Source organism: Lepidothrix coronata, unplaced genomic scaffold (genome assembly GCF_001604755.1).
Source record: "Lepidothrix coronata isolate B3197 unplaced genomic scaffold, Lepidothrix_coronata-1.0 Scaffold235, whole genome shotgun sequence".
NCBI lineage: Eukaryota > Metazoa > Chordata > Aves > Passeriformes > Pipridae > Lepidothrix > Lepidothrix coronata.
Window position 1 is genome coordinate 635626 of NW_016690415.1, and position 124124 is coordinate 759749.

The window sequence follows — 124124 nt, forward strand, 5'->3', positions numbered from 1 at the left end:
GAAACTAAAGACATTCATTTCAGGCCAGAGCAAAAAAACTCCACTGTATGCTTCATCACAGGGCTAATACTGTATAATGATTGATGATTCTGTAATCAAAGCCCATATAGAGAGAAACAGGCTGTAAATTAAATGATAGAGTATTTCACAAGTGGCTTGGAATTGTAATGCAATGGTCAAGAATTTACCAAGAAAGACTTTATGGCCCTTTTTAACAAGCTGCAGTGCTTCTAACAGAAATAATTAGGGTTCCGACAAAGCGTTTGTTTGAATGAAGGATTGAATTTGACCATAAAAAAATAGCTTGTAATCTGCGTGTCACATGCAGCTTTCTACTGACACACAAACTCATGGTTTAGTGCCCCAGCCTTCACAGCAAATTAGTCTCAGCTTTCATGGCTGGGCTTTGCGAACGAAGATTTGGGAAGGGCTCTACCCACGTTTGTTACAAGCGCGTTGGTGGCTGAAAAGGCCAATACGAGATAGACAAGTCCGGTTGCAAAAGGCACAACAGAAAGACTCCTTAGATGGTATATTCTGCAAGGCACGATTCTTTCTGCATTGCCTTTTCTCCTCAAGGGTGATCCTGCGTGCTTTCTCAAAAGCATCAGCAGCGTAGTCTCAGTTTTACTGTATTCTTTAACCAGACCAGGTGGTACCTGGAGAAATACAGTTCTTTTACTATGTCACTGCCAGTCAGGTAGCTCTTACAATTGAATCATGGAATGATTCAGTGAGTCTTAAAATAAATGTCTACTATGGTTTGAACTTTCTTTTTTAGACTTAGTAGTAAGGAAAAAAGAGGAGGAGAAGGAGAAGGAATCCATTTCTTTTTCCTTTTTGAAATCCCCAGTTTGGCAAGCCAATGGCTTCCTTGAGCAATTCACTGCAATTCCTTCCTGGAAACCTTCCTCCTCTCTAGAAGCAAAGCACTCTCCTTAGCTTTCCACAGAAATGGAAAAGTGCATATTGAAAGTAAATTACGGTGTTCATTTGAAGAAATGAGTAGAATTATGGTTAGTAAACTGGACTAACATGAGCAAACATGCACCAAAGACTCCATATCAACTTGAGCTAAACAAAGCATGTGCTATATCCAGCACATGGGCAGATCAGCCATGCAGCACACATAATGCCTCTGACACCTCTAGGAAACACAGGGTCTGTCATAGCCTTCCAGAAAAGTTGAGATGTCCATGAATTTGTTTTGACTGTGTTCTACATAGCACATGTAAATGTTTTATTTGGGAAATCCACTGGTAGCAGCCCTGATTCTTTCTAATGTTAGATGTCACAGTGCAGCTGATTTCTTTCTTGAAGCATCCTAAGATGCATTACAATTGCCACTTCTCAGAGGTTCTGAACACAACTTTTCACCAGCTCATCAGAAAACTGGACAGTGTTATTAACCAGCTCTTAAGCAATTGATAAACAGAAACGACTATTCCTTTCTGTGATGGCTTGTGTGATCATAGAATCTATCAAAACACTATATCTGAGTTACTTAAATATTACAAAATGCCCCCCCCATTTTGGAGGCCAACCTAGTAGTTTCAGATGCAGAGGAAGGTAATTCCAGCAATGACTACTTCTGAGCATTCAGAAGCTGCTCTCAAAGAAGTCTGAGTCTCTGCTCAAGTTGGGGCAGTTCTTACCAGTGGCATCCATCTTAGTGAGAAATTTATAAGCCTTCCTTTTACATTCTGTTTTAATAATGATTTGTAACAAATTTCCTAGCTCTTAAATATGTGATACAGTTCTTGTCTATTTGTAGACAAAACCCCCCAATCCTTTAATATTTAATTCAAGGATGTACCTACTGTGTTTTTGTCTTGTGATGAGTATTTAATGCTCTCATGATTGTTTTAGGGCTAGAGAAAATTTTGAGGGGTGTTGAGACAACACTTTTCACACATATTCAGTTTATTTACACTGCAGCTTGTTTTGTGCATTGCCCACAAAATTATACTTCATAGAAGAAAAGCCTGGCAACATGAGGGAAATTGTTGTAAACAACCAGGGTGAACACTCCAGCCTGTGTACAATAGACATGCTAGAACTCAAAATAGCACCAGAGGAAAAAAAACCCTCCCTTAACAAACAGTAAGAACATTGTTTGTTTTTAAGAAACACTGAGCTTTGTTTTCAGTTTCTAGATTAAGCCCAATTGCCAAAAAAGCCTTTGTTACTGCCTAAACCAAACTCAAGTTGGGAAGCGTAGCCAATAATTATTTCAATTAAGAATGTACCGTCAAAAACCCAAGGGTGAGAATGCAAGAAGCGAAAAGTTGTTCAAAATTAAGAGCCTCATCCTCTCTGTCCTTTGTCTCTCTTTTTTCCCAGGTGTAGGAATTGCAGCTTGAATGAACAGCAATAGAAACTGAGTTTCCGAGAAAAACTGAGTTTCAAAATGGAGAGCTTTTGGCAGCAGTCCCCCTCTCCCTCTTTTCGAGATCCTTAACACATGCCGAAGTTTCCTCTTAACTATTGCCAGGGCTATTGAATGCTGAAGTCACCGTTTTGATCTTAAAACCTCCCAGAACTCTGAGACCTCTGTGTGGAGGGTGCTTGCTGCCCTGCATATCTGCCAGAACCCAAAACTGAAATTTTAATCATAGATTCAGCTTTGCAGTCTTAGAAATGAAAATTATCTTGACTGTGTTCTGTCTCCCATCATTTTCCCTCCCCTCCTGGCTCTTCCACCCCATCAGGCACAAACAATAGAGTTTCTTCTACCCTGCAGTACCCACCTTCAGAACACTTGGCAATCTCTCTGGATGGCCATGCTGGTCCAAAATTGTCTCTGGGGCGCATGCTTTCTTTTGTCATCACTGGAGTGAGGGGTACATCCCTTGCAGCACAAATATTGCTCACATTAAAATGGGCAGGACCAGAAATTGTTTACTAGTGGCTGTTCCTACAAGCGAGTGGGTGCATGTTGTATAAAATAAGTATGCTGAAGCTGTCCAAGGCCATGGATTCTGGGGATTGCCTCTCTTCTCATCCGTTTGTTACTGAATCTGTGCATTAAGTACAGAAATGAGTTAGGGAATTATTATAAACTTCATGGCAAGTTTTTTATTTATGCCCCAACAGGGACTGCAATTCATGAGTTAAACAGCCCTGAGGAAAGCTATGTAGGGACCCCAAAACCTACTTACAAGGATGATAGTACTCTCAGGAGTGCGTTGAGAAGAGCATTTGAAGTTCTGGACCATGCGGAGACCACTAGTGGATTCAGAGCCAACAGTGCCAAGGGCTTGCAGCTGTCTAGGAAAGAGAGAATAATTTCTCAGTATGGTGAGGAAAGGCAAACATGAAACAGCAGATACTGGATAGGCTTTTGGTGTCAAATCCACAAGCTGAATGTAGCAACATGGCAGATGTTGGCAAAGTCTGTCTGAAAAAATTGTTGTTATTTGTTCACCTACCTTAAATTGTCCTCTCTGCCTATTCAGAAGTAGTTTAGCAGTAGCAAGAACCCCTTGTAATGTTTTTACGTTATTTTTCCGTTGTTGTTTTCCTTTCTTTTTCCTTTGTTGCAAATGTACTTTACAGAGGAACAAATGAATTAACTTCATCATGAACTAACTACACTTCAGATGGCACTGTTTGACTTGCCTGGTTTTCAGTGCTGCAACTTTCTTCTTCCTGCAGTATGAAAATTGCACTGGGGACAAGTCCTTCAAGATGCAGTTTCTGTTGTTATTTCTGAAACACTAGAGGGAAATCTGGACTTCACTGGAATCAATGAGAGATGTCCTGGCCTGACCAGATCTTACTCTCAAATGAGTTCAAGCATTCCTCTAAATCAATTCTGAGTGCAGCCTAAAGTGTTACACAGCACTTTACATTTCTCAGCATACTGTAATGGAGATGACACATACTTTAAAGCGTTGGATTTACGCAGATTTGCCAATAGGCCAATGGTGCACAAATAGAGATGTTTTTAACTGAAAGGACATGTGCTCCCCATACGGATGCAGTCATGGTTGCTTACTCTCTGAATGAGTTCATACTTGCACTTCTCCAGAAGAGAACATGTGCTAAGTATTTCTTCAGGCTAATTTTTTCATGCTACAAATAGTAGTTGTCATCATCTGAACCAACACACAGGTTTCAAGACACAAGCTGTCAGAACAAACTGGAATGGTTTGTGTCTGTGAAAGATGACTGCCAGGAAGTACCTGCCTATCCTAGGCTGAGCTGGCAAACCTTAATATTGTCATTTGTGTTCCTCACTGACTCCCTCAGGCAGTTTGTTCTAGTCCATTGCCTGTTTGAGACTCCTTTGAAGTCATCTAACTCCATTAGTGGTGCAAGGGTCCCAGACACTCACCTCTTAATTTTGTGTTAAGCATGTAGGGCTATGATAGCCTCATGAGTATCCTCCCTACATGTTAAAATGGTTTGGGTTTTTTTTTTTAAAGCAAATGGAAAGTTGCTTGGCTTGGGTCCAAAAAGGAACAATTTGTATTTTGAAGGGGTTTTTTTAGATTAACCTAAAATTATTTAATTTATTAAGAACATGCCTGTACAGCCACCTCAGGCACCAAGACAGTAATTTTGGTCTTAATTTTTTCATGTATGTGGCTGAAAGGTGCAGGATAACCACCACACCATCTTCCCTTCGTGACTGGGGCTGCTGTTGCTGTAGCACCTCATAGTGCTCTTGCCTTCAGCTCACACATTTCCAGTGGTATTCTCTGCTTCCAAACTCTCTTCTTCTGTGAACCACACTGACCACAAACAAACTGAAAACTTTCTCAGGATGAGAGGCTCTTTCTCCATTTTCAAGCTAGCCTGAGATTGCAGCCAGCTTTCACTATAGGCCATTGCTCAGACAATTCCACGTAGAAAAGTGCATTAGAAGAGCTTTGAAAAGGGAATTTACATGATACCAAATCTCTGATTCTCTCTCTTCTCATCTCGACACACATGCATACACGTATTTAAACAAATAAAACCACATATTTATCTCCCTTACATGTGGTAATTACCTAGTTTATGGCCAACAAAGTTTGTAGTGCTGGTGCAGAGACCTACCAGTGCCATCTGTATGGGCTTGCTTGGCTCTGTGGAGGCTCATTAGCTGGGGCTTGGTGCTGGACCTGGAGCTGTGCTGAGGCAGCTCAGGGGATGTTACCCTGTGTGGCAGAGCTGATGGTATCTTCTGGTAACATGGGCTGCAAAAGTGGGCTGTGTTTGGGCTAGGAGGCTCACTAGGCACCACATATATTCGAGAGCACTGTAGATGAACACAGGAGGACCAAGTGCAAATTTGGAAGCCATGGAGAAAAATAATGTCACTGTTTAGAGTATCTTAAAGATCCTATTACAATGAACAACAGAGAATGGACTTTACTCCCACTCATCTCTTTGCACTCATCTGCCCAATGAGTATTTTAGCTGCAAATTATAACAGACAGGATCCTTGTCATTTTATCTCTCCACTTATCAGGCTTTAATAGTGTGACTTACAAAATGTGTCAGAGACCTGTGGCAATTAGCATCTTTCAGTCATGTACCAAATCTTTAAGTGTTATCTAGGCTGCAAAATCTGGAGAGAGAGAAACTTCAGATTTACAAATACCTTCACATACTTCATACAACTTTGTTCTTTATTTTAATGCTTAAAACTCACTGACACAGTTTCTGTGGGGGGGAAAAAACCTCACACCTGATCAAGCAATTAAAGACAAAGTAATTGAAAATAAGGGCACAGTACTACTTTTCCAGAAGAATCTCTTAATTTGGTGAGGTGGCTGGATGGGATCTCCTTGAAAGAGTCCAATGTGACAAGGCCCTGGAGGGATATAAGAAAGCTGATTGATATTCAGGCTTCAACTCCTCCAAGGTCAACAGGGGTCCATCCTAAGGAGCAGGAAGTCAGGCAAAAATGCCAGGAAGCCTGCATGGATGAAAAGAGAGCTCATGGAAAACTCAAACACACAAAAAAAGGTGAAAGCATGGACAGGAAAACTGTGAGGAATATAGCAACACTGTCCAAGCATGCAAAGCCAAAGACCAACTGGAATTAAATCTGGTAAGGGGTGTCAAAAGCAACAAGAAGGGCTTCTGTAATTATATCAGTGGCAAAAGGGAGAATGTGGGCCTGCTACTACTGAAGGTGGCAGGGGTCCTGGTGACACAGGACATGGAAAAGGCTGAGGTACTGAATGCCTTCTTCGCCTCAGTCTTTGTGAGAAAGACCAGCCTTCAGCAGTACAAGGATCTGGAGACAGAGGGAAAGTTTGAAGCAAGAAAGAAATACCCTCAGTGGAAGAAGATCAGGTCAGAGAATACTAAAGCAAACTGGACATATGTGAGTCCGTGGGCCCCAACGGAGCTTGCTGATGTCATTGTATTTTGACTGTCTTTGAATGATCATGTTGACTTGGAGAGGTGCATAAAACTGTCAGAAAGCAAATGTTACTATCTTCCAAAATAACCTGAAGGAGTACCCAAGGAACTAGGTATTGATACCTCTCTTCTCTAGCCTGTGACAGCCTCAGCCCTCTAACCCAGAACATTGCTGGTTCTACTGCTGGGTTATAAGATTCATTACATTACTTGGAGCAGCAGCTGTTTGCTCTCTTCAGATCCCATCCAGACAGATTTTGCCCAGATCCTTTTTTTTTTCTTTGTACTTTGCTGTTGGAAATAAGCCACACGTGAGATAATAGAAAGACCTCTGAATGCTAGTTTGAGTGCCAGTCTTCAAATATCTACTTGACTCTCTGCTGGTTGACTGGAGACACAAATGCAGCCTAAGAAGGTTCAGGTTCAGGAGGTTATTTTTTGTTTGTTTGTTTTTGCAGGCTCCCATAATTTCCCAGAAAAATTAAGGAAAGAAAACAGTAACTTTTAGGATAATCTGACTTTTGTAGCTCAGCCAAACCCTCAACAGAATTTTATGAGACAAAGGAAAAACACAATGCCAGTCTTAGACTTTTGCCCTTGTCAGATTTCAAAGATTAACTACATAAATATGGGGCACATATGTGCTTCTCAGAACAGGTCACACAAAACTTTTGCATGATATAAATAGTCCAGCAGTTTAAATATAGAGATTATTACAAGATCTTCCTTATTTCTTGTTATCTTGTGGCAAACTGAAATCTTTAATAATAATGTTCCTTATTATTATCTTACGTTATCCTAAAAATCCTTAATTACATTAACTGCTGATGGGATTTACATTCCACTTCAGTCACAGCTGTAAATATGCAGATCTTGGTTACTTTGGTCAATAAACTCTTTAGCAGGAACCATTTCAGAAGTATCTGTTGTAGCTCTAATATGCCTTTTAGCACGACGACACACACAGGATCCCTATTTTCTGCCTGAACTGGCAGTTCTCTGTTCTTGCCTATCAGTCCTTCCACAAAGGCTGCACAGAAATTCCAGTTGTGTGAGTTATATGAAGGGTCAATCTCATTTATGTAATAACCAACTGAGAAGAAGAAGTGCTAAAGTATCGTGCCAGCTAGAGTGCTAGAAGGTCATGTCACTGCAATTTTGGGCTTTTGAAACAAATCTGTCAGACACATTTGCTACCAAGTGATGTCAAACCACTCTTTAGCTCCAATGCTTTCTAGTTCTATTTAATACTATGCGTCTTGAACAGAGGGTGAACTGTGAGTCTTTGAGTGAGTATATACCCAATTAAAAGTAAATTGTCAGCCACACTTCACAGGGAATAATTCTGTTTTAAACACCAGGTGTCACTGCAGCATACTGCTGATTCCATCCCGAGCTCCCATTAGGTTAAAGCCTTACTTTTAAGTGATGTCAAAGATCAGTGGAAATCAGTGGAGAGAAAGTGCTTGCACTTTCTATTCCCAAGCGTGTGCATGCAGCTATGTGATTAGCCAGAACCTGGGCAAATTGTTCAATATTTCAACCAGCCACATTTATAGTTCTGCATGGTTGGCCTAAAACCTGAAGCTAACCATTGTAACAGAGCTATTTTATGCCTGATAGCAACTGTTCAGAATGATGAACTGAAAAAAAAAGGTATCTGTGATACAGTACTCTTGACAATAATAATGCATGCATTTTTCAGAAGAATAGCCTGTATTGGGTAATATTCAGTAGTTACTTAATAAAAAATTTATACTGAATTACATATTTTGCAGTTTCTTGGTCCATGAACAAATGTTCAATAAAAAGCAATCTTCTTTTACACTTTTGCGATCTTGAATGATTTTTCACATGAAATATTCCTTATTTTTACAAGTCCTCTCTTTGACCTGTAACTTTATATCTTTGGTATTAAAATACACTTACCCAGATTAAACATTAAAGAGCCATCACTTTGACAGTGAACTGATACTGTTTGCCTGTATAATTTCTTCAGCCTCTCAGCCCAGCATAAAACCCCCCTATCTGCACTGTGAATTTTCCAGGAACCTGTTCATCAGTAACTACTTAGTATTGAAATGAGTAAAGCTGCTCTTTTCTTATATGTAATTAAAGATAATGAGGAGGAAGGTGCCAGGCATGGAGAATGCAAGTCTCAGCAGGCTAGGGACTATTTCAGCCTCATGCTCTAGTGCACAGCAGCTTTCTTCCAGTGGCACATTTAAAAGATTACGTTTCTTTGTGTTAGATTTACATGCAGAATCTGTGTTACATATTCAGCTGTGGTACTAAGTCAGCTGCCTCTGAAATGCTTCAGGATGCTCTTAAAGTATTTCTACACAAATGAGTGTCTTGCTATTGACAGCACAGTGCAGCAAATGTCTGGGGAATGTTACCTAGAGAGCTTCTTTAGCACAGAAAAGGAATCAAATGCCACGGCAATTTCAGAAGATAATCCATAAGGCTGGTAATTGCAACCCCTTAAAAATACTGAAAGCCGCACAACTTTCAAAGGCTCAAACACAAAATTCTTATCTGCATTAAAGAGCATAGTGTCACAATATTCATGGAAGTTCCTGCTTTAGTCTAGACACAACTTAAAATTGGTGCTTTTATGTGCATGCTTGAATCTTGACTGGACTGTGGCTTTGGGAAGAGTAAGGTGCTATATAGTACAACAAAGGCTTAATATTTCTTGTCAGATAATGAGATTGACACAAAATGCCCAGAGCAAATAAAATTCTATCAAATAATGCAGATTTTAAGACCTGCAAGAGGAAGTGACTACAAGGACTGAATAAAATATTTGTTAAGAAAACAACAAAAAGAGGCACAGGTAAAAACAAACAAACACTAAGCAAAAGACAAAGCTTATTTATTGTGGTTTATTCTGTCTGGCAATTGAATTTATATATAGATTTCGATCCAATTAATTTTGCCAGGATTTTTGAATTCAACTCCTTTCATTGCAATGTAACATGATTCCCATTTGACATAATTTACATGAATTTCCAATAAATTCAAAAGTTATTTGCAAATACATTACCAGAGAAAATGGCAGAGCCTCTCTTAAAAGTACAGTACAGAATCTTACGATTTTTTTTCTACATATAAACAAGTAAATATTAGGATACTAGTGTACATAAATAAAATCTGTATTTTATATTATTGACCTGTGTTCTTAGTTTTAGATAACTGCCTCATATGTTCATGTAGCATTTTTACCCCTGAAATATTTACATAAAACTTGTCTTCATTTACAGTAAATAACCATAATTGCCTACTGTGCTTTCAGCAGCCAAAAGCTGAATTGGCTAGAAACATCTGATGAAGATTCTTGGAATAAAGGTATGACGAAATTACATCAACTCCTGTATACTATTACAAAGCACTGAGAGGAATTTAATGGCATTTGTTAATTTACAAAATGCAACTTATTGTTGGATCAGAACTGTTCTAACAGTAGGATAAGCCCTGCAATTATAGTCAAGCTACAATTTATGAAACATACATTCTACAAAACTACAATATTTCAGTGTCTGCAGTGGTGTTGATAAAACTGTGTTGGTTTCAAACAGGTAGCAAGCCAAATAACCCTTCATGTAGCAAACAAGCCTTAGCTAGTGCCATCTTGGAAGTCTGCATGCATTGACTCCAGCTTTATACAGCATAGTCATTTAAGCACTGAACTGCTCTCACTGCCTACAGATCTGAACTTCACAGTATATTTAACTGTATCCACTCTAAGATAGCCAGAGACAGTTCTAATCCTCTCTTTTCACAAGCTCATAGTGGTTTGAAGATGTTTTGCAGTTCTGTGTCAGTGACCAGAGACTCAAATGGTTGTCCAGAAAACACATTTTGTTGCTAGAACATTATGTAAGAGAACATTGCTGGGAAATATTCCAGTAATACATATTTTTTCCATTCTAAAACAATGGATAAAATAAATGAAAGTGTTTGTAATTACAAATACTTATTCACTATGTTCTAAGCAATGTTCCATTTGTAAAGCAATTTTATGCTAAAGCTCCTATAGCACCCAATTTTAAGTGTCTCTTACTGAGGCATGATTTAATAATTAGCTATTTGACATAATTATCCGTATACTAGACTATTCTTTGTTTTTCTTATGGAACTCATATCAATTCACTAATATAATAGAAAGAAAATATATTTCACTGAAAACACAAACAAAAATACCTAGCACGAAACCAAACTTCTTCTAAACTCAGCCTTAGGGCCCAATCCTGCACCCTCAGCTCATGCAAATTAAATGAAGTAATCCAATTAGGGTTGGTTTTTTGTTTCTTTGGGTTTGTTTTTTTTTGGGGTTGTTTGTTTGTTTAGTTGGTTGGGGTTTTTTGCTCAAAACCCCCCATCTGTGCAAGTCCAGATCTACACGTTAGTGCATCTACATTTGTCCATGTTGGGTTTATGATTGAACAAAAACATGTATTTAGAATTTATTTATTAATTTCAATTCTGTTGATACGGAGACTTGATAAAAGATGATCCAACTGTATCATGGTTGGGCAAAGAGGACTTGCCCCTGCCTTTCTGGGTATAGGGAATACTGAGAAGAGTAAACAATTCCATCCGTCTCCTGTGAGATTCTCGGCAACTCGTCCCTTAATTATAATTTCTTCTACTGTAAAAATATTTCTAAACAGGTGGTCTCTGAGATGGGTGAAGTGCAAATGAAAGTTAGCTTTTGTTCCGTTACCTCTCTCTTCCTAGCAGCTGCAGTGGGCTGTGCCTGTCTTGCCCTGACAGTGAATGCTCTTTTCTGGGTCTGCAGGCTCTTAGCACACTTTCCTGAGGAGAACCAGCTCACATCTCCTTTCCTAAGTTAAAGAGGTCAGGACTGTGAAGCAAAGGGCCATTCCTAAGTAGTCATTGGCACAGAGACGAAATAGGCCCTGCTGGAAATAATGAAGGTAGTATGTGCAGAAACTCAGGAGCCACCAGTGTGACCCAGATACCATTCAAAGACTTGTCTGCTGGTAGGATGTTCTGAGGAGACTTGTTATGTGACCCTTCTCAAACAGTTTCGGATATAATGACCAAATTTCAGTATCCTCAGACATGTGAGAAAGAAGGTTGTGCTCTTAGGTGTTTTTTTAATAATACATTTAAACATTGTGACAGTTCACATTTTACATACATCTCTGAATGTCACGTGAGTGCTTGCAACCTACAGAACTTCTTGCCTTGAAAGAAAGTGAAGACAAGACCTCCACAGATATCCTCCAGACAGGATGCCATTTCCTCAAAACATCTGACTGAAGTCCAGGCTCTTAAATCTCATGGGTGCATTAGAAATGTCCCATTCAGAACTGTTATGTGATGCAGTTTCTGTGCCCTCTGTACAGTTGTCATATTTCACTAAGGACAGAAGAGATGGTGACACTCAGATGGTGACAGCTGAATGTAGTGGGGAAGAGCAGTTCCATAAATAAGAGGGTAGTCCAAATCCAACCTATGCTGGAAGTTAAAATATGAGTCTCTTTGCAGACATTAGGAATCCAAAACATCAGCACTGTCATTTTTTAAGTAATAATATTTGTAAGGTTTAAAACCCCCTGGCCAATATTACAAGATTAAAAGGACAAGAGTTGATTACGTTGTCTTGCAGTGAACAGGAGGCATTCTGAAATCTCCAATGAAGCATTCTGAAGTCAAGTGATACTTACATACTTTATAAATAATCTAAGCTGATTGTTGCATTATCATAAGAAATAACACAGTTGCTTTCTAAACTAACAAAAATCTTGTTTTATATTTTCTGTACAAACATATGCTCGTTAAAATTAGCCAATGAATTTGCAGAGAAAAACCCTTGTCAGACTGTGCCATTCTAACAATAAATAAACACCACAAATGAAAGCCAACATTTAGGAATGTGCTTGGCAAGAGATTACCACATACAGTAACCAGGTAGCTGTGCAGTAACAGTGAACATGTTTACCTTTACAGAGACATCTGTATTTCTAGGCACTTTGCTATCATGTTTATAGTGACGTGGCCAGTTTAAAACTGAAGACCTCCAAAAACAAAACCTTGGAGCTTGAAAAAAACAGAACTGTAAGATTTGTATTATCTATAAAGTGGGTGCAGGCCAATGGGTATGTAATGCCAAGATAATACAAGCATTTGCTATGGAAATTGGGGTGCCAGAGTAAGCTATGTGAGCAGGTCAGACCAAGCATTAAATTGTTCTAATGATTCTGCTTACGACATCTGAGCTGGATCATTTAGAGTTAGCTTAAATACATCTACATTGTGTAGACACACTTGCTGAACTTTGGATTGTATGTGAAGTAAGTTTTGTCAATTAATCAATGGAAACCTTGTATTACAAATAAACTCTCATCTTTCTGCTGTCCAGAAGAAAAGAACAGTGTCTAGTGTTTGTGATATCCTAATGTACTCCTGGAAAATTACCACATTGGCAATTAATTTCTTTAATACTTTTTGTAAGCCTGGGATTGTTTGGCCCAGGCAAAAGGGATTCTTTCTCCTTGAAGAAAAGGAACCCTGTGTTTTTATCACTGTGATGTTCCATTTGTAGCATTTATCTTTACCACAATCCTGAACATATTTTGCTAGCTAGCAAGGGATATATATTTTATATAGATTTTTTTTTTCCCCTGAGGCTGAGATCTGCTCTGGCAATGTCTTCAGCCATGACCATCCCAGAAGAGATGCTACAAATCAGCTTCAGCACCAGGGTATGAAATGATATAAATAGTAATTATGTTCCCTGCTCCCAGGAAGAGACCTGCCCTTGAAAGTCTTCAGCACAGCACCACATGGGCTGAGCATCTTTCTGCATTCTTCTGTTTTGCAACAGACTACACACACCAAGTTACTTGTGCCTTATCCAGGCATGTTTCAACCTAAATAAATAACACTCATCTGAAATAACTGGTTATTTGCCTAACAGCAAAAGTCCCTCATTAGAATGTGGCCCAAATTAAAATGTTTGTTGCAGAAACAGATTTCTTACAGTCAACATTGCAAACAAATGTATATGCACAGTAGAAGACAGAAAAAAGTCCTTGAGCTGGGCTCTGGGATGTTTCCATCCCACAGTGCACAGATGAGAGTCATGCCTCTAGCTGCTTCCAAGCCAGGTCACCTGGCCTGAATGGCTGCTTTTAAACACCCGTGGCCCAACCAAGGCAGGCTTGTTACATGTGGTGACCCCACTCTGGCGGTGTGTGGGATGAACAAGAGACAGGGCAGCACTGTCAGCTTTTGTAGTCAGAGTACCACAGTTAACACTAAGTTCTGAGAAGCAGACAATACCAGAGGGAGCACTGTGCCACAGCTTTACACACCAGCTTTCAGAAAGCACATGGAAACCATTTATCCAGCATCTTATAAAAGCACCATTGAAAGGTTGAACAGAGAGCACCGCGTATACAGAATTGTGATCAAAACAGCAGACAGGAGCTGCTCAGGGAGCCATGGAGAAGCACACAGCCCAGAAGGATCCTGGCATGATGGATTCCCTGAAGGCACGATAGATGAACAAGGCAGCTGGTCATCAGCCAGTTGCAACTGTAGAAATGGTCCAACTCTGTGTGACTCAGGAATATGAATCCCCACACATACTCATCCCTCACCCCATGAATCCTGCTACATGTAAGCAAGCCTGCCATTTATATTACTAGAAAGACTGAAGCAAGTAATTGTTCACAGTTGACATGGACACCACCTCCCTGAATGCTCACTATTGAAAAACTTAGGTTCTTCAAAAGAAGACTGATAATTCTTATTGCAAAGCTTAGTCATCGTAGCTACATTACTGGGCTTTTTAGAGGATGTTTGTGAGCTACTATTGCTATTGTATGGCCAACTGAGTTCCAGTACATTAAATGTCTCTATAAAGATATTTCCAACCTAGACAAGTAAATGTTGGGATTGTCCCTTTGTACTTTTGAGTTAAACACACACAGTATGGAAAAGAGTATGGAAGTACTAGCTACTTTGTAAAAAAGGCACTATAACTGATTTAACTGTGGTAATTAGGTACATGCCTGTGCTACAGGTATCTGCAAAGAATCTGTTCCTCTCTGTGACTGAGAAAGTAATTTTACACTCACGGTAGAAAGGAATGACTGGTTTATGTATGGGGTTAGTACTGGTTTAAGTATGTGGTAAGATCAACTCCCACAGGAGACACAGATTCATGGAAGAGATGTCTGAATTGCATTTCCTATTTCTACCACTTCCCAGAGGAAAATCAAAAAGACCTTTTCACTAGTGTAGTTTTACGCACATTAAAGCATCTCCTGGCCCTACTATGGCAATTTGATGTGGGATCCTATTATACAGTTATGCCAAAAAATGGAAACAAAGAAATAGACTCTGAAGCTTCCCCCAAAAAGATCACCAGGTAACAAATACTGCATTTTGGATGTTGACATTTTATTTAGAAATATGGTGAAAGAGAAAAAAATAGCAATAAAGGGACTAGCAGAATAGACTCCCTTTTCTTTACAATCAAATTAATCTATTTGGGAATTACTGTTGGAAAAATCTTTCTATCTGATATATTAGTGAAAAGGAAGCATTGGCAACAGCTATAAAGGAACAGATCTTACTTCTGGGAAGAGGGAACTAAAACAGAAGCTTGACTCTTTGTCAAGAGATGGAATTATTCACGTAAGAACCTTGGACTGAGTTACAAAATATTTTTCTTTAGCATTAGACTACATAACGGAGATTTTAGGGGAGTTATGGACTCCCCTGTCCATGCTTGTTCAGGAGGGTAATTATTTTTTGCAGCTCTGAAGTCCAACGTGTGTGTGTCTCAAGGCTGAAGGCAGGTACACATCCCACAAGCAGCAATCCAAAATTTGAGCTGCTTCTCCATGAGGCTGATGGTCTGGTTGACAATTAAAAGGCTCTCACCAGCCTGAGAGTCATTTAAACAGGAAGCAATGTGCCAGTACCACAGAACTGCAGACACAGTACCAGCTCCCAGTGTAAGGCTGTATGACACAGGTTAAAAATAAAAACCAAAGAAAGAAGAGAGGAGGAGGGATTTCACTGTGAAAAAGGGAAGTCTGGGGGGTCTCAAGGTGCAGCTGTCAGAACAGAGGAAAGAAAGGAAGGAACGAGCTGAGTCTTGTGTCCCTTTGTCCAAACCAACATTCTTGATCCAGCTGTGAAAGACCACAGAGTGACAGGACAGTCCTCCACCATCCTTTGACTTGCTGATCTAGGGTGATGTTTGCTTTTCTTTTGCACCTTAAAATTTTACAATCAAGAGATCAGTGTTATTCTTTGCTATCAACTGGCATTATCTCTGTCTTTGAATTGGTCTTGACATTGAAACTGGAGAACCTGGCAAATCTCATGTTCCTACTGTTTCTCCAAAAGCAGTCATTCATGTAAAGGGATAACTATATCTTATGTATTTGGGAATTTCAGGAGTTGAGGTATGCCTGCCACTAAGCTGCAGGAGTCATATGGAGGACTACATATATAAACCAGTACCCCTGAGCAAACCCATAGTTAAAGACTTCAGAAATTCTCCAGACTTAGCACAGCAGATCTTCTGAAATGTGGTGCATCTTATCTTTGGCCTTAAATAGTGTGATGTAGAAGGAGAGAACATTCGAAGGCGAACTTCATGAATTCACATTCAAGGGAACAGAAACAAACTTTTATAAAGGTAAAAACTCTAGAAAGGAAGACCAAAGTCAGCTTTAAAGAGCACTGCAGTGGAGTGGAAGCAAAGGGTTTGCTGCAGCTGTCAAAACATGGCAGCATGGCCAAGAACAAGATGGATGTAGACTGGTCTGAACCACTTCCGCTTCTCCTCCAAGGATGAGAGTCATAGATCAAGTGTGTTGCACTGTTGCACGAGGTCAGGATTCATGAAGTTTGAATCACCCCGTGGGCAGTTTGACTGTGCACTTGCACTGCTCCTCAGAGCTGTACTTAAAGGCAAAGCCCATAAATCAGCACACTTCTTTGATCTGTGTTTGCTCTTTATAGTACCAAGTAATGTTGAGAACTGGCCAGTGATCTGAGAAGGACTCAATCTGGTGTATCAAAACTCAGTGTCAACTGAGCTGAAACTAAACCTGCTTTGGCTACTATGGAATAAGCCAACCTCAGTTTATGTACTGTTTATTTTGAATTAAAAAAACCCCCTGCTCTTCAAGCACATGCCATATATTACATGTATGTTACCAAGCTTGGACTATAATTTATACTTGTGTCCAAATTACAAGTGTATGTTTATATACATGGGAATATGTGCACACATGTACACATGCCTGTAACACGATACCAGGTCTCTACTGTTGGAGTTGTACCATTGTACTATTTATTGTACCATTCTTGAGTAAAAATACGTACCAATCCAGTACCTACTTATTTCATCCAAGCACTGTACTTTGTTTTTCATAGTAACAGAATAACTTGGCATCTTTAAAAAGCCAGTGGCTTTCAAACTAAGAAAGTCTTGGTTGCTCTTGTGCTCCTTTCACCAGAAGAACAAGGAGGGCTAGTGGCTCTCCCTGACTAAATCCTACTGTCTCTTCTGCCTCTTTTTTCCCCTTTGGCCGTGTTCTTTTACATAGACTCCATTATTTTGAGCTTAAAAACGGAAAGGCAGATTCCACATCCTTGCTCAAGGAGACAAAAAACTCAACAAAACAACCCTAAATCAATTGTTCATTTACCCACTTCTAAAATAGGAAAAAAATTTTAACGAAAACCAAATAAAGCCCAAACAAAGAATGGGATTCTTCCTGTTACAAAAGCCAGTAAGTTATCTACAAAAACTTTGAAGATGAAAAATATGTTGTAAAAAATAAAAATATTATCCACTAAACACAGTACATAAATTTTCCCATATAATAAACTACACAAACATATTAAAATATTTTAAGTCTTAAAAAAGGGCAAAATTCTTAAAAAAATGACTCAACACTATTAAGGTTAGACTAAACATTATGCCAATGCATTCATTTGCATGACTTTTTGCAACATGACAATTCTCTGGGGTGTGTGTGGGTAGGTATTTATCTTCATGTAAGGGAAACATGGCAAGAACACTAAGGGTGACAGTTGCCATTTTAAAGTGGTATTTCACAAATAATCAAACAAACCCCCTACAAATACCAGTACACATCTCAAATACTGCAGGTCACGTTCTACAACCCTTGACATTAAAAAAAAAGAAAGAAAAAGCCAACAGAATTAATTCAAGTACATTTGGAGGAGGTCCCTTGTGAAGTACTGTTGTTTGCACTTTAGTTGCAATGAATGTGGACAGAGCTCTGCAAAAAACACAGAAGTGAGTGCACCTTCCCCAGCCTTGCAAAGCAAGTCTGGGTTGAGGTACAATGATCCATGGTTTGCTCAACATTGTGGATGCCCAAACTGGAATGAAAAATGATGCTTGAAAAACACTTGGAAGAAAATAATCTCTCAAAATGAGAAGTTAGCTTTGTGTAAAGGCAGTCTTTTTGGTATGTAATCCTATTGGGACACCAAGCATGGCACTCACTTCTTCCTGAATTCTGGTCACCTCAGAGCTAGCAATAAAGAAACCTTTACGTTGTCCTGGTCATCTTTCTGACCCGACGTACCCTTTGCCATAAGCCTCAGTCCACCATCCGGGTTAACCTAGCAGGTATCACACCCTGGCTGAAACATACATTGCCTCTTCTCAACTTGTGTTCTATACTTAGCTTTGTTCCTCAAAAGGAGAAGCACTTCCCTCTCCATGTTTCACTTGTTCCTTTGAAAATACCAGCAGAGAAATCTGCTGCCAGAGAAGTTAAAGTCTGGTGAATTCCCTGTGGTGCTGCAAGTCCCCTATGCTCTCATAGTCATTCTCTCCTGAAAGAGCAGTGTGGTTTGTGTTAGGCACAGACACGGTCCTGTCTTCTTCTTGGCTCACTGACTGGATAGCTTCATAGTCCGGCTCCAGCTCCCCGTTTGGTCTGTCCGCTGACTGAGGCACAGTGGTAGAATTTAGGGTGTTTTCAAAGTCTTTCACACTTGCATAGAGGCCACTGCAAATAGACGGGGACCTCTGAGATGCAATTTCTTGAATACAGGTGTAAGGAGAATCCAGTGCCTTGATGGCCTGTCCCGGCTTACTCACTGACGAGTACATGGCAGAGATCTAGGAAAAGGAGACACCTTCTGAGTATCCAAGCATGACATAAAGCTTGTGCATCAGTCCATGCACTTGTACCACAAGGATGTTGGTTACTTAAGAAAAGACAGGATCTTCTAATAAAAACATATCCTTTCTTAAAAGGGTATGGGTTTTTCTTAAAAAAAATAAATTACTTCTTACAAATCCCTTCTTTTATGGCATGCATTTATAAATTGATTTTTTTTCAAAAAAAGAAGGCTTTATAAAATAAGTTTATAAATGGAAAAATTCTTTGAACATAAATCCCTGGAAGGCAAATCAGACCTGGGCAAGAGGGAATAGCTTTGTGAGCAGGAGCTCTTGCAAATTTTGCTGTGGTCCTGGAGCCAATTTGGACTCAACAGGGAGACAGGCATCAAATGGATGATCAGACTGAATTGCTGTAATGTAGGAGAAGAATGCTGTCTGATCCTTGGGGCTTTTACAATTTTTTTTGTTATTATTTTTAATGGTAGTGTCTACTTTTCTGCTTTTACCCAATAGGAGGGTAGTTAATTATTGTGTTTATAGGCAGGACTAAGGAGGCACCAAGTCATGTGAAGACAACATAAAAAATGCTCTGTTGACTACACTCTGCCTACAAAGAGGAGCTGCACCTCAGTCACTGCATATCAGAACTTTATGCTAGAGAATGAAACCTCTCAGCTATAAACACAAGAGAGGGAGGAGCCAGTGTCTAGCTCTAAAAATCCCCTCTGCTGAGGTGGTACACTTCAAGAAGTGCACAAAGGTGCCGCTTCATGAAGAGGTGAAGGAGAAGCCCACATCCATATATGTTCTTCTGCTCAGGGCTTATCGGGGCTGGTAACAAGCACAGAGATCAGTCTTGACTCCCTCTGCCAGTCCAAGTGGATACTAACTCTCGCACAGGGCAGATGTCTGATACTCCCTGCACTGCTTCTCTGGTACCCAATATCACAATGCAACATAGCCCTTATCTTATGTTTGAAGTCTTTCCCAAGCATGCAAGGCCACTCTGAATTTGCATCAGCCCAGTTAAAAGAATAGATCGGCATGAAAATGTCCATTATGGTTAAGCAACACTGATGCAGATGAACCAGACCACTTCTGTTAATTCTGGGATGGTTTTTCTGGTTTGTTTGTTTGGTTGATTTGGTTGGTTGGTTTTTTGTCTGGTTGGTGGCTTTTTGTTTGGTTGGGTTATTTTAGAGAGACATTGAATTCCAGATGGCAATTTTTACTTCTTACTTTTTACGGATTTCAGCCAACCAAACAAAGAGTGGGTTTTCTGCTCATCTAATAATTCAACCCTTTTCAGTATTAGATTACATGAACCCAGTTCAAGGATCAATTTATTCGTTAGTGTCTGGGAGTGCTTCTCCCAGCAGAAAGCATTAGCTCATTCAGCTCATTGCCAAGTTTGTGTTTACTTTTATGTCTGAGAACGTATTTACAAATGGCACCAGTGTATTGGATATGATCACAGACAACCTCATTTCTGTTTAACTTTTCTGTCCTTGTTTAAATCTCCTCAATTTATTTGACCAACCTACATTTTAAAGAACAGTTTATGTTCCAGCGCTTTTATTGTGCTTCCATTTACTTCCGAGAGTCCCAGCCACTTTGCTTGGGGAAGGTGGAGCACATGATTCAAAAGGTGCTGGTTATTATTCTTAAGTAGAACTTGTCATCCAAATGAAGAAATTGCCCTAATGATCAACTAATTGTGGCCTCCTGTTATTTTCCAACACCATTTTTAACCTATTTGCCTTATATAGACACGAGAACACTTCTGACTAGGAACGTGGCAATACAAACTCTGTGCAGAGAATCTTGGGCTTTCATTTTTCCTTGGAACAAATTTCACCTTTCTTAGATTCTGCTTAATCATGCAGAGCTTATGCTAATTTCTGCCTAAAAAACAGTCTCTAGTTAGTTACTGAATTTCATGCAAGAAACCTACCTCATCTTCTGTAAGAGATGGATCTTCCTCTCGAGACTTGTAAGACACTGAACTAAGCCTCTGTAAAAAAGGAAGAAAGAAAAAAAAAGGCTCATTACCCATCAACAGTGTAAAACCTATAATAAAACCCTCCCATTATAATCAATACATTACATTTCATGGTCATTTGCTCTCAAGTTCATTTTACATAGATAATATCTGTAATATCCAGAGTACATCTCTGGAGATAGCCCTGAGGTTAGTAATGCTTTTTAATGTATCTGCTCTTGTCCTGACCTGAAAAGGGTAAAAATAATGTAATGATTAAAACAAACTCTGCTCTGCTGTATCCCAGCCTTTACACTTCTAATGAAGCACCTGCAAAGGCTTCTGAACAATTAGAAATTAGTTGTTGTGACACACCAGTTGGCCTTTCACGTGATTTTCAGATACACTTTTAGATGACAAAAGAACAATGCTCAGCTGGCACCTTCTTGATGCCTGTTATCCTTCATTCTGTGGATCCTGGAAGTGCTGCAGGGAGACACTGTGTCCTCCCCACCCCTGCCCCTCGAATGCAGCCTCTGTGCAGAGGTTCCCAGCAGCCTCAACTTACAGCCACTTGAACCTGCTGCAGCCCACGCTGAGCTGGAGCCAGGTCACACAGTAGAGGTACTGAAGGATGGAGGGCTTGGTTTGGTATCAAGACTAACTTCAAGCATGTAAAGTGTTCTGTGGAAAACAGGTCATGAAAAGTTGGGGAGAAACCATTTTGCTCTCATGAAAAACATCTTAGGACCTTTACAGCAACAAAGACCCTGGCTGCTACACCGTGGGTGTGGGGTGCCTCCTCCCTGGGGCAAGAAGTCTTTGCTGCATTCCTGCTCCACACTGACTCAGAGGGAGCCTTCCAGCACTGTAACAGGCCATATTTTGGACTTTCACACAAATTTACCACCTAAAACACTTCATACCTCTCCCAGTGCAAACCAACATGGAGGAGTAGAGCTATTTTTAGCACAGTCAATTAAATACCGCTTCCAGGCACACAAAACTTGTTTCCTTTTTTTTTTTTTTATCGAGGCTCATTATGATAGATTCTTTCCTACTTTCATTTACTTAGCATTTTTACTTCTGGTAAATAGCAAGCTCCAAACTCCTGAGCACTTCTGACAAGGACCATGACCCAAAGGACACTGAAGTCTGCCTGCTGCTCCCCAGGAGCTTCCCTCACATTGAAAAATTCTCCTGCTTCTTTCTCACTGTCTGGAGAATATGCTCTTTAACCTGTGTTTTGTTTACTCATAAAAAAAAGTAATACAAGTTCAAATGTATTTTGGCCTTGTATTAGATCTGCTTCACTAAAGCAATTCAGTTTAGTCTTTCTTTTTTGCAGGACATTTTTTGTGTTGGGGAGTAAGTCACTAATTTCATCCTCACACATTAAAACAAGCATGTGCTCACAAAATTCTTCAGTGATTTTTCTGTCATCAGCGTGTCTACAAGCACCATGTGTCAGGACCCCTTCTACAGTTTCCCACTCAGGTACTGAAAAATACTCCAGGATGTTGGCCATCCTGTATTTGTTTCCCTAGGATCTAGTGTTCTTTCTTCTAAATGTGAAACCTGTGACACATCAATTTTGAAGGATATTGTTATCTTGGAAAGTGAAAAAAAAACCCACTTGCTCCTAAACATTTTATACCTAGCAATATTATAAACTATGCCTGAAACCTCAAAAGCAGCAAGAAAAACAGCATATGTCCTTATTTGCCTTCCACTTTCTTTTCGTTTCTCGACAGCACTCTATTTTTTACTCTTTGGTTCAGCTGCTGCTCCTGACTCGGGCAGCAGAACTAGGAGAACATTCGCCTCTGGTGCATTTGTAAGGGATACTTTGCCCATGCTCAGGCTGTGCAAGGCTGAAATCAGATGGCAGCAGCCAGATGTACACACAGAGAGCATTTCTACCAGTGCTCACTCAGGAAAGCCCTGGGTAAAAAGGGAGATCCCTACTTCCGTTTTTTGTTTTTTAATTAAAAGAAAGTACTAAGTCAAAACTGTTCTGCCTTTCCAGTTTTATTAGAAGAACTATGCTCAAGTTTTGCAGGTGATAGAGGCCTATAAGAAGCCTCGTGCTATTAAAGGTGTCCTTCTTCATCAAAGTCTTACAAAAGATTTTGCTGGGTCACAGCCAATAACCAGTTTGGATACTTAATTTTCACCTGTTTATTGCACACCCAGCTCTTAAAAAGCTGCTTTATCCATTTCATGCTGCTATATACTAGAACGGTCTCCGGCTTGGTCCACCTAGCTCTCTCCCAAATTTGTGTGCTTCAGGAACTGGCATTGCCTGGGGATCACCCTGGCTGCCCTCTTTTCAAAGGTGAGACTGAAACAGCTTGGACATGGTCTGTTCTCTCTTGCTTGGCAGGTACAAGCCTTGGTTACACAAGCAGCCTGGCCGCCTGTCCCTTCTTTGGGCCCTATTAAAGCAAAGCCTAATTGTTGTGATTGAGTCTTGCATGACTTCCACACAAACTGTCTTCATCAGGGCCAGGGCAGAACGTTTAAGAGTTTGGGATACAGATGTCATGTTAGGCAGGGCAGTTAAGTAGCCGCATAGAAGAGGAAGCAAAAAGAAACACCTGTGGTATCTAACTAAAAGAGTTATCAGTACAACATACATTTCCATAAACGTCTTGGCTTGGGTTGCCACGTAGAGAAAAACAGGCATTGCTCTGCATTGTTTGAGGCAGCAAAATAGAGGGGAAAATTATCATGATCACAACAGAAAAACAATCCCTCAACCACCTCCCCACACAATGCCAACAATAATGACATTTATATATTCCATCAATTACCATTTCCAACTCTGTTGCAGCTGTAGCTCTCAAGGACAGGACAGGCACACGCTTCGATGCATAATGCATGTACCCAGCAGCAAGCGCGGGAATGATCTGATGCTGCCAAAGCTTTAACTCGGGATGGCTTCAGCTCTGAATAAATTTTAATTAGACAAACACTTTTTTCCCTGGCACTTAGGGGACTGCATGTGTCATCTCTTGATTAATCCTTCAAAACCTGAACCATTTTAATCAATTCCCACTCCTTGCAGTTACTGACACTGCATACACGGTGTGCTGGGGAGCTACAGAGCAGCAAAGGCTTTTTCCTTTGTATCAGTGACTGGGAAACACAATGATTTTCTGCAAGTCTTTTCACACCTGGTAGGAAAAATGTCACTGTTACAGAAATCTGTTTCTCTAAAAGTTTAATTAGAAATTACTTATGGCCTGAATCTGGGAGGGGTGAATGTTGGTGGATTCTTGTTGACAATCATGTCTTATTTTTTTACTTGATGAGCTCATTATTTGTAAGAATGTGCACTGAAGAGTCTAGCTAAACAATTTTTGTATTATGAGTAGTCTTCAGTTTATTCATTTGGACTCTATTGTGCTTTACAGGTTACATGGTTAGTTAGTTATTTAACAAGGTATTTTTTTGCCTTTTGCCTGGATTACTGAAATACTTCAAATAAGAGAACAACCAGAAACAAGTAAAAATACCTCAGCTCTGCTATGATTTTTCTGGTAAATGTTTACATTAAAAATTGCATCTTAAAGAATTTTTTTGAAATGTTCATCAATACCAAATATGATTTGATGACTCAGACACCAAAAATCTTTTAAAATCACGGTTCTTTTATTCAAAATTAAGAAAATATCTAAACTAGTTCTGAAAAATGCAGACTCAACAGTTTATGAGAAGTCCATGCAATGAACCAAAAGCATTCCTTAAAATGAATTCTGGTTAAAAACTACAGATGGAAAATAAATTGTTGAAAATGTCATCATTCTATTTTTCAAGGACTTCACCACGACTGTTCCTAGGGACAAAAAATAAGCTGCTGAGAAAACTTAACTTTTGGCCGTGATTTCAGCAGGTAGAAATTCATTACTGTGTTTATATGTGACATAAAGGATTTGACAAATATAAAAGCCTACTGCTGCAATTTCTCTCTCTTTCTGTCCCTCTCTCCTACAGAGAGAGACAAGAAGAGTTGCTTTGAGCAGGTGCCTAACACTTCCACAGCAATGACAAGGTGGCCCAACAAAGGAGGCACATCGAAAGTCAGGGCATCCACCAAAGATGCCCTCCTCTCCTTTTTGTAAATTGTGGTTTCATTAGAAAAAAAGAAGAGGGGGATTCTTTACAAGATATAGATGCTGACAGAGATACGAGATACCCATTGTAATAGCTTCCACAAGTATGTTAAACAAAGAAGCAGAGGATGCCTATGTAATTCCAGGATAATATTTGGAAAAAGCTTTATGTAATGCATAACTGCAACAATCAAAAATATAGGCTGCAACAGAATGAATACATGCCTATAATGCAAAGACTATCCTGTACACTTCCATATTTCCCTACTTTAGTCTTGCATCACCTTAAATGTTATTTTTTTTCTTGGCATTTTTTGTTACTAAAAAATAAAATCCTCTCCCACCCATATGTTCTCTGTCATTATTTGGCTGTTTGATGAGGACAAGTATTTGCAGTATTTACCTTCTCTGGTTTACTTGCCCCTTCTGTCACTTCTTCTTCCACTTGTTTTTCTTGCACATTCTCATTTTCATCAAGAAGTTTCATGGGTACTGGAGGGGGAAGCTCATCCTCTACATCTGGTATGTTGTCAAGAGGACTTTCTGAATTAGCACTTTGGCGACTCTTCTTATTTCGGTCAACAGATGCATATTCTGCTGATTCAATTCTGCACTCAGGAATCTGATTCTGACCTTCAGAAACTGTCAGTGAAGTCTTTGATTTGCTGTTACAGTTCCCTTCCATGCTGACTACTGCTCCAACATCTTTAATTTCCTTCACAGTTTCATACAAGCAGTCTTCAACTATGTTCTCCTGAGAGGAGCTGTCTTTCAAGACTTCATAAGGCCCTTCCATTCCGAGACCTTGGTCATTTTCTGCATTTCTAGCTGAGATGATGGTTTCCATGGTTGTGTTAGGGGGAATACTGGGTAGTTCCCGGCTCTGGTGACATTTTATAGACTTTCCAAGACTATCCTGTTGATCTGGTAGATCAGATGTCTGTACTTCTTCATAAGGCTGGATACAGGCAGTTGTACTGTCTTCGGAAAGAACTAAAGAAAATTACGAAGAAGTATTTCAAACAAATGCATAAGTAAGGGGTCAGTGCGATCTGGTACTCTCTATATCACTTTGTTTTTGTGACACATTGGAAAGGATAAATGATACTACTGCCTGGAAATGTCTAGTGGTCACCATGGTTTTTGTTTATCAAAAATTTTCAGTTACAGAGATTTCTGCACTCTACTGCTAAAATATATTTCTCACAACATCTAAAAAAGTCTGTACACCCCAAAGTCACATTATATGGCAACAGCATTTACTGTAAGAACAGGGGACAAGGAGGGTAGGTACAGGTGTGCATGGATGTTCAGATGCCTTGTACTCAGTTTCACTGAATGATTACAAAGTGCTCAGGAGTCTCAGATGGGAAACAGGTGGGAAGCCTCAAACCAAGTGTCTTGAAAAAAAATCTTTGCTGATTTAAAAAAAAATCCTTGCTAGATTTAAAAAAAAAAATCATTGCTAGATTTTCCTGTTTCCATTTTCCTATTCTTTGGAATCAAAAGGAAAGTGTTCTTGCTTCCTCTCTACCCATCCATCACCTTGTTTAACATGCTGGCCAAATTCTCACTGGAATTGCACTTCGCTCAGCCCTGCCACAGCCAGACTTCCTGCATGCTACACCAGAAGCTCCTCACCGGAAGGCTATGCCATAATTCTCTTAGTCTCGCAGCACATAATGTAGATTGACAACCTACTAACAAGCTGGCCATATGCACAAAAGAGAAGACTAGACTTCAGAAAGTAGTGTTAGGCAGAACATGTTGCTTTAAGCCCCAGAAGCGGGCCATGTGTCACTATTACTAGAGGGTATTAGGGACTGAAATCTGTGGGGCTTCTCATCTTACACTGCACGTGTATGACATCTACATGCATTCAAGGATGTATACATGGGCATATACAAGCATGTTTCAGGTAGTGTATGGTATGTAACTTCACCTTACACTATTTCTTTAAAAAAACACTTCTGAATAGCTTTATTTTTCTTCTTCTCCTGAATAGCTTTACTTCTTCTGAATAGCTTTACTGTTAGGTTCCTACAGTACTCTCTCAGCAAAATCAACCCATTTTTCCATGTCCTTCCATGTGTTTGACATGATGACATAAAGTGTTGCCAAACCAATCAATGCCCTTGATTTGGCGGTTGCCATGGATGTTGCTTTTTCTTACGCTTAGGGAATGCAGACATGGTCAGCACCTGCAAGGAGCCAAACCCTGACTGCAAAATTTAGGATGGAACTGGAGGTATAAGATGGTAATCGCTGTCTGAATGGGAGATGGGAGAAGGAAAACATCCTCCTTTATTTACTTAGCTCCTGCAAAAAGCATGGGGAGGAACAGGAGACAGGCAAGTTGTCCTGCTTACTGCCTGGGATGCCTGTAGACTTTCTGGAGGACATCAGGAACCATCCTGGAGAAGCTGGAACATGTTTTGCTTCTCTGGCCCTTGCTTCCGGGATTTCTGTGCTGTGCAAAGCACCGCCACAGAACCCAGACAGCACACCCCCCCAATTCATCCTGGAGGGGATAATCAGAAGTAATAAGAGCTCATGTTTCTGTGCTTCTGTGGTTATGGGTAGTAGCACAAAAATGGTTGGTGTAGCCAAGGGGTTGGCATAGATAAGACAATGCTGGCAGGCTGGGTAAAGGAAAAAAACACATCACTCGATGGTTCTGCTTCCATAGCCCTGCCCCTACTCAAAAAGCTAGCAGAAACAGTAATAAAAAGAACTACTAACAAAAAGAGTGCATAAAATATAAGTGAGAAACTAAAGCGCATTGGTTCCTATTATTCAGAAAGGATGTTACGCAGAGTGTAAGCTGAGTAATATGAGACAGTCTGAAAACTGTCTGCTGGTTGACAGCAGCTCTGACAGCTGCACATGTGGTGACTCATGGTAGAGAGAAATCCTTCCCTTCTGCAGGGCTTTGATCTGTGCACCAAGTGCCTCTGGGAACCACACACCTACATACACAACAAGCCAATGGAGAGAAGCAGCAATTAGCTACAAAAACTAAGTTAAAAACGTCTTTGGATACTTATGTCTGAGGGATAAAGACTGAATAGCTTAGCCTCTGGTTACAGAAGGAGATGAGGAGGTGAGCTGTAAGTTGGAGTGCAGCCCCTGGTGTTGGTGCCTAGTGTGAAGACAACAGTTGGCTCCCTGTGGCTCTGAGCTAGAGTGAGTTTATTTTTAGGTGCAGCTAAGTAAAATATTTTCCAGTGATACTTCAGGGTGAATCATTTTGAGTGTTCAGCAAAGCAAAGTCTGAGGAAAAAAAAAGGAAGCCTATTTATGTTGCGTGTTTTCTAAAATACAAAAATATAAGTGACAGCCTCTCACAGTGCAGGACTATGATCCCAAGCTGTAGTCCCTGGAGCACGTGAAGTATTTCCACAGTCTCCTGGAGCATTTCTGAAGCTCTAAGGTACAACTACATCTTCTGGTTTTATCTCAGTTCCATAGTTTGCCAAGATTACGGAATGTCAAATTCTTTGCCTGATGGTCTGGTCACTCTGCAGCTATGGCTTGGTGGCCAAGGCCTGGGGGCCCAGGGGAGGACCTTAGCACCTTTCCAGTGCTGGCTGGCGTGGAGGACTGGGACCTGGGGTGGAGGGCTGTCCCAGAGCACACCCAGCAGTGGACATACAGCCCAAAACACCATCATCTCCATGGGATGATCATCTCCATGGGATGATCATCTCCATGGGATGATCATCTCCATCGATTTACCAGCAAGGCAAATGAGTTCACAGCACTTTTTAACTTGGTCGTAAGTTCTGTGTGATCTGGTGTAGACCTTCAGAGGTGAGCAGAGTATTCAGACAAATGGCACAACTGTGTGCTTGGAAAGCACAAAGGCTAGAAACCTAAGACTGGAGGGATCAGCAGTGTGCAGCTAAGGTGGGAGCTGTGAGCACTGGGATGGTGCAGCTCACCCATCCCACCCACAGGGGCTGCCGCTACTCACCCTCACCGTTGCTGAGTGCCCCGTTCTGTTCGCTGTTTGGAGGGGGCTCTGTAGCTGAACTTGTGATGGAATGGCTGAAAACCTCCTTGTCGGAAGGCTGCAACACAAATATTGACCATTGGATCAGAATCAATGTTCGCATGAATAGATATCCAACAAATTTCATTCTGATCTCTGGAGCTCTGACTCATAGGTATTACTGGCAGGAGAGTCAAACCATGCCAACTATACTCAAAGATTTATGTGCCTGTGTTTACAGATCTTAAAGCAAATAAAAGCAAGTATGTCCAGAGTGATCCCTCCTGAGGAGGGAGCAGCTGACAGAGGGTACACTGCACTTTCACTGCAAACAGAGTGACGGAAAGGCAGGAGATCTGAAGTACAACAGTGGAAGAAAGAGCATTGAGAAAGTGCAGATTATCAGGACCTACGTAAGTTCTCCTCCTCTTCCTGTTCTGCAACTTTTAAAGATTCCCTTGCTCAACCTCTTAGAAATTCCTGAGCTATTTTCTAATCTGTGGTATTTTGCAAGGAGCTTGGTACAAACCAACCGCAAGACAGACACAGGCTGCCAGAAACAAATACTTACCACATTCATCAGATTTTCATGATCTCCATTCTGATGTCTGGCCTTCTTTTCCCTTAGTGAAAAAGGCATATGAACTGTTACTATAAATTATGCTAATATACGAATGCCAATCATTAATAGACCTTACACAGCTGCAGGAAACAGAACTGCAATTCACAATAATATTGAACATGGAATAATGGAAAATTATTACAGGGATTGGTATGAAGTCTGTGTAAGGACACCATCAAGGCAGGATGGTGGTAAACAAAACTGAAGAGGTACAACAAACACACACAAAGCTTTTTCTCATTCAGCCTAAGATCAAAGTGAGAAGTGACTGTTGATAATTACAAGATAATGTAAATAATTACCAGAGCATGTAGAGATGGGACAAGGGGCAATGGCTTTAAACTGAAAAAAGTAGGTTTAGATTAGATATTAGGAAAAAATTCTTTATTGGGAGGGTGGTGAGGCACTGGAACAAGAGGCCCAGAGAAGCTGGGCCCATCCCTAGAAGTGTTCAAGGCTAGATTGGATGGAGCTCTGAACAACCTGGTCTAGTGAAAGATGACCCTGCCCATGGCAGGGGGGTTGGAACTAGATGATCTTTAAGGTCCTTCCCACCCCAGGCCATTCTATGATTCTGTGATAATAAAAATATTATTATATTCAATTTAATCATATCTGAAATGCTCAGATACACATGTTTTGCTGATAGACTACCAGGGGAGTTCCTTAAACTATGCCATTAAAAGGTGTTTATCTTATGAAGAATTAGAAAAGGCCAAAAAAATCCAGCCTACTCCCATTCAGAATGCTAGTTAGAATTAATAATAAGCATGAACAGTTCAAAAAGGCCTACAAATTTCATAGCAGCAGAACTCTACATTTTTAAAGGAATCCTGCATCACGGGGTACTTCACAGGGCTCAAAGTATGGATCGTGTTTCCAGTTTTTACAATTTTGGAAATACAGCTCTTATTCAGAAATACTCTAATAATAAGCTTAAAGTAATATTAGTACTTCCCCTAGATGAAAAAGCAAGTAAAAAGGTGAGAAAATACTGACAATATGAAACGTATGCTTCTTCTAAAGTCTGCAGTCTTCTTCTAAAGTATTTCCCACATTAGCAACTGTTAAAATTCTACCTAATTGGGAAATAAGAAAACAGCAAGTAAGGCTGCACCAATGCAGAGCAGCGGAAGTTAAATGCTTATTTTCCTCTCTGTAAGTATTTCTGACTCTGATATTTTAGAACAGATCTCATTCAGTTTTCCATATTCTTGTCCATTTTTGAAGAGTAAGCCAGGAAGAAATTTTGTATAATTGCATTTATGTGTAAACAACCTCCCCTACAGAATGACCTGAAACAAAAGATAGTGTCCAGACTAGCAACACAAGAATTTATAAAAGAACATCACCAGAATGTTTCTGGTAGTGTATATCTCTAATTGCAAACACATACTCAGTGGTTTGACTCATCTTTCCAGAGATTTTTCAAGGATTGGTGTGTGTGTTACAAGACAAAACACAGAATCATAGAGTCATTTAGGTTGGAAAAGGCCTTTAAGATTAAACATAGTAGCTAAATGCAAAGTTTCTGGGCTAAAGAATTTTTAAAGTAGTTTTTGACTTTTAAATAAATTAAAAAGATATATTTCTACTCTTTTTTTACTCAGATATTACTGGAAACTGTGGTAATAGGAAGATACTGAAATATCACCGAACGGCTTAGAAAAGCATTTCTTCTGAGTGGCCACACAGCTGCCTCAATGCTCTCAATGCTGAAGGGTGAAAGCATATGCTCCTATAGGCATAAGCATCCAAACCACAGATTTTGCTGCTGTACTGAATCATGGATAGGGTTTTTTTTCACCCATAGGCTTGGCTGATTGAGCTATGCTTGTAAAAGCATACAGTAGTATGGACCACAGCAGTCCCACTTCTCGTAGGGAAGGGTCTGGCTGGTTTGGCCTGATGGAAGGGCATCATGGATGGAGTGCAGGCTGCCCAGCTCCCCTGTGCAGTCAGCAGGGCACAGCTTACATGTCATGAAGGGGCCTTGAAACGTGAATAAACAAAGTCAGTAGAAGTGCCTGTGTTGGTGAAATTGAACTCTCTTATGGAGAAGAAAATAAGGATGAGGTATAAGACATTAATTACTATCACCATTTGATTCTTCCTCAGTTTTTCTTGAGTGGCAGGATCAATTCCCTAGACTTCAGGAATAGCCAAAGCAAAGCTGAAATACATAAAATTCGCTTTCCTTTCCTTTTTATCTATACTTTTTTGGTCCTGTTCAGCCCACCTAATGTTCTCAGTTTCAGCTTATTGGTGTGATCTGCTAACAGTCAGTGTCCACCTGTGCTCCAGGTTTCATCTTAGGGGAAACCACCAAGCAAGCAAAACAGTGTACTTCTTTCACAGCAAAAGAAAAAAGAAACATTTTAGAAAGAACAGAACTGTTCCAATTCAGTTTTGCTCTGAAAACAGATTTTTTACTGTACTTTTTTTATTTCTGTACCTAAGTCCTCAGTATTTCCTGCTAACTAATTATTAGTGAAGCTATGTCAATCTCTGCACTAAGTGACATAAGAACCATTACTGCGTGCTAAGCTCCCGAGCCTTACCTGTTGCAGCTGGAGCAAAGGAAGATGAGGAAGGTGAGGAACAAAAGTGTTGTCATGGCTGCCAAACTCCCCCACAGGATGATGTGGATCTGTCCACTGCCTAAGAAACCACCCTCTGGCCCCATGGTACTAGCGGGAGCTAGTGTCACTTGGGGATGAAGAGGTTACTCCTTGGAGAAGGCTGGCATCTGTGCTGCATGCACCTTCTGCTTCTGCAGGAAGAAAAACACCATTAGAGCTTAATAGAAATTTTGAAGATAACGAACCTGACAGCTACAAGTCTGGCGGGAGAGATTTTCAAATCCAGATCTTACAAAAACCAGTTTCAGGTACAAGCCAGCCAGGCCAAAGAGATTTTCAGCTACATTTCTCATGTCAATATAGAACAAATTTGCTAAATATTAACGCAGGATGCTACCTATCTACAATCTCAATGTGAATAAAAGGTACAGTATCTCTGTACTTGTATTTTCAGGAGAAAGTTTATAAACCCACTTTGAGGGAAAAAAATCTACTTTGTGGTGGTATTTGCTAATTTAATTGGAAAGTGAGCTTTCAAAACCAACTACAACTTCTGCAAATTTAAAAAGCCAAAAAGAGAGCTGCAGCAGGCAGCTTCTTCCCTCTCAATGTCTCCTGCCTGCACGTGATTCGAGGCTTAAAGTGTAATGGCAAATAATCTACATAAGTCTTTGAAAAGAATACTACAAAAACCTTTCCTGCAGCAGGTAAGTCATATTTTCTTAATAGTATGTCTGGAGAGTAACAATATGGAACTTTCTTTTTTTGCTTCTCCCCACCTGAGTCTAAGAAAACAACAGAGAAAAGTAGACAGAGTGGTTTTTACCAACTTGAATAAACGCAGCTTTTGCTGCAGCAGAACAGCCCCTGGAGAAACATGCCAGTAAACACAATTTAGGTGATATAAGTTTTGGTATACAATATATTCTAGAATTCTTTACATATTTTTAATGTAATACATTGTCGACATGGCAAAATTAAAAAGAGGTCTTTCATTCCGCACTTCTGAAGTTATCAGTTTCTCCATAATTTAGGAAGAGGTTATGCAAAGTCCATTTACAGGCTTTTAGCCAGACTTTAAGACTTACTTTAATGCATATACTTTCACAGATATATTTTTATATATGAAATATATATGTACCTATTTTTTTTCTCTGCAGCAGAAGCATAGTTTGTACCAGTAAATTCAGTTAAGTATACCTGCATCAAAAAACATATCGCCATTTCGTTATTAAAATCTCACCAAAAAAACTGATTTCCAGAAAAAGACCATTCTGATCAAAGGAAATCTGGTGAATCAGAGAACATACTTAACAACTAAGCTATGTGACTGGGTAGTTATTACTAGTGACATTTCTGTTCCTGCATAAAATGGGCTCATTGGTTTCGACCATGCAGGATCAGACTTCTGGACTCCTTCCAAGAAGCAGCAACTCTTACCAATTAATCCACAGTGGATAAAGCTTTTTAATTTTTTTTTCTTTTAGATAATAACGGCATGGATATACCTTGAAATGGGAAGAAACAAACAAAAGATGGCAAAAAACATTACAAAGCACACTGTGCTGGCTGCCTTTAACTCCAAACCTTTTTTAAGGGCCTTGAACAGAAAGTATTTTTCTTTTCAACTTTTATTTTTTGTGAATTTTCAAAGACATTTTTGTTGTCTTTTCTTCCTTAGTCTTCCCAAGCAATAAAAACAAATTCAAATGAAAAAAGAAACTGTTTTCTCCCCCAAAATACTGGGCAAATAAAAATATAAGAAAAAGAACAGGGATTTAAAAATTATTTTCTTAAAACAGAAACACATATTTATTTCCTTTTAAAGCAGACACAGAGCTGCCTTGAAAGATATTTAAATAATTCTACTAAGTTCATAATTTTGTACCTACTCTGAAGAACAATACTATACTCCTCTCAGAAGACTAAGCAGTGTAACATAAGCTACTGTGGTGGGAAAAATTATTCTTTTATTCTAAATATATATTCTTAAGGCTCCTGGCCTTTAAATAAAGATAATATTTGAGCTAAGGAAAGCTAAGGCTACATGGGGAGCAGCCCCATGGAAAAGCTGCATCTTTGAAGACTTCAGTACAGAGTTAGTAAGTGTTGGGATGAGCAGGAGCAGATGGAGTTCAGACTGAACTTCAAAAGGACTGAGATCAGAGAGAGACAGTCAAGGGAGTTCTACGTATGATGTCAGGAGTGAAGTGTGAGATTGATGCTAGACATGAGGCATCCCACCAGGCAGAAGCCAAAATAGCAAGGGGAACGACCAAGACAGAAGATGTAGTTAATTTACAGGAAAAGAGCAAGAATTGCTTTGACTGTAAGTTGAGAGAAAAAGGTCAGAAAAGGACAGAAAAGTACAGTGGCACTTGAACCAGGGGAGGCAACCACTGGAGACACCAGTTGTCTGTGTAGAATAGAGTAATAACTAGGAATGGACTGATGACAGATGAAGCCCTCCATAAAGGAAGCTGAGCAGGCAAGATGTGACCAGTGACTCCTCTTAGCTCCTTGAAAGGTAAGAGTTTGGTGTAAGTGCTAGAGGACCTAGAAGCTGTGCAGCATACAGGACAACCAGAAGTCAATATAAAAGAAAAAACCCTGGCCTTCCCCAGTACCTAAAGGGGACCTACAGGAAAGCCAGACAGAGTCTTTTTACAAGGGCATGTTGTGTCAGGGCAAGAGGCAATGGCTTCAAACTGAAAGAGGGTATTAGGAAGAATTTTTTTACAGAGAGGGCAGTTGAGCCACTGTAAGAGCTTGCCCAGAGAACTTGTGAATGCCCCATCCCCAAAAGTGTTCAAAGCCCAGCTGGATGGGACTTTGAGCAACTTGGTCTAGTGGAAGGTGTCCCTGCCCACAGCAGGGGGTTGGAACTAGACAATCTTTAAGATAATTTCCAACCCAGGCCATTCTATGATTCTATGAGTCTGCATTCACCCTCTGTGAACCCTTCTCATCTAGTGACATCAGAGGGCTTACTCCTTCTGTTTAATGCCTCCCAAAAGATGAGGCTGAAATAGTATTCACTCAGGCTGGTGCCCTTAACACAGAAGAGTTTCTGAAGTAATTGAATCGGGACCAGTACCCTTCAGCTGCCCCAACCAAGCCTGGGTAGGCACCTGCCAGAGAGACGCATTGAAAACACAATGGTCTGGACTCCTTCTTGTTCTGCTAGGTGAATGCCTGAACTGTAAAATATTAATGTCTGCCTACTACCTTGGATTTTGGAGCTGCTACAGAGGCTAGCTTTAAAGAGAAACTTACTTGCAATGATAAAGATGGAACAACAAGCAGCTAATTTCCAAAAGCTCTCAGACAGCTGAAATGATTAACTCCTGCTTTTACAATAAAAAGTGATATTGTGCTGCCCCCTGGTGAATCTCTCCGTTCGGAAGCTGGGATTTGTGGCTCTTGCGAGAGTGCTTCAGAGCTGGATGTTACAGAGCTGTTGCTACAGATGGAGTTCACAAGGGGCCCTTTATCTGTCGGGCTGGAAAAGGTCCTACCTCCACCACCGCAAGGCTGTCAGACTCAAGTAGTTCAACCCTGCAGAAAGACATTGCTGAGACAGAATAATGGTCAATGGAACTCGTTTTGGTTTGTGGGGTTTTTTTTTTAAATGATTTTCCTATGTAATGATCTTGTAAGATGAAGATTTCTTCCACAGATATCTCCATACACCCTTTCCGCAGATACTTCCATACAAGCTCCTGGAGATGCTGAACTCTAAATAAGAGTAACAGAAATGGGCCTGGAACATCTGAGTAAGAAATCTGGTTATTTCATCCATGGCAAACTGAAAACAGTCTGTGTTCACGTTTCAAAGTCACTATCACTTCAGAAAACTAATCCTTCCACTATACTGGATAAAATTTCTCCTTCTTGTGGGAAATTCTTTCTGCTTTTTAGACATCAATATTTGCAATTATTGGAACCCATATGACAAATAACACCTGTAGCCATTTCCTCAAAATTGCACTTAAATGATCAATTATGTTTGCGGTTTCAGAACAACAGATATTTCATTGCATGACCCACACTTTTATGGTGAATAATGTGTTATTTTTGCTTGCAACTGTTGCAGGAATAAAGCAGAGCTGAGGCAGTTCAGCCTGAGTTGATGATGAGGGGAATGTATGATGGACAAGTACAAATTTGGTCCCACCTCTATGTGGAGTGAAGCAGATACACAGGTTGCTACTTTGGGGAGCACATGGAGTGTAAATTTTAACTAGTGGGAAAGCTGCTGCAAAAGCTTGGACTGAGACCTGAACACCTTTGAAGCCTGGGATCTGAAAGACCCAGTGAACTTCAGGTCCAGGATCTGGCCTGGATTTTCTGAGCAAAGACCTGCCTGAGCTTATGGTGATGCACATATAGGTTGTGCTTGCGAGAGCCAGACGCTGTGGCCTGGTGGCCCAGCAGGAGATGGCAGCGTGTCCCTTTCCCACCACCTTCCCCTTGGCTTATGGGTTTTAGAGCAGTTTCATTCATGTCCTGCTGCAAACCACACTCAGCCCACGGCTTCCAGAGGAGGAAGAGTGGGAAAAACCAACAGCTTCATCTCTCTGGGTTTCATAATGAATTATAGATGGAGCATAGGCAAGAGAAAAATTGTTCTGACAGCTGAGCGACTTTAAATGCGAGAAGCCAAACACAACAGGACAGGAGAGATTCATGGAGGGCTTTGGGACTGCGACTCCTTGTCCTGGGCTGTCAGGCTGTATTCGGCTAATGGGAGCATTGCCCAGGAGCTTCACATGCTCGCCTGGTTCAAGGGCTCCTTTCTCAACTGCTCAGTCTCCTACTGCTCTTCTTCTCCTTCCCACTCCTCCTATGCCCAGTGCAAAACAGATTAGTGAGGTCACCCAAGTCAGAAGATCCCCCCCACCTCAAGAGCACAGACCTAGCAAGGAGCATGGAGAGTGGGGAAGAAGGTCAGAATTTTTAAATGAGATTTTTATTACTCCAGTAGCAAGCCCCCAGAGAGCTGCGTTAAACCAGAAAATGGGGAAGTACAAGATATGTAGACCTATAAACTGAAATAAGGACTCAGAAGTATGAAACTAATGTCCTCTTGTCTACATCCAGCTGCAAATGCTGTCATTCAACCACAAAACCAGAACTGGAAACCTGAGCTACAACAAAGAGACAGCAAAAGAAATTGTCCTGCACATGTGCAGGACACAGAGCTTTTTATCTTCTGTTCCTCTAAATCCTGAAAACAGATTTTCTCTATAAAGCCAGGAGACCTTCTCCAAAAAGCTCCCTCGGCAACTTCAGACCCAGCTCAGGCACCAGCGGGCACAGTGTTATCTCCAAGTGCGCAAAGACCGAGCACCTCCCTTGTATGTGACACCCTCAGGCCACCCTAAAGAAAAAGCCCAAAGACAGGCAATCCACAACACCTGTACCAACCAGAGTTCACACCAAACTACAGACTTGATTTAGAGAAGGGGGAGGACATGGCAGATGCACTTTACTCAATCCAGCACTATTTTCATGTCAGGATTGTTCTCTCCATGCATGGAAATACCATGCTACTGGCAGGGAAATCCCATTTGTGCTCTTGGCATGACCTTAAGTGTAGCACTATGCTGAACTGGGTTAAAATGAACTTAAAGCACCCTTCCTTTACCCCAAAAAACCTTATTTAAACCTCTTGATTTTAAATTGAATGTGTTTTCTGACCTTTCCACTATGTGGCCTAAGCAAGCCTTAACAGCAGAGCAGCTGGAGGCAGCTCCTGTGTGGCTCCTTTCTGTAACTTGCCACAGCTGGTGGATTCCTGACAGCATAACCTAATACAGTGTTACACCCAAATTTTGTGACATCATCAGGGCTGCATTTGTTCTTGTGTGAGCAAAATACTTGGGCCAAACTTTTTATAGGTATCTCCTACTGCAAGTCCTTCTTTGGAGCCCGTCTGCAGAAGCTGGTGGGAGTTGTGCTTTGAACATTAAGGTTGGATCCATAGCAGTAAATGAAACACGTTAAATATAATTGTCTTGTACAGCCCAAGCCCACACTCTAAACTTTCTTATTCTCCACAGAATGGTGGTTGTATCCAAATTATCTTCCAGGACTGGTCTCTGACCATAATTAACTCCTCAGTGGTGCCTGGGATTAGTTTTGAGAAAGAACCTTTTGACTGCAGCCAAAATTATGCTTCAGGCTGTTCTAACTTGGTAAAATCAGATCCTTCCTGTCTCAGATTGAGCATCTGATAACAATGGGACCTTTGGACCTTGATCCCCCTGTGCTAGAACTCCTTCTCTTCTCTCAGTACTTCTTTACCACAGGACATGTCCAGCTTTCTACACACTTCGGTTTCTCTCTCTCTCCCAGTTCCCAGTTCTGTTTGCTGCCTGGGGCAACCACCTCTGTTATAGGTGACAAAGACTACACAAAGATATCAAAATAGCAATAAGCGTGCATGAGAACCTAATAAAGTAAGTACAAAGATGTTGAAATTTTATCAAAAAGAGAAATATCAGATAATTCACACAGATAACACTGTGAAACAACCTGAATATACAAACAATTATTCTTGTTTTATGTTGGTGTTAAGTGAACAAAAGCAATTGCAATTAAATGCTTCTGGGGCCAGTAGGCAACAGGATTACTGTGTGGATTGAGGTCCTGCCTGGCAAAACCTCTCCTAACACCACAGTGCCCTAGCATCAAGATTGTGAAGTTTCTTCAAATGCACTGTAAAAGAGTTGTAAGACCAATTTGTAATCAGTCAATTTACTGTTTCTGCATCTGTGATGCCTTCTTTTGGCTTTTAGCTGTTTAAATGTAGATCCAATACTGAACTACACAAACCTTAAAACCAAGATCACCTTTCTCATGCAGTACCTACTGCATTTCACTTTGGAGGTTCCTATGCACTAAATCAGGACAGATCCTTTCCTACAACAGGTTAAACTGTTCTGGTGCAGTTATGTCTTGAGCTGCTTGGCTTGACAGCATCCATTTAATGAGACCAGTTCAAGATAGACATGTCTTATTCCAAGCAGTGAAGACCAAATGTGCACATAATTAAGGCCTGGTCCTGAAAGCCTGATGCTGGAAGGAATTACTGACATGGACCGAGCTGCTCTTGCAGGCTGTCAGACAACCCTTGCAGAGACTGCGCACGCCATAAGCTTTCAAAATAGTTCATGTTTCTGCTTTGTGCAGCAGCAGAATAATGAGGTTCTGATCTAATTCCCCAGTGTATCTACTTTTACGGAAATCATAGCTGGCTTATCAAAGGATGCGTGTGCTCTATAATGCAAAAATAGATCTATGACAAAACTGAAGAGTCCCAAGCCACCGGTCACTTTTAACCCCTTCTAAGCTTTAACATCTCCTAAAGGGAAACAAAGTCTGTCTGAAACCATCTATTCGTGGCATTGCAGAAAAACTAAAAAAGGCTTTTTGCAGTAGCAAATGCTGATCTACGTCACAGTCTGCATTCATACCGCAAGCAACTCATTCATGCCTTGTCAGACCACGTCACCTCAAGGTTAACATATTCAAAGTTGACCTGACCTCTCCTTCTACTCTTTCCTTTCTGTTCCCAGTAGAATTTCAGCAAGTCCACAGGAGCCTGCAGTACAGGCAACCTCTCCTCCACAGAAAGAAATCTGGGAAAGTGGAAAGAATCAGGAAAGTTGTATGAACAATTAAGCGTGTGAATTCAAGAGTTCAAGTCAAGGCAATGGAAAAGTTTCTATTAAAATGGTGGAGAATTTCAGAAAATAAGAGATGTCACTAGCAAGGTTTTCTAGCAGGCTGTAAAACTAGATTTTCAAAGGAGGGTGAGCATAATTGTATGTGAATGTGATTATATCTCCATGAGATATGGTATGCATCCTGGGGTTAATACACATGCATAATTATGCACCTCACTTGTCACGTAGCTAGCACAATTATTTCCCACATTCACAAGGTCTTTCTGCATATAAACCATATGCTCACAAATCTCTGACAGAAGTAGTTTCCACTATAAATCAGGCCTTGAGCGAACAGGTTTTTAAACTAATAACTTAAAGCTCACAAATTCATTCCACAGTGGCTAGTAACGTTACCCCCATTCCAGTACCAGCAGTACAAACCTCCAGAAGCACAAGCAGGGAGTAGCAGAGTGCTGAGGCCACAGCTCTCAAATGCAGAGCATCAGCTCAGTGTGGCCAGCTGCTGAGGAAGAAAACGATAATGAAGCCTCTGTGCAACAGCCCCTAGGAACAGCACCACATATTTTCCCCAGGCTTTAGCAGCCAAATAATGACTGTTTCAAATGCGACAGCAGAAAAGCTTTATCTGCTGAGTGACCATGCCAAAGATTACAGCTTAATTGTAGCATTATTATGTTCTTTCCCACACCCCCACAATCTCCCATATTGCTTTCTGGCTGCAGTGGGGTAATTAGACCACAATTTTTGCATACTTTAGAGCATATAGAAATGAAAGCTGTCTTTGTGAAGTGTTTTCCAGCTCTGACACAACTACTCCTGATAGCTTTGCTTTTCCTGGAACTAGATGCTCTTTCATATTAAACATGGCCTGTTTGTAACTGTACTTTGCTGTTTATGTAATTCCACTGTGCCAAGTCCCTTTCAGTCTTTGCAGTGCAACCACATTTCAGGCAACCCTTTTGCAAAATCAGGTAGTAATAATGGAAACAGGTAAGTTCCCCCTAGCCTGGGAAGTGGGCACACATAGAGATTGCCTCAGTCATCTGACATAAAAGACCTCTAAAATCCATGGCAATCATACTTGTTCTCAAATTGGTGTTTGAATCAGGCCTGTGAAACACAACAAATGGATAGTACTTTTCCAGAGGCTACTTCCAATTTCCAAAGGACTCCAACTTGTAAAATTGCAAAAGATTGCAAAATATGCAGCAGCAAAACACAGTGCTCTGATTGTCCCCAATGAAATGTTGCTTTTTTTAAAAAGAAAAAAGAGACTCCTACTTAAAATGGGATTCCTCTTCTGTACATCTACATCTCTAAAAACAGGCTTCTGTTCACCCAGATACTATCTACAGGGTCCCACCTGAGAGATCTCACTTCTGTTCTCATCACAGGAGAAAGCTAAATGAATTCTAGTGATACTGAACTTTTAGACTGCTCAAATGTTACTATTTATAGTGAGATTAACTCTACCTAAAATGAGAAATTTAAAAAATGTCTCATATCCAACTGTCAGGACACTACAGCCTTTTAATGTGCCTTGAGTGAGATCCCCCCCCCCAAACTGAAGCACACCAAAATCATGCCAATTTTGAAAAATATAACCAAAAGAGTTTTAAATCTAAGCCGCCTAGATTACTGAGTGCCAATGCTAGGATATAATCAATAGATACAAATGTCTGAGAGACAGGAGTGTTCCAGGGAAACTCAGTGATGGTCCTTGGAGGTAGAGCACAAATTATGTTAGAAGGGCCTGTTATATTTAAGATTATTTAATCTTAAAGCAAAAGGAATAAGTTAGAATTGAGCTGTGCAATATTTCACAGCAAGAGAGTCAGCAGTCATTTAACTTAGTGACAGACCAATTTTAAGAAAACAGTGTTCACCTTACAACGTGCTTTGTAACAGTGAAGAGCTATTTCAAGTCCAAATTTCTCATTTCACTTTAATTGATTCAATAAAGTGATTTTTAACTTTTTAGCATTTGTATATCATTAGGAATGTTAGTGCATACATGCAGAGCCTTCTTCATTTCTGGAGATGGTTCCTGGCTTGAAGAGTTTACGTGTTACTGAGATAAGACCAAGGCAGTACATGACAGAATTCCTGTGTAGAACACTTCCTTTTCATGAAAAAATGTCCAAGATAAAGAAGAATTTGGGGGTTTTTGAAGAGCTCTTTGAACTTATTCCAGATACCTAGTGTCCCCACTCAGTGCTGCATCTACATGATCTTCCTTTTCTCCTTTGAGCTGAAAACATAAGCATGTGTTCCTTGAGGATACTTTCAGTCATCTAAAAATAATCTAAACTGGCTGCCTGTATGCTCTTACATGGTCAGTGAAGACTAAATTCTCTGCCTGTAGAGTGAGGTGTACCTTCAAAGGTAGCTGTGAAGGTCTTACCTAGTCTCTTACAGACTAGTGAACTTTCAGACACCCAGAAATAGTAGAGGAGATATCTATAAATTGTGGTCAAAAGCAGGGTAGGTTAATGTGTGATGACCCACTGGGAAAGGTCCTCAGATGCATTCCTTGGAGCTGACCTCCTTGGCTGACACATCAGAACAGACAATGTGGCTAACTAAGCCTTTGGACAGGGGGAGCAGCACTGACACAGCCTCATGTTGTTGCACAATTTCATTGCAATTTCTCTCCGGACTAGCATAATGGTGTAATTCTGTCCTTTCAATTGGAAGTAGAGCTGTGGTAAATGAAAACACCACTTGCTTTTGACAGTCCAGCATATCCTGCAGCTTCACCTCCCCACTGAGGTGCAGGCAATGCCCTGCTTGGCACCTGTAGCAACATGGGGTAGGGAGGCAAAATAAACCCAACTGTTTCCTGCCACTGCATACCAATGTCCTGACATGTGGTGCATTTTATCTATCTTCTCTCCTGCTGTGGGGAGGGAAATACATGTCTCTGGGCTTGATCCTAATAGACCAAGGCAGCAGAAACTAATCATGAGTCCTGCAGGAGCGATCTACAAGCTGGGTACCCCCCCTCCAGCACACCCAAACCCCTCACTCCCTCATCATGACACACAGCAAATACAATTACAAGATCTAATCAACTGCAACTAATGTAATTCTGAAAGTCTTCACAGCTAATGAAACCCAGGTCTTCCCCTTCTCGATTTAATTGAGATGTTTGGTTCATACACTGTGGAAAAGAAACCCTTCGTAAAGCTATGTATGAATATTGCATTTACATATCCAGCCTGTCACAGTACTGGGCTTTTTTCTCCTGACTGTTGGATATTTAATGGTCGGAAACTATCTGCGAAGGGAAACGGACTTCACAAAATAAATACTTTCTCACATTGTTTCAAGGGAAATCTCCAGTCTGAATGTCATCTACTAACTTCCACTTTGTAGTCTGAACTTCGTACAAACAGAATATTTCCTTAACATGAATAAATCATAATCTCTAGTAAAAATACACTCCTCTTGCATTTAAGCAAGAATCAGAAGACAGAATTTGGCCTATAGCTTGTAAACTCAAATTGGTTGAATAACAAATGACTAAAAGAAAATCCTTTTTTTCTCCTTCCTCCAGTCTGTTCTTTTTGCTGCCTGCTGGCATCAGTTTTTCTGCAGTTTAAGCATCACTAATGCTGCAAGACTTCCCCTGCCTCTGTGTTTTCCCATGTTACTATCGTTAGCATTATTTTAGCAGGAAACTCTACAATATGGGTAGCACTGCAGAGAGAAAAATACATCATGCCTCCTGCAAAAAAAGTTTTGCTACTACTTTGTGTTACAAGCTGCCAAAGCATGATGACAGAGAAGCAATGGCTGGTAGGCAGGAAAAGCAGAGCATCACATCACTTCATGCAATCAATAACCAGCCTGGCTTTGCTTCTTCCAGGTTTCTTTTTTATGTTGACCCAAATCATTACTTTTTCTCCACAGAACATGGTCTTGGTAAGATATTGGAAGAGAAGAGTAAGACTGGAATTTGATGAAAACCTGTAAAGATACAGCACAGCTGCTCTCCAGGGACAGGAGAGATAGTCAGACCAGGTAAGAACAACAGTCTTGCACTGGTGATGTATGAGGAAAGAGCAGAGAGCAAGCTCAAAACCTTTGTATGACTGATGAGCAGTAAGCACATCTCATTCACCAAGTGGATGAGAGGAGTCTTCAGATATGTAGATGTGACCAAAGCATGCACCCGCACACACACCAGAGGCCTGCACCCACATCCACGTGCATGCTCACCACAAAACAGCTCCTGTCTCCACTCTTGCATGGCCAGGAAGCCTTCACTTCTGAGACCACGCCAATGTTGCCTCAGTGCCATGGCTCCACAAGCTGCCCTCAGTTCTGCGTCCATCTTGAGGCTTGGTGCTTCTACCACAGAGCACTGCCACTCTGGCCATTAGCTGAGTATTTCTCACAGTGGGCAACACTTTTGGTTTAGCACCTCTCCCTTGACTGATTTTTCTGTAATAATCAAACATACTCACGCAAACTCCTTATAAAACTTCCAGTACTGATAACAACATCTATTGATTACTTTGGTTATGGCCTATTAGTACCAGGATGCCCAAATGGTGAGAAAAGACAGGGCATGTCAGAAATACAAAGAGCAGATATGAAAACACTCTCTCAGAAAGAGAATGAAACTACAGGAATCAAACAATAGAAGTGCTTACCTAAAATATGATAAATAACCTTAAGACACAAGACACAAACATATACATGATAACGAGAAGTCAGCTCAAGAACATATAGAGCTATAATAGACTATCCACCCTTCCCCCAGTAATTTCAACAGCCACTTGTCTTTTACAATTTCCCATTACATCACTGTTACAACACCCTGTTCAAGTCTGATTTTCCTTCACCAAGCAGTCTGGATTTCATCTGCTTTATTCTTTCAGAAATTTGCCATGTTCAGGCCTGTTGTAACACCTTCTGAACATGGCTCATTTTAAAGGATAACTCTATATGTTGAGCAAACCTTTTTTATTCTTTTTCATCACTTAGGGAGACAGTTTTATTGCAAAGCAATCTGATTCTGCAGAAGGAAGCAGTTTTCAAAGAAACTATTCATAAATCCAGAGGGTGACCATTAGTTATTGAAAGCTGAAACACTTACAAGTTGATTTGATGGCAGCGGTAGTAAATTAATTTTTCCTTTTGTTGAAAGATTTTCTCGACTACGACGAACAGCTGGCAAACTGCCTGAAGAGCAGAGGTCATCCGGCTCTGCATTTACTTAGATTCAATACCAAATTGATGCACTACTTTCAGAAAAACAATTGTGTCATCCTTTTAGAGAGTCCTTTTTGAATTTTCATCTGACTTGAAACACATGACTGTAGACCTTAGTTTGGGGCAGCTGCTAAACTACTTGCCTTGCTATGTATTTCCATGAGTTATTCAACTAACGGGAAAACTGCAAGACTTAGTTTGGCTGGAAGAAAGCAAACACAACAGAAAGACAAGTAAAAAAATAGCAGAAGGGTGCTAACACATATTATGTGGGTAAAAATGAGAACTAGATTGGTGACAGAAAATTTATTCTTAGAAAATCCCTCATTTGGAATGGTTACACTCAGACATGCACTGACCCAAATAGATCATGGTTCCTATCATTCCCTAGTGCATGCAAACAGCTAAAATGCTGACGTGCATCAAAAAGGTTTGGGGCAAAAAAAAGCAAGCACAATCTGCACGGAAACTGCCAAAAAAAGAAAAAGTATAGCAGCTGGTACACGACTGCTAATAGGCAAAGACAACACTGCTGGCAAATGCAGGTGAAGTGAAGGAAAGGAAAAGGCAAAATGATGTTGGGAAATTCAAAGGTCAGCCCAAAGGCATGAAGAAAACAAGCTAGTTACCATAGGGTAAACTACTGCTGTCTCAGAAGGACAGTCATTTGAGCCATTTCAGGACACTAAATTTATTCCACTGTGGTGGTGCTGCTCAGTGATCAACCCTCAGGGCCACTGACTTCCCCTTGTGCAGCTTTCTGACTTGGCTTGATTGCCCACGATGCCATTCTGTGGCTATACAGATAAGGCGGGAGGATTGGGATAGATCAAATCCACAGCATGTGTCACCAGCTGAGTTACAGAGCACAGTGCAGCAGTCACGTGGGCAGCAACTACCATTTTCTCTCCTTTCTTCCTCTCAGCTCTTCTATATTTTTTTCATTTTCTATCAACAAAGTCCCAGGCAGCACTGCAGGCTCAGTGAAATGTCACATTTGTGACATGATGGGTGGGAGTCAGCCACCCATCATGAGATACGTGAGATGCCCAAGTGTGTCTATGTGAGTGATGTGTCTGAGCCTCCTGTGTTCCCAGGGGCTACCAGGCAATGGAGCCTTATAAGGGATGCAGCTGACCAACACAGGAGGATGCCATTTATTGTCTAAACACTAGCTGCTAGAACCACCTGAGTTGCCCAAGGCCATCCAAGATATCTGGATGTTTATGCAGATATGTTCAGAGAGAAGAACAATCTGGTACATGAACTGCAGGAGATTTATGCCCTTCTAGAGTGGCAGCTGGAGGCCAAGGGGCACAGCCTATAGCATTTCAGACAACATTCAGTGCCCTCCCTTTTCTGCAGATGAAACCTGAATCTGGATGCGGTTAGCAACATGGCACAGGACCTACAGAAAACTCTTATGCTTCTCCAATAGCCATTGGAGACTATGAAGAATGTACCAGGGCATCACAAATGGCACCAGCTGCTTCTGCATGAGCAGCTGAAGGGAGCTCTGATTGCCACTGTCTAAAATGGGGCCTGAAGATGCCTTGCAGGTACTTGCCTAAATTTAGGAGTTTTCATTTGCACTTGAATCTCACACCATTATGTCATGCTTAACAGTTACACAGGTATAAACATCTTCCTTTAAAATAATTTCCTACACAAGGCTGAATGCTTCTAGTACTAAATTCTTCTCAGAAAGCTGTAAGGATTTATGCAGAGATGAAAGTTTTAGTCTAATATCAGAAAAACACTTTTCTCCAAACAGAACAATGCCAGAGCATCACACTCCTTCCAGCTGGCAGGACAAAAAATTAATGTCCAGATTTTCAAAAAACATTCACTATCACAGACTCTATAATGTTTAATTATCTGATGATGCTTAGGACTGGGCAGAGAACTAAAAACGCAAATAAAACAACACAAATCTAGTCAGCATATGAATATTTAAGACCCCTCTGCTGGAGCACCAATGTGTGGGCTCCTATCAACACTGTATTAACTGTCCCTATGCAGCTACAGAACACATATGTAAGCATAAAATTAGCAAGCAACCATCAAGAGACCTCTATTCAGAAAAAAAAAGTTCTCCTTCCTTCATGAACATTTTTAAACAAAGTGGGTTTTTCCGTGTAATTTTTTCCCGTTAAAATTTTATGTTACTGCAAAGAGATAGCATGCAGGGAACTTCTGACCCAATTCTGTTCCCAATTGCTCTTGTACAGTAACTGGAGGCAAACCTTGTTCTCTCTATAATATTACGTGCAACTCTAGGTTTAATTTTATTTAAGGCAACATTAACATACAGATATACAGACTAAAATATTAAACCTACACTACAGGCAACCACTTGCCCAACTAGTTCATGTAAAAGTAGAATAAATAATAAAGCCTCTTACTATCCGCTTAAAGAAACCAGCAACATTTATAAAACTACAAGAGAACACAGAGACCTTAAAAAACAAAAGTATTCCTGCTGCAACAGAAAGTTTTCAGGAATTTCAAAAATTCCAAGCCATGTTGACTTCTTTCATAGGCTGTTCTTGCTTTGTCTTTAACACTGGTGTGCTGCTATTAAAAAAACAGCTAAGTGTCCTGTAGTTAGTTCTGGGCATTAGTTACTATTTTGTGAAAGTAAGTTGCAACTTAAATGTCAGCATTCAGAGTAAATCTGCTGAGATCAAGTCTCTTCCAAGAGTAAATCTATTACACTTCAGTAAATAGATGAGATATAAATAAAGTAGGACCTCTGCAGAGTTTAAAACAGGCATTGCCACCATATTAACGGGCTTACGGCAATGTTACTTAGCGGTATTTGTTTTAAAGTCTCAGCAGGCTCATCCTGCTGAACATTTTGTGTAAAACCATCTGCTGAACAGACAGAATCGATCTCTGAGTGTGTCCTGCTTGGTTTGTAAATTTACCTACTGTGACTAAGTACATAACTCATTATTAAAAACAGTCAGACCTGGTCTTTCCTGAGGGTAAACTAATGTTTCTCATCATCCTTAGAAAAACACACAACGTGAGATAAGGAATAAGTAATTTAAATAAGAGCCATTATTTCAAAGGCTTACTCCCATGGCCTGAATCGACATGCAAACGTGGACTCCCAATCATCTTCACAAGATAATTACAATTCATAATTGGCACTTTAAAGCGTTTTCACAGAGCTGTACAAATATTGACTAATTAGCCACACCAGAATCCTGTGGGTAGATGAGCAGGTACACTAAGCCCCTTTCGTATCTGAGCAAATTGCTGGGAAATAAAACCCCAACCCTCACCTGCTGCAGGGGATGAGAAGGGGGAGAGATTTTCAGCCCTATGCCCCTTGCCCAGTCCACACTGCTCCCACTACCACCATTTTACGTCTTCTGGAGAGGGGATGAGGTGAGATCTAAGGTAGCAGAGCTGGAAATAGTGGACAAACCTCAGTTCATTAACTAAAGTCCTGTTAAGCAAAAGGTCTAGATATTCAAATGTCAAAATAAAGCCTAAGGATTTGATACAAGTACATGCAGTATCTACATGAGGATGGTAGCCTCTTCTGCAAAGGAACACTCAAACAATGATGTACTGCACAATTATGACTTATTCTCAGAAACAAAATATTACACTGATACTTGTAACTAAATAGTAGAGAAACAGCTCAGTATGTATGGAGTAAAACACTCATTTACTTAAAATTGAGAGAAACCTTATTATCCACTGTGTGCCCAAAATTAAGGGTAAAGAAAGTGTTGTGTCCCATTAGAGTCTCCAAGAGGCTCTACCTTCCCTGTGTAATAAACCATGCAAGGTAATCAGTATCTTCAGTCTACAAGATGGGTTTAAAAATGGACTTAAGATCCTTAGAGATCACAGCATCTAGAAAGCCAAATACACCACAGAATATATCCTCCATTAAATCCAGCTCTTTAATGAAATTGCCTGTAGGAAAGCAATGATTAGTCATTAGAGTCTCAAGTTTTCTGGTTTAAACTAGCAAACAATGGCTTTATTCCACAGCTTCATTACTAATCACCACATTCTGGATGACAAACAGGTCTTTTCCAAACAATTGTATTATCACAACCTTACAGTGTACACAAGATACACAACACGAACCATTTCTATTTTGTGTAATTCTGCTTTTTCTATTGAATTGGTTATATGTTGTGTCTAATTTCAGCTACAATCTTTATAAGGCAAAGATTGTGTCCCTGTGGTTTTTTAAAGCCTCATTCACAGTTAAAATGGCATATAAATTAAATAAATAATAAGAAATCATGAACTGTGGGAATTTATTCTGCATTTATCAGGAATTCACAAGTGAGGATTTACATATTTTTAAAATGGATTTTTTTAAGATAATATCTTCCAGAGATCTGGTTCTCTCCTCTTTTTTAGAAATTGGGAGATGCCTTTTAATTCAACTGCAGCAACTATTTAGGTAAAAATAACAACAGGAAAAATAAAGTTAGTGTGGTGACTGGTTGAATAATAAATCCAGGGTTATTCCACTCTGAAGCTCATTCTTCAGCCTGGTTCATGTTTAACTGCTTCTGAGACAAGCAGGTTTCCAGCCCTGGTAAAGAGCATTAAGATGATGGTATTTTAACTACTGCATTAATTATCTACTCTGAGCAAGGCTAGACAAAACAAATAGTAGGAATAGAACAGAACTGCCTTAGTGGGCAAAATCCATTTAAAAATGCCCAAACTAGAGGAGTACAAATTAGGTGGCTTGGGCTGCAATATGATAAGGGCAAAAAGGGCTTCTGTACTCAGACGCTTCAAAGAACCAAGAAACAGTCTAACAAAAATCAGGTTTTTTTACATTTGGCACTCCTGGCCACTCATCTCTCAAGAGTCTCCTATATGCTGGGGACAGGGGATCATGGCCACAGCAAGAAACATAGTCAGCAGTAACAAGCCAGTCACAAGCCAAAGCAAGTCTATGCTAAAGCTCTGTATGCTATACTTTTTTATTATTTTTTGTGCATTTTTTCCTTTTCAGGAGAAAGAGAGGGAGAAAAAAAGCAACATTTTTAATCCCAATATAGGAATATGTTCATGTAAACAATCATTCAGCCTGCTCTGAGGATGTGATGAACAGCTCAAAGGACCTTGGGAATCTGCTGGTCTCTCACACCTGGACCTGCCAAGTTAGTGAAAACACAGTGTGACTTTGGTCTGTAAGAATAAAAGACAAACACTAGAATGCATGCTTCTTTTCAGGTACACCAGTGTACACCTACAGTAGGTAAAATGCAGCAATAATGATAAAATAAATCAGCTGCATTATTAGAAGTGTTAATTGTCCTGGTCAGCCTTCTGTCCTTAGAGGCCTGCAACTTCACATGCCTGTAAGGTGAGGAGTCTGGTCCCCACAGCCCAAGTGTATAATTCCCCATCCTTCAAGATGCCAAGCCAAACTCATAATATTTCTTATTTTTCTTTTTGGTTAACAAAACTAAAACCTGTAAAAGGAAGAGCCTGTGAGAGCAACTCTGTATTCTAGGATAGAAAATGCACTCATTTGCACAGAGTTAATAACGTCCTAAAATGGCCATTCACCCTCAAAAGGCATTAGCATGTAATAGCAGCTGCTCATCCTCTGAGTGCAGACAAACGTTGGAAAGAGGTGCTGAGAGGCTTTGTCCTAGAATTACATGTCAGTGGTTTAAACATGATGTGTGAAAATTATTTTAATTGCCCGTATCAGTCCGGGACTGAAACGGTCTTATATTGGTAGAGTGGTACAAATGTCCTTCTCTGGTCAGGGTGTTGTTTGAGAAGAACATGTACATACCTGAAGGTCTAGAAAGCCTCACCACAAAATAAAATTTTAAAAAATCACCCCAATAAAATAGCATTGAAAAATATTAGCTAATAATGATAGCTTTTGACACTGCAAGTCTTACATAAAAAGATCCGATTTCTTGCAAGTATGAGCACTGAAAGAGCAAGAACTGCTATTTTTGAGATAAATATTACAGTTCAAATGTCACAGACTATATTAAAGACATTCACAATTGGCTCTGAGATTTAGAAAGAAAAAAATAAGACAGTTGTAGGAAGGTTGGTGATGATTACGGTGCTAATGACCATGAGAGAAATACAAGATTTTTTTTTTTAAGCATCATTATCTAGTGGCCTTGAGTGCTAATCAAAACAAGGACTATAATGCCTGCTTTAATGGGGTTTGTCTCAGTAATGCTCCTAAATGGAATAAACTACATTAAACCCAGACAAGCTACAAAGAGAGATAAATGGCAAAACAATACACTGGAAACCTAAAGATTCTTTTAATCTACTATTAACTGAGTTACCATCCATGGCATTCACAGTTAACTGTGGTTTTGTAATCCATTTGCTTAACTGTACAACTAAAATCGAAGTGTTGCTGTCCTTCTGTTTAAAATAACAGACTAAATAAGGCCCAAATGAACCCCCCGAATGGCTGGTCTGGCAAAGACTGTACTAGAAAAGTCTGCATATCTATTTTCTTATTTAAAATTAACAAAGCAGCTCCTCTGGAGTTTTTACTCAAAGTAGAGGGAATCTGACCCCATTGAGACAGTCCTGCACATTAGCTGAGCCTCTGTGCACCACAAGGATGCCCCAGGCAGACACTCCCTCACCGACCACTGCCATTCCCCATAGCTCCAGTGCTGCAGGGACATACACTGAGGCTTCAGATCATCCTCTTGATGTTTACAGGAAGGGGCACTGAATGCCAGGACGATGAATTTATTGCCATCCTCCTCCTCCTCCTCCTTGTTCCTTTGGTCTTGCTCATCTCTCCTCTGCATATGCTGGCCCAATGCACAGACATGCTGAATTTCTTCAGCTTGATACCTCAGAGGATCAGTTACATTTGAATTTGTCAAAAGCAAGTAAATAGGTTTTCTAATGTATTTATTTTGCTGTATCTCTCGCCCTGTGATGGGAGGATCCAAGACAGCTGAGGGGGAATGCAGACTATAGCATTTTGGGCAGATACTGCAGGAAGAGGTGACAATTTACTGATAAAATGACAGCCAAGGTATAGATGTAGTGACACTTTTATGCTCATTTAGATACAAGAATGAAATATTTCCAGGGGTCCAGTCCTGGAAGGATGGATTAGCTCTTTGTTCATGGTGTACACAAAATGTAGGATCATGCATCTTATCTTCAAGAAATTTTCAATAAAGGTCTTTACAAACTGAAGCTGTAGTTTAGGGAACATAAAATTCACTCTGTAATTAATGAGTTCCCCCCAGAATTACAGAGAAAAAATTCCTGTGGTTTTATTGCTTTTGTAAAATGGTTGTTCTCCTGCTCTCAAGGGACTGCAAAAGGTCAGTGGTGTTGAATATACATGATTTATAAAGTACTCTGGGATGAGAGGTGCTGTGTAAATATAAAATATTATTAGAGCATACTCTCCTTAATGCACATACACTGAAATGGAATTGGCTGTGCCACAAGAGCAAAACTAAGAAACCAAGGCAGTCTGATGACAGCAGGTTGTCTAAGGCTACTGACAGTCCACAACAGCACAACCATAAATTCATCTCACAGACAGATTTATCTAACGCTGAAAGTTATTGCTGTTCATCTGGAATCAGTTATATAGATATGAATGTGAAGACTGTTACATAGAAAATGACTAATCAGGCAGAGATCATGATGAAAAAGTGACTTCTGAAGCAGCTGGAGGCACAGGAGCAGCTCAGGTAGCCCATCCACCTTCTGCAGAAACACTGCCTTACATAAGTCTGTTCTCAAGTATATGCCAGAGATGCTTGGGATTCCATGGTCCTCTGCTTTGTAAAGCCACACTCAGATGGCACTTTCAGCCTCAAAATATGCATCCTATTTACCCCTGGCTTTGATGGACGCTTCCAAGTTCCCCTTGCAGATTTGAACCTTGAGATTTGTTGACTTACAGATATATCCAAAGAGTCTTTCTAGAAAGCAGTCTCTCAGAGAACTGATCTAGAATGAGCCAAACTGGACTAGCAGTCCCATTCCCCTCTCAGGGAAGCATAAATTATGCTTTCACCCCACTTTTTGGGATTGATTCCAATTTCTCTAGTTTTTCTGTTCACAATAGTCTATAACACTGCAATAAATAATCGCTTTGAAGTAAAATTCAAAATATTTTAACACGTGGGGCAGTGACATGCTTACTTCACTTTACCATAAAATGGAAGAACTCCCATTCCTCCTCCCAAAGTCAGAGATTGCAGATCATATTATGAATTCTTTTCAAAACCTAGGCCAAAAGATATCACCAGCACAGTCTGTTCCCCTTCACATGATTATTTCCATTCTCACAGATTCCTTTATCTAATTCCCTTCCACCCTGAAGTTTACACTCTCCTTTCAAAAATTTTTCAACTGCACTTCCCTTCTTAAATTTCCTATCTCCCATCAGCTTTCAAATAATGTGACTTTATTTTAGAAAAATGATGCTATGAATTTCAGAGTAATCTGTTCCTACCTTTTTCCCTGTGCTAAAACACAGGATCTAATTTTAGATCCTTAAGAAAAAAAAAAAGGCACAATACAGCACTTTAGCAAAAGTACATAAAGTATATGAGCTTCCTGCTCGTAAAGCAAAAAAATTAAGTTCTCACGTTTGACTGTATTCATGCTTTCCCATGAAAACTGATACATCTGTCTGGGAGGTAAAGCAGATTTGGATCATCTGTATTTGAGAGAACAGTTACACAAAGTTATGGCATAAAATGATTAGATTTTCTAGCAACAGAAGTTTGATCCTGTGATAATGTCAAAGTTATTCTCATCTATGCAAAATACTTCTCATCTGCACAAGAAAGGTTCTTAATTTCCTCTGTACTGAAAAAAATGCCACTGTATTTTCTCATTCCTGATGACATAAGTATTTGGTTTCCTCTACTTTCTTTAGATAATTTTAACTCTTATTAGATTTGGCTATAGTTAAATTGCTGTAGTAATGGCAGACAATGACACTCTTAAGGTTACACTCTCTATGATTAATCTGTGCTCCAACTGAAAGCATTTATCATCTGGGGGCTACCCTTCCCATTTGTCTTTTCCCTATGTTTTCAGTTCTCCTTTCCTATCAAGGAGAACAACAAAAATCATTATGGGTTTTTAACTTAAGAAATGACACTTTTAGCTCTGAGGCCAATGTGTAAATGTAAATTTCCAGCTGTTAGAACAAAGAAATAGCAAATGTGAGGCAGATGTTAATATATTACCCATTGTTGGTAATACAAGCAAAAATCAACTTTTTTAAAGTCCCCCAGCTATTGCAGTAATGAAAGCTTACCCGCTTGGGCATTTACATATACCTGTGCCTGCAGGAATAAGATCTAACTAGTTTCTCACAATCCATGGAGTCCAGACAAATCCTCTGTGTCGTTTCTTCCTCTTTTGATATTAATAATCCATGGGCTAGAACATATAGCAAATGAAATTATCTCCAGATGTTTCTTCTGCTTAGCAATCTGATGAATGCCCAAAGACCATTTACTGTATGATGAAGTCAAGTGGAATCTGGAGGATTCTGGATCCTATGTTATAGCACTGTTTTCCAGGACCATATTCAGCACCAAAAGTTAAACTGCATGTCTGGTTTCTATCAAATACCACTTGGACATAAGTTTTCAAGCACTTCTGAAACCAGCATAGGCAGAGCTTATGAGCTGTGAGCTCCCTAAGAACTCTGCTTTTCTTTGAATCCACCAACTGAAAAACCCACAGCATGTCTGTGAATAAGGTGCTTCTTGCTCTATCTAGTATCTGTTGCCTCTACCATCTTCTAACCCTTGGAAAATTCTGAATTAACTCTCCTGGCATGCTGAACACAGAATCACAGAATCAATTAGGTCGGAAAGGACCACTGAGATCACTGAGTCCAACTGAACACCACCATGTCAACTAGACCATGGCACTAAGTGCCAAGTCCAGTCTTTCCTTAAACACCTCCAGGGGTGGTGACTCCATCACCTCCCTGGGCAGTCCATTCCAGTGTCTTTCTGTGAAGAAATTCTTCCTCATGTCAAACTAATTTACTAAGGGTAGACTTGATCCCCTCATCCAGATCATCAATAAAGTGTTATAGTCAGTGACATGGAGTAGCATGGATAGCTGGAGCATACTTACTGCTTAGGTTCCCCTCTATAGAATCTTCAGCCTTTGTCTAGCTCTTACCATATCACATCTCTCATCATCCTATCTCTCTCATCTCAAATCATCCCTCCCATGGACCTCGGATCCTCATGAATCCTGTAAAGTCCTTCCTTTTAACATTAATATAGCAACGACTTCTGAATGCCTTGTGTCAGGCACATTTGTGTTTGTAATTCCTTTCACACTAGGCAATTCATTAAGGGCTCTGTTTTGATTACCAAAATGTGTGAACACAATTTTGTATCTCATCTATACAGGGTCACTCTTATGTCAGCTTGTTTCTGACTGTGACAGTCTTTTCCCATCCTAAAGGCAAAGCAGTGTTTACATTTGGTTAGTTAAAATATTTACATTGCACATTCAAATGATGCATTTTCCCAATGACAGGGCTCTCTCTGGTATTTCCTCCTGTACCTACTATGCAGCGGAAAGAGATGATTAAGATGAATATTCTGGGTGTTTTTAAACAAGCAGATTAAGGAAATATGCAGCACAGCTATACTATACTAACACTGTTGGACTCTGTAATATCCATGCAGGCTGTGTGATGTGCCCAGCACTGGCATGAAAGCCTGTCTTTTAGGACCCCAAATAAGAAGAGTTCCACGTTTTCCAGTCATCATATTTCAAATAGATTCTTTATTTATTGACAATTTATTTGCTCACTCAGTGCCTGAGGTATAGTAAAACAGGACAGACACAGGTCCTGGGAGAGGAGGTAAGAATGGTGCTGTCTGCTGATCATCAGTCTGCCTGCAGATAAAAGCCTCGAGCACACTGTGTCTGCAGGGAAGCAAAGATGATGGGAGCTGCTGCCCAGATGGAGAAGAGAGAAGGGGAGAAGGAAAGGTGACACTAAAGCTGGCAATAGAGGGCTACAAAATGACAGTGTTTGTGGGAATCAGAAAACCACTGGACACTCTGATCTTAATGTAACACTACAAAGTTGAATAAAACACTGTGAGTGATGCTGCACGAAGAGGTACACCAGATACACAGCACGAGCCTCTCCCCAAAGAGACCGTTTGAGGCTTGCAGGAGAGAAAGAGTATGCATACAAAACTTCACACAACAGTGAAATTCAACATAATTTAAGACATATCATCATCTACATGGTAAACAGTTAATTTTGCTCATGTATGCGTTACTACCAAACAACAAAGCACAACCATATGCAAGTCTTACTGCGAAGAAATCAGATGCAGAGTGAAGCAACTTCTCACACAGAAACTCTGTAGCAGTGCAAAATTAAGAACTTAAAAACCCCGGCTCTCAGTGGCTGTATTCCTTACCTTATAACATCATCCACGCAGGTCTTCATATAGGCTCTCCCACTGAGGAAGCAAAAGCTTCTGGGCTGAAAAAAACGAAGAAGCTCTGGTTAAGACATTACCACGAAAACCCTGCCTGTGCTTACATCCATCACAAACTCTGCTGCATCTCTTTGTTTACAGAAACATATACAATAGACCAAAGTTAACTTTGGAAGCAAAAGCTATTTATTTTAAATTGAACCTGCCCACTTAGTGTCATATACTCTGGAGGAAACGGGTTATAAAAGTTGCTGTATAAATGAGGCACGCAGCATCCAGCAAGTGAACTTTGTGCAAGATTATGTTATGTGTGGGAGATGTATTTACTCCACTTTTTTAAACTAACAGCAAATGAAACTTCGTTTGCCAGTTAAAACACAACAATAAAATGAAAGTAACAGGCTCTACATCAGTATAAGGCAGTGTATTCACAATAATAAATAACCAATTTTGATTTAGCCTAAAACACATTTATCCACACATATTTTTATTTCCTGATATGAGTGCCTCTAGTAAAGCATCCACTGAAAAACTTTTGGAAATTGCAATCCTTTTAATTATTCTGGCTTCATTTTTTTTGCTTGTGCAGACAAGCAATTTGGGATTTCCACATTTGCTTGCCCCTGACAAGCACAAGAAAATCAATGAAAGACACAGAGTCGAATACAGGGTCTCACTTCTCTCTCTCATGGAGGTAATAACCATAAATATCTCTCCTTTGATAGGTTAAAAAACTCTTAGGCAGGTCTATACATGCTTATTATTACTTTAAGATGTCCTTCTTTACTGTAGCAGGTGTTGTCTAGAACCTGTCTCCTTGATGCAAAGGGCATTGTTAAAATGTTAAAATGGCAGGATGCAGAATCCAGCATCATCCAGGCCTGCTGCCCAACCAAGGGGGGTGAGGAGCGAGGATTTGGCTCCCCAGTGCTGGAGCCCCCAGTTACTCTCTCCCTCAGCAAGGAGGGGTGTGTGGGAAAAGCCACGAAGAGAGTGAACAGGCTCATTACCTGCCTGCCTGGTGCCTGACACAGCCCCACTGCCAAGCAACATGGAGGGTGCATAGGGATTAGTGGGGCAGACACTCCTGCAGAGAGGGGATGCCACAAATCCCCAGGCCAAGGGCCAGGATAAACCTAGATACTGCATTTTGAGCCAGCAGATAGCAGCCACCCTTGGGGATACACAGCTTGCAACTCCCAGCCTTTGGCTGGCCAGCTCACAAAGCTTCGCCGTTTTTGGCAGAGGGACATCCAGCATGATGGGCAGCGGCTGCCGCTGTCACTAGCAGGATGTTTTCTGGAGTTTTTCCTACAAGGCAATGTGTTTATTCTTTGAAACAGTTGCTCCCTAAAGATTAAAACTTAACAGGAGCACAAAAGTGGTGTGTGTCCTCTGGGGCTGCTACGTGCCATTGGGCAAACAGGAGGTACAAGCTATGTTCTCCCAAATTACATGCAACAAACGGCGCTGCACTGACAGAACAGCATTCTTCAGTACACAAATTAATACTCTCTTCTTTTTAACCCCTCCTTAGAAAAAAAAATCAACAAAAAGATCCCCCAGTATCTTTCAAACACCATGAAATTAAGAGCTCCAGATCTGGAGCTGTGTCAGGGAATCTCCACCTCAGCTGAGTCCATTCACCCCAAAAGCATGTCAACCTGGGCACACAAATGAACAACAGCCACTAGGCTTGCACTTTTAAGACTAAGTTCGTTATCATCCCCAAATAGCAGTAGACACTCTCAAAAAACAGACTTAACAATTACAAGGGACAGACAGCAGTAAGAGCAGCAAACAGACCAGGAGAAACACTCAGACAAAATATACGTTTACTTTAAAATTAAAATAATAACAGTAATTTAAAACTACTAAAAATAGGATTGAAGTAGTGAGAACACAGGAGAAATACCTGCACAACAATGTAAAATCTGTTTGGCACGGTCTGTGCAATGATATTTATTGCAAAGTGGCCAAAAAAACAAATGCAACAATGGTTTTTCTTTCTGCTGAGCTGTGTAGAGCAAACGTTAAATTTTTACCACTGTACAGGATGCTTGGTACCCCAGGGAGTGCCTTGAGAGGTGAGGAGTTGTCTCTGGTAATAGGAAGAAGTATTTATGCTGCCTCAAAGCTATATGTGGATGTATTTCTATTAGCAAAATTAATTTAATATTGCATATACATAGTAACTTCTGGCTTAAAAAGTAAGAAAGATGGAGAAGGAGACTAAATGGCTTTTTTGGCCTCTGATGGGAACACATACAGATTTTCTCATTACTGGTAATGCAAACTAAGCCCACATAAAGGGAAACAGACAAACTTTAACAACCCTCAGCTGCAGCACAATGCCATCATGAAGCTTTATTCTCCTAAGAAGTATAGCAGACTTCACAACTTTTCTCTCTATGGTATCACCCTTATTTTAATTAATAACCGAATAGCAGCAATCGCTACCACGCTCCTCTAAAGATAAAAACATTACCTCTGATTAACAAGGACTCCTCATCCTAGTTCGCACTGTGCAGAAGACACCAGGAGAAGCTATCAGGAACTCCCTGCGGTCGCTAAGGCAGCTTGCAAGAGTTTCTCGACCCCTGTCCCCGACCGCTCACCGATTCCGTATGCGCGGCGCAGATCCACCTTCTCCGGCTGCCAAGCCGGGCACAGCTTGCGAACAATGCCGCCTCTGTCAGCCCGCCGAATGAGCAGTGCCACAAAGACACGCTCATCCACAGACCCGCGCTTTTTTTCCCCCCCTTCTTTTTCTTCTTGGAGTACAGGGTGATGAGAACGGATGGGAGAAAAATGCTTATGTATTTGTGATTAGCCAAGGCTTCATTCTCTTCAGGAGTGAGACGGTGTCAGTGCACGACGGGCACCCCGGCGCCGAGAGGGGAGATGGAATCTGCTCTGCCGAGAGGGCTCCCTGCCTCGCTTCGCACATTTTTGTTTCAAATCTGTAGGTGGCTGCATGAGCAAGCAGCCGAAATAGGGGAGGAGTTACATGAAATGCAATTTAGGACTTGGAAGCCTTGTCTGCCTTTTCGAGAGCAGGACGAAGAGGCGAGATCGCCGCCCGCTGACACAGCAGCGCGCCCTGCCCACCCCACCTGCCTCACCGAACTGCCCGGGAAAGCGCCTCTCCCTGCCTGGCCGTGATGCCCGGGACAGAGCACAGAAGCAGCAGCTGCTCTCGACCTCTCGGTAACCACATTCGACAGCCTCTGAGCACGCTGGCTGTTCACTCCCGACCCACAGTATTACCAGTTTAATTTTCAAGGAGGCACGGTGCTTCATGAATTTAATGAGCAACTATAGGAGGAGACAATGAATGACATCCTCAGCAGATGTTTACAGCTGTCACTAGGAAGAGGAGATGACAGCAGCATCTCAAATCTCAGTTTTCTGTAAAGCTTTCCTTGGAAATCAGTCAGGCAAAGCTGAAAGTTCTTTTAAAATCAGATGTCCATAGTTTTCTTGTTTTGAAAGGACTATCATGTGCATATATTTTGTGCAACTTCAGCTTTGTTTTCTTTCCTATCAGAAAATGAGAAGCAATCTGGTCTGGCTGAAGAGGAGACAGTGATGATCCCTGCTGAACCCTATTAGAGTATTACAGTTTAACTCATATATTCCCAAACCAAGCTCCACGATAGATAAGCTGTTTCACATTCCTCCACATTAATTATAGTTCTGATCTTAAAAGATTGCAACTGAATGGAGCAGCAAGCAACAATATGCTTTCTTCTTGAAGCAAATACCAAGAGACACACAGCCCTTGGGTGCAGCACAGCTATGAACTGATTCCAGGTTCCTGATGAACCATCGCAGCCTTACAGTAATTTCCCATGCAATTAGTATTAATTGGTGACTTGCTGGCAATCCTCCAGGGGCCCTATCTCACCCTTTTAGCCAGTCCTACTGGATCAGGCTTGAGATGATCATCAGGGCCAGGCAGCCATCACTTCTCCCCCAGCTCTCAGGACTCTTTTTTGCCCCTAAAGTTTTGGGGACTTGGCAAGAGTTATCCTGAGTAATGAACAATCACAGATATGTTACTTCCAAATTAACACATATGAATTTGTACCGTGAGACAGCAAAGTAAGAGGGAGATTTCCAGAGGGAATTTATAAACATTTTTTAAAATATTTTGTTTCAAAGCATTTCACTAAGGCCAAACTCCAACATAATTTTCAGGACAACTGAGCACTACTATCCAGTGTCTGGATAGTAACAGACCAGTAAAACTTTCCATCTGGTACTCAAAATTACACTGATAAAGGAGAGCTCTAAATGAGCAACCACCTCTTCTAATTTTATGCTTTAGTAACAGTTCTTAAGGATACCGTTTCCTTTTATCTATTAATAAGATCAAGTTATTTGTCTTAAGCATCTTGTCAAATGGACTTAAGCAGGATCAGGATTGCTTTATATCAGCAGAGCCCCACCACTCAGTGGCAATAAACAAAATCAGATGTTCTTTGGCAGAACATTGTAAACATCTAAAACATATTCCAGGGTGGCTTCCAGTGTCAGTATCCCAGCTGATGGATCTCTTTTTGCAGAAGTACATAAATAATCTCAAAACTCCATATACCACTATCCTTTAAAAACCACTGCTGAGGCAGTTATTTAGAGTCAAAAGGATGCCCTAAATGAGAACTGTGCGGGGGCCAGCCTACACACACCATTCAATAACTAGTAATGGTAAAATACATTAGGAAGTGTTTGTTGCTAGAGGCACACAGCATTACTTCAACTAAAACAGGTCAAGTATAATCAAGAGCAATGTCCTACAGGCCAGCTTTGTTCCTCCTCCCTTTTCAGCTTCTCCTAAGTTTCCAGTCCACATGAATCAGTCGACCTTGGCATTACTCTTCTTGAATCACTTTCACCTTTTACTGTACAATGTTTGGAAACCACAAGACAACATCAGTAGGGTCTCTAATGCACAGTGTATTTTGGCTTGGAGGTAGTTGAGAACATTAACTATGGTTATTTCTCAAGGAAATCTTGTGTTTGGAGGGGAGGAGAGTGCTACAGCCTGCCTGTGCCATCTCACTTCATCTCTAAAAATTTGTACTCCTAGATTTTACTTAAGGGCTCATGTTGTACTTAGCATACACAAACTCAAGTGTGAAAACTGAAATTCTGTACAGAGATTCTTTTACATATTTGTGGTTTATATGACATAGTTTAATGACTTTTTTTTTCTTGGAGATCCTTCTCTCTGATACTACTTACTTGATTATAATTTTTTAAAAGGTGTTATTGTCTTTTTTCACACATCTGTGGCATATAAAGATCCAACCATTATTTGTCAGTGCCAAGTAAAAAATGGATACTTTCAGACTATTCTCACAATTATTTCAGAAGTACAGAAGATAACCTCACTTTCACTGGTGTAATTTCACAGTAATTCCATTAACTTCCAGTATCTTTGAAGGTACACCATGCATCTGAGATATCCCTCACCTCTGTCTCACACATCTTTAGCTCTCAAAGAGTATAAAACCACAAGGATATTACTCAGGGCAGCTTAGGTGGCAGAAGAGTTCTGTCGGTCAGTGCAGGGATGAAAGTTTCAGGGAAGATCTTTTCTGTAAAATCACACAAGAGGAAGGAGCACAGCACAGACGCTCTGGTGGGGACAGTAAGGTGCAGTATGTGTCTCTGGAAGTGTAGAAGAACTATTAGATTTCTCAGTATGCTGCTATTCTGAAAAATCTGGTTTGCTTACAGGCTTTTAAAACACACGTGTTCAGATTCCCACTTTACATCTACAACTAACAGAGAGGGATGAAACATTCAGTTTTAGAAAACACAAGACCAAGAGATTCTTTCTCCAATGAAATATGCTAAGACTTAGTCACTGCCACTCTAATACCCTGATAGTAAATTCACTCTTTACAAATACAAAGCAAACATCTTTAAGGAAATTATGAACATCTCTGGCCATACGGATAAGACTTACACTTGTAAATTACTTCTCTAAATAAGTGCTACATCAAATCTCCAACTAGTCACGGATAGATGCGTTCAGCCTGCATCAGGTGATAATGAAGTCTGAACTCAGTTAAATTTCGATTAGCTGTTGATGAAAAACAATTTGATAACACTGCTTATTCTAACCTCCCCTTAATTACAGTTTTTCCAGTCAAACTTGTCACTGCTATTCCTTCTTGCATTAACTTTCTAAGAGCATTACTGCCAGTGACAGTTTTATTTGTAGCGCTACATGGCACTGGTACGTGCTCCTCGTCAGGTCCTTCTATCTGCCTGAGCCCAGTGCTGGATTGTACCAGGTTCTCTCCATCTACAGGAGGCTAAACACAAAATAACAATCAAGCATCACCTTTTGCTGTGGCTGGGAGCTTGTCAGTGTACTTCCCAGGTATTTGCACATGTCCTATGCATGCTGAAGACACACACATGCTGGACTGTCTCCACTGCTAAGAGGGGCTATATGTCGTTTTGAGCTCTTGATCTGAAGTATTTCACTTGGACACAGACCAGTTGGGTCTACGGTCTGTTCTCTGCTAAAAGCTCTTGAACTCTTGACTAACTTAGGCCATGTGGATTTTTAATTTAGCATACCTAGCATGTGCCCAAAGCCCCCTCTTAGAGCAGTCAAGTCAAAGCCTTACGAAGATTTGAAGTGTACCAATACAATCTAAGTCAATATTCTGTACTACAGGAATGCAAATAATTTTCTTAAATATTTTTTTAATGAAAAAACAGTAATTACAGTAACTATGATTCAGCAAAGTATTTAAGAATAACTGATATAATTTGGAAATTTATTTCTCACCTGTCTGATTAGCACTAATAATGGAACTGAAACTTTCTCCTCATCTGCTTCCAGTATTTATCAAGCATTTGAGCATGGCTCTTTGGTTTCCATTTGCAGTAACCAGAATTCTCAACTGTTTTTTCACCCAAGTATTTGATAGATTTGGGCTTGTTTTGTCCAGGCAAGACCAAATGTATTCAATCCGTTACAGTCAAGACTAAATACTTACATATGGTTTCCTAATGCTACTCATTAGGAGATGGATGGCTACAAATGTGCTTCCTTCGACTTTTTATTCTTCCCTGCAGCTTGCTCATTTTTATTAAGAATGAAGAAAGAAATCAAATTACTAAGTTTTCATTTTCCACTCTTTCTAATTTTCAAATTTATCCCATGTATAAGGCCCAACTATTATATGATAAGAACTTTTTACACCATTTAACAGGAGCAAAATCTTGAATGAACAGGGATTTCCTTTTCTGTTTAATCCTCTCCTGATTTCACCCACTTTTCCTATTTTTCACTCTTTAATTAAATTTCAGGTCAAAGATCATTCTGACTCAAAACATTCAAATTTATTCATATTTGGTTAAAAAATTTCAAAAATACATTATCCTATATTGTCATTGCTAACCATAAGAAACTCTTCTGAATTATTTGGATATATGGACGAGATCTGATTATCTAAATCAAATTGCTAAACTCCAATGCACAAGGGAATATTTTTTTTTTTTTAATTCCAAAAAATCTGATTAAAGTATGCTCAAAATAATTGGCCAGACTATACAATACTAGTGGGCAGAGGTTCTGGAAATGAAGTGACACCATGCTAATTGGCAAAACAGCCAACAGAAGATACAAATCTATTTACAATTTGAGGATTTAAGTTTGAGATTATAAATATAAGAGACAAAGAATGACATGCTCCTGTCATTTGTTGACAAGCTGCAATAGAGAGAAGCAGTGTCACTACTTCATCACCATACACGACTGCTCTGCATCCTGCTTCCAACAGCTGACTTGCATTTCCAAGTCCTGATCCTGTCAGACATGTTTGAATTATTCTGGCTTTGCCAGATGAGTGGTGGCATCCTAATCAGCAAAAGCATACCAGACAAAACTGTTTGTGTTCAGGAAATTGCATTATATGAAAAGTAATTATTAGGATGTAATTTTCTCTGTACAAGCATCTGCACAAACTATACAAGTCCTCTTATCACAGCCACTGCTCTGTATAAAGTGTGGAAGCTCATTTAAGTATTGAATCAGTGCTAAAGGTGTAGCATTTGTTTATTCATAAAACAAGGAATATTAAAAAAAAAGAAAAAGAAACCACTCTTAGAAACTTTTGTTTAACCACAGTGATTGAGATGGTCTTTAATACTCAAAGTTTAGTTTCAGGAAGAACAGGATGGGATGTAGACTGTCAGCTAACAGTTCTTGGTCTCTTTGATTATCACTGTATCTTTCACAATGAAAACCTGTTTAAAAAGCAGGAAAAACAAGACGAACAACTTCAATTCCCTTGAAAACATAAAGTTCGTTAATTATGTTGAACATTTCTTAATGCAACCAATGTTGTTTGTGTGGTCCTCCTAAGATCCCACAAGAAAGAGCAGGGAACTGGTTGCCTCTGCATCTACTTCACTTGGCACTGGACTGAAATCTAGCAACATCGCCCAAAGTTGTTACTGGTATAAAAGAAAACATATGTTACTGGTATAAAAGAAAACAGATGTTACTGGTATAAAAGAAAACAGAAACAGCCAAAAGAAGCTGCTGGCCCCCCAAATTCATACAGCTCCTGAAGAAGGTGAACAAGAGTAAGAGACAGGGTTTCCACCTTCTTTGTGCCACTGTTGTGGGATTTTATGCTTTCTGCCTGGACTCCACACTACCCGTGAGAGATCAGACCTGGTTTTTTATCTAATATTATACTGTCCTTTGATACTTTGTTCTCCCTTGGACATACTTGCCACGGATAGATTGGCACATACCTGAAAGTCTCACTCAAGTTTGGTTCACAAGGCCAGACTGAAAGAATTTAGAGAGTAATTAAAAAGGACCTAAAAAGAGCAAATCTTTCAAGTCTCTGATAAAGCCATGGTTGCGCAAGGGTGCTGAGAAACTGGACTCTGCCCTGACTTCAAACAAACACTTTCAACAAACACTTCTGGGGGTGAAGTGGCCCAGCGGGCCACAGGTGTCTGCCCAGCAGGGCTCTCCTAAATCTCTGAAAGTGTCTGCTCGTAAAGGCTGTGACAGAAGTTGGTTTGTTTTTTTAAAAAATAACTAATAACAACATAATGAAAACTATCTTGAGCATCAAGAATCAATTACAGCTAGCAAGCAGAGGCTCAGCCTTTGGAATGCCTCTGCTTTGGTATATGAAGGACAGTATCTGCACAGGAGACTTTACTCGGTAACATCAAGGCTCTAGAGGACCGTGGTTCAACAAAGCAGGCGATGCCAAATCCAAGGCGGAGGAAGACCACCACCCACGAGCCTTCCCCTACCACAATGTCTCCATTGCAGTGGATGAGTTTTGAAAGTACCTGCTGTTTGTGTGCCATCACTTACCACCTTCTTCCCATGCATGGGAAGTGGCAGGCAGAGTGGACTGATGGACAGAGAACCTGGACCATCACCACTCTGAGCAGTCCCCCAACAAAGAGGACTTCCCAGAACATTTGTGTATCTCTCTTTGGAAAACAACCTTTTTAATCACTGCCAGCGAGAACACGATCTTTAGGGAATCCTGCAGTAACTTGTGGATGACAAGATTTTTTTTTCAGTCTTTGGAAGCAACCACTTTCATTTAAATAAGTAGCTGAGATGGCCAGAGTGTTAGAAGCCTATTCCCCACCTCCAGACTCCATGCTGGACAAAATACAGTGGAGAAGACAGGAAGCAGCATTGCCTATGCCAACTCATTGAACTAGGAGAGATGCTAGCATAAAATCCTAAAACAGATCAGAAATAGGATTTGCTTAATCAAGCAAGCTTTGCCGTAAGATGTCACCGCAAACTGCAGAGGATTACATTAGCCTTTTAGGAAAAAACCCACACTTAACCAAATCCTGAAATTCTGCTTTGGAATTTGCATTAAATCCATGGGAATTGTATGGGTTTCAGTATGTGTTTTCTCCCACACCAAAGCAGCCAGATGGACAGACAGGGATGTGAGAAGAACATTTTACGCTAGCCTGAGGGGAGACGAACAAGAAAAGAAGCCCCCATGTGCTTCCCCCTGTCCAAAGCATACACCCCACCCCCCCTACCAAGAGCCTGGCTTTCCCAGAGCTTTCTTCCCTTGACTGTGGAGAAAGCAGTGGCTGGGCAGCCAGCGGGCAGCAGTCCTTCCAGCACCTCTCCCACAGATGGGAAGTGTTCCTGGGGTGCTCTGTGCTGTGTCAGAGCAGGGAGAAAGCCTGGCATTCTCCACCTCCGCTGCCCTCCATCCAGCATGGCCCTTGACCTCCAGGGCTCACCCTGTTTTATAGCCATCAGTTATTGCACCACAGAAGGTGGCTTTGTATAAATAGCTTTTGTTCTACTAAAATACATCTACCCTAGCTTGTTGCCTTCCTAACAGTTGTCAATGGATTACATTACAGTTTTTCTTCTTTTTCATGTACATTCCTCACTCCACATTGGAGCAGCTGCAGCCAGCTGCAAGCTTCCCCACCAGGACCCTGACTGCTGCCTCTGAGATACCAGTGACAGGCCCATGACGATGAAGAGCATCTTAACTGCAGACAACATCGCTTGCTGCTGCCGTGGGAATCCAGGCAGCAAAGCGCTGCTCACATTACAGCCAGGGAAAAGGTAAGTGTGCCTTATACACTGCAAGCAGGACAAGCACTTCATTTGAAATCAGTGGGGCAGAGGAAACAAATTCATCATGCAATATGTTTAGGAAAGCCTCACCTTCTCTGAAGTGTTTCAGGAATAATGTTCAATAAATGGTAATTGTACCCTCCCCACCTTTCCTTTTACTGTCTGAGGAAGGGAAAGACAAAATATGCATTCCCTTTTTCCATCACTTTTAAAATCTGATTTTTAGGGTGGCTGTCAGCATCCTCTCTGTATTAAGACACCAAAAATCCCAACTGGGCCAGTTAATGCAGGTCTCTTCATTTTTTTTACTTTCCTAATTTTATAGAACATAGAGGAAGTAAATTCAGATTAGGGTGGCTTATTTCATATGTGTAGCCTCTTCAAAACTAAGACACAGACATTAAGAATGTCAAATACCAGTCATACTCAGATCTTCTCCAAGAAACCCTGTGAGCACAGAGATATGACTGGGCTGGCAGATACACTTTTAAAAATTACAGGCCTTGTACACACAGAAATCTCCTTGCCCCTCTTCATCAAGTAGCTTTTTTTGTTTGTTTGTTTGTTTTTTAAGTTCAGTCTTTCAATTAATTCCAAATCCTGATAAAACAAAAGTTATTTTGTTTGCTCGTAAATTCATAAAACACAAGAGCAGCTTCATGTAAAAATGTGAATAAGTTTGGAAGTAATTTAGATATTTGCTTATTAAGAGGGAGGCTATTCTTTGCATGAATTTAATGTTGTCAAGTAAGCACAGGAGGCATCAAATGCTTTGGCTTTTATGTTGCTCCTTACTGATACAATGATAATTGCTAATACCTCCTTTATAAAAAAAATTTAAAACACTCACGGTGCTATTTGAGGTTTTTATAAAAATATTTAACAGAGGGGAAGGCATAAAAGGACAAGCACCTGAAGTCATGCCTCCAGGCAAAGTACATATTTACCACCCAGTATAATCTATGTGCAAAATCACTGTTCACAGATACAAAGACAAGACCAGTTCACGGACTGCTCTTACCTGTGACCTGTTCTTCAGCCACCCCTTTGCTGCAGCTGCATCCCTGTCCTTTCCCTGCCAGCTGTTCCAGCCCCTCTCCGACAGTGTTAGCAGTACCACTTACAGCATTGGATATTGCCTACTTGATTCATCACTGAATCAACACAACATAAATCCCCCAGGCACACTGAAGCGATGCTACATTAATGCTTCATCTATGCTGCAAGAGCATCTCTTAAAATGCCTAGAAAATCATTTAAGATGACCATGGCTTTGTTCTTGCTGCACGCTGGCCAGGAAGTGGTTAAAACAAAGGGGGAAATCAAAGCAAATAATCTGAAAGACTGTATTCCCATCATGCTTGCCACTTTCAATCCGATTTTTTTCATATAAAAATCTCTGTGCAATATTGCTCTGTTGAAATCATTAGAAACACTTTTGCTTTCTGCAGGTGGAAAAGACCAGAACCTGATCCAGCATGCAGGAGCACCACCACTCCACCCACCATGAGCCTGCGGTGCTGTGTCAGTCCTTTATTTCTCCAGACATACGCCTCCTTAGGAACAAGCTTTTACATTAATTGTTTTAACTACATTCTGTCCCATGCAAGTGGGCAGCCAAAAAAATTTAAACCCTGTTCTTGACATAGTCTTTTTCAATACAGACAGAAGTTAACAGGAATCATTCGTCTTTCACATTTGTGTTTTCAGCTTTATAATTTCCATTTGCTTAAGACCCTTGTCACATCTCATTCTTATTTTAGTGCTAGCCCTAAAAGAGTTACAGATATGATTATTTTGACTTGGCAACATCTTGCTATCCTCAATTTGCCTTAGCATAAAAAAGACAAAAGCTACAGCCCTACCCCTCCATATAATTTTCTGTTCTCACTAATAATGTCTGACAGGCAGATGAATGTGTGAAAACAAACCGCACACGTGCAACATGAAGGTTTCATATCACTGCAGAGACCTTATCTTCTCTGTTTTCCTGACTCTGCAGTAACCTGGAGACAATCCCAAATGGTGACAATGAGCTTTGCAAACAATTATTTTAAAAAAGCCTTGCGAGGAACTATTTGGTAATGTTAAACTTTTGCTCTCTTAAACACACAATTATCCACTGCAGGCAGATAATGTGAAGTAAAGTACCAGAAAATGATGTGGCTTAAGATTATACACAGTCAGTTGGGCTGTCTCTAAAGAAATATCACACAGACCCTTTACAGTTTGCGAAGCTGAGTTTCTAGAAGCCAAAAGAAGCAGCGTGGAGTAACTGAAGGCTCATGTCAAAGGACAGCAGCAGGCAGGACCCCACAGAATGAGTCTGCATTGCAACCGCACTAAAACTCTCATTGCATAAAAGGACAGGAATGATAAATAGGAATTAAAGGGAAGATTAATTCCCAGTGGCTTTTACAGCTAACAGCCATATCGTTGGGGCAGCAACACCAGCCAGGAAGTTTTGGTCCCGATGGCTAAGTTGGTCACCACTCCAAACTGGGACCTTGACTCTGTGACATCACAAGCAGGACACCCTGCAAACGCTACAGATGAGGAGGCTTCAGAGAACTGAATGTGGAAAATATATAAGCATGATCTTTGTTGTTTAGGATACTTGATTTTGGCCATTGGACCAGCCCATCGTTTCTCCATTATCAGTCTGGAAACACCTCTTGCAGGCTCATATTCCATGGAGCACTGCAAGAGGGTCTGGCAGCTAGAGAGGGAAAAGATGGATCTTCAAGCCTCTGGAAGGATGAAGGCAACTCAGGATAAGCAGGTTAGATGTATCTGTGCTAACATGACAAGCAGTGAGATGAATATACTTAGTGAATATTCTGGATGGCCACCTGAGATTCGCTAGGCTGGAGCTGTAGTTTTCCAGACATGGTTTAGAAAAAAGTGCCTTGAAACAAGATTTAATATCTTGCCATTGAAATAGAAGTTCGGAAATCTCAAGATAACCTTGCAGCAGTTCCCTTTCTCCAGTGAGATCCAGCTTCTGTCTGGTAAACACTCAGGAGCTCCACAAGGCCACAGCTTTCTTGTTGTCTTGTGGAGCCTGTATTGGGAATTTTCTAACAGAGCATGCCTATTTCAAATAACCTCATTCATGGCTTTAACTTTCGAAAGGAGCAAAAATAAAAACAAGGAAATGATACTAGCGATGGTTGCAATCACTGTCAAGAAGAGGAATCTACAATATGAGCTGGAAAATTACAAATATGAGAGTTTAGGAGTGTAAAAAGAACTAGGTGAAATCAGCTAAATGTGTCTTGCAACAAAGCTGTGAAGAGGGCAACAAATAGAACTGGCAAAAAATACAGGTACATTCAAAAAATAAAATACTTAAATCATAAAGTTCAAATTAAAACTACTTAAGCAGCTACAGGTATTAAAAGAAATACACCTATAATGAAGCAAATAAAGCATTATGGACTTGACAAGAAACATAACTATGCTAAAATAAAGCCATCTAAAATTCTGTGCAAGTTGAAAAAGACTCTTTGACCTTCTTTATTTTTTTTTCATAGTAGAGATTGTGGGCAGCACACAATAAGAGTCCTGAAGCCCTGAAAGAATCTACCAGAAACATCCATGCTCTCCCTAGTGTCCCATAGCACAGCCACACCAAGTTCAACTCTCCATATGCCATTGAAATGTTTCTGAGCAAACCAAGCAGCTCCACGAGGAGAGCTCCAGGATCCCTGAGGAGCTCACCTGTCTCCACTGACATTGTGCTCCTCAGAAGCACCAGCAACCAAGGAACACATCCATTAATTTTGGCACTAAGGTCACCTAGGGACTTAACCATCCACACAGGCTTGCAGAAATTAATGTCCCTTGTGGACAGGTAATGGCACTGCCACTGTACTCTGGCACTGCCTCAGGAGCCAGGCCATGCTCCTCGGCAGGTGCTGGGGGCTGACTGCCCAGGACATACAGAGAAACTGAGACAAAAGTTCTCTCCTCATTCTGCCCTGTACAATGGTCTGGATCTTCACTGTTTGTGGCAAATTGTCACCTTTAAGTTTTTTATCCTGTCCACCCCAAGCACTGCTACTGTGAGTACTTCCAGGCTGAGGACACTGCTGCCACATCAATATTCATCGAGGAGATCCCGAAGAAAGTTAATTTATTTTTCAAAATTATTAGAGTTAATTGGAAACATCTGCTACAAATATCTGTATGCCAGAACCATCCCAAACCTCTAGGCAGTCTCTGCAGGAATACCCACTCTGTCCTTTCTGGATAAGTTTTGCCAACGGCATCTTTATTGTCAAAGAAAAGACACCATAAGACTAATCGGCCAAATGCAGAGTTTAAATTGTCTCTGCTCATTTTCACACAAAGCAGTAACATATGTTGTGCTGTCACAGCTGTGAAAGATATTTTCATCTCCGTGTTGGCTTTTAACTGCTTTCTTGCAGTGAACCAGGTTAAAAAGTTTTGGGAACAGTGGTCCCCTCTGATACCCAGTAGCATCCTTAACCTAATACAGTGCTGCAGTGAGACTATCAAAGCACAAGAAATCAACATTTTACATTTATATTGAAATTAATGTCAATATAATACATGAATGTAAGTACATTATTTAATGTAATGTGAATGTTAAATATTTGTTGAAGTATTTATGTGAATAAAGGATAACTATTTGAATCACCAGTAGAAAAACGTTCATGTTGGGATAGAATACAGCCTAACTAAGTATTTGCAAATCCCAATAAATATTCATTGAGACTACTGAAAATCTGGGCTGGAACTCACATACAGAGAATTTCTAAACAAGTTGTCAATCATAATGAAAAATGTAAGCGCAGACTGGACTTTCTAAGTATTACTAGCCTTCTGTCTGACTCTGTTGTAATTTTCTTTTTAATACGCTGAAATGTGAGGCATGATCATTTTTAGTAGAAAGATTCTGTCAAAACTGTGAATAATGAATGAAAATCACAATGTCAAATTTATTTTTTTAGGGAAAAAGATGAAAAAAGACATTCATATTAAGGAGTGAAGCGTGGTTATATCTCTGATGAAGTCAGATGAAACTAGACAATGTCTACACTATGGAGCTTGCCCATAACAGCTGGAGACTCCTTACTGGCTATATGAGGCAGCAAGGGGAGGACTAATAACTCAGAACTTCCAAAGACATCTTGGAAGCACATGCTCTTCCCTGAGACGCCAAACTAGGAAACTTTATTCTGGGGTGGGGGGAAAGCAGATTTTGAGCCAGATTTTTTTTTTTTTTAAATTGAATTGTTGTAAAATTTTCATGCAGATAGTCAGTATGAATTCTCACCCCAAACCAGATTAGAAACAGATTTCCTTTTTAGATGAAGAGCAGAAATCAATCTTTTTTAATACAATCTTCTTAGGTCCTTGCCCACCCCAAGGGTAAGAATAGCCACAAATTTCTTGTTTAACAGTGTGGGAATAGACATTTGTTTGTCGACATTGTTCAGAAGTTCCAAATTATAGTGAAAGAACTTGAACTCATTGACGGACAGAAAAAAATGAACTGTGAAAAGCAGAAGACCACGTAATGTCTGGATACACATTTTCATTTGGCAGAATTATGATGCTAATAGTAATAATACAAAAATAATAAGGCTTCTGACTGTAAGAGCAAGTATTCCCTTATTGCCTGGAACAGAATAGTTCCCACACTACATTAAAACTGCAGCAAAAATTAGAATGTGAACTTTAGGGCCAGTTTTCTTCATTTTGTGTAATGAGTTTATGAGGACCTTCATCACTTCATTTCTCATGTTTGAACAAACTAGTTCGTATTTTTCTCTGCTTTCCTCAAGAAGAGGCAATGATAAGGCTGGCAGTGATTATCTGTGAATATCAAGAGATATTAAGTGAATAAACCCATGAACCTCACTGTTCAGGTTAAAGTTCAATGCTGGTTAAGAAGTACTCTTGAACCCTGATGATACTGCTATATAAAAAATAATACAACTGCTCTACAATTTTAAGGCATAATCAAGTAGAAAATTATACAGTGAAGTGTATGGTTCCTGAGCATATTCATATGTCTTTTTGCCATGAAAATAAAATAAAATTACCCTTTCAGTCATTTGTACTGTAAAGCAGCTTTTTCTCAGAGAAGTGGTGGATTTGGTGGACAGTGCCACAGCTTCCTCTGTCCTCTTGAGGAGAGCCCTAATCAAACTTTTTTGGACTCACTGCAGAAATGCAGAAGCTTTACTCACAGGGAAGTGGGAGATGTGCCATTTCTGTTGATATTACACAGAACTAGATGACAGAAAGAAAATCACACATTCTTGTCTGTAGCATCAAGTCAATCTCGATTCTCACATTTGTTGGCTTGCCACGCTGCACGTCTGACACAAAAGACAATCTTATTCTCAAAGCACAGTAAATCAGCAAGAAAAATTCTTGGAATAACAACAGTGAAATCTGTCCAATACTTTCCTAAAAATGCGTATTAAATCTACTTCAGGCATGAAAATGTGATTAATGTGTTTAATATATTTGGAAGAAATAATCATTTATGTCAAGGGTAAACAATGTAAGCATGGAAACTGGGTGAGAATAATATGAAGAAAAAAAAAAGCACATGCTTCAGGATACAACCCACTACTGATAATCACTGTCATAACTAATGCAAAAATCAAGTTTCATGTGCTCTAAGTAGAATAAACTGTCACCTCTACTCTTTCCTGCTGCAACTGTTAAGCAATATGAGCATTAGCACACATATGTACTAATACACACATATGTAACTAATGTCTGGATTTCCTGTGAAACCTTGAGTTTTGCTTTTTCACAATTAGGGAGAACAGAAATCAGGACATATGCTTTCTCCTGAAATCCACAGAGCCCTACAAACCTCGAAGGACCATGTGCAAGGAGAGAAGATGAGCAGCAACAAGAGCAGAGAAGAAGCAGCACCTGCTCTGACCCAACCCAAGCACCACAAGCATGGCCCTAGTGCTGATCTCCTACTCTGGGCCTGCCTGTATGGCTGTGGGCTGACTCTGGGGCTCAGCAAACCACCCACTACATCCTCCTCTCATGCTCAAGCTCCCTCCTTCATGCATCCAAGGTCCTCTCCCAATGGCAGTATTGAAGCAGCAGAGAAGCCATGCTTTTCTCAGAGGGCTTATGGCACAAAGACAATACCTAAGGGTACCTGTATATGCCGGCCCTTGGCAGCATGAGCTGACAGAAGCTGGCACAGCAGAGCTGGTATTTACTCATAGTGTGCCTGCCATGGAAAGTCAACTTGACCAAACAATCAATTTAAGAACTCCAGCCTGCCTTTGGGAACAACGAAAATGTTGGACATGGCATTTACCTCACCATAAGGACTCATCTATCTCTTTTCTCCTGCGCTTCAGCTACCTAAACCTCATTCCAACCAGAAACATTCCTGCAATTGGAATCTTCCCATCTAATGTCTGTCTGTATGATTTCAACACAGTTCTACAGAGAAACTTCCACAAGCAGTAGAGGCTCCCTCCCTGAAGATATTCAAAAGTCTGGTGAACCAGCTGTAGGTGGCTCTGCCTGAACAAGGGAGGCTGGACCAGATGACTTCCAGAGGTCTGTTCCCACCTCAACCCTCCCGTGATTCTGTGAAGTTTCGTTCACAGCACAAGTAGTCTTCCAAGAGTAAAACCTATGTGCTGCAGAAAGGGAGTTTTCCTATTTCTCTGCAGGCAGGTCAATATTTAGGTTGTGCTCATGAGCAGTGATTGTTGATCATCCCAAGAGGAGCAGAAATTCAGCACATTCCCCCAGCAGCGAAGGACCTGGGATAAGCAGATGTGACTGACAACCATCCCTTCAGGAGTTGCAGAGTTTGCTGCCTCTTAAGCCTTCCCTTTTCCTGCTGTGCTTCAGCTGTGTGCATAAGAACACATCATCCTTCCCACTGCTTGCAGCACATAGACACATACACCACCGGGAAATGCTTCAAATACATGGAAGCAGCTAGCAATTTAATTAAAACATCCACACATAGAGAGGCACATGCGCATCCAATTCCTCATGAGAAACACTTCAGATAAATACAGGAGCACAGGACTGCAAGGGAACTCCTGAGTACCTTCCATGAACCTCATGATGCTCCATCCTAGAGCTGCCCTTTATTTTTACCTCTGCTACACCTGCAAAAGGCTGTTCACAAACCTCAGAGATAATCAGAAACTGTATTTTTTTGCCTGGCCTTGCTTTACCCATAGGAAAAAGCATGGCCTTGTACTTTGCACAATTACATTTCATGCCATATGTATCATACCAATCCAGAAGAAAACGTAGCCCTTTTCGTATGATGCTATGATCCTCTTCTGAAGTGTCAGGGACTCTTACCTTTGAGTCACCTTTAAATTCATAAGAATTCTGTCGCCTGTCAAATTCATAAGCATTCTACTGCTTATTTATGACAATGATAGGAAAATACTGAACATGTTTCATCTCCTCTGAGGAATTTAATTAGCAGACTCCCTTTGGCCCAACACTCACATTTCAAGACAAATATTGACATCTCCTCTTTATTCAATTCTCTACCTATTTAAAATTTCTTCTATAAATTTCCTTTTTTTCTTATCATACTGAGAAACCTCCATGTGGGCACCACATTCAAATTCTTTATCAAAATTGAGATGGACCACACCTATTGCTTTTATTCAGCAACAGAACTGAAGAAGATGAAACAGCTACCCTTGGTACAAAAATATTTATTAAAAATTTTTCATTTTATCTAATTTTCCATTTGCTTCCCTGAGTTTATTAACTTGTTCAATATTTGTTCTAAAATATTACATACTTTAGAGGCTGGCCTGACAGGTTGTTACTTTCCAAAATTCACTTCCCCTGGCACTATCTCATAATCTAAAGTATACATTTTATATTTCTCATTCTTGTGCCCCATTGTTCAATACATTCATTAGAAATCCTGCAATCTCATGTAACAATAAATGGCTTTCCAGGGAGGAGCAGAAATGTTTTTAGAAGTAAAATTTGTTGACCTCTCGTTGCTAGTCTCTGGAAAAGAAGTGCTGTATTATTATGTTTCTCTACCTTGTCTCTGAAACTGCATTGCTGTTCTTAATGTTGCACTGCACTGGTTTTCTTTAATAGCTAATATGGAAAACATGGTTCCTTTTAAAAAGGCCTCACAAATCAAACCTAAAATCAAATACCTCCCCATAACTTAATTTAATAGGTTAAAAAGGTCAAGAGTCTCTTCACCACCAAAGTACTTGCCCAATTCTCAATAAGAAATTTAATTTCTGTCATCTGGAGCAAATGTGTATAATGCAAATGGCATTCAGAAACTCTACTGCACTTTGAAATTAAACCCACTTTCTGCAGCTGCTGTTTTAAACATCATCATAGTCTGGAAATAAAACAAAGCCTTGTCTCACTGACATATATCCCTGCATTAACATGAACTTCAGCACGAGTTAGAGTGGGTTTGGCCACCAACTGTGGAACTCCACCGTACATTTCAGTGTACACTAGTCTACAACCTAATTAACAGCCCTGCAAATATTCTGGATATCTGCTAATATTATGCAAAAAGACCTAATTAGAAGTGTGTGTGAACACAGATATGTTTGAAAAAAAGTGAACAAATGTGCAGCTCCAACTGATAGCCTTATTAACTCATTCTCAATGGCAGTATCATACACAGGGTTAGCGTGAGGTTAATGTATAACCCACACTGCGACCTTTCAGACTGAATTTAATTGCATCCCTACCAAGGATAGAGAAAAATGATAAGGTGAACCCCGATTGATTTTCTTCCTTGCAGACCACAAGAGCTCATTTCAAACAAATCTTGCCATTAAATTTACAGCACAACTGAAAAAGAGTTTTAAATGATATACACCCTAATCTAATTTTTGAAACTGCTGTATCAAAGACTCTCCATCATAAGCTGCAAAATCCCTATTTGCCTCTTCTGTAAACCCTCTACACTGTGTACAGCATTATCCTTCAATTGTTACTGTGCTTAAAATGTGTGTCTAACACTGTCAGAGCCATGCCGTCAAGCATTAAAGAGCACTTTTAGGTATTCTGTCCCTGTAATCCCTGGGGACTTCAGTAACTACAAGCCAGGGGAAAATCAAAGCAAAAAGAAAAGACAGGTCATCATGAACCTAACTGCAATGTAATCTTATGATAGACATTTCTCCTGTACATGCACAACACATTTAGTTTCTACTAGAATTTTATTATCCTTACTTTAGTGAAGCTGGGACGAGCATCTTTGTTAACATACCTGTGCATGGTGATCTACCTGATCTGGAAAATTTTGTTAGAATATTTTATACACGTGATTACTGTATAAAATATGATAGGCTTCATTATAGCAGGTTTTATTCAAGACTTAGTTTCTTTTCTTTGATACTAACTTAGATTTTTTGCTTATTTTTCATTATTTTTGAAATAAATTTTTGTGATATTTTCAGATATTCAATGCTAAGACTATATTCTCCATTAAAAATGCCCATGGGAAACTTTGAGATATGTGTCTGTTTTAAGCCATTTCCACTTGCAGTGGATGAAAGTAACAGCCAACCACACTGGGATTTCAGAGATTTTTAAGATGATGGCAGGCACATTTTGTTATTACTGTATAGGAGTTTTAGCTATTGCACTCATCATTACAGTCAGAACAATTCATCTGCATTAAAGTACTGAAGAGCACTGTGCACAGCTGAACCATTACTTAGATCAGTTGTATTTAGAGGAATGGAAACTTGGATGAGCCCCAGATTATGGGTAGACCTAACACCTCATTTGCCAACAAATCATCTGTATCAGAAATGACTTTAAGTGACTGTACTAAAATGGAATTGGTCCCATGTTTAACATGCTCATTAAAAAGAAATCCTTCAATGCCATTCACCGAGGCTCAGATGCGGATGGTCAACTGACCATGTGGTTGGCCACAGCCACCCTCAGCAATATCCCTGACTTTGATAATCTCCAAATGCTGTGGAATGAAGGATAAACTTGCTCACTCAAAAATTCACCTTTACAGCTCCTCTATTTCCACAAGTCTTTGATGCACAAGGTTAATTAGAGTGCCTCCAGGAGCCTCAGAAAACAAAACTCTGGGGAGACTGGCTGTGTAGCTGAGAACACAGCTGCACTAGGCAGGGCACGTCTCAAGGATGAAGGACCACTGCCTCCCCAAGATCTTGCTTTATGGTGAACTTGCCACCAGCTGCCACATGAGAGGAGCCCCAAAGAGAAGATACAAGGACTCCCTGAAACAACATCTCAGCCTTGGCCATATTGATCAACATAACTGGTCTACTCTGGCCTCCAATGGGGAGGTCTGGAGATACACCATCTATAACGCTGCTGATGCCTTTGGGAAAGCACGCAGGATCACTCTCGAGGAGAAAAGACAATGCAGAAAGAATCGTGCCTTGCAGAATATACCACCTAAGGAGTCTTTTTGCTGTGCCTTTTGCAACCGGACGTGTCTATCTCATACTGACCTTTTTAGCCACCAGCACACTTGTAACAAACGTGAGTAGAGCCCTCCCCAAATCTTCATTCACGAAGCCCAGCCATGATGGGGAGACTGGCATGGTCTGGCCTATACAAGATTTTGTCACTTTACCAAGACTTAATTTTAATTTCACAGCAAGGCCAAAGCAGTGCTGGAGCCTCCTGAAGTCTTCAATCACCCCTAGCTTCCCATGGATGACCCGCAAGAAACAGAACACAATGGCAGCAGAAGGTTGGTGGGGCCTGGAGGGCGTGTGAGTTTCACAGAGCTCTAACAAAGCAGACTCCTGAGAGCCCACCATGAACCTGAACTCTTAATTTCTCATTTAATTCATCAGAATGCAAGCTCAGTGTGAACAACTCCACTAAGGCAAAGACAGAATTAGCCTCATCACACATGCAGCAGCATATGTCTCTTTCTAAGTGCACTGCAAAATAGATACTGAATGGAAAACAGATGATTTTTAACTTCCTATTCTGTCTACCGGTAAAGAAAACATTCTCAAACCCCTGTATATCTTCATGTAAATTACTCTATTGCAAAGATAAATATCAAAGTTATGTGAGATGCTGGATAAGTAGAAAGAAAGGCTTAAAAGAACAAGGAAGAAATAAAAACACCTACAAAATCTCCAAAGACAAAAAATAAACAGCGGTTTATTTGTGTTCCCAGGAAAGCCCAAAGCCAAACATTAGCATTTTCTTGTGGAGGCAACTTTCTGAATATTGAAAGCCAGCTTAAATAAACGGCTCGCTTTTCTTCTTAGAATATTTGGGGAGTCTGCAAATTTTTTTCTCCTTTGAGAAAATAAACATGAAAACCAATGCAGGAAGAACTTCACACAAGAACAGTGCAGAAGAAATTCAAACACCTAGTTATAATTAAAAATGAGATCTTGGCCAGGCAGAAATGCACATGAAACGCTGTCAGGTGCAGTGTTTGCCAGACACCCTTCAGAGCAACAATCAGAGAAGTCCACCCTTGTCATCTCCTTGTTGATCTCATTTCCCCACCCTTCATGCGTTTTATACAGATTTTCATTTTTATTCCCGTATTTCTCTCTTAATCTTACCTTAGCCCTTCCCCTGCTAGATCCCAGGGCTCTTCTTTTGTATCCCAAAACCTCATCTGAGGATTGGCTGGTATCTAACATTAGAGGTTCATGGGCTGCAGTCAGCTTTAAGCTGCAGTCATTTTTTTCTACTCTATAAAGCTTGAAGGAAATTTTTTTTTCCTTCCTTGATAGATAGTAAACATTCCTCTTCCACTGGGCAAACAAATTATCTTCTGTTGTTTGTAAAGACACTCAAACAATACTCTTGTTTACCTTTATAAATGTCTTTGTGCTATCCCAAGTCTAGCTCAGGGAACTGAGCCAAAGGTAGCTAACATACAGCAAACAGGAGTAAATGCCTGAACAACCAGAGAAATCTGTGTACAACAAAGTACAAAAACAGTCACTCTGAAGTCTGAGTTTGGGATAAGACAACAGCAGCAAACTGGATCTCAAGACAGTATGTTCGGTGAGCAAATATTAATTTTACTCATCAACTCAGCAGAAACATCATTTTCTGCCTCCAGGGAAGGGTGCAACATGTACTCATTAATGACTGTTTATACAGATCAACACTACTGCTGTACTAATTTCCCACCACCACCACCTTACATTAGACATTTCATGATCAAAGTATTGAAATCAACACTGGCAAAGCAACATTATTTGAGCAGTCAAGTTAAGCACATGCACGTTTGAAGGATCAGAACTTAATGAGGTTTTATGGTTGCGGTTTTTTGGCATGAATACAACAAACACTGCAACACAAATATAAGTCTGCCCACACAAAGTACAGAAATCTCCTCATGCAATTAGCATCTACAAGCACAAGAAACTGTTTGGTCAGACAAATCATTAAATATTATTAGATTATTTCATAAATAGACCAATTAGGTCTGAAATAGCTGCTTTCTTAAACTACATTGTCCATATGTAATGTTACCCTTTGTTTATCAGTTTTCATTGAAATGAATCCTACAAATCTGACTTAACTTCATTAAAACCAGCATATGTTGCTCAAATCTTTGCACATGGCACATAAAACTCAACACAGCCAAATGAAAACCAGTCTACTGCCATTCCAGTCAATAAGGCTGAGGACGAAGCCGTACCTTTAACTTGGTCATCACAACCTCAACTGTTTGATGTGCATCAGCACACACCTTAGAAAATGTAAAGCCTGATAACTCATAGGGTCATTCTGAAAATGTGAAAGTCATCCACTTCTCACCCAGGTTAGTTGAAATTACCCAAAGCTGGCTCTAAATTATCAAATACAGTTTGTAACTGGCGACTGGAGTGTTTTGCACTAATATGTCACTTCCTAAGAAAGCTGATGTTAGAAATATTTCCCAGATGTGGGTTAAGATTTCCAGATGAATAGAGAGAGCAGATACATGTTCCTGGTCAAAAGCTACTGACTGTCTGTATTAAATTGCATTTGCCCAGGATGTGTCAGACAAAACCTGAGGCTAGGCTCTTGGTGCTGCAGGAAAGTGCCTGGCCAAAATACACTGGGCTGCTCTGGCAAGAATTTCTCTCTATATTGTTTCATTAATGTTTCCAAAAGGCCCAGTTTTGCTTCTGTTTAAAAAAAGAAACAAAAACAAACAACCACAAAAAACCCCAAACAAACAAAAAAAACCACAACCCCCCCCACCCCCTCAAAAAACCAAAACAAAAAACCCCCCTGCAAGTTTCAAATCTCACATTTTGCTCCAAAAAAAATTGGGTGTTTTGACCAGGCACAGCCACAGGCAACCAGGCTTCCAGTGCATCTCCCAAATTACCAATGCACAACAGAAACTTAGTATGAACTTTTCATCACATTTAATATAAAAGCTTAAGTATCTCCTATAAACTCTGATTAGTATCTGCCATATCTCAGATTACTTTTTTTATTTTCCTGTGCATTTTCCACATTCAAAAACATTTTTATGGTTTTGAGGTTTTTTATGGCATCAATAAGCAACATGAAGAATTAGGCAACAGACATGACAAAACCAAACTAACATAAAAGGTCTCTAAAATATACTGTAATGCTGTCAGAAACAGACAGTAACTACAGAAACATCATGGAAATAATAAAGGCAATAAAATGAAACTATGTGAATATTTATTTTTATTTTCAAGACAACTCCTGAAATTATGAGATCAATTTGGCTTTGCTTTTCTCTCATTACTTTTCCATCCTGTCAGAAGGAAGTGCAAAAGCACTGCAATCAATACTCTCTTGCTAGCCTGGATTAATAGATTTATGTTAATTGCAGCTGTCTACATAAAAACATTCCATAGTATTCTTCTTCCATAGGACTTTTACTGAGGATGAAGTTCTGACCACACAAATAAAATAAAAATAACTGTTTTACTTTATTTTTTTTTTTTAAGGAGAAAAATTACCTTGTAGCACACTTTCAGCAAATGTCATGAGAAGGTCTGATTGCTTCCACAGGCTTTGATCTTGCTGTCATGCAGCAGCTCCCGACTGAAACAAGTGACCTCATGGAGACTCAGAGGGAACAGGGATCACTCAGCTCAGAAAGGGTCTCCTCACATCAGACATGCTTTTTCATACTCTATTTACTTTCAGGCTGGACTGTGTGAAATATCAAATCTCTCCAGCTAATGGGATGGGAGTTATCAGCTCCTCAAAGGTTCACACTTCTCAGCTGTGGACAGGACAGTGGGATAACTGCTCCCACTGAGACTCTGCTGATTCTGGTAGGGTGATGCTGAAATTCACCTCAGTTCTCTGAAGAACATCCAACAGTGAAATAACTGAAAGAAAATTAGCCAGCATACATCACTGACAGCTTTCAGACATGGAAAACACTACAAGAAAAAGCCTTAGCCAATGTATAGGGGTTTTGTGACATTTGCCATTTCTCTCAACAGTATGAACTAAGCCCCAGTAAGCATCAAGTGAAGAATGAGTTGGTTGTCCTGGCTAAGCACTGAGCTCAGATAGAGGGATAGAAGCTAACAAGAAAAATTATTGAAAATGCATCATCTGTTGACATTTTCCAACATGCAATGACCTTTCCAGTACCATTACATTTGGCTTTACAGCACAATTACACCATTCCAGCTCTACGTATCGATAAGATCCTCATTATCTGAATCCTATCAAAATCTTTACACTTCTAGGGAGAGCAGAGAAAAAAACCTTACGTAAAAGGTCTGTCTGACACAATATTCAGTTCAGTGACACCACAAAGACCCCTAATCTGATGTTGGGGTTAATTGTTCACACCACTGCACTGTAGCCTAGCCAGGTAAGTAGGGTGCAGAGACCGACCACTACTAACATGAGGATGACTCCTGATGACAGTAGCAGATTAGCTAAAGAGCACAGAATGCAATACTCAAGGACAAAGCCTAGAAAATGGCCCTTAGAATCACAAGCACATCTGCAAACTAGAAATCATTTAATGGTATTTGAGAAGAGTTCAAGCTAATTTATTACTCCAATCACAAAACCCCATATTATCCCTTGTTTAACTCACCTTATGAGATTATAATGATTCGTTTTGTTTCTGGAAACCTACAAACTTGCTTTGTTTCACTTTCCCTCCTCCACTTACATTTGTTTAATATGCAATTGAAGAAATAAGGTAGATCTGCATTAAGTCATGTCTGCTTCAGAACTCAGTTGACTCCCCACCAGCTGGAATCTATTATTTGATTAAAAATGCTGTTGTGCCAGCTGCCATGCAGCACGTTTCACTACCCTGAGTCTAGGTGGAATTAAATCCATACTGAAAACGTAGTCTAGCATGAATCAGCCTCTTCTCAATACTAATGCATACCTGGAAAATAAAAGCATATAAAAAAAATGAACACAGCCCTCCTAGATCTGGCCACCTCAATCTCTAAAACAGGAGGTGTTCAGTGGGGAAAAGCTTCAAATTTCACATATTATAAGGTAGTAATTTCATAAGGCAACATCCTAATTATACCCTCAGGTTTGTTTTTAAAAGTGATCATTCTTATCATAAAAACAAACCTCTTTGAACAGAACCAGTCCTGAAATAAAAAAGTTTCTCAGTCTAAAGCATTAAAAGCTCTTGTATCTCACTAATACAGTGAAGTATTTACTAGAGGAGGGTAATTATTAGAGAATGTGCCCAGAGCAAAAAATAATTTACAGTTAAGTATGTTACTGCTAATTCAGTTGGAATGAGAGACTGTGCAGGGCAAAAAGCCCACGGAATTCAAGAGGGATTTTTGCCTGATGTGAACTGCAGGAATACATGCCAAGAGTGTATGCTGTGAATAAGCACTGAAAATGTTGCTCAGCTTCTTGCAGTGCAAGAACATTAAAAGCTTTAAGGCAATTATTTGCAAAGGTGTGCCTACAAGGCCTGTAAATAGAAACATAGTGATGGTTTACTGATAGGACTGATACTTCCTGTTTTCTTTTTCAGTTATGTCAAAGCAAGTTGAAGACTGCAGCTTCAGTAGCTCTGAAAAGAGTCCATTGTTAGCTCTGAAGAAAGTTTATATTCAATGGGATATTTGAAGGTTTCTTTGTTCTATGGATGGCCAAAAAGTTAAAAGGTTTTGATGGCTTCAGACAAGATACAATGTATTAATACGCAGACATAGGAACATGCAGAGGTAAGGCTGAAAGCCCAAGCCCACATCCATTCCTGGTGGTGTCAAGGCAGAGACAGAGTGCTCAATACTTTATTTAGAAGAACTAGGTAAGTATTATGTGGATATTTAACTGGTAAACTGATTAACAGCAGTCAATTTAAATTCCCAAGTGCCAGTTACGGCATGTATAAAACAGCTTGAAGAGAATACAGCAGGCTTTAGTCACAGTACTGAACATAATTGAGGGGTCAAGTCACTACTGACCCAAGCTGCTGTGACTCGATGGTTGCTTAAACTGAACAAATGCTCTGAGCATGGCAGAGTAGCCCAGTGTCTGCACTACAGAAAGTGCTATCATGATGAGAAGCTTTGCTGACAGTGTCTGCAGGGAAGCAAGCCCCTGGAGCTGGAGTCCCACAGGTACTGAACTCCTCTTGAACCCTGAACATGGATGTCCAGTTCCGACTCTCTGGCGAAACAAAAATAAATGAAAGTTGTTGCATCTCAGAGATTTTCCTTTCAAATATATTTTAATTCAGTTTGGAAAAGCTTGACCTGATACTTCTGATTTTGTGGTTTTAATTTATTTCCATTCCCTGATGCATTATACGACTTCCTCAATAAGCAAGAAACGTATTATTTCACCTAGTTTTAGAGACTAAGCTTTGTATATTTTAACTTTTTACCCAACAACCTCTTTCACACCAGTGGAAAGTATTGTAGTGTAGCCCTCTCTCTGTTTGTTCAAGACCCAATTAGAAATGCATTATGTGTGCACATACTGACAAGCATCCCATAAATACAGAAGACATGAAAAAAATGCTTATGCAGTTCTCCTATTCACTATCTTTTCTGGCACCATATGCCATCAACCTCAATCCATCATCATCAAATGAGTCAACTCACCATGGATGCATTCCTCTTGTCTATCATGCACAGTGGAGATACTCGCCATGCCAAAGACACCTGACCTTCCAACAGTACCCGATTTATTGAGAATACCATGGCACATCTAAAGACATCACATAGGTTTTATACCTCTGGAAAAGAACATTAGTTTCTCCTGGGTATACTTGTTTCAAGAGTGTCATAGACAGTGACATTTAAAATCGATATGTTCATATACACATAAAAAACCTCCACACATTGAGATTTAGCATGATTTTAAGAAGGGAATACCACCAAACCCTTTCTAATAAGAGTACAATGCCCAGAGAGACATTAAAAAATAGATTCAATGGCAATTACAATATTCATATCCCAAATGGTAGCTAAAACTTTATCCTACCCTACATTGGCATGTACTGTGTGTAGGCCCTACATTTCAATAAAAGGAAGCAAATGCTTTTAAGAGCATACTGGAGAGCTTTTATGAGGTATACAATCTACAGGAAGATTATTGTCCCTCAATAAATATTTGATGACTAAATGTGCTATTTCAATTACCATGGCCCTTATTGAATTTAAAAAAGATGGTGAAATTTAACTTAATTTTTTAGAAAACTACTGATGAGTAGCAGCTGTAGGGTATTTTATGTAAAAAAATTCATGTATAAGTATATTTATATTTCAATAGTACTGGTGTAAAAATCCTCCATACATGTTGCATGTGATTCCAGCGCAAAACCACTTAAATCTATCCAGGCTGATGCTCTCCCAACAGAAGCAGCCACCCTGCCTCAGCCAAATGCTGTGGCAGTGCATGGAGCCCACAGCTATGCCACACACACGTGCCTGAACGTGTCAAAAACCACACTGCCCTGAAAGCACAGTTCCTGACACCTGTGGTACTGCTTCAGTGTGTCACGACAGTCCAGGCACACACCATGCCCTCACGTGAAAGCTGATGGCCTTGCAGTGGGTGTGTATGAATGGAGGTGTAGGTGAAGGCTCCTATATTACTGATTTTCTGAATATTGCCAGCCCATAGGATTGTGTTGCCTTTCGCTCATAATCTGGAAGGCATAAAGTCACTACAGCAGAAGACCTAAGAAAGTGTTATGATTAAACTGGTAACACAGGTTCTGGCAAAGAGCTCCTACAGATGCTTAGAAAAACACTGAGGAAACGTCCCATTCATACTCAAACTTCCCATTTCCCAAACTCCTGACCTGAAGCAGTGCTGAACATATACCTGCAAATGGAAGCTCTGGGAGATCTGCTATGAAATACTAAAGAATGTCACAAACCCTTCTTTTCTTAAGAAAAAAGATATCTGTATTTCAGCTCATACATTTCAAAATTATTAGAAATATTTTAAGAACATTCCTTATTAAGGACATAGGCCATCATTTTTCACTCTTGCCATATGATAACAACATTTGTTTTCCTCAAATGGTGGTGTAAAAAATCCTATGACAGTTGTGAAGCAATGAGCCATCACAGTTATTTTCTCTTTATTGCATTATGGTAACACAGAATCATAGAATGACAGAATAGCCTGTGTTGGAAGGGACCTTAAAGATCACCGAGTTCCAGCCTCCCTGTCATGGGCAGGGACACCTTTCACTAGACTAGGTTGCTCAGAGCCCCATCCCGCTGGGCCTTGAACATTTCCAGGCATGGGGCATCCATAAATTCTCTGGGAACCTGTTCCAGTGCCTCACCGCCCTCACAGAAAAGTATATTTTTCTAATATCTAATCTAAACCTACTCTCTTTCAGTTTGAAGCCATTCCCCCGTGTCCTGTCACTACATGCCCTTGTAAAAACCCCATCTCCACTTTTCCTGGCCACAATTAGGTCACCCTGAAGTCTTCTCTTTTCCAGGCTGAACAATTCCAATGCTCTCAGCCTTTCCTCATAAGAGAGGTACTTCATCCCTCTAATCAATTTGGTGGCCTTCCTCTAGACTCATTCCAACAGGTTGGTATCCTTCCTGTGCTGGGAACCTCATCTAGCAGTCCCAGGCCAGGGCAGAAGCATACTGGAGGTTGGGCTCAGTGAGAATAAAAAAGATGATTCTTGCCCAGAAAGCCATATTTAAATATAAAAAAAATGTCCAAAAGTGGATATGGAAGGTTGACAAGGAAGTAGGAGGAAACAAAGAGACAGCATCAGTCAACACAAGAGGCAGTGGCTGTAACACATGACTAACCTACTTTTTTTTTTTTTTTTGCAGGGATTATGGCAGAGGAGATTTTAAGAAGGGATTTAAAAGGAGAAAATGAGGTTAAGTGTGTTGATGTCGGCCCACAGCTCATCCTTAACTTCAACGTAGCAATGAATAAAGCCCACGGATGCTGTTTTGAATACACAGCAGGGCAGTGACAAAGTTGATATTGCAGGTGAACTGGAGGGCTGTATGGACGGATGGGCCAGCAGGGCTTTGGATATGAAATCAGACTGCTTCTTATTACCATTATTTTAAGACAGATACACAAACATTACAGAAATGCTCACAAGAAAACAAATTTCTTTTAACAGCAGGTTTGAACAAGGTAAAAGGTACACAAGCTATATGTGGATCATGCTCGGCAGGGGACTGAGGGGGGCACTGGTTTATGGCCACAGGCACCTCTAGAGCTGGTTCCCAAACACCTCTCAGTCACAGAGATCTCTGGAGGAAGAGGCACGCCTTACTCAACAACTTTCACAGTTTATTTTTTAAGACCAGGGCACCATTAACTATGTTGGTTGTTATAGTGAGTTACTATCTTCTAGTGACTCCTAAAATATCTGTAGGCAACAGTTGGGAACCTCTGTGTTCCATAGCTATTTTGGTCTTTTATAAATTGATTTACATACGCACTAGCTATTTAATTCTGTTAGAAAATATTTAAGGTAGTATTTTTTCTGTCATCTCCTTAGTTCACCCCTTTACCAAGTTAAAAGAGCAGCACCTAAGGGGTCCATTTGAGCTCAGGAGCAAACTTAAAACACATTTGCCTGTCAGCAGATGAGAGTCTCAACAGCAGTGCAGCGTATTATCCAACTGACCCGTAAGATGGACTAGTACTTGCCATCCTCTTACTAAGCCTCTGAAAATATCTGTTTGTTTGGTAAGGCTAGGTGTTTTACCAAAGATATGTTGGCATTAGGTAAATTATTGTCTAGGGAACAAAAAGGTAAAAAATAGAAAAAGGCAATAGACATCACCTTCCCATACAAGAACTTTTTAACAGTGGTTTCCAATTCAACAACTTTTCATCAAAGGTTCCAGCAAAGCATCAGAAGAAATTAATTTTAGGAACACAATAACATCACAAAATTAAGAAACCTCTTTGTGATGTGCTGTACTGTATTCACACAAACCTTAACAAAAAAATTCCTGTTAAAAATATGGCCTATCTTTATTCTGCTTAGTGCTCTTCACTATGTCCTAAAAATTAGTAAGAATCAACACCCCATGGAAAGCCAGTCGGTAACACACCGGCTTGCTATGTATCTTGCTACTGTCACAAATCACTATAGGCTGGAAAAACCCACCGAGTCCCAGCATCCTGATAACATGAATACTGTGCCCCATCCAGCCCACTCTTTCATCTGTTGTGAGCGATTCCACCAAGCAGCACCTGGCTCAGGGAGACTGGCAGTGCTTTCCAGGCTCCACCAGCTACAGGGATGACGTCCCCAGTGGCTCAAAGAGAGATGCTGTGCTCACATGAAGACCCAGCTGCTCAGAAAGGAACTCAACGTGCACGTGTCAGCCTGAAACTGAATTCCACCCCACAACTGGGTACTTACACTCCCTTCACACTACAGCATCTTTTAAGCTTTTTGTAAGATGCAACTTACCATACAATAAAATAAGCCTCCAAAATATGTTAAATAAACCATGTCCTAAAAGTAGCCACTTTCTCCACTGACTAGAACTGAGCCTTGGGTGACCAGCTCTGGTCCACACATCCTCCATCTGAGTGTCCTGAAGAGCACTCCAGGCTGGCGAAGCGGAAAATGAGTGTATTTATGTTTTAATGCTTTATCTGGGGGTGGGTACTCTTCTGCTGTCCAAAGCAGAGTGATGTTCCTGACAACGGTAATGATGCAACTAAATTAAGAAAACAGAGTTTAGAGAGGCAGAGAGATGCAGCTGAATTTTTGATGAACAAACATCATTAACCGAATGGCTACCAGCTATCTAAATAGATTAAAAGAATTATTATTACAGCTGTAGTTTAATAGTTTGGAAAAGTGACATTTAAAGTCACTACGTAACATTCAGTCATCTGTAATGCTATGCAGTAAATTTGTTATTTGAAACCTACTAGTAAATATATGGTAATTCTTGCAAGTTAATGGCAGCATTCAAAAGTATTGGCAAGAACAAATACAAATGCATTTTTTTTGAAATTAACTATTTTTATGACTTCATGTTCTCATCAGAACACGATCATCTCTCAGGCAACTATAAAAAATGTGTCCACTACAACACGTATAATAGCCCAGAAAAATGTCACTTTTGCTACACTTTCTTCAAAATGAAATTGGATTTTCAAATCCATGAAAGACAGGCATATGAAACACACTGCTACGCTTTCCCAATGCCATCATATGTCAGAACACTAAACGTGAAAGTTCATAAATTTGATTTCCTAGAAGATACCAGTGAGGTATCACAGTTTGCTATTTTTTTCAAAGCCCTACCATTTCCTGGGGAAAAAAAATTCAAATGTCTGCATGTTTCAGGCACTCCTGCTTATTCTGGATAGACACAGATTATGCTGTCCTAGTTGAGTGATTTAAAATTGCATTTATTGTGATGTTTCATGATTGAAGAAGTCAAAGCCTTCCCTGGGGAAAACAACTATAAGGTGCTCTGCAATCCAATTTAAGGAATACATGTGAATTTAGCTTCATGAGGTTAATGTGTGCCTTGGTTTCACTGTAAATAACACAACCTTCTTATTAACCAAGAGAAAGACATTAATTTTCATGTCTATAGAGTAGAAATGAATTAATTTCTTATATTTCCCCTCCCCACTCAAAATATACAAAGCAAACTTTGAAATTCTCACCCCCATATATATATCAAAGAACATTCAGGTTCAAAGTCAAGTCCTAGAAAGTCAAGAAATGCCAGAACAAATTTAGTTCAGTTCCCTTATCCTTATACATTAAGATGAAATATTTAATTACATGATAGCATGCTATTTCTTGACTGCATTATCTGTGTTTTAAAATACAAGAAACAAATTCCATAGTGGCCTGATCGGACCAGATGTTCCAATGTCCATCTCATTTCAGATATAATACTTCAATAATCATTTATCTTGCTGAGAAAAGTATAAGGGCAGACTAAAATTTTCCAAATATTACCTGTGAGTTTATCTTTTTCAGTAGAAAAAACTTTATTGGAAATAAAATACATCTTCCACCAGAAAATACTGCTTGATAGTATGCTGTGATTTAATGTCGAATGAACAAAACCAGAACAAATTTCAGGCAAAAACGTTCTGCCTGATTTTTTTTTCAAACGGGTCTATCACAATGACTAGCTTATCAAAATATTTCAATTCACATTCTAAAAATACCAGCTATTTATTATTTTAATCTGCTGTACAGACATCAGTCTAACACTCAATTAGAGTAAGTGGTGATGAATCATGCACATTTTGGGAATATCTTGGCTCTCTGAACAACGTTTGGGTTCTAAATCTTTATTGATAGAAATATCTTACTTCCAACAGAAATCTACATACAAATGTGCAAATCAGGGCTGGAGCAGCAAGCTGGTGTTACGGCTGAGGGGCTAGCTGCCTTTAATACCTACTTCCACCTTGGCTCGGGGAATTGGAATAAAGATGAATGAAAATTTAGGCCAGCAGTTTTAATAGTAACTATTTGTTATTTAAATTTCCTATTCCACACTGAGTGATTGCAAGAATGTATGCTCAGAATTAAAAGGCTATTCTTTAGCATCAGCACACTGATTTCTTGGGGTCCTTGCAAAGCTTTTTACATTGTTTCTGGACCACAGCTCTACACCCCTCTAACTGCCTGTCAGACATCATTTCTGCTTTATGAATAAATAATATGATGCCCAGGGGAAACGTTGGGCTAAGACAAAAAAATCAATATGTGTCTAGCACGTATTAGGCAGTTGTTCAGCTGAAATCTTGTCTCAAATATGTGGAGTAATTTTAATAACAAAACAAATTCTTTCTACACTGAGCTTAAAAGAGGGTTATTGAAAAAGCACTACCACTATGTCACTGCGTATCCTATTTGAAGATTAATAATATTATACTCCTAAAATATGAATAATTCTGATTGCAAAGTATTTGGTGATTATTTCTCTACAGATTCCAAATATTCATGTTACAGAAAAATGGTAGTAAGTGATTTTTTACTGTATTCCTCTTGGAGTAGTGCTGGTGCACATCTGCATAGTAAAGCTGTTATTAGAACTGACATTTTTTATTTTAAGAACATCTTCCAAAATTGCCTTTTTTTTTTTTTTGCAGAGGGCCTGGTATCACAACTGAAACAAAAGCAGGGTAAATTAATCATTCATGCAGCTCTATAATCATCCTAGTCTTTCCTGCAACATAAGCCTATTTTTGCAGTTGGTGCAGTTCTTGGTTTCTGGGTTCAGACACCCACCACCCACAGATGCAAACCCATTGCAGGAATGTTTGAACCGCTCCACTTCTACAGGATTGGTCTAAATAAACAAGCCTAACTCCTGTCACGAGGCAGCTCTTAAATTTCTTTGCATTATGTCCGAGAAGGGCTGGTTATGTTAAACGTACCATATAGCAAGCAGCATCATAGTAATCGCTGCTCACTTGCTTTACCACACCTTATTTGCACAAGCTTGTCTCCTACACCTCCTTCCTTCCATGTGTCCTTCATCACCAGGAAAGCTCAGGCTGTGCCAGGCAGCAGCACTCGGCCCCTGCTGACAGCACATCACTTCCCTTCCCTGTTCTCAGATGGGCAGTGGGGCTGAAGTCTCACTGATCCTCTCCTCCTCAAAAATGTCACATTACCACCATGTTCCTTGAAAACACAGACCTCATGCTGGAAAACTGTGAGGAGATGGACAGGTTATTTTGGGACAGGGGGCAAGCTGCCAGTGCTGCTAGCAACCCTGAAAGCCACACGCACCCCAGGCTCAGCAGCACGCCCAGGCAATCAGCAAAAGGGGATGAAAATGAAGAGGGAAAGGCAAGCTACCATGCTGCAGTCAGACCCACGGATGACCTCCGAGATCCCTGGTTCCAAGTCACCAACATCCAGCCCAGCAACATTGCTCTCAAAGGGTTTTTTTTCACCCCCCTGCTGTTCTGCAGACCTTTTAGTGCAGATCCTCCCCGTGGGAGCGTGCTGACAAGGCGGCTCCTCCTGCTATGTTCAGTATAATGAAAAGCACAAACTTCATGTATTTATGACCCTCTCAGATTGAGAGGCTGCAGCTGAGTGCCCTTGCCTGGGGGTGCTTACTCCTGCAGGAGAGCTGGCCATCTGGAAGGGCAATCTAAAGAAAGCAGAGGGAAAACCTGACATCTCAGGGAAGGAAACCTGCAGACGTGCAGAAGCTGCTACTGATGGTGGCGGAGACATGACACGTCTTGAGGCTCACACTAGCCAACGTGATTGGAGCCCATTAGCATCAAAACCGATAGAAAACGCTTTTACCAACTCAAAGAAAGTAAAATGATAAAGAAAAGGAGAGGGGACTTTTAAGAAAAAAAGAAAAAAAAATTCCAGCAAGCCCATTAACAAACAAAAAAAGCCAACCCATCCCCCAATACCCACACAGGCAAAAAGGAGAAGGCTCAGGCGGAAGCTTGTATGGATTTCTATTTATGCTGAATATTTACAAACCCCAGGCCTTCAGTGTTCAGCGGGAAACAGCCAGGATGGAAACTGAAAGCAGAACAGCTACTCCTGAGTAACTTCCAACACAGGCAAGCTGCAAATTGTACACACCAAATCATGTGTCCTGTGCACCGAAGTCATTCTGAGAGAAGTGCCCCTTCATCCCCTCTTGCTGCCTTCCTGTCAAGGGGCACAGCCAAGTCCCTGACAGCACTCCCTCCATCTTCATGAGTGCTCCGATGCCAGCAAGCCCTCTCTGACTGGCACCCGGGCTCACGCATTTTCCTTCAGCCACAGGCCTTTTTGCCTCTGCCATGCCAACAGCAAGCCAGACAAGCCAGAGCAGAGACATTGGGAACATGGGCAAACCAGGGTGATACCGAGCCATAGCCACCACACATGTGAAACAAACCAGTCCTGTATGTTCTCATGAGACATAAGTTGCAGGGGAGGGACCTGCAAACACTTCAGCTGTTCTGCTACAGAGACCTACCCGAGAGACCCTGACCCTGCTCTGTAGGAGGCATGTGCAGGGGAAGCTCAAGGGCAGGGCAGGGAAGCTCAAGGGCCATGCGCCCAGAATAAGATAACCCCATTGGTCACAAGGTCACATGGTTTTAAGGGATAAAAGGAGTGCCGGGTTTGAATAAAGTCTCTTTGATTACCATCGCATCAAGGAGCAGACTCCACTACTTTATTATATAAAGACCCCACGCGACACTGCTCTTCAGCCCTAACCACACCTACAACAGCAAATCTGTGTTAGACACCATTCCACTGCTTCTAACAAAACGACTGCACAACATGTATTTCTGCCAGCCCTCAGAGGACAGGACCACTTGACCTTAGACACTTGAGCAATGACCACTCGACTCGCACTTTCTTATCCTTTCTGTGCTATTTAAATGAGTAATTATGCTTCCTCAAACTGACTGGCTGTAACCTCTTGACTGTAATGTTGAGAGCCTTACTAATCTCAGGGAGGAACCCCTCAGTGAAACACCCAAACACATCTGTGCGTGCAGTGCCAGTTCCGCGCTGACAACCTGACTGGAATCCTCAATTCAGCAACCTCCTTTATCATCAGTCACACTTGCCTTCCCCATCTCCATCTCAAGGTACTTCTTTTGGCCACTTTCTAAACCCTCATGGGTCAAGTGATCCATGGAAAGGTTGCTTGTTTTCTACATAGTCCAAAATCTGCCAGGCTAAAGTTTGATACTATTTCGCCACCAACCAGCTGGTTGAAAGGATCCTGTCCTCACCTTCCAGCCTCACTCAAGAGAAGTACATCTAGATTTCCAAAAGTTCTGAAAGACTCTAGAACCCCAATAAAATCACCTTTTTTTTTCACGTCTGAGATTCTCAGCTTTTTTGAAATGCAAGGATAATGCTCATACAGTTGTGCTCAGAAGGCACTGTATTGCTGCCTAATGCTGATGGAGGATTACATGGCATGATAATGTCTGTTCACAAGTTCTGATTTCCTATGCATAAGTTCAGGTTATCCAGGTCCTTCAGACATGCATCACAGTCATCAACACATTTTTACTGCAACAGAAAAGAGAGAGGGAAAACCCTCACGTTTCAGAGATGTTTCATTTCCAGATTTGAGTCTCTTTCAGAGAGAATGAGAGTTCAGAACTAAAATGCTTCATCTTCAACAGATTTAAAAACAACTATCACTGTCATTTGGCTTCCACAAGATAAGAGACCACAAGCATGAGTGGTATTAAATTGATTTTACATTGATTTTATCTCTAAGGTGTCTGGTCAACGCCATGGAATTCTATGTTCATTTTAAAGACAAGTACTCCCAAGAAGCAATGGTTCTATGAACCATGTTTGTTGTATTTATGCCTTTCTCATGAGCTCAAAATCTGTGACTGAAGCATCTCTGTACTACATACAGGCAATAAAAAGAGACTGAGAGAAAGACTCAGAGTAAATCCACAGAAACTTATAAAACCAGACGCTGTAGCTCAGGAGGCACCTGATCAGACAAGTTGTGGTAACCAAGTACATTACCAGAGACGTGCTCTCCTTTTTGCAAAGGAAAAGTTAAACCTGTTTGAGGTTAAAAAATTAAGCTTGTCTGAGTAACCCAAATTTCCTTTAGGAAAAGATATGAACATGCACCAGGTCAGCTAGCACAGTGGGGTTACCCTGAAACTGCATTGTTTGTAGTATTACCAACATGTCATAATAAAGACCACCTGCTTAGTATGCAGAAACAAAGCACTGATTCCCCATAAAGTTTCAATGCTATCACTGTCCTAAGAAAAGGACTTGAAATCTTACCAGTATTTCTCAACTCAGGCACAAATTGTGTGTGTTACATAAAACCAGGTCAGGTCTGGTCTGGTACCACATCATGACGTGTTAGTAACAGCCACCCAGCAAGGGCTGGGACACTTGGAATAAAAGATAACTGCAGTGTTTGAAAATTCGCCATCTGCCAAGTGTTGGAAATTGTTAATTATTTAAGTGGCAACCCAATATAAATTTGGTGTTGCTCAAATCTCATCAGACTTCCAGTAAATGAATATGAGCAACACCAGTCTACATCCTGAAGGCTGGATCTTGTTGGTCTCCAAGCAAAAGTACCAGCTATGCTCTGCAGACTGCATGCCCATGCTAACTTCCTAACCACAATATTCTTTTCTGCATCCAGTGCAGTGGAATAGCTTTTTGTAACTTGAACATGAAATACAAACCCCCAGCAGTCTATTTTGTTTCGTTTCTGTGCATACCCATATGACCTCATTAGCTATGCTTTAAAACAGGCTTTGAAATGAGCAAATTGATGTATAGATCTGTGGCATCTATACATCTATCATTGCAACAGCAGAAACAGCTTTTATGAACCTGGCACAGTGAGCTAAAATGGTAATTTCCAATGAGGTGGTCATTGCTTTGCTTGACCACAATATATACACTGGTCAAATCTGGCCATCACCTGCAGCAGGAAAGCCTGTGCCAGCGCTGCAGGACACATGATGCCTCTCACACAGGTTCAGAAGACAACCAGCTAGAAGACTGGGATGCTGAGGGGTAAGGAAAGACTTTCTGAATGACCATATACAAACCCATATTCAGCTGATTTTACCATTCAGCTGAGACTGGTAGTGCTGCTTTTTTAAGACACAAAAACAACAACTGCATTTTCAAAATGTGTGACATCTTTATTTTATTCATGTACACTGGCACACAGCTCATCATGGATCACAATGTTGTAAACAACAGCTTCTGTAAAATCTATTTGTAACATTGCTGCTACCCAGTTTAATTGCTTAGCACTGGCACTTCCATAAATTACAGGAGTTTTCAGAAAACCGAACTAAAGCCAAGCTGACCAGCACAGGAAACAGAAAGCAGTTGCATAAACAATTATCTTGGAGTCTCTGTAGGGCTTGATGTTGAAATGAGATACAGTATTGACAAACCTTCCTTCTAGGCAAAAAAAAAAAAAAAATTAAAAATCACAATTTTGAATTCAGCTATGCCACATGATAAGAATATGGCAATATACATTATTCTCTGTTTCATCAAATTTAAAATCATATCGAGAGAAAAATACTTTAGGAAAAGGTGTTCTTCCCATATTTAAAATACCCAGGAGGAACTAATACAGTCTTTAAACTCCTTTTTATTATTTTTGTCTGTAAACTATCTTCTGGCTTTCAAAGACCCGATAAAGAAGTTAGGCTGAGAATTAGGATATTTTTATTGTCTCACCTATGCAATGTTGCCAATAATACAGATTTCATAGACCAAATAAGAATTAAAAGCTATTATATGTAAAGTTAGGGTTGTTTATACTCCTCCATTTGACAGTATCTTCAGAGAGATTTCTGTAACTGCTTGGGTTTGATGAGTAGAAACTCATTGTTACCTAGTAATCATATTGGTTTACTGTCTAAAGAGGGAGCATCCAGGTCAATGATGAGAGATTTACCAGGAACAGAGAGAGGTAAAGAGGGTGCAAATTTTCCCTCAGCACCAGCCTTGCAACACATACTTTTATTTACAGGATAACAAAGTGACCATGTGGTGGCAATTTGTCCTGCAATGGCTACATAATAAAAATGACTAACTTATCAGATGGCTTTTTTTTTTCCATTTCCTACATGAAAAATTAACTAGTTTGGTTTGTAAATTGACTTAGGTAGAAGAAAGTACCTTCTGTTCCTTGGATGTTTATTTCAGATTTAAAGGGTCGTACACGGTTAACTTTGTAGGGAAGTAGCTCACTGCGGTATTGCAAGACTGGTTTAAACCAAAGTTAGAGCAATAAATAAATTAGGGTTTAAAGTGCTAACCTGTAAGATTAGGAAACGTAATTACCACTAAAGTAAGCAGAAATAGATATAAAATAGATTATTTCTAAAGGAATATGCTCTTTCTTCTACCCCATTAATTTTCAGTTTCTAAACCAACTTAAGAAATCAGAGAGACTGCCAGGCTACCTGACTATTTAGACCACAGAAGGATATATTGATTCAATTACTTTCTTTTGATGTAAGCCCAAATTAAAATCGGGATAAGCACATATTACAACTCAAACTTTTTTCACAAAGAAATCTTTTTCTTTTTTTTTTTTTTTTTTTATGTAAGCATTAACCAGTTGTTTTGCTCATTCATATCCATGTGTCTCCTCCCCTTACTGGCATACTCCACTAAAAATAAAGCAGTGTATGCTTCTGGAGAACTGTTGCTTAGCTACATTCTCAATTATCACAATGCTAGCCTTACTCGCTCAGTGTCAAGGTCAAAGCAATTGTTTCTTTACTTTAATGATGGAATTTCCTGTTTATAAAAATCTTATCTGTTTCCTACTTGGTAAAATATTGCACATTCAGTCAATCATTGCTGGGTAGTCCTCCAGAGAGAAACAGTGTGAAAACATAACTGGTAGTGTTCATTTTTGCCATTAACAGAGTGGTTTTTTCCCAACTCCACCCCAAATGTCAGCTGTCTCACACTGACACACAGGCAACCAATTATACCAACACTTTTCTTCCTTCTTTACTGTGGCCAGGCAAGTACAGCAGAAATGCAGTAGTTGTATATTTATTCTTCCTCCCATGCAATGACATGCATAAGTCAAGTTTGCAATTTCTAATTAGCATGTCCTATAGCCAGTGTTGTGGGAAGCTAAAGAAAATAAGGAATTTTTAAACTTTTAAACACAAGAACTTTTAAACACAGGAACTTTTTGGTTCTTTTTTGCCTTTCAGGGCAGGTGTTTGGCTGCAAATACTGCAATTCTCCCCAGGCTAGTCTGGGCTGCTGAATATTTCATAGCCCCTGAGAAACGCAGCTGTAATCAACTTGCAAATAATGAAATGGGCAGCGATAATAGAGCAGAGGTAAAGTGCACCTTTAGAAAGCATCAGTGCTTTGACTGCTGCTGCAGTCTTGCTGTACCAATTTATCATGTTATTTGATAAAATAATAATGCTATCAACTATGAAATAAAAATGAATGTTACGTCAAAAAAAAAATAATTACGGACTGTCTCAGGCGGCCAATGTGAATAGCAAAGAGAAAAAAATCAGAGAGCATACCAAAGGAATCACATTCAAGACTGAAACTCCATTAAATTTATTAATCACATGCCAGTTCCACACAGCCATGTTAGGGTATTAATAGAAAAGTAAATTTACTGAAGTGACTTAACTCAGGAGAAGTTTTATAAATATTAAAATAAAACAGAGAAAATATTTAAGAAGCAATAAACATTTTCATCTCAATTAAAGCTTGTAGAGTAACCCATCTATTGTCTTAACTTCTTTGTAACAGGATCCTGAGGTTTGACATTTGGAACCTTAGCTGTTTACGGTGTACCCTCTGTTATTGTTTGGTGCTGGTGAGCACTGAAAGACAGCAAAAGACCAGCAGTGGGATTACTGCAATGGCACTTCCTGAAGATATGACATGAGCTATGTTTAAGAACTTCATGTTGAAAAACGGGATTGAGCAAGTAGTAGTAATACAGGTAGTAACTGGGTGGATAGCAAGATGTACCTGTGAATTATACAGGGAAGCTCCACAGAAAGTAGTTCGTCACATCACTTCAGAAACCCTGCCCAAAAGGTGACTGTTCCTAATCTGCCCCAGGTTTCAAAGGAACAAAGCACAGACTGCTTGTACAAACGTAAGTTAATGTCACAGATGAGGCTACGATATTTATGTGGTAAAAGGGGCCAGTTCGTATACAGTGATCCATATGGAGGGACAGTGAAAGAACCTACCTGAGTATTTTCTATCAACAAGAAGATCTCTATACACATTTATGAATTTGGATGGAGGTGTGACACAAACTGTCTACCCTGATGTGCCTTGACAAGCACGGATAAGTTGGGAAATATATAGTCTACATGTATGAAAGGGCTACCTCAAATGGCTTTCTCCTAACCTCCTCCAGAGCAAAGGGAATGGTGACTGAGCCAAATATGGTCTCACAGACATGACTTTTGTCAACCTCATGGTCTGCTGTGTATCATTAGCACATTCCACTGTACAGCCAGCATCCAAACTGTAAAATAATCAGAAAGAACCAAGTATTTCAGTTGAAAGGGACCTACAACAGTCATCTAGTCCAAATGCCTGACCAATTCAGGGCTGACCAAAAGTTTAGGGCATTGTCCAAGTGTCTCAGACACTGATGGGACTTGGGGCATCAACCACCTCTCTAGGAAGCCTGTTCCAGTGTTTGATCACCCTCTTCATAAAGAAATACTTCCCATTGTCCAGTCTGATCCTCCCTTGACACAGCTTTGAACCATTTCCCACATATACTACCACTGAATACCAAGTAGAAGGTATCAGCAACTCCTTCTCCACTTCCCCTGCTCAGGAAGCTGTAGAGAGGTTGCCCCTCACCATCTTTTTCTCCAAACTAGACAAACCCAAAGTCCTCAGCCACTCCTCATGGAACATTACTTCTAGCCTTTTCACCAGAAAACTGCCAAAGTTGTAGGCAATTCACAGAAGGTGCCTCCATTAGTTAACTCCTGATGCTCACAAGAACATGCTGAATGTTATTCCTAGAAATTAAAGGAAGGTCTGGATGCAGGACTGTTGGTAGGTTCACATGGAACCCTGCACACTGCAAAGAGAAGTCTTGATGGAAATGTGAGGTTGCTCAAATACCTGTGCAAGCAAAAAGCCAACAACAGTGGGAAATGAAAATTGCTACGCACTTTGAGAAAGAATCTCTCCATGCAGAAAGTTTTCAATTTATGTCAGTCTAATCATCTTTTACATGTTTCAAAAAGTAGTTTGTAGGAACTCAAAGAATCTAAGCAAATTGTGAAAGAAATATTAATCAAATCGATGAACATATCCTCTTCCTTCAGTCCCTTTGCACTTGCTATGTTCTCTGTAAGGATACTTTGTATTTTTGTTTCTTTCCTCACCAGCAACAGATACACAATGTGGACAAGTTTAATACTGCCAGAGAAAATCTGGTGTACACAAGTTCGGTCCAGCAAGGGGAAATCAGCTCTCTCTAACATCCCAGAAACATCACCTGTCACTCTGAAAGAAAGCAGTGTCTCAGGGTGATACTGCACTGGAGTAATTCTCATGCTTTGATAATTAAAGTACTCCTCCTAGTGTTATCTTCCATCTGCCAGAGAAGAGATCACACAGATAGACCTTCCAGCCAGACGGAGCCACCAAAAATTCTCTTTATCTATCAGAAAGCTCAAACGTAACTAAGATGCCCTTATTCATATTCTCCTACTCTCCCTCCTGCAAATACCCAAAGATAAATTACTCAGACAAACTCCCATTTAGACTTTAAATGTCACAGGCAAATCTTATGTAGCTCATTTTTCCTTTCACTTTTTTTCCCAGCATGAAAGAATTATTATTAACTCCCTGGGGATCATGTCTTCATTCTACTACCTCGGAAAAAGTACATGATAGACAGACCTTGAACAATATAAGGCTGGTGGAACTGCTCTTCAAGTTTATCCATTAAAAATTCAAAAATCAGCTTCAACAGCTGTGAACTTTCTGTCGTACCACCAATCCTTCTCCAGATATCAGCATCCCCGTCTGACCCTTCTATAAAATGGTAAGACCATGGTGATACAGGCTCCTGGAATTTGGGAGGTGTCTTTTATTTTTTGATTTACACATATAGAACCAGTCTTGGAGGAAGGATGATTAGGAGATATACAAATGCACATGCAGTCCTACCATCAAGGGACTCACAAACAATTCAAACTCCAAAGTGGGGCTCTCACTCCTCAACTAACTCTTACAAACCAGCAAAGCAGGCAGCAGTTCACTGCTCATGCATCACATCCTCCTCGGACAACTGACTCTACTGGGAGCCTTGTAAAACTTGCAGCATCATAGTAAATCTTTCCAAGACTACATATTTGCCAACATGTTGTGAAAAAGGACTCTGAAGACATTCAAAGTCAAACTGGCATTTCCTGATGTGAAGGAGGAGGTGAAGCTGGCAGTGGTGCTGCCTGCTACAGCTGTTGGGCACTTTCCCCCTTCCAGATAATTTTCGACTGTTAAAAAATGCAGCCTCGTGCTAAATGTAATTTAGGGTATCTCCACTAAAACAGTGCATACGTTTCTGAAAATGAAGCCTAAGAAAAGGACTTTTCACTGCCAGAGTCAAAAGGTCTTGGCATCCTTTTTCTTTGAGAAGCTCAAGTATCTCTACTCTTTGAAGACAGAACTTGACATGACCTAGGAAAAAGCTTTATGTCAGAGAGATGCTTTTTACTGCCTTCTGAAAAGAGAAAGGCATACTCCTGTGAGAACAGGAACAAGAGTAAGAAAATGGAAGAAAAGTAAGGAAAAGCGAGGAAAACTGGGATTGAGAAGGCTGTGAGGAGCCAGCTACAGCTGGTCAGGGTACTGATGTCTCCCATCATAGCTAGTGTTTTCCAAGTACAGCCACAGGGGTGGAAAAAATGACCCTCACCTTCTGCCAGACAAGACAGGGACAAGGTTGGCAAATTGCATGAGATGGGTGGCCAGATCTTTTTGGTATGACTGAAGAAAACACCCACTTAAGTAAACAAATGTCCAAAACTTGCCAGAAATACTCAGGTGCTCTTGTCACTGCAGCTCTTCCCAGATTTCCAGAGGCTGGCAAGCAAAGCAGGGGTGTGCGGGCTCCCTTGGAACACCACATCCAGGTGCTATGATGCAATGGAAGGAGTGAGACAAGGGCTGGAACACCTGCCCCACTCACTCTGATGTGTCACATGGACTGTATACCCAGATCTGAGTGCTCATGGGCCCACTAGGCTAGGTGTGCCCTTAATTACTTCCATGGTAACTGATAAGTACACAACCACTCCCTTATGCTGTGTTCTCTGTGCAACTTAATACACAGAACTGGTGTGCAGAGCCCAGGAAAAATCACGGTGAGATTTACTACTTTATTGAAAAAGCTGCAGAAGTAATGCTGCTGATGGCTGCTGCTAGATTATAGATGCATCAGGGTAAAATACTGCTCTGAAAACCTTTCCCATGACCCAGTACAGAAGTAGTTTTTAAAGTGTGCTGGTTTAAAGGCAAATCAGCAGGGGAAAATGAACCCAACTCAAAAAGAGAGATTATAAGTCAGAATAACAATTTAATAAAATAATACAATAAGTACGATTATACAAACAATTGGTTTTAACCCACAAAACCCAAATGTATAACCCAGCACTCTGGCGCATGAACAGAGTGGTGTTCGTTGGGCCCCCTGAGTCCAAAGTAAAGGGAGAGGGGAAAACCTGTTGGTGAGAGTGCTGTTGCAGTCTGGTCAAGAGTGGTGATTGCAGTCTGGTTGAAAAGTGGTGGTTGCAGTTTGGTTGAGAGCAGTGGTCTGCAGTCTTCCTCTGGATCCCATGAGTGGTTAAAAAAGTTCCAAGACTCCAAGATCATATATTCTCCAGTTCAGGCAGGAATGCCCAGTACTTCCCTCAGGGCGGGGAGTTCCACAATGGGTGTGAGGACAGGGGACATCCTCCTATCTCAAAGGCCTCTTAAAACCCAGTTTATAGCCTGAGGAGTCAGGCTGCTCTGGGCAGAGAGTGTAAATGATCTACTGACAACAGTTTCTGGGAAATGGCATGGAAGGCTATAGAATACACAGTTTTGGGTTACACTCATACAGTGATGAACTGGTCCCAGCTGTTCTAACTAGGACATAAAGCAACTCGGCAACACACTTGGATGTCAAAAGCAGCCTCTTAGCTTCCAGAAAAAAGGGGGGGGGGAGATTTCACCACTGCCTGATGCAGTCATTTCAATAAATTCTAATTCCATATCATCAGCTAGAGCAAGTTGAAGGGAAGATTCTGGGTAGGGGAGAGATAGGAAAGACAAGAGAATAAGCAGCAGTCATTCAAAACCATAGAAGTCAATTTCCTGGCATTCCATCTACCAATGAACTTGAGGGTTCTGTGCCCAAATCACCCTCAAAGCCTCAGGCAACATTTTTTTCAGTCCTTACCTTAGTACAAGTGACAGAGATACTGAGACTTTTGATACAGGAAGGTATCCAGCAAGAGTTTACTACAGGCACACCTTGAAAGAAGTGCAGGAAAATTTGAGCCTTGCCTCTTACTCCTAACACTGACCAGTATAAACACACACCATTAATAGTGGTATCTAATTTATGGGTTTTTCAGGATAAATCAGAATAAGTGTGCAAAAGCTTTCTCCCAGCATTCCCCCCCTTTCCTGCAAAGTACACTCACGCAACGTGGGATCTAGTTCACAGCTCTTGAGCCAAACAGGTGAGGTTAATGCCTTGTATCTCCAGAGACCTTTCTGTAGCAATATCCCAGTAAATTCATACCACTTGGGGCTGCATGGCTTAATTCTGAAACAAAGACACCAATTTCAAAAGACCCGGTACTTGTAAGCATATTTTATATCAACTGGGGATCAGATGATTTCCTGCAGATTCGGGAATACTGTTGCTGCAGTTTAGACCATTTTTTGGCTCTTTTTTTTCTACTCTCAAAGGTTACTTGCTATCTCAGGCTGCTCCTTTGCCTCCACAGTCCCAATGTAATGGTAATAAATATGAAAGACTGAAGCTCTCCATGTTCTTCTGTAGTAATCCCCCATACTAACTGCATTTTAGGATACTGGAAAGAACTCTCTTCATCTCACAGGGGTTAGTGGGCTGCAAATTATTCCTTTAAAAATGAGATACGGTAAGATGCAAATAATAAAATGGCTAGTAGCATAACAGTCAAAGTGCTCTCTTCCCCTTTAGTCTAGACCCAACTGCAAGGCATCAAGGATATGTGATATATTTAAGAATAGTACCCACACACAGTTCTCTTTACTGTCCTCCTAAAGGCCATGCACAGACCAGTGCTAAGTTGCCTGTGGAACAGAGAGCACAGCAGATCATTGTCACATGCCAGGATCTTAGCAGACTTGCCTTTAATCGGGTACCACAGTCCAGAGCCAGATCAAAAAAAGTCATCACTAAGAAAATACCCTGCATCTCAGCCACAGAGAGCTCGCTTCAGGAAATCTGCGGCCAAAGCTGAAAAGGTAGCAATTTAAAACAGTAAAATTGGACAGTAAGAGCATTTACCTTTTATCTGAACATGATTCATGAGACAAAGTGTCAGACAACAGCAAAGCAGTTCATCTTCTATTGATAACCCAGCATTCTCAAGTCATCAATACTCATTTGAGTACTCCTAAAGTAAATTTAGCTTCATCTTCATTTTTTTCTGTATTGAAAGAGTGAGGGCATATTCACGGATGTTTATGCAATGGCAAGAGAGCACAGTATTGTATGTTTTATTACACTAGCAAAGCAGAATCTCGTTCAGACACTGCTAGCATATAATTTCTGTCTTTCTTAAAGCTGGAAGGCAATCATTAGCATGTTGGATCTGGCAAGTTCATATTATCTATCTGGTAATTACAGAAAGCTGTACAAGCCTTCAAAAAATACCCACCAACTTCTGCATTTACTACACACCTGATCGAAATACTATCTTCATTACCTAAATTAGCAGATACTTCCCATAAACCATTATTCAGAACACTAACATTCTTATAAAAACATTAAATAATTATTAGAGGCCATATCATCTATTAATTTATCTTCCTTTCCAACTTCAAAATTATAAAACTATGCAATGGCAACCTCAATACAGGAAAACATCTTACTGATGGTGATGACAGACTAAGCTACATGATCCTTTTTCAGGCATTACTAGACTGAATGAACATTAGAACACAACTCTAAGTTTCCAAAATATATTTACCATTAGTCAATGCTATTCACACGGTGGCAGCAAAAATGTGCTAAATACACACCAAAACATAATCTCATTCTCCAGAGACTGCTGCAGAAAGGGACAGAAGGATGAGAGACAAGGGAGTGGGTGAGGGCATACATATGCATATGTGTACAGTGGGGGAAAACTGGCCTGTGTCTCATTATTTCAGTTATTCATGCTTTAAGTAAAGGGATTTTAAGTAAAGGCACCTGAGGAGGTGCCAGGAAGATCACAGAAGCTGGGACAAGACAGGTACCAAAGGAGCTGGAAGAACAGAAAGAAAAATCAAACAGAGCAAGGAAAGTGAGGCCAGGGAGGAGAGACCATGAATCAAGAGGGTCAGCCAAAAAGAGTGATTAGGGGCAAAAATACAAATGCAAGGCAGAGACTATGGGGAGCAGAGGGGTACAGCCTGTGAGATACTTGGTTGCTCTGTTCTCAGCCAGGGGCTTCACACAGCCAGGCACTTCACAGACCCCCATCAAGCCCCATGTCATAGTCTGAATGACACAAACTGAAATGGCAGGGCTCCTTATCTCTCTGGCTTACGAAGCATTTTAATCACACCGGTTGTTTGGGCCCTGGGCGGGTTGTCCCCCACAGGGAGGGGGGCAGCCTCCTGGCTCAGGACCAGAACAGATAACCAGGCTGCCCCCAGGGAGCCCCTGGCTCTTGCCCCAGCCCCTGCCTGAGCTGCAGCACTACCGACCCCCATCCCAACGTTTTCCTCTTGTTTTTTTTCAAAGCAGCCTTAGGATAGGGTAAGGCTACGAAGGCTGCAGTAAAAGCATGTCAGCACATGCATCTTGCTTTCTGATAATTCCCCAAACTATGGGAACAAACAAACAGATTCAATTACCAAGACAGACGCTAGCCCAATTCAAGGGGATTGGTTCAGACATTATAACAAGATGCTGGAGCTGCAGCCCGATCACATTTACATGAAGAAATCATTTTATGCAAATCTCTCATCCACGGGTGAAGGCCGTACAGGAGAGGAGAAACAGCTCTGAATGGAGATTCATGATGCATGACAGATGGGCAATTTAAGGTAAATCACACAGTTCAGTTATAAAAGACATATAACCTGGGGAGAAAGTGTGTGGCTTCAAAGTCATAAATTATTTATAAATAATACAGCCTTCTCATGAAATATCCAAAAGGACAAGCACCCATTTTTTCCATTATTTTTCTCTCCTTTCGCAAATCAGAGGGAAACTGAAAATGAATACCTTGTAAAGAATAAGTTTTCTTTATAAAGCCCATTGCTCTATAAGATGGACTTTGAGGAGGATGGACTTAGATGATGGAGCTAGTTAGGGGCTTGCAGGCAGGACGACAGGAACTGAAGGCAGCAGGGCTGCTGTGCTCACCCACTTGGAAGGGAAGCAGCAGAAGTCAAAAAGAGGGAGCTGGAGTGGGCTGAGGAGAGAAACTGTCCACCTGGTAACTCATACCCTCCCAGGACTGTCACTGCCAGCCAGTTCAAAATCACCACCAAATTTCCACCAAATATTTCAGGGTTTTTAAACTGAAATCCAGTTGGTGAGGTTCACAAAGCGCCGCTGCAGCATCCACGCACGTGGTGTGTTTTCTGTCAGCAGTGCTACCTCTTCAGAGCACTGCCCATCCTCTGTACAACATATGGTCACACCTCTGTATTCTCAGCATTTCTGTTGTGACACCTCAGCAGTCTGACAACTTCTCATCTTTGTTACTCAACGCAACACCTGCCCAAATTCTCCTGCAATGACCAATTCAACTGATTTCTCATTTTTTCTCATGTCCTGTCAGGTTGCCCTGCATGCCTACCAGTGCTCTTACAGGTATCCACCTTTTGACAGATATATACACAGCTCATAAGTCTCTTTTACGTTGCAGACTCTTTACCCTTCAAAATCCTTTTCAGATCTTCATGCTCAGCTTGCATTCAATTCAACACAGTCTGGCTGGGTTTTTTTGTTTGAATCATTAGGGGCAGATACCCATCTGCTCAAGGATATTTTTGTAGTCTGAGCAACTCCTAACATTTGGGCTTTCAGCAGACCACTGTTTGCTTGCTTATATACAGATGCCTTAAGTGACTTTTGCAATGTGTTTAAGCAGCTTCCCATGCTGAGCCTGAGGATATTAATTTTCTTTCTTCTGACTTTTTTCAACTGATCTACTGTTTTTTGGGTGTGGGACAAGTACTTCATTGTCTAAAAAGCCCTAAAATTTAAAAGATACATTTTTACATGCATAATTCAGAACTTTTCTGAAAGTCTTTGAAGTCTTGGTGTGTATTTTCTTTGTATTGCAAGTGGTAAGTTTGCCTAAATGCAACAGCAGTGCTATTCTTGAGTTCATTGCCGATGTCACAGTATAAGGAAAATAAAATGTACATCAGAAAAAAAAAACAACACTGATTTATTTTCTTCTTAGCTACAGATATTAGCATCTCTGACTTGTATCAATTAGTTGCAACAAAAAGACAGAAATACAAAAATATTTCTTCTCAGTTTTAGGCCTGCAGTATTTTTATATGAGCAAAACTAAAAATAAATATATCTCTTGTATGATAAAGAGCAAATGTAGCACCAAATGTCACTTCATCCATGCACTTACCTCTCTGCACCAGGAGTTTGTAGGTATAATCCCTCCAAAGCCACAATGGGGCATGAAAATGCAAATTCCAAAGTGGCATGAAATCTACATTTTCAGTTATCATGGAAATCTCAATAGCCATTGTTCATGTACACCTATGCCTGTCAACATTTGCAACCTTTTGGTTAACAAAGAAGTCTGTTTCTGAACTTCCCTAAATATTTTTAAATTAACTAAAATGCCATATGAACTCCAATCCTCCAAAGCACTTTTCTTACTACACCACAGACTTTAGGTACCAAAGTCAAAGAACAAAATCTCTTTTCTGGACAAAGGGATATCTCTCTTGGCTAAACTTGTTCCTACCTAAGTCTACATCCATTTCCTAGGTCAGATGTTAAAAGAAGAAATTGTCACCCATCTGGCAGCTCACTGAGGTCTCAGCCACTCAGCCACTGTCACACATCCAGCTGTTACTCTTTTGAAGTCTTTGCTATTGCAAGCATATTTAAAATGTAAATGGTAACTAAGCTCTTGTCCACGCCTTTAATTGGGGAAGACCTGTGTAAAGGCTTGGATTTCATCCTCTCAAAAATGGGAACTGTCCTTCTCCTTCGGGAAAAATCAAACAACTTACGTTAAAGTCTGCTCCTCTTTTGCCTCAGAAAACTATCCCTGATGTGGAAAACCTAGTATGGCCTCCAAGGATTGCACTAGAGCAATTGTACTGACACTGAGAAGGCAGCAGCAGTATATCTAAGATCAAATTCTTTGTGAATTTTTAAAATCATGAATACGAAATAAATTTACATGCAAAATGCTTCAGTCCTTATTTTTCAAACAAAGGCTGAGGTCATAAAAACAAATTGGACATCAATAGCCAAAGGATAACTCTTACTGCTGCTGTACTGTTGACAAAGATTAAAGCCATGCCTGTAATTAATACAAAATGAGCTTGCAAGGCAAAGGGAGAAGGCTGAGGTCACTGATAACAGCTCCACTGCTCCCGCATGCATCAAAAGCCGCACATTTGGTGGGGTTTGTTTCCAGGTGGCTGTTAAATCACCAGGAGGAGGGACCATGCAGTCACACACCAAACCATTGTGGTTTACAAAAGCCCTGTTTGTAGGCTTGTGTAGATAAAAGTCTCCTGCCTTGAGTCTTGAATATGATACTTCTTAAGGCCTATTAATATGACAGCTAAGCTCAGCACCTCATCTGCTATGCTGTGGAGGCACATGGGACATGATGCCAGCTACAAATGGCTCAGAAATTAAGCTAGTAAGAACCAGGCTTTAAAGGAAAGGAAATACTTCAAAAACAAGAGAAGGGGTTTGCACAATAAGCATGATTTGTCCAACATTTATAGGCTTAAGTCACTATGAAGAATTAGATTTTCCCTCATTTTTCCCATACGCAGTCAGAACAGAGATGATATAACTGCTCTTTTGCACACATCCTGCAGGAACAGGAGACAGCAGATACTGTGTCCCTGCTGTACAATCCAGGGAACATAGAAGAGATTTTATCTTTTAAAAACTAAAGGTGAAAAAGTGGGAGCAAATCGAGAAGCAGCCATAAGGTACCAAGAGTATATCACTATACTTTTTTCAGTGAGAATGGAGAACCTCTTTCAGTTTTTTAAAGAATAAACTAGAGAACTGTTATTTTAGAACAGGCTCTCTTCAAAAAACTTTGCCTGCAAAGAAGGTGGCACAGTAGTAGTCCTGCCACCCATTCAGCACAGCTGCTTAAGAGTTGTAGAATCACAGAGTGAGGTGGGAAGGGACCTTTGGAGGCCATCTAACCCAATACCCCTGCTCAAGTAAGGCCTCCCAGAGCCAGTTGCCCAGGACCATGTCCAGGTCGGTTTTGAGTATCTCCAAGGATGGAGACTCCACAACCTTCCTGGGAAACTTGTGCCAGTGTTCAGTCACTCTGACAATGAAAAAAGTGTTTCCTCATGTTCAGAGGGAACACCTTCTGTGTTTCTGTTTTTGCCCACTGCCCCTTGTCCTGTCACTGGGCACCACTAAAATGAGTCTGGCTCTGTCTTCTTTGCACCATCCCTTCAGATATTTCTGCACATTGATGACATTGTCCCTCAGCCTTCTCCAGGCTGAACAGTCCCAGCTCTCTCAGCCTCTCTTCATATGAGAGATATAGTCCCTTCATTGTCTTCATGGCCCTTTGTGGGACTCCCTCCAGTACATCCATTTCTCTCCAGTACTGGGGCTCAGTACTGGCCCCAGCACTTCTGCTGTGGCCTCACCAGTGCCCAGCAGAGGGGCAGGATCACCTCCCTCCACCTGCTGTCACTACTTTGTTTAATGCAGAGCAGGACACCGTTCACCTTCTTTCCCACAAGGGCTCATTGCTGGCTCATGTTCAACTTGGTGTCCACCCAAAGCCCTGCACATTTTCTGCTTTCCAAATGGTCATCCCCCTGCACATACTGGTTCCTGGGGTTGCTCCTATCCAGGGGCAGGACTCTGCACTTCCCCTTGCTCCCAATGCCTACCACTGACAAGTTCAAACTTTGGATGTGGGATAACTCCTATCTGCTCTCTGCAGCAGAGCAGAAGGTGACATTCCCTGGGCACAGCACTGATCAGCTGAGGCCAGCCACAGGTACAGCTGCAGCAGCAGAAGCCAGACTCTTGTCAGCATATAACCTGTGATCCCTTGATCCCATGTTGGCTACATGCTCCAGCAAGGTCCACTTTACAGTCTGTACTGTATCAGCATCTCTTTATTTAAAGCTCCACAGGCACTGAATTGCCAGGCTATGCTTTTGAAAGTTAACCCTTTCCTGTACCAAACACCCAGCACTCCCAGGGCTGGGGGACCTAAGTCCACTGGAGAGGATGATGCAGGAGAGTGAAAAAGGGCAAGTTTAAGTTTGCAGTGCATGCCTTCAGCCCCAGCACTCCTCCACTGCCAAACTGAAACACCAGGTGCAGGAAGGAAGAGAAAGCAGTACTGCACTTCTCCCTGCCACCAAAACCTCGCTCCTTAGCACATAACTAACTGCAGGAAGCATAACTTTTATTAAATGATGAACAATAAAATATCAGTTATATCTCTGAAAATCAATTTCCTATTGCCTATTGACAGATGCCTTAAGCCCGGAAATTCCCAAGGGGTTTCTGTGTGCACTGTTTTCACTGGTTTGGGTTTTCGGGTTGCTCTTGTTGTTGTTTGGGGTTTTTTTCCTTATTTCTCTAGAATCCAATGAAAAAAAGCCTTTTCTGTTTAAAGCGGTTGTTTTTTTTAAGCATCAGTGTAATTAATTACACAAGTTAATATTTAATATAAAAAATACAACTGCTCTGTGGAGCAAGACACAGTTCCAGCTGGAACACGGAAACTGCAGACTTCAAAATTCTCCTTCTCAGGGAATCACACCATTGCAACATATAATTTCTGCCTAGCTCAGAAAATCAAGGGAAAACAAGTTTTCTTGTTTACTGTGTTTCCTGAATAAAATATTATTTACAACTGATTAAAACCAACAACTTGTGCTAATTTTACCACTGGCCAAGAACACAGCTGGGAGAAGCAAAAAAGTGACAAAAATCAATCAAGAGTTTCCAGGTTCCCAGACAGCCAACCATAAGGTTGAAACCTCCAGGGCTTTGGTGTCTCAGGGTAGCTGCAACAAGCTCCTTGGGCCACCCCTGCAGGAGCCTGGGAGTTCCATTACCCATTTCATAAACTGGACTTTTCCTCCCACACGAGCTACAGGTGTTGATGTGCCTGTTGGGAACCAACACACACCGTGCACCGTGTTACCTTTGCACGCTATGCCTGAGTGCTGAATAAATGGGAAACACACAAAGGCTGAGTTACTTGCTGCTTGCCTGCTTTGCTGAGTAAATAACATAGCTAATTTCCTCATAATAATGACTTCCCATTTTGGTGGGAAACCAATCCTCTGCTCCTAGTTTGTTTTCTCCAGTTCTTCTCCAGGTCTGGTTGTAACCAAACCTGTTGAGGAGGATGATAACAGAATCACCGGGAAATCAGCATCTGTTACTTCAGCGTAACTGGTCAGATCCCACACCAGACCCAGACATCACTTCTTTCCCTATAATTTACCTGACTGTTAATGCTAATCAATTCCTGGTGTATTAACTTCGCAGAAATGAGATGGACTTGTCAGGCAAAATTAAAGATGGAGTCACTAGGAAGGGCTTCAGGGTTCACTCACAAAAATTAAAATACACAACTGATACTGAAATGTAAATCAAGGGTATGAAATTAAATCTTCAAGAACAGAAAAAAATTAATTCTTGCTTTCAATTCAATCAGTGGAAGAATTTAAAAGGTTTGACAGACTGTCCACCAAGACACCCCAGAAAATAAACTGTTATACCTCTACATTACTTGCATAAAAACATTTCCCAATGAACTGGCAAATTTCATGTACTAAATTGTCGGGAATATTTTTTTCCAAATTCAGTTACACTTATAACCCCAAAAGGTGACTGTATGTTTGCATCCTTTTTGATTACCAAGGACATAGTTAAGAAAATAGATAAAACAAAAGGAAAAGAAAATCATATTAGAAAAATCAAAGTGCATTACAGATAATATTTCAAGTGCACATTCATTATAGGTGATCTATAGGTAACTGTTTACCTTAGGTCCATATGCATAATGTCACATACTGCTACTCCCTTGTGTGATTAATTAACCCACACAGAAAAGCTCTGCGGTGAGTCACATCACAAGTCGTGAAATGCAGGTCACTGTGCCAGCCAGCAAATGACACATTAAAAAGAGGAGGAAAAAAGGCAGAAAATGCTCTTTATACTTTCCACTTCACTATGAACATGAGGGATTTATTTTACTAATCCATGGCTTGCAGTGTCAGGGCTACTTGGAGCTGCAGAGACAGAGAGAGAGAAATATCCAATTTTCAAATCCCCTCCAGCTACATGAAGGTAAGCAAGAAGAGCACATCTGCCCCTACTGTTATTGCACCACTGCTGGCGTTAGGACAACATCATCTTCTAAAAAGGCTGAACTAGAGGAAGGCACAGTAACTAGGGGAGTCAATTAACATGGCCAAGAGAGTGCCAAAATATAACTTTTTATGGTGTGTTCATTTGTATACTATTTTGCCTGTCCAATTACAACATTACATTCCTATATGAAGAGTGTGAGAGGAACTGCACAAGTGACTTTGCCTATCCAAATATGAGCTTACTCAGACTATTTAACCATTAGGTCACCATTTACCTTTTTAAGGGCAAAGCAGTGTCTTTCCTACAAAATGTACTAAGAATGAGGCAATATCTGACAGCACCTCAAAGTGTGAGACAGAATACACACATATCTAATTTGGCCTTTCTATATTTTCTTCTTCTTTTTCCTTAGGCAAGCAAATCTATAAAGCCTTTCATTTAGTGTGTTAGATTAATACATGATGAAGCTACAAACAAGAGAGCCCCAACCTTCCATGATGTTTGTTCAATTATTTTGCATTTAACAAGATTAAAGGACAATTAAATTCGTTTAACCTCTGTAATTGCCAAAGTAGATGACACAATCTTGCCTATTATAATAGGTCAAAATGATACATTTACATTTACCAGGTTGTTGTAAAAAGTGTAATTTTTAATCCGAATACTCTTTGTGAAGTATTAGCTTCCATTTGTGGAAAAGTAACTACCAAATGTTGCAGCAGAGGTCATGGAGGTTGTGCTTTTCCCCACAGCTAGGCTCAGGATCAGAGCTACTTTTAAGCTAAGCTCTATTACAGCATTTCAAAAGAAAGTAAAATTATATGTTGGAATGTGTTTGGTGAATATTCTCAACTAAAATAAGTCTGGAATCACAGGTTTTCTAGGTTCCAGGCTCTAGCAGTCCGAATGTTGGTCTACCCACTCTACTAGAAGGAAAAGTAGCTGTTATTTATTGAATGAAGAAACTTCTGCAGGCAGTGTAGTTTGTTAGGAAATCACTCTCAACACCATCTGTAGCAAATTCTTTAGCAATTTCTTCCTGTCTCTTCCTTACACTCCAGTCTCTTAAATGTGCCTGCGTGGCAGCCTGAGCAGTGGCAGGTACGAGAGCATCGTGCAGGCACCCATGCTCCTCTGCACCCCTCACTGCCCAACCTGATCCTGTCTTCCATGGCTCTTCCTAACTCCTACTCTCATCGAACCTCCTCATTAACTCTCCCCCACCACAGCGCAATCCCTAGAAGAGGACTTCATCTTTCTCTGTGTACTTTTTCCAGTTTGAAATCATCTTGCTTGGACATGAGGAACAGCCCACTATCAGCAGCACCCCAGGTAAGCTTTCACTGCAGCCCTGCACAGCGGCACGAACCCTTTCAAATGACTCTGGAATAGCCTGCCTGAGGTAACTGAACATGTGCCTTTGCTGTTTTTTGTGGGCACACCCCAGTGGCTGTGTGGCAACAAGCATACCCAGGGCTTTCTCTCCCCTTCAGTCACTTCTGAATGATGAATCTCTAATCCCTTTGGCTTCAGCTGCAAAATTCCCATTGACTGATAATGGATTTTCCACTGATGTAGAATCAGGCACTTCAACTACACCACTACGAATTAACAGAAGAGAGCTCTGTTAATCCTTTATAAGCAAGCTTAATCTTGTGGTTTATAGAAGAAGCGAAGGCTCTGTTCTGTCCAGTATCAGCCAGAATACGATTACCATTTCAGAAAATCTTTCGCATTTTCTTTGATCGAAACCAGTATTTCTTTGGAAGATACAAATACGGACACCATCACAGATGCATACTTCTGCCAGGTAAAAAACGAAGAGTTTGAGCTATGAATCCTGAAGCTGAAAGCTGGGATCAGCACTCTGGCACTTCCAGTTACTCCATAGAAAGTGCTGTCATCTGGAAACGGCACTCTGACAAACCCTTTATAGCATTCACCTTTCAATTAAACAAGAGTAACATCTGAAACCTCACATTAAAATACCTGTAAGATTTGTTAGGGTTCTCTCTCAATGATGTGATTTGAACATTTCCTGTACATTAGTAATAGTTAAGGCTATTAAATGCAAGCAAGTATTAGCACCTTTAAAGACTGCTACAGAACTTGGCTAGTAACTCTAACTCTTTCTAAAGAAAGATGAACTGATCTTACATTAAGACATTTTTTCCACTAAAATGAGATTTTGTTAGATCAACTCAGACTTTAAGTCAGTGGGTAGCAGAATGGCTCCTCTTTTTTTGCAGGAAAGTAAAATCATCACTGAGCATCAATGTCTGGTAAATAGGAGCTCACACAAACCCTTGCTCAAATGAGAAACCACTGCTTGCCAAGACTTGTCCCATTTGCAGTAAACAGTCTGAGCTAGGATACCTAACAGTATCCTTAGCAGTAAAATCATGGAAGATCAAGCCCAAATATTACAGCTATAATTGGTACTGCACAGCAAATGACCCTTAATTTGATGTCCTGTCCTGCAGCACACCAGATGAAAACATTTCATTGATTTAGTAATTCATCATAAGCACTGCCTCTATGCTAGGATGTAAAGAAGTCTTAAATACAGCAGCTTAGTGGTTCCTCTAAAACACTGAAATGCCACATGTCTCCATAAAATGTTTATCTTTGTCAAGCATTTCATTGCTGTTGTTTAGCTGGATGACCTTTGGAAAGGAGCAGCGGAGGCTGACATGCACCTTCATTAAAGCAGCACCTCCTTCTTCCCCTGCCAGTGAGAACGACTAGTGCGGGAGGGAAGAGGTGAGCGATCCACAGAGTAATGAAGAGATTTTGTTTCAGAGGGTTATCAATTATTTATGAGTAAATCCCCAGATGAACACATCCAAAGCTGAACAATTTTTAGTACATTTCACTTCTGTACACATGGCAAAACACAACCAGAAGCAAGCTAAACTTGGTCTGACCATTCAAGGTGTCAAACAGTGAGTTGAATTTGGACATTGGTAAATCACTACTATGTTTTTCAAAGTACAACAGTCTCCTAGATTTAAATCTCTTCCATGAAATTCCTCTAACACTGATAGAGATAATTCTTTACAGTATTTCCTACTCATGAATATCTCAGCAAAGAAAAAGCTCATCCTGAAGAATTTCTGTAATTATGCCAACATAGTTATCTAAAAAGTCCAATACTCAAACTCTTGTAAAGCATATTGCCCAGCTTTGCATGGAGTTTTATTCTATAATGGATCTGAACTTTTCCTATTAAGATAAGGTAAGACCAAGTAAAGATCTTTTTCTCCAGAACAGGGTTCAAAACAAGGCACTTGTCTTTAAAGTAAAATTGTTTTACAACTGTGCTTTTTAAAGAGAAGATCCATGATTTCCATATCCATGAAATGGGAATACACGTTGATCTTCTTCACAAAGCAAGGGCAGTGAAACCAAACAGTTGTATGTGCAAGACACATTTTGCACAAGAAACTATTATTCTGTTCCCAAATGCTACCACTGAAAACTGTCATCCTGCAAGTCTTGAAATGAAACCCAATCCACTGTCATGCAGTAAACATCCAAATCTGAAGAACTGTTCTTTGAGCTCCACTTCTTCAGTTTCCAACCAAGACGACTCTGCCAAAGTCACCACAACCACTGCAATCACCCTTGTGTCTATGGCTGTGTCTATGGCAGCTGTCATGATGGCCCCGAGGCCACCTTTAATACCCAACTCAGGCAGTCTGTGAGCCAGGACCCAGGCTGGGGCACTGCCTGGATGTGTCCTGCAGAGCAAGCCCCCCAGGCAGGTTAGCACCTGGCCAAGCAGCGGCACATCATGCACAGGAGGCCCCAGAGGCAGGTGGCCACTCATCCTGTACTTGGATGGCTCTCTTAGTGTAGCCTGGGCTGAGCTGCACCCAAGGGGGAACAGGCAGCAGCCCCTGCAGGTTTCCCTGCCTCTCAAAGCCTCGTCTACAATCTGCCTTTCAGAGACACTCATCAAATAACATGTTTTAAACTACACATGGAATGAGCACTTCCTGCCTTTACTGCACAACAACTGCAGGAGAAGAGCCAGGTCTCTCACATTCCTTCTGCCCTCTCCTATTTAAGCCAGCATTCACCCTAGAATGTTCACAGCTCCAGGAGCAAGCTCCACTCCCAGCCTAGCCCAGCTAGAGTAAACTGCTCCAATATCAAGACAACAAAAAAAAAAGCCACTTAGAAATCCATTTTAATTTGTTTGTCTTACTTTAGAGGGTTTGCTACGTATTTGGATGAAAGAAGCCCATTAAGTACATCTATATTTACTTCATTACAGTGTGGCTCTTGAAGTTAGATGAAAAGATTTACCCTGGCCAAGTTTGTTTATTCATCAGCATCAGCTAGATATGTTTTCAAAGGCTCATCCTCATCGTATTTACATGAAAGCACACTGATTTTTTTTCAACAGTTGTATCACATTCTGAGAGCTGGAAAAGGACAAAAGAAATTTTAGTGAGAACTACAAAATCAAAGAACAGCAGAGGCAAATTCCTCTCATTTCCTGTTATTAATGGGGGTGGAAACCCACTTTTCCCCACCTGAAGTCATTCTTCTAAGCCTGCAGATGTATCAACAGCAACAAACTGTATCTGGATGGTCAGTTCCCATAAGAGCACCTGGCACACTGCTTATCCAGGAACACCACAAGTGAAGAGTTTGCCCCTCATGAAGCACAGGAGTTTAAGCAGACGCAGCCTTCCAAGTTTCTACTGTTTTTATCTACATGTTGACAAGAACAAATCAGATTTTTTTCACAGGTGCCACTGAAGGAAGGCTCTTCATTACAGCTAGCAAAGCATTACATAGAAATACAGCCCCCCACTGACCAATGCCAACTGTACAAGTCCTAGTTATCTCCGACAGGAACCCAAACATGACTTGATACTTGCACGCCTTTAATATCAAAATTTTATCCTCAAGTTATGTAAATACTTAAATGACATTTATGGGCACTATCTTTCCTCATGAGTTTACATTTTCCCACGGAAGACTTCCAGAGTGATTAACAATGCTGATCTTTATCCTTCACACTGACTATTCATTCATCCTTTCTAAAAGGAATACCGCTTACATATGACCCGAGAGGGCTGTAACAAGGCAGTATTTATCTACCCTAATAATCTACTGTGGATGCTTTAATTAAAACTTGGTTATATCACATCCATGAAGCAAAGGCACATCTCCCATCACTCATCATCTCCATCCAACAGCTGTGCTTGGTGCACCTTTGGAGGAGCAACCTTTGGAGGTCCCACCACCCTCATCCTCCCCTGCCCAGGGAACTGCAGGCACAGTGTTGCAAAAGAGCTTCTTCACCACAGAAGAAAAGCAAAGTGAAACTGTAGAGGGGTTTGCAGCTTGGGGCCTCGAGTGAGTCACCGTGCAGGCTGGCATTCACCCCAGTTCATGAGCAGGGCAGTGCTGCCAGCGTGGCACAGGGGAGTTCTGGGAGGCAAGGGGCCAGGGGGAAGGAGAGACTGACGGAGAAGCTGTGGCATAGCATGGCAATTCAGAGAGTGAGGGATACCAGGATGGAGATGGGGGAACAGCAACCACGGCCATCTGAACTACCTGCAGTAAATCTGCAGCCAAATCTTCAGACTTCAGCTTCCTAATCCATGCTGCAGCTTTCACAGGGCTTCCAAAAGCCCACACGATAGCGTAGAGATTGCAAAGCTTAGAGTTTATGACTAGCAGTATTACACAAACAAGCATGCACTGCTTGCCCTTTCCATGCTTTACTCAATGTAAGCAGTTATCTGATTATATGAACATTTAGAAATGGACCGTTTTCCTGAGGAAGAAGCTGTCTTGAATTTCTTCCCTCACCAGAAATTTTTTGGCATCATTATACACAGTATAAGACCTGCAACTGATAGCATCCTTGGGATGTCAGGATGGGCAGCAAGCAGCCAGGGCAGCCTGCCTGGAAGCTACAGGGTGTACAACCAGGGCCTCATCCAGCACCTATTTGCTGCTGGTTCCATACAGGGCCTGGACCAGCAGTTGCCATACATTCAGCAAAACCTCAAACGTGGAAGGGGGGCATTCCTGGTCCCAGCTTGGCACCCTGGGGATGAGGCAAATGGCAGCACACTGCACCCCTTCACCCTGCCTGGGCTCCCTCCCAGCCACAGCACCACCAGGCTGCAGCACGCCTGGCCCCTGCTGCCGGTCTGGGGCTGAGCCACTCTGTGCCCAAAACTTGCTCCATTCTCAGGACCTGGAAGCAGAGGCATTGCTTTAGGAGCCTGGGTAACGTTATTTGAGTGATTAGTTGTTTTATTTAATATTATAAAATGTTTTTGAGCCTTCTTGGTCTATTAATCTTATTCTTACATTGTATTTTGCTGTTATGAATTATATGGTTTTGGAACTACTTTGAAAAAGCCCCTCAGCTTTCCATCCCCATCCTTACTGGAAAGAAAACGACTGTGTCCTGTTCCAGCCATTGAACTCTACATGGGCACTTTACCATGGGAATCAGTGAGCTGATAAACACATTTAACTCCTTTGTGTGTCAATGAAGTACACAGTGCCCCAGGAAGGAGTGTTCCGTAACTAAATGCCACCACACCGCCAGCAAGAAAAACTCAATTGCTTTTCTCATGGATTCCTCCATGATACTTAAAATATAAATTAGCTCTAGATTATCGAGTGTTTCTTATTTAGGACTCGGAATCCAGATGCTACTTTCTGATCAATATAACTTTAATAGTGGAATAAATTTAGAACTAAAGTTATCTAGTAGTAGTCATTTGTATACAATACATGATCTAAAGCCACATTCATGTTCATGTGCCTGGCAATGAGGCTTATGAGGAGCACTGCTTCTTCAAATGCAATGGATTACCTGTTTCTTTTCCTCATTAAATGACATCTCATAAAAGGAACCAAACAAAAGATAGGTGAGCTTGCCAACTGTCATATCCCATAACCTTTACTCATATGAGCAATGCATTGCCTTCAGATCAGGTTCTCATTTGGAAGTCGCAGATCCCCATTGCTGACCTGAATATGGGTTTTATGTTAATAAAATCCTGTGTTGAAATGCTGGTTAAAGATAAAATTGCTCTTGTAGTTCAGACCTGAAACGTGTTACACATGCTGTACTATTTTCTTTGTTGATGAGGGCAAAAGACACTCACCCCTTGCAGGAGATGCCCCACAGGCTCAGAATCTGCACCTCACATAGAAGTATATTTATGAGGACAAGATTTTTAAAGATGTAAAATAAAACCCACTAGAATTTGGAATGTCTGCTTCTGTATCATCTACAAGAAATAAATACAATGACAATGTATTTCCATTACTGGGTATCTTCAGCAGTGTTTGTTTCTGCAAATTCTCTTAAAAGATGCTGCTCCGATCTTCACTTAACTGCAACACAGACAGACTTCAAGAGCACTAGGGAGGATTTGCTTCTGGTTTCACACAGTACACTTGTTTTATTGAAGTTTAATTTAATAAAATAACAACTCTGGATAAAAGTTAATCAAGCATGGCTTCTAGGCTTCCTAGGCTGCTAGGAAGGGGAGAAATATTTTCTGCCAAAATTTTATCATTGGTCTTTCTCACTTTTTTTCTGCATTTATTGCTTAATGGCTCAGTATTATTTCAAAGGCCATTCCTTTTACAAATGTAATCAACTCCACAGCATTCAGCACCACAGATGATATATGACTCTCCTTAAAACCAAATCTCTGAGGAATAGATTAGAAAGAGAGGTTAAAGAGCTCTATCGTTTACAGCATTATAGTTCAGACACCTATAAATCACTACGTTTGTTTATTTAGATAATTGGCCCATTAGCGTCTGTAGCATCTCAAGCTACACAACTTTCTGGTGTGACCATGTGCCAGTTTTTCCTTTTCCCTCTCCGGAGCCCCGAAAGCTCCCTGCAGTACACAGTGCGTTAGGGACAATCTGCGCTTGCAGCTCTCTTTGAGGAGCAGCCCCCTTTCTCCCCAGCGACCCTTTCCTCTTAAGGACTTTCCAAGAGCAGATGCCACTGTGAAACAAACTGGAGACTGTCACCACATAATAGGATTTGAATGGAAACACAGTTACAGGGCTGGCTGGCAGCAGCGGGGAGGCGCGGTAACCCCGCGCCGCGGAGAGCCGCACAATGACCCCGCCGGGGCCGTGCCCTGCACCTGTGACCACTGCCGCCCCGATCCCCCCGCACATCACCGCCTGTGCGCCGCGCTCGCCCGCAGCGCGGACCGCGGCCAGGCAAGGGCAGCCCGAGCCCCGCAGCCCTGCGGCGGCCCCGCCGCCGGCCCCCGCCGCGACTGCACCAGCACACGGGTCTCCCTCACCTCTCAAACACAGACATGGCAACTTCGCGCCCCGTCCCCAACTCACCGGGAGGCGTCGGCCCCGCGCAGAGCTGCTCCTGGGGATGGCGCGTCCCGCGGGGCGCACCCGCAGGGGCCGGGAAGCGCGGCCAGCGGAGGGGAGGGAGCAGCGGCAGCAAGTTGCAGCGCGTCTCTCGTCGCTCTCCTCTCCTTTCCTCTCCTCTCCTCTTCTCTCCTCTTCTCTCCTCTTCTCTCCCCTCCCTCCTCCTCCTCCCCCTCGTTCCCTCCTCCTCCTCCGCCCGGCAGGAGGGTCGGGGGGAGGCGGCGGAGAAGGGTCGGAGCGCGGCCGCGGAGCGCGGCGCGGGCAGGCGCGCGGCACTGCGCATGTCCCGCGCCCGCCGGGAGCCGGGAGCAGGGAAGCGGGAGCCGGGAGCCGGCCGATGGATGCGGCGGCGGCGCCGCGGGCCGGCAGCGAGGGCAGCGCAGCGCGGCCCCGCCGCCCCCTGCGCGCCGGTGCGGGGGCTGCCCGGGGCTCGGCTCCCGCCGCATCGCCCCGCGCCGCGGGGGCGGGCGCGGCGCGGACATGGCAGCCGGCTCAGGGCTGCGCACCTTGCGGCACTGCCGGGGCCCCAGGGGGCTCGGCCGTCCCCGAGCAGCGCGGAGCAACTGGGGCCGGGCCGGCGCTGCGGCGGATGCTGGAGCCGCCGCCCCGATTGCTGCACCGGGGACTGCGCGGCTGAAGGATGCTCCGGTGGCCGGCCTGGAAAAGGAAGAAAAATGGATAAATCCAGGCTTGCCGTTATTTTATTCCTTTTTTTCCCCGTTAAGTGACCATGACTCAATGAAGACAGGTATTACGGCCAAAGGGACTTCCGTTATTGGTGACTTTGTAATGCTGTACCAAGGTCTTTGAGAAATAACCGTATTTTTACGTGATGTAAAGGACTCACAAGGACTGCGAATGAAAAGCACTGCAAGAGCAAAGGCAGGAAAGGCTGCAAAGGCAAAATGCCTAACTGAGATCTCTGGGGATTTTTTAGGGAAATTGCACAATTACTATAAGTTTCCACCCAGATGTAAGGACTGACCTAACACCCAGTGAGCTCTTACTTCCTGAGAACAAGTTCAAACCCCATATGCCATTCTGCAGCAGCACTGCTGTCACATGTGTGGCTGGCTCAAGTTTTGAGCCTGGATCTGCATTTGGTGTTTACCAAGCAAGGATTTGCTTTTGCAGCAAAGTGCTGGTTGGTTGGTTGGTCAATCAGTTGTTTTTTTCATAATCCAAATACAGCGGTACTATCAGCATTTTCATTTTCACCTAATCTTTAGCAAGATTATAGCTCAGTTTATCTCCATGCACATCCATCCAATGAATCCTCAGAGCTGATCCTTTCTTCATACCTCCTTTCAGTATTGCCAGCTGTTGGGTTCCTCTGTTGATTTGCTTCCCTTTATTTTTTCTTTTTTTTTTTTTTTTTTGAGCCTTCTTTAAGCTCTTTTGTCTAACAACTTCTGTCTGCACTGGGTGACATAATCCATGTTTAGCAGAGTCCAGCCTATCTCAGTTTGTCCACATGGCCCCTGCAACAAAATGCATATTATTCTAGCATGTAACCTGCCAGGTCTTGTACTATCCAGCTGAGGGTTGTTGTTTTACCAGTCTGGCATTGCTTTTTTTCTCTGTTCCTAACATGCATACTGGCACATTATAGCTGACCTAATGATATTTTTCTCAGACTTTGTTCTCTGGTTTCCTTTACCCGTAGTTCTCGCAGAAAATTCCCATCAAATCATTCCATTAGTAACAAGTAGGCTTTGTGAAACCCCTAACATCTGTATCCACATCCCACATGGTGACTCTGCCATGAACCCAACTATCTGAAAGATTTTAACTGTTTCACCTCCAACTGTGTTGGTTTCTGTAGTAAGTGAGGATTTGTATGTGTGGAGTCTTGAATCAGCACTTTCATTCTACCTCCGTCTTCCCTCTTTCTAGACCAGTGGTTCCCCTGCTCTGGTCAAGGATTGTAGATGTCCTATAAGAGCATGGTAGGCCATCATAGTCATTTGGTGCCTCCATAGAGTTTTCAGTTTAAAGTATGAAATCAAATTGTTGTTTGCAGGAAATTGTGGAGGCTAACAGTAGTGTGTAGGTCCAAAAAGACTGGGAACCAATATTCTAGCAGTTACTCCCCTTCAGCTGTATCTTTTGGCACAGTTCTGTGTCATCAGCAAAATACAGTTTTCATCGAGTCTTTTCAAGTGATACACAAAGCATGCCAGTACACTGAAACCCACAGAACTTTCATCTCTTTAAACCTACTGTAGACATTCCTGGTTCCTCCAGATAGTTAGTTTATTTGGATTTAATTAGGTGAAAAAATCTTTCAAAAATCATAAGCTTAATCAAAACCATATACTTGCTTTTGAACAAGAGTCACTGCATGTGGTATAAAAGGGTATTACCATAGCAATTTATATTCTCATCTTAACCTGTACTCCTGTTGAAATGTAAACAAAGCCAAAGACAGCTCCAAAGGAGAGGGGTGGCTTTCGTTTGCCTCTTCCTTTCTTCTCTCTCGCCTACTATCTCCCCTTTGCCCTCCAGCTCCAAATACCATTTAGTTTAAATTATCTGGCTCTGTATTTAAAAAGAAAACAATTATTGGATGCTTCTCTTTTAAATTTGGGGAAGTGGGGATTGCTTATTACCTAATCTTTATTTGCAGCCCCAGTCAGCAGACAGGCAAAGGTCAGGAAGGAAAGGGGAGATGTAGAGAATGAGGGAAAGGAGGAAGCCTGCGATCTCTTGACAAAAGGGAAGGATCAGACATGGAGTCAAAATGTAGGAGTAGCAGGGTGTGTAAAGGCAATGGGCAAAGCTGGCAGAGATGGAGAGTTAGGAACTGTATTGGCAAGAGGCAAAGGCCTTCAAAAAGGCTGGCAAAACCCAAGCACTCTTAGACATGATTAGTTCTGCACTCCACAAGAGTGAGACTATTCCCTCCTGTCATTTCTGTGACAGGTGCTCCCAAAGGACCCTCTTGCTGCTAGAGCTCCATTATCTCAGGCATTGTGCTGGCACATCAGTGACACAGTCTCTGCCACAAGGGCCTTACAGTTTAGCATGAGCCAAAATGCAATGAAGGAATGCAGAAAATAGCA

General features: G+C 40.9%; 1 protein-coding gene across 5 annotated transcripts; it reads right to left on the reverse strand.

The window, feature by feature from the left end:
- Positions 1-9237: 9237 nt before the first annotated feature.
- On the reverse strand, positions 9238-121212 carry PAG1 (phosphoprotein membrane anchor with glycosphingolipid microdomains 1). Of its 5 annotated transcripts, XM_017834580.1 has the most exons (9): positions 69088-69328; positions 67890-68874; positions 56209-56273; positions 31812-32023; positions 29200-29251; positions 28611-28707; positions 25038-25627; positions 20490-20549; positions 9238-18529 (listed from the first exon to the last, which is right to left on the reverse strand). In XM_017834580.1, the coding sequence occupies exons 4-9, from the start codon at positions 31934-31936 to the stop codon at positions 18179-18181; spliced, it is 1275 nt and encodes a 424-aa protein (XP_017690069.1). In that variant the 5' UTR covers positions 31937-32023; positions 56209-56273; positions 67890-68874; positions 69088-69328; the 3' UTR covers positions 9238-18178. The 5 variants fall into 5 exon arrangements, with proteins under 5 accessions (XP_017690069.1, XP_017690071.1, XP_017690070.1 ...); XM_017834582.1 differs by lacking the exons at positions 67890-68874; positions 69088-69328 and adding an exon at positions 121024-121212; XM_017834581.1 differs by lacking the exons at positions 67890-68874; positions 69088-69328 and adding an exon at positions 58718-58897.
- Positions 121213-124124: the final 2912 nt, after the last annotated feature.

Coding starts and splice junctions, on each gene's coding strand:
- PAG1 (XM_017834582.1), bottom strand. CDS start 31,936: ATGGGGCCAGAGGGTGGTTTCTTAGGCAGTGGACAGATCCACATCATC. Junction 25,628..28,610: donor GGCACTCAGCAACGGTGAGG/GTGAGTAGCGGC, acceptor AATTTTCTTTAG/TTCTTTCCGAAGACAGTACA. Junction 20,550..25,037: donor GGGCAAGTAAACCAGAGAAG/GTAAATACTGCA, acceptor CCTTTTTTACAG/AGGCTTAGTTCAGTGTCTTA.